General features: G+C 25.2%; 19 protein-coding genes and 3 long non-coding RNA genes across 37 annotated transcripts; 11 read left to right on the top strand and 11 right to left on the bottom strand.

Annotated features, from left to right (window-relative positions):
* Positions 1-2441: 2441 nt before the first annotated feature.
* LOC122718809 (partitioning defective protein 6) lies at positions 2442-5371 on the bottom strand. 2 transcript variants are annotated; one of them, XM_043944154.1, is made up of 6 exons: positions 5207-5371; positions 4125-4321; positions 3736-3967; positions 3329-3456; positions 2947-3225; positions 2442-2832 (listed from the first exon to the last, which is right to left on the bottom strand). In XM_043944154.1, the coding sequence occupies exons 2-6, from the start codon at positions 4179-4181 to the stop codon at positions 2527-2529; spliced, it is 1002 nt and encodes a 333-aa protein (XP_043800089.1). In that variant the 5' UTR covers positions 4182-4321; positions 5207-5371; the 3' UTR covers positions 2442-2526. The 2 variants fall into 2 exon arrangements, with proteins under 2 accessions (XP_043800089.1, XP_043800090.1); XM_043944155.1 differs by having other exon boundaries at positions 4125-4318.
* Positions 5372-6160: 789 nt separating this feature from the next.
* LOC122718768 (caspase-8) lies at positions 6161-8493 on the top strand. The gene is made up of 7 exons (XM_043944083.1): positions 6161-6218; positions 6371-6948; positions 7077-7336; positions 7436-7628; positions 7745-7870; positions 7944-8078; positions 8179-8493. Exons 2-7 carry the CDS (start codon positions 6396-6398, stop codon positions 8400-8402), a joined length of 1491 nt encoding a protein of 496 aa, XP_043800018.1. The 5' UTR covers positions 6161-6218; positions 6371-6395; the 3' UTR covers positions 8403-8493.
* On the bottom strand, positions 8489-12070 carry LOC122718769 (sodium channel protein Nach-like). 2 transcript variants are annotated; one of them, XM_043944085.1, is made up of 10 exons: positions 11892-11926; positions 11483-11788; positions 10882-11047; positions 10430-10581; positions 10211-10322; positions 9737-10031; positions 9506-9556; positions 9051-9243; positions 8744-8850; positions 8489-8619 (listed from the first exon to the last, which is right to left on the bottom strand). In XM_043944085.1, the coding sequence occupies exons 2-10, from the start codon at positions 11671-11673 to the stop codon at positions 8489-8491; spliced, it is 1398 nt and encodes a 465-aa protein (XP_043800020.1). In that variant the 5' UTR covers positions 11674-11788; positions 11892-11926. The 2 variants fall into 2 exon arrangements, with proteins under 2 accessions (XP_043800020.1, XP_043800019.1); XM_043944084.1 differs by lacking the exon at positions 8489-8619 and having other exon boundaries at positions 8625-8850; positions 11483-11689; positions 11892-12070.
* Positions 12071-31266: 19196 nt separating this feature from the next.
* Positions 31267-52700, bottom strand: LOC122718772. The gene is made up of 5 exons (XR_006347461.1): positions 52425-52700; positions 33823-35121; positions 33112-33619; positions 32346-32972; positions 31267-31530 (listed from the first exon to the last, which is right to left on the bottom strand). It is a non-coding gene; the product is annotated as an uncharacterized LOC122718772 (long non-coding RNA).
* On the top strand, positions 51437-53230 carry LOC122718773. Its single transcript, XR_006347462.1, has 4 exons — positions 51437-51607; positions 51766-51958; positions 52289-52472; positions 52758-53230. It is a non-coding gene; the product is annotated as an uncharacterized LOC122718773 (long non-coding RNA).
* A 4443-nt stretch (positions 53231-57673) lies between these two features.
* Positions 57674-64034, bottom strand: LOC122718790 (transcription factor MafB). Of its 2 annotated transcripts, none has more exons than XM_043944121.1 (5): positions 63928-64034; positions 61519-62041; positions 60618-60946; positions 59174-59633; positions 57674-58419 (listed from the first exon to the last, which is right to left on the bottom strand). In XM_043944121.1, exons 1-4 carry the CDS (start codon positions 64009-64011, stop codon positions 59247-59249), a joined length of 1323 nt encoding a protein of 440 aa, XP_043800056.1. In that variant the 5' UTR covers positions 64012-64034; the 3' UTR covers positions 57674-58419; positions 59174-59246. The 2 variants fall into 2 exon arrangements, with proteins under 2 accessions (XP_043800056.1, XP_043800057.1); XM_043944122.1 differs by having other exon boundaries at positions 60627-60946.
* An 8377-nt stretch (positions 64035-72411) lies between these two features.
* LOC122718858 lies at positions 72412-73367 on the top strand. The gene is made up of 3 exons (XR_006347468.1): positions 72412-72813; positions 72909-73038; positions 73127-73367. It is a non-coding gene; the product is annotated as an uncharacterized LOC122718858 (long non-coding RNA).
* Positions 73368-77415: 4048 nt separating this feature from the next.
* Positions 77416-82484, bottom strand: LOC122718944 (coiled-coil and C2 domain-containing protein 1-like). Of its 3 annotated transcripts, none has more exons than XM_043944365.1 (12): positions 82236-82484; positions 82032-82173; positions 81843-81958; positions 81387-81759; positions 80943-81314; positions 80377-80751; positions 79934-80304; positions 78707-78882; positions 78363-78626; positions 78109-78147; positions 77640-77730; positions 77416-77564 (listed from the first exon to the last, which is right to left on the bottom strand). In XM_043944365.1, exons 1-12 carry the CDS (start codon positions 82293-82295, stop codon positions 77445-77447), a joined length of 2499 nt encoding a protein of 832 aa, XP_043800300.1. In that variant the 5' UTR covers positions 82296-82484; the 3' UTR covers positions 77416-77444. The 3 variants fall into 3 exon arrangements, with proteins under 3 accessions (XP_043800300.1, XP_043800302.1, XP_043800301.1); XM_043944367.1 differs by having other exon boundaries at positions 80943-81263; XM_043944366.1 differs by lacking the exon at positions 78109-78147 and having other exon boundaries at positions 82236-82482.
* A 665-nt stretch (positions 82485-83149) lies between these two features.
* Positions 83150-85013, top strand: LOC122718946 (V-type proton ATPase subunit d). The gene is made up of 6 exons (XM_043944368.1): positions 83150-83368; positions 83507-83857; positions 83985-84142; positions 84225-84401; positions 84567-84644; positions 84743-85013. Exons 1-6 carry the CDS (start codon positions 83248-83250, stop codon positions 84902-84904), a joined length of 1047 nt encoding a protein of 348 aa, XP_043800303.1. The 5' UTR covers positions 83150-83247; the 3' UTR covers positions 84905-85013.
* A 1685-nt stretch (positions 85014-86698) lies between these two features.
* On the bottom strand, positions 86699-88288 carry LOC122718963 (probable tRNA(His) guanylyltransferase). Its single transcript, XM_043944416.1, has 3 exons — positions 87903-88288; positions 87466-87710; positions 86699-87249 (listed from the first exon to the last, which is right to left on the bottom strand). Exons 1-3 carry the CDS (start codon positions 88270-88272, stop codon positions 86791-86793), a joined length of 1074 nt encoding a protein of 357 aa, XP_043800351.1. The 5' UTR covers positions 88273-88288; the 3' UTR covers positions 86699-86790.
* Positions 88289-88310: 22 nt separating this feature from the next.
* LOC122718962 lies at positions 88311-94068 on the top strand. Its single transcript, XM_043944415.1, has 11 exons — positions 88311-88447; positions 88580-91421; positions 91491-91720; positions 91798-92002; positions 92060-92212; positions 92295-92459; positions 92555-92740; positions 92904-93078; positions 93198-93532; positions 93605-93741; positions 93804-94068. The coding sequence occupies exons 2-11, from the start codon at positions 88671-88673 to the stop codon at positions 93952-93954; spliced, it is 4488 nt and encodes a 1495-aa protein (XP_043800350.1). The 5' UTR covers positions 88311-88447; positions 88580-88670; the 3' UTR covers positions 93955-94068.
* A 7-nt stretch (positions 94069-94075) lies between these two features.
* On the bottom strand, positions 94076-94883 carry LOC122718964 (ATP synthase subunit g, mitochondrial-like). The gene is made up of 2 exons (XM_043944417.1): positions 94723-94883; positions 94076-94448 (listed from the first exon to the last, which is right to left on the bottom strand). The coding sequence occupies exons 1-2, from the start codon at positions 94760-94762 to the stop codon at positions 94189-94191; spliced, it is 300 nt and encodes a 99-aa protein (XP_043800352.1). The 5' UTR covers positions 94763-94883; the 3' UTR covers positions 94076-94188.
* Positions 94884-95447: 564 nt separating this feature from the next.
* Positions 95448-97854, top strand: LOC122718811 (ankyrin repeat and MYND domain-containing protein 2). Its single transcript, XM_043944160.1, has 3 exons — positions 95448-95648; positions 96317-96694; positions 96815-97854. The coding sequence occupies exons 1-3, from the start codon at positions 95448-95450 to the stop codon at positions 97397-97399; spliced, it is 1164 nt and encodes a 387-aa protein (XP_043800095.1). The 3' UTR covers positions 97400-97854.
* A 2332-nt stretch (positions 97855-100186) lies between these two features.
* Positions 100187-106422, top strand: LOC122718987 (BRCA2-interacting transcriptional repressor EMSY). Of its 4 annotated transcripts, none has more exons than XM_043944474.1 (13): positions 100187-100360; positions 101176-101350; positions 101802-101980; positions 102146-102255; positions 102342-102467; positions 102539-102704; positions 102779-103027; positions 103105-103248; positions 103324-103463; positions 103550-103681; positions 103759-103932; positions 104196-104428; positions 106353-106422. In XM_043944474.1, the coding sequence occupies exons 1-13, from the start codon at positions 100297-100299 to the stop codon at positions 106369-106371; spliced, it is 1911 nt and encodes a 636-aa protein (XP_043800409.1). In that variant the 5' UTR covers positions 100187-100296; the 3' UTR covers positions 106372-106422. The 4 variants fall into 4 exon arrangements, with proteins under 4 accessions (XP_043800409.1, XP_043800407.1, XP_043800408.1 ...); XM_043944472.1 differs by lacking the exon at positions 106353-106422 and adding an exon at positions 106100-106284; XM_043944473.1 differs by lacking the exon at positions 106353-106422 and adding an exon at positions 104837-105104.
* Positions 106423-107073: 651 nt separating this feature from the next.
* Positions 107074-108420, bottom strand: LOC122718989 (small nuclear ribonucleoprotein-associated protein B). The gene is made up of 3 exons (XM_043944478.1): positions 108189-108420; positions 107333-107867; positions 107074-107250 (listed from the first exon to the last, which is right to left on the bottom strand). The coding sequence occupies exons 1-3, from the start codon at positions 108189-108191 to the stop codon at positions 107135-107137; spliced, it is 654 nt and encodes a 217-aa protein (XP_043800413.1). The 5' UTR covers positions 108192-108420; the 3' UTR covers positions 107074-107134.
* Positions 108421-108922: 502 nt separating this feature from the next.
* LOC122718988 lies at positions 108923-110386 on the bottom strand. Its single transcript, XM_043944477.1, has 2 exons — positions 109501-110386; positions 108923-109408 (listed from the first exon to the last, which is right to left on the bottom strand). The coding sequence occupies exons 1-2, from the start codon at positions 110201-110203 to the stop codon at positions 108999-109001; spliced, it is 1113 nt and encodes a 370-aa protein (XP_043800412.1). The 5' UTR covers positions 110204-110386; the 3' UTR covers positions 108923-108998.
* Positions 110387-110658: 272 nt separating this feature from the next.
* On the top strand, positions 110659-111782 carry LOC122718991 (nuclear cap-binding protein subunit 2). The gene is made up of 3 exons (XM_043944482.1): positions 110659-110936; positions 111095-111415; positions 111505-111782. The coding sequence occupies exons 1-3, from the start codon at positions 110862-110864 to the stop codon at positions 111607-111609; spliced, it is 501 nt and encodes a 166-aa protein (XP_043800417.1). The 5' UTR covers positions 110659-110861; the 3' UTR covers positions 111610-111782.
* A 361-nt stretch (positions 111783-112143) lies between these two features.
* Positions 112144-118818, bottom strand: LOC122718990 (ras-like GTP-binding protein RhoL). 3 transcript variants are annotated; one of them, XM_043944480.1, is made up of 7 exons: positions 118623-118818; positions 114687-114852; positions 114368-114523; positions 113371-113500; positions 113078-113192; positions 112869-112986; positions 112144-112397 (listed from the first exon to the last, which is right to left on the bottom strand). In XM_043944480.1, exons 4-7 carry the CDS (start codon positions 113421-113423, stop codon positions 112198-112200), a joined length of 486 nt encoding a protein of 161 aa, XP_043800415.1. In that variant the 5' UTR covers positions 113424-113500; positions 114368-114523; positions 114687-114852; positions 118623-118818; the 3' UTR covers positions 112144-112197. The 3 variants fall into 3 exon arrangements, with proteins under 3 accessions (XP_043800415.1, XP_043800414.1, XP_043800416.1); XM_043944479.1 differs by lacking the exon at positions 114368-114523 and having other exon boundaries at positions 118623-118817; XM_043944481.1 differs by lacking the exons at positions 114368-114523; positions 114687-114852.
* A 479-nt stretch (positions 118819-119297) lies between these two features.
* LOC122718868 lies at positions 119298-121125 on the top strand. Its single transcript, XM_043944244.1, has 6 exons — positions 119298-119531; positions 119850-120053; positions 120170-120405; positions 120563-120626; positions 120722-120888; positions 121119-121125. The coding sequence occupies exons 2-6, from the start codon at positions 119970-119972 to the stop codon at positions 121123-121125; spliced, it is 558 nt and encodes a 185-aa protein (XP_043800179.1). The 5' UTR covers positions 119298-119531; positions 119850-119969.
* A 526-nt stretch (positions 121126-121651) lies between these two features.
* LOC122718983 (exportin-2) lies at positions 121652-126909 on the top strand. The gene is made up of 16 exons (XM_043944465.1): positions 121652-121860; positions 122467-122612; positions 122719-123057; positions 123132-123239; positions 123321-123413; positions 123501-123668; positions 123735-123864; positions 123978-124141; positions 124205-124394; positions 124468-124666; positions 125045-125305; positions 125380-125471; positions 125552-125855; positions 125949-126116; positions 126196-126506; positions 126677-126909. Exons 1-16 carry the CDS (start codon positions 121776-121778, stop codon positions 126820-126822), a joined length of 2904 nt encoding a protein of 967 aa, XP_043800400.1. The 5' UTR covers positions 121652-121775; the 3' UTR covers positions 126823-126909.
* A 1473-nt stretch (positions 126910-128382) lies between these two features.
* On the top strand, positions 128383-134977 carry LOC122718636 (transmembrane 9 superfamily member 2). Of its 2 annotated transcripts, none has more exons than XM_043943840.1 (15): positions 128383-128777; positions 129501-129568; positions 129667-129760; positions 130168-130303; positions 130388-130509; positions 130664-130787; positions 130878-131017; positions 131102-131278; positions 131530-131674; positions 131765-131942; positions 133775-133934; positions 134088-134239; positions 134390-134501; positions 134590-134761; positions 134856-134977. In XM_043943840.1, the coding sequence occupies exons 1-15, from the start codon at positions 128649-128651 to the stop codon at positions 134921-134923; spliced, it is 1977 nt and encodes a 658-aa protein (XP_043799775.1). In that variant the 5' UTR covers positions 128383-128648; the 3' UTR covers positions 134924-134977. The 2 variants fall into 2 exon arrangements, with proteins under 2 accessions (XP_043799775.1, XP_043799774.1); XM_043943839.1 differs by having other exon boundaries at positions 131518-131674.
* A 1858-nt stretch (positions 134978-136835) lies between these two features.
* On the bottom strand, positions 136836-143834 carry LOC122719001 (apoptotic chromatin condensation inducer in the nucleus). 5 transcript variants are annotated; one of them, XR_006347491.1, is made up of 10 exons: positions 143036-143359; positions 142874-142961; positions 142624-142740; positions 142214-142415; positions 141742-141950; positions 141312-141536; positions 140863-141123; positions 139830-139979; positions 139358-139462; positions 136836-137561 (listed from the first exon to the last, which is right to left on the bottom strand). XR_006347491.1 is itself a non-coding variant. In XM_043944500.1 (9 exons), exons 2-9 carry the CDS (start codon positions 143164-143166, stop codon positions 139857-139859), a joined length of 1356 nt encoding a protein of 451 aa, XP_043800435.1. In that variant the 5' UTR covers positions 143167-143213; positions 143761-143834; the 3' UTR covers positions 136836-139856. The 5 variants fall into 5 exon arrangements, 4 of the variants coding, with proteins under 4 accessions (XP_043800435.1, XP_043800436.1, XP_043800437.1 ...); XM_043944500.1 differs by adding an exon at positions 143761-143834 and having other exon boundaries at positions 136836-139979; positions 143036-143213; XM_043944501.1 differs by having other exon boundaries at positions 136836-139462.
* Positions 143835-144179: the final 345 nt, after the last annotated feature.

Here is a 144179-nt window from a genome sequence, read left to right as displayed (position 1 = left end):
TTATAAAATAAATTGCATTATATATTTGATTGTTTTTATTTACATACTATAGTAACTATTAAAAAACAAAACCTAAAATAATATAAATGGTGATCAATATAAAATTCATGCATAAAATTCATAATAAATATTTTATTTTATAAATAATCATTAGAAAGAATTGTATTACATTTATCATAATTTTTCATTTCTACTAAAATAATATAATCTATAAAATCTATAATATATAATATGAATATAATATGAATGTGGTATGAATTTTGTAGTAAATTACTTAAAATATAGAGAATAATGAAATGAAGATAACAAGTAATTTATACTGATATGTATATTTAAGTATAAAATATTATATATAGATTGTCAGAACATATATATATATATATATATATATATATATATATACACAATACAATAAACACATACATGTATATCATTACATTATTTACTGCATAATTGACAAAATATTACTTGTATATATTTGTTTTCTCTTACAAAAAAGTTCTTGTTTTCATAAATGAAATTTCTACAAAATACATTTCACATATTTTTTTGTTATTTATGTTTGTAGTAATATAAAATCAAACCATTTAATAAAAAATTAAATCAAGTAAAATTTTACATGAAAAAAATATTGCAAAAATAAACTTCTTTAATTTAATAACTAAAATATTTATATATATTATATATTTTCATATATAATTTTTTATATATATAAATCAATTTATATAATTGTGTTATATTATATATAGTGAAATATTTCTCTATTATGATGTATGTATCTTTGTCAATTTAATTGAAAAAACGTAATTAATTAATATATGCACATTAATGATATATATAATATTTAAAACTAAAAATGTTTTCTTTTTAATTAAATATTATAAAGTATGTTATATGAAGCATTATATATTTTTCTTGCACTACAAAAATACTATATAAATGGAATGCCATATTTATCACAATCCATTTTTTATATTTATGTATGAAACAATGATAAATATATAAAGAAAGTACATTTTACATGTCTATAAATATATTTTGTAATATTAAAGAATTTTACAATTTGTAAAATATATATTTTAATATCTAATATTCAATTAGATAACAAATAACATTTATAAAACTGGAATTAAAATTCAAAAACTTCAACATTCTTTAAACAGAATACATATAAAAGTAGATGTGTTTCTGAATACATTGCAATAGGAGTATTCTCAGTTTTGTATATTTATATTGTAAAAAATATTTGGAATGTATAAAATGTAAATATAAGGCCACTCAATTATTTTTTTTTTTTTACTTCTTATATTCAATTATGAAATGAAATATTCATATTAGCATTTCATTTTCTAATGATTTATATACACTTCAATCATCATTTTTAAAAGTTCCTCTAATTATAATGATAAATTAAATTATGTAACTTTATTACCTGTATTATATATACATAAAAAAATAATTAAAAATATAACGTATCATAAAATAATAATTTTAATATTAATTATTAAGTAATAACAGATTGCAAATTATCAAATTGATGAGAATGATAAAACATAATTTTATAAAAATAATTTTATATATTAAATTTTAAATCTTCATATTTGCATTTCATTTCATTAAGTAAAATTTAAGTACATTTTATGTATTATATATTAAGTACTACAAATATTATTTCAATATTTTTAAAATGTTTTCTCAACACAATATATATATATATATACACACACACAAACTGTTTCTTTGATTAATCTATTTTGAAAACTGATATGAATATTTTGATACTGAATGTATATAAAATATAATAATAAAAGAATATAATAAAAGAATTATTGAAAAATATATAATTTGTTTAAATATTTCATATAAAAAGATTAAAAAGTTTTCATTTTCAAGATGTTTTGTTTTTGATTAAAAGTATAACATGAATAATTTATTTTCTAATTTTAATATTCTACTTTCTATTTATCATATCATGTTTTATTTTTCTTCAAATAAATTTATTGTTTTAATATTTTTTATATATAATATTTATATTAATTTACAAAAAATATTAAAATAAGATATACGAATTATTATATAAATTTTATTTAAAAAAATTTAACTCTAATCTATAAAATAATTTTTCATTTTATTTCTCTTTCATATCAATCTATTTTGTATATGAAACATATTTCAATTTAAAAAATATATATTAAAAATAATAATGATTTAGCAAAATTAATTTGTAATATTAAAGAATAAGTTTAATGAAAAATGTATTAAATTAAAAAAAAATAATGAATCTTTTTAAAATATTCATTTCATGTAAATTTTATATTAATTTCTTTATTTAAATGAATTAAATTATTATTTAATTATGTAAAATGTAGCTATCAAACTTTATAATGCTTCATTTATTTCATTACTTTATCTCTTATTGTCATGTTATATTTTCATGTTTCTATACTTTTTGTTTGTAAATGAATATTTGAATTAATATTTAATGAGTATGATGTAATGTAAAAAGTAGAATTTTACATTTTTTACTTATAAATGTAAAACACCTTGATCAAAATGATTTTGATGATGATGATGATGAAAATGATGATGTTGAGCAGTAGAAGTAGATGTTGCTGCATCATCTTGTAATGTTACACCTGTTAAGTCTACAATTTCATCTGCATCTTCATCACTACCAGTGGCAGCACTTTGCGTAGACTGATGACTTCCAGAGGACAATTGACTATTACGTGAAAATGATCCTCGTCTTGGAGCAGCTAATGCTGCTCGTTGATTTGCTGGTTTCACTGTGATTATGAGATTCGAAGAATTGGCAATCATCATATCTGTCACCTATTTAATATACATATATATATGTATGTATGTATATATGTATATATATATTTATATATATATATATATGTAAATAAAAAATGCAAATAAAATAATAAATATTATATTACATACTTGATCTAGAGTTTTTCCAGCAACTTCTATACCATTTACTTCAAGAACTTCATCATTTACTGCCAGAAGTCCTGTACTTTCAGCTAAACCACCTGGTACTAATCTACTTATAAATACACCTGGAACTTTTTCAATACCACCTCCAGCAGATGATGGCAATATTCGAAAACTTTCTCCATCTTTAATATAAAATCCTAATGGCTTATCAGAACCATGTTTTAATAAACGCACCCGACGACAAGTTTCTGGCAATATATCTACATCAATTATTGCTGATACCTATTATATTGTTAATAAAATTTGTATTTTATATTTTAAATAATATATATAATTATATTTATCTTAATAATATAATTTGTATTTATATAATAAATAAACTTACCTGCCTAAAATCATGAGGATTAGATATAGCTAATGATTTTGGTTTGCCAGGTGTACCACCAAGAATACTTGATATTAAATTTTTTGGTTTTATTGTTCCATATCCATTTATATCTTCTAATCCATCTCCTATTATATACAAAATAAATTATTTTTATATAAGTTATAAATACACTATCAATACTATCAATACTAAGATATAAAATATTAAATTTAATAACAATATTAATAATATTACTTAATAATAATAAAAAGATAAACAATAGATACATTCTCTATTATCATAAAATGGATTTTTTCTTTTATTAAAAATTTTTTTTTTCTATATTTTAAAATAAATATTGATAGATTTATATTTCTCACATATAAATTTATATTTTATAATTATTTAATATAAAACCATCTTACCCTTTATTCTTTGAATAAAAATTCTAAGTAATGGTTTTGCAGCAAGTAATGCTCTTGCTAAATTATTATCATTGTTAATTGGTAATAAATCACCATCAGTTGGATCAGTATACCATATTAAAAAACTTAAATCAGGACCAATATCATGTCGTTCAGCTAATAACTTTTTAAAATCCTCATAATTAATTGTATCATTACGATTGACTGAAAATCTTATTATATCTGCATCAAACTATAAAAAAGAAATTGAAATTATCTATATATAAAAAAATTTAATAAATAATATAAAGAAAGAAAGAAAGAAAAAATATTTAAATCTTACTACATAATATTATTTCTATTTAATAATAGCAAAAAAATAAGAACTTCGACATTAAAAAGAAACTTACTTTACTCTTTACTGCTACAATATTGCTATCAACTTGATGATGCTTACTTTTAGACATGATCTTAATTTGAAATTAATTTAATTTCGAAGTAAATCTACAACTCACAAATACGATGACGTGACGTCAAAGCACCTGTTTAGTAGAACGTACTTGACCGCAACCGACTCTAAGTATAAGCTGTGTTGAACATAAATCTGCTAACAATAAGAAAGTCCAGTTTCAATATAAACATAACCTAGTTAGTATTATATATTCCCGCGATTTTATAAAATATTTGTTTATCGTAATATAAATATAATAATAAAATATAATAATTTATAAATAATAGATTATGTGTGTATTTAAAAAAACATGGAAAAAATAAGAAAAAAAATTTTTTTAACATTCAAATAGATAATAATAAAATAAAATAAAAATCGTACCAACTAACATTTTATCAATTAAACTATGACTGCTATATAATAAAAATATTTTATAAGATATGTAGGTATATAATAGAAGTATTTAATCAAAAGACAAATAGAAATAATAATTTTAATCTAATAATAAAAAATTCAAAAAGTATATTAATTTTAATAATTATATAAGATAAATTTATATTTAACCAGAAATATAATTAAAAACTTTAAACTATTTATTTTTAAAAATGGCTTTTTCTTAATATTTTATAACATTAAATTTTCAGAAAATTAAAAAAAAATATATTTATTCTCTCATTTTCAAGACATTTCAAAAATATAACTAAATTTTTTTTAAAAACTATTTGTAACCTTTTGGATAAGGATGATTATTAATAAAAAAGATTTCGTATTAAACATTTCTATTTTTATTAGAATCAATGTTAAAATTTTATACTTATGATATTAATTTCATATTTTTATCTATTTTTAAAAATTACAATTTTATTTAGAATCAGTCATTTTTTATTATTATTATTATTAGAATCAGTCATTTTATTTTATTATTTGGTTAAAATTAATATAAATTAAATAGTTTAAATATAAATTAAACTGTAAACTTTTTTAAGGACAAGAATACACAATCCACACAAATTAAAAGATTTACATGTAATTTTTACTTACTAAAAATTATGTCTATATTTATAACAATTTTTTTAGAAAAACGTTAATTATATTTCATCAGAAATTTTGTCAGATATTTGTAGGAGCAGCGTTGCCGATTTGTAAATCCTAGTAATTAAACATATAGTAATTTAGCTAATTCACTATAAATTTTTTAGTGAATTTAATTTCAATGGAAATGATACAGAAATAATTCAAGACACTATAATTTTTTATATTTTTTTTATTTTTACATGTAGAATTCGAAAACAACGAATTTAAGAATCAAAATTCAGTAATTCCAAAATTATTTATAAATTATTTATAAAATTTTATATTTTTAAAGATTTTTAAAAATTATATAGCGTCGAATTTTTATTCGAATTTATTTATTTATTTTACATTTAGAAAATAAAAATACCAGCACATGTTAAATTCAAATTAAGTAGTTTTAAAAAATCTCATGATACATTTAATATTATAATATATAATTATTTATTTACTGAAAAATATATTGTTAAAAACAAAAAAATGTAGCCATATAGAAAATATAAAAATGTAATAAAAAGTGATATGAGAAGAATAGATTGAGATTGTTGGTAGGGATTTGAAGATTCCCATATCTACGCAGAATATATGCGATGCGATATTTTTATGTAATTATATGTATAACTTATTTTAAATAATAATATTGAATTTAATATTAAATCGAATAAAAAAATATGCTCAAATAGTTTTACTTATTAGTGAATGATGAAAAAAACCTACTTGATCAACTATTTTATTACAATAGATTTTATTACAATAGATTTGAAGATAAGAATTTTTATAAATACTAATAAATAAAAAAATAAGATGTCATAACATAATATTCATATATTGATATATGAATAAGAATATAGAAAAATATCTTATATTATTATATATATTTTTTATATATTGTATAAAAACAATAATCGTATTTTATGTAAAATAAAAAAATAAAAATCATATAAATATTTCAATAAAATTGTACATAGGAATATTATACAAAGTAAGTATTATTTTTATAAATAATAATATATTATATTTATTTGTTGTTAAATTATGATTTATTTATATTAATATTATTTATTATATATATAATATTATTTATATTATATATAATAATAATATTATTATTAATATTTTATTTTTTTTTTTTAGAATTTGTAGAAATTTATAAGGAGCAATGTTATCAATTGATGCTTTGCCAAATCTTGCTTTAAATAATGATATAAGCAAAGAAATATTAAACAAAGATATCTTATGGAAAATAGAAAATGATTTTGATATTGATGAAAAAATATCTATTTTGTTTTTGATGATAACTGATTATGAGCATAGTTTTAAAATAATTTATGATTTATTAAAAATGCATCAAGAAAATAAAACTTATATACTTACAGAATTCATAAATAAATATCCTCAGAATTGGAAAAATAAATTATTAGAAGCTATATGTATTATACAAAATTTGCAAATTATACGAAAATTAGGATTATCTTTTAAATATTTAAATTTATTTTATTTACCAAAAAATAGATCATTTTCTAGATATGTGAATTTAACTGCAAAATGCTTATATTTGTTATGTGAAACTCTTTCTGAAGATAAAATAGAATTATTATTACAATATGTCAAAACTGATATCATTGAATATAAAGTAAATTTAAAAGATTCAGATTTTCTTGAATTACATATGTTATATTGGATGCAAGAAAATTATATTTCAATACATTTAGGTTTGTTTTTTATAATTTATAGCAATATTATAATATTTCTTTTTTGTTTTTGTAATTTTATATAAATTTTTGTTTTATTATATAATTTTTAATTATTAATTTTGTTATATAATTTTTAATTATATTAGATGGTACAATAAAGCTTGAAAATTTGTTGAAACATTTGAAGAAAATTGAAGATTTAGAGTTCATTTATGATGATTTGAAAAACCATAAAAATCGAGATGTATTAGGTATTCAACATATTAGTTCTATTAATACATCTCAATTACAAACATTTTTTATAAAAGAACATAAAATTATTTCATCAAATAATGAGGAAAATATAAGAAAAATAAAAAAAGGTTTATGTATTATTATAAATCAAATGTTTTTTATGGGAGAAAAGGTATTTACATTAATATCAATATATAAATTTTATTTTAATATAAATTATATATGAATTATGTATATGATATATTTTATATATATAATATTTTTGTTTCAGTATGAAACTAGATTTGGAACAGAAACTGATTGCATGAAATTATTAGAAACATTTAAAGGTTTTGATTTTATTACTAAAGAATTTAATAATTTAAAAAAAGATGAAATACTTAAAACGTTAGAAGATATTCCAAAAATTTTTGGCGTTGATTATGATTGTATTTTTGTATGTATCTTAAGTCATGGATATGAAGGTAAAATTATACTAAATTATTTTAATAATTATGTAATATATATAAATTATAAATATTATAAGTATTTCATGTGTATAAATATTTACATAAATCATATAATTTTTTGAATATCTTAGGTGGTATTATTAGTGCAGATGAAAAAGAAGTTAAAACTGAAGAAATTGAGTATAAATTTTGCAATATAGAATTAAAAGATGTTATTAAAATAGTTATTATACAAGCTTGTCAAGGAAAAGTAATAGGTAATAAAAATTTTTATTTTATTATATTAAAATTAATATATATTTATTCATTCATAAGAAATTTTAATTGTAGGACAAGTAGAAGACAGTTTAGTTACAGATGGTTTTATAAATTGTAATATTTCAAAAAATATTTTATCATACAAAAATTTTTGTATATTCATGTCAACTATACAAGGTTTTGTATCTGTACGCCATAAAGAAAAAGGTAATAAATAATTAAAAATAATTAATTAAAAAAAAATATATATATATATATATATATATTATATGTAAGTTTTAAATATATTAAATTTATAATTTCATAGGATCATGGTTTATACAAGAATTTTGTAATATTTTACAAAATGGAAAAAATAAAATTACATTTTTAAAAGCTGTTTCAAAAACAATTGATTCAGTAGAGAAAAAAAGAGGAGTATTAAATGGAATAAATTTCGTTGCTCAGTTACCTGAAATAAAGTCATGTCGATTATCTTCGGATTTTCAATTTCCAGAATATCAAGCACAAGTACAAAAAAATAAAAAATAATATTTTCAATATAAAATATAATATGATAATGTACATATATATATTTAACAAAATTTTTTTGTACAGTTAATAAAAATTTCTGTCATCTAATTTACGCTTTCCGTATTTCTTCTTGCATATGCATCTGTTAGAATTCGAATAACAAAAAAATAAATAATTTCAAAAATGAACATGAAACTAAAACCAGCGAATATCCCTAAGAGACCGCCATATGTTGCTAAAAAAAACATTAATATTGTTAAGTATTGTTATTATTAATATTATTATTATTATTATTACTAATATTAATATTCTATTTTAATTCAAATTCATTCATTATTTTAAAAAGTAATTAATATTACCAAATATGTGACGCCAACCATAACGCGTATCTCGACGATACCGAATAGAAATTAAATCCCCAAAAAATATATGAATTATACTCTGATTTTTCCAAGTTTTACCTTTGCTATGAAAAAAAAATAATCTATTTATAATATCTAATGATTTATTAATAAATAATAAAAAGTTACTTATTTATAAAAGTTTATAAAAACTCTTATTTTTCATTAAAATTAGAAAAATAAATTTTTTTTATAAAAGTTTTTTAATATTTTAATAAATTTTCAATTTATATTAATATAATTCTTTAAAAAAAATTATAATTACTTGAAATAAGTTGTATAAGTAAAGTCATTATAATAAACGCGTTTGTCAAGACTTGCTGCTGAATATTCCATAATATAACGATAAAAATTACAATCAGGTTTACAATTACAAGGTCTATTTTTAATATCCAATTCTACAAACGGTAAAGTTTTAGGTGACATGTTTGTTCCTGGCCAAGAGGTGTCATACCAAACTGAAAATTTAATTTCAGTATTTTTCCAATCATTAATTATGAAAAAATTTGATACAGAATGTTATTGTGTTTTACATTTTAATAAATAAATCGTCTATAAATATAATTATAAAAATAATATAAAATATATATAAGATATATATAAGATATATATAATATATTATAATTATAAAGATATATAAAAAATTATAAATAATTTTAATAAATATTTATAAATTAATTTATAAATAAATCTTAAGCTTATTTAATATTTTAAACTTACATTTAAATGTTTCTAGACATTCGACATCTCTCAAATTACATATTCTGGTATCTGTAACATATTATTTATTTTAAAATTAATAAATAAAACAATTTACAAATATGACTTCTTTTTTTATTCTATTTAATCTTTAATAATTATTTAATAGAAATAATATTATCAACTATTTTATATAATTTTACCAACTATTTACAAGATATTCATGTTATAATACTTTTAGAATAAACTAACTATTTTGTGGATAATAATATGGGATGCATCCACATTCTTTTTTAATTACAGTTGCTCGACAATCCGTCAAACAATTTATGAACGAATATCTTGAAGAAATGAAGTTCTTTTTCAAATTATCAGGTATTGTATTTTCTTCATTATGTAATGTGCACTGTTTATTAGATACCCATTTGATATCCTTAGTTGAATAAATCTCCATAGGTTTAACAGTTAAAAAAGAATATTTATTTACACCTATTAATTTGCTTGATGCATCATAATCAGGATAATCGTAAGGATCATGTAACATAATCTGTAAAAATATAAATATATATTTATATATTTTATAAGTATATTTAAGTATTATAAATATTAATTCAATTATGTTTTTTGAATTATTTTTAATTTAATCATTTTTTTTATTTATAAAAATATGTTTTATTATAATTATTTTAATAATTAATTTTTTTTTCAAAGATTATACAAAATTACCTTTATTCCTATAGATTCTACAATACTGGCATGATAATCTTCAATATCGAAATTAAGCAGAATATTGAGTCCACTCTGATATCCACAAGAAGTTATTTTACGTGGTTTTATGCTTCGAAATAAATTTTGAAAAAATATGATAAAAACAAAAATTGATATTAATAATCAACAATATATAAAATAATATACAATTGAAAAAGTATATATATAACTTTATACCTTGGCTGTTTCATAATTAAATCATGAGTGATATAATTAAAACTACAACATATACCGTTACGACTGATACTCGTTTGAAATATATTATTGCAATCTTCTTTTTTTGTTTTCCATTTACATAATTCTAATAAACTTTCACAACTTCGCGTAACCTGAAATTTAAATTCAATCCACATTTGTGTTATAACTAATATAATTGTATTATAACAATGATGAAACATAAATAATAATAAATAAATGATATTTGACAACAATTATTTTTATACTTATAATTTAAGAAACATAAAAATAATTGTATGAAAATTTTAATATTTTGAATTTGAAATTTTTCTTAAAAATCTATAAAATGATTAGTATATAATATCTTTAATCGATTTCTTTTTTTTAAATATATTCAAAGTTTGTTATCTTCATTTGAACTTCATTTGATTCTTAAAAAAATTGTTACATACAGAATTCATGATGATCGGTATTGTGAGATTATTCATCTCAAAAATATTTTGTAATCGTGAGAGATTATTTCGAATATATAATCCGTGTATACCAGGATATAACAATTCGTCCAATAATCTCATTTCTTCAACAACAAATTCCTTTGACACAGCTGATGGAAGTTTCCTATAACAAAAATAAAAATATCTTATTAAAATATCTATAAAAGTATATCTATAAAATACTATAAAAGATATCTTATTGTAAATATATAAAATAAATCGGTATTCAATAAAATAATATAAAATAACGATAAATAATAATTGAATTCTCAAATTTTAAATATTTCCTTTTTATCATTCAAAATCCAAGTAAATAATAATTTATACAAATAATTCATTAATTTTTATTTAATTAATAATAATTTTTAATCAAATATATGTTTAATCTCTATTGAATTTTTTGAAAAGTATAAAATAACAATTCCAACTCCAGATTTGAATGATTTTTAAATGAAAAAATGAAAAATTATAATTAATCTATTTTAAATAAAAAAAGTAATCGGATATTAAAATAAAAAATTAATCGAAAATGAAATGAAACGTGTATTAAAAAACTTACAAATTGTCGACTAATTTTTTCGTCAATTTGAGAGATACGCGATTGAAATCGCATATCGTGACCGCTGGAAATGGATAATTCCATATTCCATGATGCGTCGTTTCAATCACTGTGAGAATATGATTTTTCATAAAATATTCGTAAGTAATTTTCATCATCCAAATCGCAATGCACAAGGATGAAAACACCATTATTGCCCATATGGCTCTATCAGAAATATTTAATGAATATTTCTCGATTATATCGCAAATTTAATTATAATAAGATGAAAATAAATTTTCTTTAATAATAATATCTATTTATAATCTATATAATAACGATAATTCGTTTAATCAGTATCAAATGAATTTTAATTCGATTGATGCTTAATGAAAAAAAATAAACAATTTATAAAATTTATATTTGTTACCTTTCTATTATTGAACGTTGAGGTTCGCAAATGTATTTGCATCCATGAAGTCCTGTTTTCTGACAAAACTCTGAGATTTGTTTCATAATGATTTTCAAACAATTTCGTACTACCTTTTGCAAAATATTGCAACAACTTTGTTTTCGTATGCGTTTCATATTTTTCATGAATTTCAATTTTATTTAACAATTTACAATTTAAAAAATTCTTCAAACTCTTCTTTCAAATCTCTGTTTTTTATTTTTAACTTTAAATTATTAAATTATTTAAATTATTATTGAAAAGCGAATATATAAAATGTCAAATCAAATTTCTTACAATTTTATCAATTAAACAAAATATTACACAATATATATTTTGTATAAAAGATCTTTTAATTAAATAAATTATAGTTGATAATCATTACACGTATTCACATAAAATTTATCTTACCTCTACTAAATAATAATAAGAATGATTTTAAGCATGTAGTATTAATACGACTACCTATCGAATGAAATGCAATGCGTTATTTAATAATATATGATAGGAAGCATGCTATGTCTAATAAAAAATTCATCATACATTCTACTGATTATTTTGTGATAAGTTTACATGTAAAATATGCATTTTTTATTATGTACTTGTAAATAATTTTTTATTATTTATAGTGATTAATTATTAATATTTCATATTTTTTTAATATTAATATTAATACATGACAGTTCATAGAAATAAACGTGAATATGAAAAAAAAAAATTATCATTAGGTTTTTCAATTTTGGATAAATAATATTATAAATTTTATTTATTGATAAAAATCGAAATTATTAAAAAAAGAATTTAATCAAAATCAAACAATAATTATTATTTATTATATATTTATTATATAACTGTAATATTGTATTGTATTTTCATAATGATTGTTTTATTTTTATTTCAATTATTTTGCAAATTTAGAACAATCCTCGATTCACATCAAAATTAAACATTGTTCAAAATCTATTCTAGATCATATAATCGTTTTTATCATCCGGTTTATATCATGCCAATTTTTTGTTCAAATACATCGCGCGTAATAATTGATAAATGTAATGAAAGATGGATCTCTGCTTCCCTCTCGCGGCAAGATTCTCAATTTTTGTCCGTTGGTTGATGTCGCGATAGAATTCTTCTTTTTATATTTGAACCACTCGTCCACGGTGCTTGTGCGAAATGAAAGCGTGCTCGTTTGCCGTGAATAGGTGACACTCGAATAGGCTTCTTTCTCTCTCTCTTTTTCTCTATTCGGCCAGGGTGAAGGATATTGGAAACAAAATGTCTCGGCCCATCGGTCTCGAATCATGAGTGCACTACTCTACTCGAGGCCAACCGCGGCCCAAGTAGTCGGCCGAGTGACTCGATTCTTCGGATATTAAACTCTGAAGATGCCGCACTTCGCCGCGGCATCTGACTCAGCGAGTGTCATTAATAACAAGGAGGAGATAGATAAAGTGCTAAACACTGTGGAGCCGTGTGCTCGAGCACACGTCATTACCCTGACTACCGAATCGTTCGATTAAAGAGTTCCTAAATGCATCGACCTTGTCGAGGTCGCTACTTGTCACCCTCTTTTCAAGGGGGATTTTATTATTTTTTTTTTTTCGCTAAGTGAAATTGATATCGAAAAAGTTTTCAAATAAGATGTGTATTAAGTTAAGTGATAAATTCATTCTGATGATTATTTTCATATTATATATTATTTTTTATTTCAATTATAATAAAACGAAACAATCCTTTAATCCTTTGTATTATGATTTTTTGTGCAATAATTTTATTTTTTTCTATTATTGACGAAATATAGTAGAATATCGATTATCGGAATTAATATACTGATCAAGATTGATATCGAAGAAATTTTTGAATGAGATTTATATTACGTTAAATGATAAATCCTTTATATTGTAATTTTTAGCATGATAACTTTATTTTCTTTATTATTGATGAAAAAATAAAATAGTTATAATAGAATATTGATTATAGGAATTAGTTGCAAAAAAAATCCATTCGAATAATCAATTAGGAATCAATTAGGACTTTTTCACTATATAATGAAATAATTAAAATTTAAATAAATTTTAAAAATGAATGTTTATTATATAAGAGAATATATTTTTTGTAAAATAAATTTATAAAATCCTTTTTAGTTCATATTGTAATATGTTTTAAAATATTAATGAATATAAACATTAATGAATATGTGAAATTAAATACATATAATTAAACACATATATTCATCATTCATCTTGTATTCGAATAATTGAAATTGTATTGTATAATGCAAAAAAAAACGATGAAATTTTTACGATTTAATAATGAAATAATAAATTTGACAAATTTTCAAAATTTATTTTCCTCAAATAATACTTCTAAAACACATTTAATTTAAACTATTTAATTTAATCTAATTTAATTTAACCCAACCTAATCTTCAAGTATAATATTTAATATTCGCTAAATAAATATTATATTGAGTGAATATCCAATTTAAACATTTGAACGTGAATTAAAATAAATTGAAATTAAAATTTGTGATTTGATCACGAGAAATTCTGTAACATCTTCATTTCCCTGAAGAAATTGGAAATTTAGTAACCTATGCGTTCCGATCCTATTGTATGATATATGCGTCCCGTATATCGATATAATCCAATATTAGGGTGATTTCGTGGCACCCCATCTCGAACGACACGAAGAACTTTCGTTTCGCGGAGGGCAAATGTTTTAAATCGACGGGCAAAAGTTGAAGGGAAGAAAGCTGATATTTGCCACTACCCTCATTTTCTTCTCACTTAAACACTTTCGCGCATGAAATGGGAAAATTTAACAAACAGCAATTTTAAAAGCAACATCAAATATATATCAAATTATATATCAAATTTCGGAAATTGCTCGATACTTGAGACAATATTTCAATATAAATCTCGTTATAAAAGATACTATAACTTGAAGACAGTGCTATTTTTAGGCTAAGTTAGATTAATTATTAATTTATTATTATTCAAATAAAAATTTTATATACAATTTGTTTTAAACAATTATCATGCAAAAAAAAAATATTCCTTAATTTTTTTTTTCATAAAATGAAATGTGACTCATATACGTTTTTTATATTATGATTAATTATGACTAATTATCATATATGTTTAAACTATATTATAAATACTTATTAATCAAAATTTTATTTGTAATAAACAATCTGTAGTGTATTGCATTCATCAAGAATTGTCTAAAAAAATATATAAAAATTAAAGTATTGTATTTGTTTTATTGTTATCATTCCATAAATAATATCATTTTAAAAGAAGAATTTTTAATCCCTTTTTCAATAAATTTTTTAACTTAATCTAATATTTTATCATTAAACAAATAAATTGAAAAAAAAATAAATTAAAATTAATCTTTCGAAATAAAAAAATGAATGTTCATGACAGGTGTAGCAATCGATAATAATTAATGATAATTAAGCGACAAATAACAGCCGCGACGAAAATAATGTAAATTCAACGCGTATTAGGGTGTTGAAGTCTCTCGATGCGTACGTATATACGGTAATTTTAATTATGAGATAGTTCACTCCGATGTCGAGTTTCGCGCGGAGAAAATTACTGCATGTGGAAGGGGAAGTTGAATCCGGTGGATGGGGTAACAATGTATTATGCGTTCCCTTGTCAACCCCTCGCGTTAACCGCAAACCCCTTCTATTCACCCCCAACAATTCGTTAACTGCTATCGAATTGACTTTAACCGGCCATAAGTCGAGAGTGTGGAACCTCGTTGCCTTTGACGAAAGTTTACAATCGGGATCGTTGATAATTGTATCTCTCTTTCCTGTAAATAATACAAAAATTCATAATATAAATGTATATTAATTCTATTTTACCTTTAAACAAAAAAAAAAAAAAAAAAAAAAAAAAAAAAAAAGGAAATTGAATTACATACTACCAATTTTAAAAATTTTGGAATCACTTTTTTCCTTTTCTTTTTATTGGATTTTTTTTTAATTATAAATTTGAAATATTATAACATAAATTGAAAGAAGATCTAATAAAAAGAAAATTATAAAATTATATTATATATGACATACATATAATATATATATATATATATCAAAAAAACTTTTTAAGGTTAGAATGACATTCTGATATTATACTTCTCCACGTGACATTCGTATAGATATGAGACCCTTCGATTACGTATACCTCGACGATAAAACCTCCTTTGCGTGGATTAGTCCGCTCAATCAGGAAATATACTTGGAGCCCCCATAAACTTCTCCCAGCGTGCAAACCCCTATGTGCGTTCTATGTACCATCCCTCTATGTGCTTCCCTTCTTTTACGCATTGTCGTTGTGCTGATCGCACATACCGACAGATAAGAATTCCTATCTTAATTGATACACCGAATCAAAAACATTCCTCTTTAAATTTTGTTCGAAAGAATCATTCTTTAACGACAGACATTTGACGAAAAACTTGATCGTTCTAGGGAAATTCATCGTATAACCACAAATATGTAAGAAATTTTTAATATAATCAAAAATAATGTATTGCATCTAACCTACGTAATTACAATTTAATCTAATCTTGTTGCAATATAAGATTAGTGATAATTTGTCGTTATCTATAATCTGAAGAAGTATCTCTAATGAAAATAAATAAGATAAGCATTTATCTTAAACAAAATATACATTATATTATGTGTGACGTATGATAAAGAAAGGATTAAAATCAAAATAATTAATTATTTTAAATATTTTTTTCATTTGAACGATATTTAATCTATAAATTATTTTCAACTTTTTCAATTTAATTTCAATTTAAATCTTTCACGATATGATTTATTTTATAAAATTTTTTTCTTTACATTAAATCATTTAAATTGTTTTTTTTTTAATCATTTTAATCATTTTAAAAGATTAATCGAAGATCGACAGATTGAGGGAAAAATTCAAATTTTTAAATTATAAACAGTTACACAGAGAGAGATTCGATTTCGGATATATTTTAAAATCCATGGGGCTCAATGTTCCGCGAAATACATCGCTCCCTTCCAATCGGTCCTATAATACAGATGCCGTAGAGATGGCTACAAATCCCCCAGAACTCTTCATATCTATAACCTCTTTTCATTCTCGACAACAAGGGCTCACACGCGACAGGGTAGTTTTAAACAATTCACCCTTCAAACCCTCCCACATGGTTAACTTTATTGCTACTTCCTCGTGTATATCATGAGAAGCACTTCGATTTCGTTTAAGTCTGTAAAAATTTCATAATAATATTACTGTACACTATTATTATGTATTAATATGTATACTATTATTATTATTAATATGTATATTATTATTAATATATTCATGGAATATTTTTAAAAAATCTAAAAGTCAAAATAAACACAAAAATTAATATACAAAAATATTAGTTATGAGTAATTTATGTTTATGTTAGATGAAACGAGACAGAACTATTCACCCTCTTTTTATTTTGTTTCAATTTAGTTTAAGGTAAATTTCAATTTCTTATAACTTATCAAAGATGTTTAATACGGAAATGATGTGTAATAAGTAAAGAATTTTACTTAAAGACTAAAGAATTAGGATTTTCAAAGAGCAGATCATAGTTTTACTTTGCAATAATCTTGAACCTGGATCTTATAACCTGGATTATAATCTATATAAGTCTTAATTATATGATGATTCGTAAGAAATCTTTTAATTTTACGATAGTCCTTAAAATTTTCTGAATATAGAGTGATTTATTTCTTTCTTTTTCTTTTCTTTATAACTTTTGTCATTAAAATTAGTTGTCATTAAAATATTACAATGTTGATATTCTGGTATTATTTAATTTTCAATTTTGATAATTTTGCAAATTATTTATAGATAATTGATTCAATTAAAAGATCTTCTGATAAGAAAAATATAAATTTTATCTTAAATAAAAAAATACCTAAATAAACCAATATAAGAGCTAATCAGTTTCGTTTAAACTCGAATAAAATCAGAGATAATGATTATATTTAATTGAATTTGAAAATCTTTCTATACAAAAAATATCAAATTTTAAATTTTATTTTTAAATAGAACTATTTATATTTGTAAAAGTTTCTCCTAACCTTGCGTACAGTCAAATCATACACTCTCGTTCGTTCTCATACTTACTTCAATTCGTATTTACGTCTTCACGTGGTATCGTTGTTTGTTTCGAGTTATCAGCATACGGATCTCTCATCCATCGAATCGAGTTGCGAGATTCGTCTGCAATGATGTTTACGATAAGCATAAATCCGCGAAAGTCTTCCGAGTTGGGATTCGGAGAATTGAGCTTCCGACGTTTAGTTCTCGAGAAGAGTTGGCCTTCTGACCCCTCTGTCACCCCTGTCGTATTCTTCGAAACCGAGAATTCGAAACACGGCCTGGGCGGATCTGCGCCGCGCTCTTTTAATCGTAACTTGCGGCCCGATAGTAAGCGGGCCAAACTTAACCTATACGGGAGGTCTACTTTTATTGTTCCCGCCGATAGTACAATCGTGTGTTTCCGTATTTATGGCAGACTGAATAAAAAAGACTTGGAAAGAATCCTGCATAAACGGTATCCCAGACTTCTCCCTTCGTTATTGTCCATTTCGATGATAACCGTTTCAAGACTTCGATTGAAGAGAAAGTTCGAATCGTTCCGTGCTTAAACGTTGCATTGACAAATAGCGAGTTTACGAAAGCAATCGTTTCTTATGTGTGCGTGCTCATGCGATGATTGGTCAAACGTAATTTTTTCGAACCAATAATATATTTGCTTTTAACCTTTCGAGAAATGGATTTATTTCTATTAGAATTAGACTGTTATCCATAATTCGTTATCAAAATATTAATATTCATTATATTTTTTCGATAAGAAAATGTTTCGATATTCGTCATTAAGAGTTTCTTATGATTTAATGATTTCTTATGATGTAATTATATGATACATTCTATAATTATTTTTTAATAAAATATTATATATAAAAATAAAAATTATATTTTTGTTTAAAATTTTATTTATTTATTATCGAAAAAATTAATTCTATTTTTGTTCTTTTCAAAAATGGATTAATAACGAAGAAAACTTCTTTCATATACATATAACCTCGATAACGTTTTGAACATTAATCTCTTTACATCCCGATCTAAGTATGAAACAAGCAAATTGTATGTGCGAACCACGTCCTTTCGAATAAAAGCGACAAAAGGGTGTCGGCTAAGCGGTCAGCCTAGCTACACACACTGGTTAATGTGTAGACATTTAGTGTTCACGGCTGTATCAGAGCAAAGAATGAATATTCAACGGTAAACAGCGGGCAGCAGCGGTTTGCAAAGGGTTGTACGCGGAGATAGAGAAGGGATAGGAGGCAAGGTGGTTCCTGGTTTGGCCAACAGGGGAGATCTGCCGTGACTTGTGCAGATATAAACGTGGCCACGGTTCAGAGGGGCGTTGTTTACGATATTACATCTGTAATACCCGGTCAAGTGGGCAGCGTCCACCGGTGTTCCGTAATCTCTTCCGTGCCAGGACTTCGTTCCTAGCCAGATACAGCACGTCGAGCTACGGTAATGGTGGTGGTCTCGTAAGTGCATCGAGGATAGTACACCGTGGTTTAATACTTTCTCAAGTATCTGCAGTGTACGCTGCCTATGCAACGTAACGTTGGGGCATTATATTTTCAGCGTTATCAGAAAGAAGAGAATAAAAGATAAGACGAGAATTTAGATTTGTTTGATCAAAGTATCGGTATTCACGAGAATGGACGATTCGATTTTTTGGAAATTAGACGATGCGTAAGATAATTTTGATGAGGATCGTAGTTATTTTTTTTTTTATTATCAATTAGAAATTTATTGGATATATGATTTTAGTAATAATTTTCATATATATATAAAAAATGAAATATTTACTGAAAACTTGAAATAAATTCTAGTGTAATCTTAAAATTCAAATATATTTTTCGAAAATATATATTTTTTTTGAGCTATATATAGAGTGTTTGTTCAATAATTAATTAATTAATAGTTATTTATGAAAAAGAAAAGATTTAATTATTATTTTCGTTTTTTAGATTTCATTCGACGTATGTTACAAAGAATAATATTAATCGTAATCAGAATTGCTAGATTCGATTTCTCTTGTAACTAACAATTTACTGTTAATTAATACAGCAATTTCACCGATACCAACTGTCCGCCTCAGAAGTTGGTGGTCAAAGGACAAACATCGGTGTAGCTAGGGAGGACGATGTTTTGATTCTGGCTGTTATAGGGAAGACATATATCACTGGTCCACCCTATTGCTAGTAGTTAGGGTGGCGATGCTGGGCACGAATGGACATGCAGCGATTTATTGCTACGTCCGATATATATGATTATTTAAATCTTTTTCAACTATCATGGCTTCCTGCACATGGATTTATCTATTCTTATACGTTTCAAATAATGCTATTTATTATTTAACGAATAATCTAGGTTAATTGTCATTTGTCGATCAATTAAAAAAATTTGAGGAATATTTGAGAAAAATTTTAAATTTATTTTTTAAAGATTATTTGAAAAATAATGTATTTTTGAAACACAAATATATATTATGAAAATCAATTGTGAAGCAAAAGTTTAAAAATTGATTTTATAATTAACCTATTACTTTAGTTTTCAATTTCTATTTTTATTAATGAAAAATTAATTTAATTTTATTTCATATCTTGTTCTCACTATAATTTCCGTTTCATAGGACAAAATTTATTTTGACGTGTAAATTCCTCGCATGAAAAGCAGAAAGGCGTGTAAACGTGGACACGAAGCGATCTTGAATGTTGGCTGGGAAGTCCAGTAACACGTTTCTGTTATGGAGATTGGTTCTGCTGACGGAATACAAAACGCGCGTGTTGCACGGGATATAGTAATGGCGAAACTAAGGACACGATCTCGAACCGCATATATCTTGAACAGATCCGTCTCGAATTTATTGAGATTGACATTTGCCTTTAACCTTCACATGTTATTTAAAGAGATCTTCACAAGATCTTTAAATTGAAGTTTCACCTTTTGTTACTTGGTTTCGATTCGTTTGATTATTGAGCGAATTTGTATTCTTTGAGGTTATGTATAAATTTAAAAATTTCAACTTTATTTATTCATGAATTTTTTACTCAATTAATAATTGTTTTAATTATTGTCTTTGGTTTTAGATTCTTTTTTATAAATTTATAAATTAATAATGAAAATATATTAAAATCCATAATAAAGAAAAAATTACACGAGATACAGTCCTCCCTTCACGATGTCTCGAATTCAACTAACGAATGCTTTTCGTAAGTTGTACGAGCAATTGCAGACAATCTCTTTCACTCTTAACGGAATGTCTATTAATAAGAAATAATTTTCAAAAATAACTTTCATTCGTCAATACAGTTTTTTGATCATTTTATCGAATATATTCAATTCTTTAACGTATGATTATTTTTCCATCTCATTTTATTTTATATGCATATTTTTTTAAAAAATTGTAACATCTTTCACCAATTCAAAAAATCTGAATATTGTAAATAGGATATAAGTTGCATTTATCTATCTGTCCAAGATTAAAGAGATGTGTGAGAAAGAGTTACGATGCAGAAGAAATCCGCAACGAATTCATGGCGAATACAAAGGGGGATCGATGGATCGTCTAAGGCCGTGTCTGACAGTAAAGTCGAAATCTGTCGGTGGCAGAAATATTCGAAGCGCATGGCGTATTTCACGCCTAATTTCTCGCGAATTCCGCGCTGAATATTCTTCGTTCTCGATCTCATGCGGGCCACGTGCCATTCATCTCATAGCCGGCTGAATCTTTGAATCGCGGTCTCAATCACTTTAATCTTTTTTTTTCTTTTCTCATCTTTTATCTTGTTTTTATTGTTTTTTTTTTTCGTTAAATTTTTTTTTTATTAGATTGTAGATTTAATTTCTTCAATTTTTTCATTATTTATTAGATTGTACTTGATACAAGAAGAAAGGAACTGTGTGACAATTATTATTTTTTATATATTTTCTATATATTTAAAAAAATATCTAGAAAATATATTTAGAAAAATAAAAATTCGTTGGAATTTTTCAGTTTTAAAAATGACAACAATAAAATTTACAAAAAAAAAAACGTAGAATCGATTTTATTTAACCCAATGATTTTTTACGTACAATTATCTTTGTCATTTGGCAAAAAAGAAAATTATATCAAATTTTGATATTATTTTAAATAATGTCTAATGTATCTCAAAATGTATATAGTTACATTTAATACACAATGAAAAAAAAAATGATATGAAAACAATTTTGACAAATTTATTTGAAAATTATTATTTTGAATAATGTAACATTAAACATGTCTAAGATGTATTTATACCAATTACTTAATATGCACACAATGAAAGACAAAAAATTACAATATCTATTACAAGCTTTAAAAATTATTTTAAAGATTTTCAATAATTTTCATTTCAAAAATCTATTTATATTAACTTCACTTAATATGTACACAATAAAAAAGAAAAAATTGTATCATATATGCCACAAACTTTGAAAAATTATTTGAAAATATTATTTTCAATATTATTTTCATATCAAATATATTCAAAATTTATTTATACTTAGATGCACTTAATATACAATGAAAAAAATATAATCACATATGTCACAACTTTAAGAAAATGATATAATATTTAAAATAAAAATATGATACATGTTCAAAATTTATTTATTTATTTCTTTCTTTATATTATATATGCCACAAACTCTGACAAAATTATTTTAAAATATTATTTTGAAAAACACCAAGTAATATCAAATACTTATACTTATATCACTTAATATTATAAAAAAATTAATAACAAAAACTCTAATAAAATTATTTCAAAAATATCAAAGATCCAATTTACTTATGTCAATTTCGCTTGTGATATCTATGCGATGAAGAGAAAAAAGAAAAATTTGATGAAATTATTTCAAAATATTATCTCAAACTCCTAAGATCCTGATTATATTAGCATGAAAGAATATTTGGCGACAAGTATCGTTCGATTAACATTTGGCTTGTGGATATTTCGGTCAGGACGCGCGTTGTACTTGGTGTCGTCGGTTCACCCCATATTTCTTTCAAACCCCTACCATCCTTACACACGTACGCACACCAGCCCAGAAATTCATTAGGGGTATCAGATATTTCTGGTGGGTGGTTCGCGCCGGAATAAATCATACGCGCGGCGGGCCACGGAACCGTTTTGCTTCTTTCGGCGCATGCGCGATCTATCCGTTTTATCTGCTCTATCCGAAAGAAGGGTGAAAGATGAGTAAATGGACAAAGTGGAGGGACGAGAGTAAGAGAGAGACAGAGAGAGAAAGGAGATGGAAAGAGGTATGTAACCGGACTGTAAGAAATGAAAAAAGAAAAAAAAGAAAAAAGAGAAAACGAAGAGAAAAGCGCTTAATAGAGTAGAAGAAGGCAAAGTGGTATAATATTGAAAAAGAAATAGTGAAAGATAGAAGAAATTATCTTGAAACAGGTTAAATAATTCGAATAAAGAAAAGAAGCAAAAATAGTGTAAAAATAGCGAAGAAAATAATGAATGAAAAGAAGAGAAAGGGAATCGATTAAAAGTGAGGTTAAATAACAGGGAGAAAGAAAATAAATTGAAAATAACAAGTGATATTGAAAAAAACAAATAGTGAATGAATCATCTTGAAAACAGACTAAATATTTGGACAAAGTGGTGAAATAAAGAAAAAGAGGCAATGAATGCAAAGTAATGTAATATGAAAGAATATAATGAAAAATAAAAGAAATCGATCAGAAGTGAAGAAATCTTAAAAAAAAAAAAAAAAAAAAAAACAAGGAGAAAAGGAATAAAATAAAGATACAAACAGATGTAACATCGAAAAAGATTAAGAATACTAAAAAAAAAAAAAAAAAAACAGAAGAAATCGATCAAAATGAACAAAACCTTGAATATCATCCATCGAAGATGAAGAAACGAAGGAATCGATCAAGATTTTAAATTTTGAAGATTAAATAAAAAAAAGATTATACTATGGATGTGCATCTAAATACAAATAGCGAAGTTGAAAAATAAAATACCAAAAGAGTCGTAAGAAGTCGATCGAAATGAAGGGAAGAAGAACTAACCAATGCCGAGAAAGATATCGGAAGAGAAACAGAAAGAAGAGGCGAACGAATCTTTGGAAAGCGTTTACGTGCGAGTCTATAAGAAGAAAGAAGGCTAAACGTTTGAACGTGATCCGAGCTTAAACCATTCCTCCGGACACGGAGGAAATCTCGTTACCAACTCGACCGACCGCCACCCACTATCCCTACTAGCCTATCCAACAAGAATATATATATGCTTTATACACAGAGGAAGCATGGTCGAGATCTAAGAACCTCCTCTCTCTCTCTCTCTCTCTCTCTCTTTCTCCCTCTCCTTTTCTTCATCGGCTCAATCTTACCGGCATTCGTGATCGTTCGAGCGTGGCCAGCGTCTTACCGTGCCTCCATCCGAATAGATTGAAATTAATTTCGGTATTGCGATTGAAAACTCGATGACCGATACCGACGGATGGACGGATATCCCTCCCCTTTAAAGGCGAGAGAATTATCGTATTTCGAACGATTGGATCTCTCTGGGATGGGATAGAGAATTTTCTTCTCGAGAATTGTCAAAGTGACAGGAGAACGAGTTCGTGGAGATATTCGTTTTCGAAATATTTGTTGCGCGAGGATGGTTAAACGATGGAATCTCTTTGATTGAAAGTTTCGGAAAGCTTGGAAATATTTTTAAAAAAAGGAGACGTGTGTAACGTAACATTTTTTTTAATAAAAAAGTCTTTGAAGAAATTTGAAGAATTCTGGAACTGGAAAATTCTTGAAAAAAAAAGAAAAAAAAAAGTTATGATCGTAAATGTGACATTTTAAGGTGAATGACACGATAAAAAATAGGGATGTAAGAAATCTTGAAATTTTCGACTCTTTCTTTAAAAAAGATTCGAATCTTCTTTGCTATATAAAAAAGACGTAAATTTAATATTTTGAATGTGGATAAAGCTAACTCTGAGAAGCTTCGAATCTTTTCTAAATTTTCTAAATATATTTCAAAAAATTTATATCCTTCGAATTTCAAATTTCTTCTTGATAAACGAAACACACCGGTGTATAAATCTATGTATATACATGGATAAACCTTGGAAATTCTTCGAGAAAAAATTCTCGAAGCTTCTCTAAAAGAATTGCAAATGTATATTCGTTTATAATAAACGAAACAAATGATCGGAAAAGAATGAAATATATATATAAGAAGATTGGTTGATTAAAGCGATAAAAGTTGGACGTTAAACAGGAAAGGGGAGAAAGTTTGAGGGAACGTATATAGGAGCCGCGAATTATTCGTACATTACCGAATTCAAATTAATTTCACGCGGCGTGCCGTAAATCAAAGCTCGCAGCTCTATAACGGGTGGGCTCTAAATCACAGCGCGGTAATTGCACCACAGCGCGGTATACGTAGCGGAACTAGCTAACGGACCACGGTATTGAACGGAACGGTTTCTTCCGTTGAAAAGAGATTAAAGACCCGATCTTTTTCCCTTCCTCGCGTGCCAATATATATAAAAGTGACGGACCGAATAAATATCAGAAGCGATGAGATTATAAAAGTGTTTATTGTTATATTAATGTGTATATATATATAAAAATGACGGACCGAATAAATATCAGGAGCGATGAGATTATAGGAGTGTTTATTATATATATATATATATATAAAAGTAGTAGACTGAATAAATATCAGGAGCGATGAGATTATAAGAGTGTTTATTGTTATACCAATGTGTATATGTACATATATATATAAAAGTGACGGACCGAATAAATATCAGGAGTGAATGAGATTATAAGAGCGTTTATTATTGTACGTGACAAGTGAAGTAAACATCGAAGAATTTAAATGGTATATATGTTTGGATGGAAATAGTGTAAATTCAAAGAGTATAATTCTAAATAGAATTTTAGAATTTGACGAATGAAACGAATGAAGTAGATATTAAAAAATTTAATATATCGAAATAAAAATAATTTTTATTTTAATGAAGAATAAATAACATTGAAATTCTTGGATAAAAATCAACATTGTAGCATAGAAAGAAAAAAAATGAGAGTATGAGTGAATCAAATTCAAGAAAATTTAATTCCATATTAATGTGATGGCGCAAAAAATTTTTGGAATAGAAAAAGCGTATCAAAATTCTTAATCGGATATTTTTATTCAAAATCCTCGGATTAAAATTAAAACTTCCTCATTGAAACGCTTCCTTATGAACCTTTCCTACGTATCGTGAGATCTAAAATGAAATATTTCGATATATATATATATATATAATATTTATATTATATATAATATTATAATATTATATATAATATAAATATTTTGAGTTATAAATATATCGAACAAAGGAAATAGGCGCTTTTCAATTCTCTTCACAATGAAACGCGGTGTATTCCACGTTTTTACGGAACAAACGCGACGCGAGAAGGTCGGTTAACGAGGAGGAAGGTGAGATTTCGCGCGAAAGCACGTCAACTCGATATATATTGGAGCGGAGCCGGGTCAGTTTTAAAGGAAAAAGGTAGAGAAAGGGCGGGAAAAGGCGAAGGAGCAAAGGGCCGTCTTTCAACAAGGCTAATTTTTTCGCGCGACCCCTCTCTGTATCAAGATCACGTATGCCATTCGCCTCTGGGCACGATTCTGGTGAAAATTCATGCGTCGCATTTCTACATTCGCTTCTTATCCTTTCTTTCATTGACGAAAGGAAGACCGAGCGATCTCTTTTGCTCGAGAAATTATTTGATTATATTTATGTTTCTTTGCATTTCTTGTGTTGTCAATCTTCGTTACTTCTAAGTCAAATTTAATGGAATTAATAAATTTTTAATTTTTCTTTCTAATAGAATTCTAAATCTAATTTAGAATTGTGACTATCGTATATGTTATTGATATTATCGATATATCGTTAAAGACGAAGAGTTAAGTTAGGTTAAAATGAATGTAAACTAGACTTTTGACCATTGATTATCGATATAATATGTAATTAACATAACGATAAAATCGTTAAAACTATCGATACATCGTTAACAAATAAAAATGAATATATAAAGTTAAGTTAGATTAAAATATACTCAAAATGGTGATTATCAATTATTAATAGTTTTTAATATAAGGATATATAGAGGTATATTAAAATAGACGTAACCTAGAATTATAATCGATTATCGATATGATTATCGATATGATTGTGTATAGTTTTTGATATATCCATAATAAATTACAGATATATAGTTTAAATTATAGAAAATGATGTCATTTATAATACATAAAGTAATTATTATTAAAAAACATAGAAACCTTATCCTTTATAAATTACACAAGAAATACATAAGCTTACGATATCGATATCATCGATATCTTCGAATGACATTTTTGAACGAAAACGAAACATAATTGATCCACCAGTGCTTCTTAACAACATCTCGAATAACAAAACTATATCAACCACACGTGTTTATCAACTTAGCACAATTACAATCTCTATTTTAATCTAACTTAACCTAACCTAACCTCTCAACATCGAATTTATCGAATTCGCAATTTCTCGTCTAATTACCAATTTCGCGTAATCTCGTCCCCTCTGTCAAGGATAACGTGGACTCCTAAACATCCCCTTTTTAGGAAACGGAATCCAACAGTCGATGCAGTCGTCACTCGGTCACGCAGGATTGCCCGAGACTCAATGACGACTGACGAGGTTTGCCAGGAGGACGGCGACGAAGACGGACGTAGGCTGGAAGGAGAATTCTTATTAAAGGGAACGAAGAGCAGTATAAAGAGAAAGAAAAAGAGAGCAGAAAAGGAAGATAAAGAAAAAGGGAGATGGGAAGGGAGAAGAGTGTGGCTAGTGATTGGATTACAGTCAGGGAGTCCCCGTGGACTCGGCAAATGACCGGGACAAATTGCCCCTCGCCTTCGGGAATACTTATATATCTGGAGCGATCGAGTGTTCGCGTGTCCTCTCAGGTCCTGTTGCCTTCCTCCTGTGCACATCCAGTCTGTACATTCGTACAATGGTTACGAATGGCAGAGTTATTTCGCAGAAGAAATATTCCTGCGAAGGATAAGAGTTTGAATTTAAGAATGTGCGTTCGTATTTTTAGGTTATGTTTCGTGATGCAACATTAAGTTCGTGAGTGTAACGCAGTTTTATTCGTAATATTGAACATTCGTATTCTTTCGATACGGTTGTGGGAAATATTTTCAAAATTTTATTTTGAAATTTTAATTTTCAAGAACTATGAAAGATTATTCGAAGTGTAATGTATCCATTTGTCAGGAATATCGTTAAGAAGAATTTTCTGAAATTTTATTTCGAGATGTATTCATATTCTTCGTACTTGTGTTTCTAAAAAAGTTAAAACAACTTAAAAGTTAAAACAATCCCAATGCACTTGATCAAAAATAATCTCAAGAGTAATTCTCGAGAATATTTTTTTAATTTTAATTCTCAAAAAGTTAAAAAAAGATCAGTCAAAAGCAATTTTTGAAAATTTTAATCCACTTATTCAAAAATACTTGAAAATTTTATTTCGATAATCTTTCGATATCCTTATGTATTTCTGCTTCTGAAAAAATTAATGCCTTATAAATCACTCTCAAAGCAGTATTCATTTATTCAAGAATAAAACAATTTTCGAAAATTTTATTCCAAATTTCTCATATTCTCTAAATTCTATAAAAATTTAATCAATTAGTCTCAACGTAATATTTCACTCATTCAAAAACACTCTCGAGAATAATTCTTGAAAATTTTCTCTCTTAAAATTTTACAAATACTCGCAGTTAAAAAAAGCAGTATCATCGTCGATCTCGTGCACTGTACGGTGAAACAAGCCAGGAAATATGTCCAGCCCGGCAAGGTGGACACACCTCTCGGATGCGGCAATTCCATCCCTGGTCCGAGCGTTTCTCATCCCCTACTACTCTTCTTGACGTAATAACCTGGCGTTTACCCATTGTTTATAGTCGTGGAGGATCGTAAATCGTGCGCTGGTAGTTATTGCCGGCGTGTGCGTCTTCGTGAGAATTCCAATTCTGTAGCTACAGATCAGTAGAGATCAGTGTATCTAAATAGAGGATAACTGCATTGTTCTATTCTTTTCTCGGTGTATATGCAAAACATTCCAGATATTCAAGCTTAATGATGCAATTGCTGAGGTGATTTCGATCAGTTTTTTCCTTTGCGAAAATTTTCGGTTTAGTTAACGAGTTATTAACGAGAAACGAATTGGAGCGCGATAGACGAATGGTAGTGTTGGATATGAGCCGCTCGCGAATCGCCAAACTTGAACAAAAAGAAAAAGAATACGAATAAATTTGAGAATAAAACTTTTGCAAGTTTTGTCGCGTTTTGATTAGTGAAATCTAAATTTAAAATGACAGTGATTTTTGATTAGTTTCAATACAGTGTTCACTTGAGATAAATAAATATTTTCAAGAGCAATAGTTTTATTTTCAAATGAGTTTTATATATAGAATATTCATAAAAATATTTGAACAAGAACAAAGAAATTTACTTAATTGTTTCAATGAATTATGAAATCATCTAATTTTAATGAAAGTATGTATTTATACATGTAAGTATGTATATGGGGAACATAATAAAATTATTTGTTGACGAAAAATCTATTTAAAGTGAAATCAAGTTCAAAGTTTCAACATTTTTTATTTTTTAAATATAATTTTTGTCTGTAATAATTTCCTTCATAATAATATTAAATTCTAAATATTTAAAATTATGCTTTATCTTTCATCATTAACTCTAAACTAGTTCAGAAATCGTCAATTAACTTTTGTCAGTTAATTTTCAGGACACCACATAAAGCAAATATACGCAAAAGGGGAACGACGACGACGATGACAGTAACGAGTCTCTCAGGAGCTTTGCGAGAGTGTCGAAACGCTACCGCTGCCGAATCGCTGATGGTCTTTTTACATACTATCCCTATGGTGCTTCTTGGAAAAAAAAACAACGATGGTTAAAAAAAACAACGTAAAAAATCGAGAGCAGTGTGATTCACCGAAATCATATTTTTTTAAAGTTAAAATAAGATGTCGATAGAAGTTTGTAAAGAAGTATTTATTCTTTAATATGTTCTAGTATCTTTAGTATTAGAAGGTTGAATGTTAGTTCTAAAAATATATCATAAAGATTTCTTATTCTATGGCGGATGATGTGTCATGAATTTTTCCAAAAAATGTAAAAGATAAGAAAGAATTTTATTTATACCATTTTTTTTTTGTATACATGTATGTTCATTTCATAAGTGCACAGTTATTTTGAATTTTATCGCATTTTTTATAACTGCTTTTACTTTTAAAATCGAAAATCAATATTCGTCATCTTTGATTTCTAATTCTAGTTTACTATATACATGATATTAAATCCATTGAAATAAATATAAAAATAGTTATTATGTTTTTATATTTTTTGATAAAATATTATATTTAACAAAGTGCAATAATCATTTATTTTTGTCGAAGATTCTAAAGAAATGTCAAATTAGCACGATATTTTATGGAAGGAACGTGATATAAGAGAACATGCGGAGAAAAAAGTGGAAGGGTCGATCGACTACAAGCAGAACCAAAGAGGATCAATGAGCTATACGCGATTCTTTACGGGTCTAATTGAGCGCAGAGATAACGCGACCGATTCCTGCTGGGTAATAACGTTTCCTCCGTTTTCTTTAATGGCCGACCTAATCGCTGCTGGTACCTCGACTATGCCTATAGATATCTCGTTTGCAAATCTATTGTGCGGATAACCACGTTTTTTATCGTATAAAAAATTTATAGATGTAAGTGGAATATATTTAATCTCAAGTTTAATATATATTCAAATAACTTAAAAATCATATTATTTCACTTTTTAATTGAAATATAAATATTATATATATATAAATATGTATATGAATGAATATGCATGACGAGTGATGAGAATAGGATATGTGACAAAGAAATAGTGTGTATGCACGTGTGTGTGCATGCGCACATATTTTGATTTGTGTTGGAAAGAATCAAACAAAGAGTATCAATGGGTAACCTAACCTAATCTAATTTAATCTTTAAAGGCACACGCACGCTTAAAAACTAAAAATAATTCCACGAATTCTTATAGAATAATGGCAACAATTAATCAAATTATAATTTTAATACAAATTCTTACAATTTTAATTTTTAAATCCTTCCTTTGTCCAAGTTTCATTATAATTGGGTAAAATCGTATCGACAAAGATATTGACAAAGAATTCTCAAGATATAAGAAAGTGGTGTAAATGGGACAATAAGACCGAGACCCTCGATTCACCCTCGCCCGAGTCTGGCGCGTAGGGTTACGGGAAATCGGGATGCAGGATATCCTCGATCTGATTGTTCACGGATACAGCTGCTGACATTCCCCGTACACGTCCGTCGAATAGATATTATCCAGGTCTCGAGAGGATTGCCTCGAGCACGTGACCACTGCGCATCATAATAAAGCAAGTATTAACCTAGTTGTTAACCAATTGCGTTATTTACGCGGCTAAACATCACCAATTATGTACATTTGATTTTTTAATGAACTTTTCTTTCTTTTTAATCTTCATTACGTAATTAATATTTCATATTAATAGACTTAAGACATTTATTTCTTGTCTTTACTCGTTTTTTTCTTTTAAGTAAAATTTTAAATATAAAAAAAATGCGACATATTTGAAATATTAGATAAAAATATTAACATTTTTTTCAATTTGTAACATTATAAATAACATAATTTGTTAATTAATGATATTTATATAAAAATTGTAATATTTTTTGTTTAATCTACAAAAAAATAAAACATAAAATTTTTGAAACAATAATTGTTGAAATCACAGTTAAAACTTAAAAGTAAATCATTTATTTTTAAATCTATTCATTTGTATTTTAATATATACAATGTAATATAATGAATGGTAATATATATTCTTTTAGACATAAACACAAAAATATTGTTGTTTCCAAAGTAAATTTATTTATAATTTACCAAATAAGCCTCGACATTTTTATTAACTTTATATTTGTTTTGATCTTCAGATTCTGTTAAAAGTAAATGTATATATTAAGAATTTAATATATACATTAATTATTAAGAAACTCAATATAATAACCAGAATATATATTTCAAAAATCTTTATTTAAAACATTTTTTTATCAACAATAATAATGAGATATGATATATGAATAATAATATTTGAATCTGTATATTTTTAACACAAGCTATTAAATTCAAGACATAATTTTCCAATTAAATTCACCTTTAAGAACTAATCATCAATGCCATCTGTGAATATCGCAAATCATCGTTGCCCAATCATCCATCCATTGGGGGAAATCGGGAATCAGGTCGAAGCAATTAAGTCGCAAATGCCCATTCCGCCTCGTGAGGGAGGATTTACTGCTGTTTAACCCTCTTGGCTAACTTCTTCGATAAATAAGCTATACAAGGAGGAGAGACACGCTCTCTGGCAGAGTTTGTTGTCCCAAACAGTGGCAATCTGATTGCCCGTTAGTGGAGACGAGTTAGCGCCAGTTCTGACTTTCTGACGAGTCCACTCGAGTCAAGGGAGCTGGGAAGGGAAAAGAAATATACGGAGAAACGAAAATAAAGGAAAGGAAAGAGGCGTCGAATTGAATAAGAAGAAGGAGGAACTAGTCTCGTTTCGTTGAAAGAGGGGGAAGTGCAAGCTCCTGATTAGTAGCCTTGGAAGCGAACAATCGTCATCTAATTTACCAACCGATTCGATCTCCTTCGGCTACTTTCTCCATAGCGACACTCATTCGTTTCTTCTTTTTTTTTTATTTCTTCTTTATTTCTCTTAGTATTTTTTGTTTCCTTCTTGGCACGTAATTGTCTTTTGCAATTCCATTGATTATATTAATGGCTGTGAAGAAAAGCGAGAATTTGATAAGTGGCACTGAAAACATGCATTGAATAATCGGTTTTTATTTTATTATGTATCGAATAATAAATAACAAATAACGAACGTAAGTTTTTTTTGAAATAAAAAAAAGAGATCTAACCTCTTCAGGAATGCACAAGACGTTAAAATAATGTAAAATATTATCAGTGCTTCGAATTTTTTGTTTTTATTACATTCTGTAATGAAGAGAGTATTCTTCAATAGATTTTTAGAATTCTTCTTTCTTAGAATAATTTTAATGTAATATATACATATGTGTCAATGTATCTGAAAGATAAGAAATAAATTGAAATGATTGGTTTGAAAATAATGGTTTACAAGAAATGGAGAGATAATTAATCATAATGGTAGATAATTAATCAATAGATGTTGGACGATTTTTTATCGATCCCCGTTTATCTTCCAATGTTTTCGTTTTGCTTCGATTCTGCAGGGATTTGGTTCCCCAAGGTGCATTACTTAATTGCTTCCATAATGATCTTGTAGAGGAGTGAGAATTCGAGGGATTGTTATTCTTCTCTAACAAGAGAATATATCTTTCTCTATTAATACGCTTCAATAATATTTCTTTCTTGATGTTCTTCCTTTCACAATTTTCAATTTTTATTCTGTAAAACGATTTAGAAAAAATTTTATAAACCAGGATTAGATTTAGAATTAGAAAATTTTATAAATTTTATAGAGCGAATTTATTTTAACAAGTATTTTTTAATCTAAAATTTAAAAAAAATTATTAAATTAAAAATTTAAACAAATTTTCATCTATCTGAAAAATTTCTATATCTCGATATATTTAAATTATGAAATTCACCATCGATGAAATCTTCTTTTGTTGAACATTTCTTCTAGAAAGTGAAAGTCTTCAGTCACCAATTCCATGTACAGATTAGGCTTGTAACGTTTCATGCGTTTCCTTGTTATATGGAACTATATAAAGAGTGGTCGATAACGCGGAAAAATAGGACGAAAAAAGCACGAAACGCGCCGATTTTCGTTCCAACTGCTTGGATTGGAAGCTGAAATATGTCTGGAGCAGTAAATCCTATCGCATCCTGTACCCCCTTTACCCCCATGCTTCGGTGAAATCGTATAACCGTACGAAGGAGGGTTGACGCGAGAAAGAGGTAGGGTGGCTTTCCAGGGTGTGGAAGGCCTTAAAAGTTGTACGTCGATCTTGAGACGGGTTTAATACTCTAGCAGTCGCATCGGGTCCAAAGTCGAGTAATTCATAAAGGAGCCAGGATATATTCGATAGAGTAGCTGACGGTTCCGGAAAACTGGATAAAGAGGTTATGTTTTCCTTCTTGTCGCAGTTTCTGTCACAGTTTTTTTTTTTCTCTTCCTTTTATACATCGACCGTCTTTAAATATATGTGGAAAGTTTTAATGGAAATATCGAGAGAATAGGTTTTGCCACTTTTTGAAATATTTGTTTGGTAAGTTTTGGAATACCTTTGACAAGTTTCTAAATTGGATAAAATGACTTGCAAGTAAAATAAATTATTTATTCTTCTCAAAAAATTTAATTTTATAAAATTTTTCAATTTTTCTATCAATCATCGAATATTTATTTACTAATCCATAATCCACTGCGTGTAATGTGCTATGTTAAAATTTCTAAGGAAATAAGTACTACGGTCTGGAATACCTTATCTCTTCCTAATATTCACGCCATGTTCTCCTCACGACAGGTTTGAACAACACTTACGCAATCTTCATTGGTAATCCATGGCCGGGTCAATCCTCACACTTTCCATGAACTTGTTCAAGTACGTATGGCAGGTATAGTAGTTCGGACAAAAGAGCAATACGCCTCGAACGACCCTGATAGCGTATTGTCACTTGTCGGGCGCAGCGTGTATTGTCCTCGCCATGGAGGTCCACTTGATCACGATCCACCGGCACTCGAAGCTCGCTCGTGTACTAGATAAGATGTCGATTGAAATTCATGCAGTCCTCTCCCCACCCCGATTTCACCTATCGCCAGCACAAATCGCTCGTCGTATTGTTTCCGACCGAATCTCGGATCGGACCTCCGAGTGTCGACACAACTCGAACCGTGTTGCGATCAAAACGATTTGCAATTCTTCGATCGCAGCATATTATCTCACCTGGAAAGATCCAATGCAAAACTCTAAATCGATGTTTCCTAATCATTTTTTCATCGTGCTTTATTTTAGTTCATCAATAATTCGATGTTTCATTTCTAGCTTAAGTATTTTTAATTTATTTTTTATATTTTTTTATGCAATACGAGAATAAAATCGATTCTACTGATAAGTTTTTTGGACAATTTTATATCTGATTTATTGATTCTATAAATTATATAATATCTATAATCACTGTATACGAACTTTTTCATGCAACGTGTTCTATCCACCGCCATAGTTTTACTAACCTCAATTGCGTTCCTGTGAACATTAGTTTCAATCTAGCGTTTTAAATTTGCGACTAAAGAAATTCTTTCGAATGATCGTTCAGCCTCATCGAAATTTTGCTAAACGATCCGATTTCGAGGATTGAGTTATCCAACAGACGTGGAAGTGGCCCGATAACGATTTACGTCGAGTCGCGCGTTTTCACGAACGATCGATCAAAAACAGAGAGAAAAAGCTGTGGTGAAAACTGAGAGAGGGACGAGGAAAGGAGAACACTCGCGTCGCGTCTTTCGAAAGAGAAAAGGAAGGAGTAACGAGAGAAATGTCGAGAAAAAAGACGATCGAAAAAAGAAAGAGAAAGAGAGGTTAGAGAGGGTGGACTTTTCTTTCTTCCACATCCCCAAGGAGTAACTAACTGAACGAGAGTCAGGATAGAGGGTGTTAAGGTAATGCCCCATTAGTATGTGGCCCCCGTAGTAGAGCCGTAACACTACCGCACAGTGGTCAAACCGTGGTTTGTCTCATCGTCGTGTGTCCCCTTGCTCGAGAAGGATGGTGTCTCTATACGCACACACAAACACAACCTTTCACTTGTACACATGTAAACGCGTAAACGTATATATGTATACGTGGACGTGCCGCGCGTATGTAACGGGCGTTCGAGAACGAGACCTGTCAATAGCCGGCTTGTTACCGCGACAATGATCGGCTTAACCAACGGGAAAGATCCACCCAGACGTACTGGATTTTCGGTACGGAAGACCACCGGATAGCGTGTCAACATCGTTTCCCTTCGTCGCACCGCGAGGCTCTATAGATGGGAGATTCTTCTCCTGATTCGAATCGTCATCTCGATGAATTTAGGAGGACTCGAGGACTCGATTTATTGCCTGGATTACGTTGGACTGAGTAATCGTAAATATTGAAAGCAGAGTTTTGGAGAAGAATATATGGAATAGCGGAAATATCGAATGGAGATTGTTTAATCATTACTTTCAATGAGATAAGCTAGTTTTATTAGTTATCAAGTATTTTTTAAAATTATATAAAAATATTTTTTTTTTAATCACAAATTTTGATAAAAAAATTCACATTAAAATATAAAAATATTTCTTCGAATACCTAATAAGTAATTGTTATATATTATTTTTAAGTGTCAAATGAAATTATCTATAACATTCTCAAATTTACTAACAATGTTATATACCAAGAAAAAAAAAGAAATTAAGTTCTCAAATAACTTTACAAATAAAAATATTTTCTAGTAACATGATCGAGTTTGAAAAGATTAAAATACACTATATAACTTCAACGACAACGGTATTGAATTATTATCGTTGATCACAATAGATCCTGTTACAAAATTAATTTTACACCAGCAATTTATTTACCTCATACAAAAACTGATAGGAACAATGTAATAGTAGATGCATACGTACTGTAAAATCACAGACGCATCATGCGATCATTATTTTCTTAGAGTTGACAGGGATTATGTTAAGTTCGCGGGTCACATGAGACGTGTGCGTGACAAATACGCAAGTTGGTTATCGTTCGGATACATCGACTACCGTGAAACTGCTGCTGCCCTCTTTCTCGCTCTCTTTCTAAGAAAGTCTCAAGAGCGCGACTTATAAAATGATACTTACATTAAAATTAAAACTTTTGGTTATTTGAAAATTCGTTGAATTATCTTATTTTTCATTTTTTTAAAAAATAGCATTATATAAATTTTTATTTTAATATTATATATTTACTATATAATTATATAATATATATACATACTATTATATATGCTATACTATATATAATAGTATATATAATAATATATATTTATTTTAATATTATAAATTATTAGATCAAAGTTTATAATGCGAAAGAAGATTTTCCAATATATTTCTTTGAAATTTCTAACAAAAATATAATACCAATCATGATGAATTTTTCAAGAGTATAACCACTTATCTCAGTTCGGCAACAAGGATGCAAGTCACTTACCCTGTACCATAGGAAGACGTTGATGTGAATTAATGGCAGCTTAAGTCATAGTTAGTGCCCGAGTGTTGCGTTTACAGGGGTGCCGGTAGCGCAGTATTAATTAACGCGACCCCAAAATCTCTTCTTAACCCCTGAACTCCCATCTAAACGGCACTGTATCATGTTGATGTCCCGGTAAAAGGGGAACGAGGGGTTTGTTCGTTGGATTTTCAAACGAATTCTCCATAAATATTATCTGTTTCTATTCTGATATAAATGAGCGTCTGGTATGCAATGATAGTCGATTATAAAATTTTATTAAATTCTAATAGCTTTGTTCCTAAAGATATTGTAACATTTCTTTCAATTTTTCTTTGATTATTTCTTAATTTCTCTCTTCTAAAAAAGAAGATCACATCGTTCGCCATATTATACATTTTATTAACCTAACCTATTGTTATATCTAACATTATTGTTAATTTATACAATATAATCTATACATATAATCTAATCTCGTTATATTTTTTCGAGTAATTGTATTATTTTAGATTTGCAAATATAACTGAATATCAATTTCAGAATTGCTGCGGAAATAAGTTTATTTTACCGACTCGCGCGATATATAATACTCGAGAAATATTATATTACGGAATCCCCTTTTACGCGTGGAAACTTTATTCCAGCGGAAAGTTTCTTTCTTAAACGCCAGAGAAAATAAGTAAATCGTAGATCTTGGAATTTCCTTCGAAAAGACGAATGGGATCGTCGAGGTGGCACCGGAGATTCCCCCAGATTGGAAAGAAAATTTCAGGTAGGGAAATGGAATCGAATGGGACGCAATGTGTCGGTGGTAAAAAGTGAAATTTATAATCCGTAAAAACAATTATATATAGAGGCCACGCTAGTACGCTCGCTCCGTTTCAATAAAAACGACCAATATCTATCGTTTGATTTATATGATCATGGTATTCGTGACCTGCCAACTGTACAAGGACCGTCGATATTAAATAGAATATTAAAGATTTAGCGAAAGACAACAACGAGAAACTTCGATCCCTTCTGTTTTATCGAAACGTTGTTTTATGTCACCGAATGCGAAAAGTCATATTCCTTGCTTTCGTATACACTACATACATGCACACGTGAATAAATGCCGATACTTATATGCCGTGAAAGATCAAGAAACGTTTGGGCGATCGCAAGGGACAAAACCAGGCCGGCCATTTCAATAAACTGACCGTCATAAATCGTACGCGATACGTACTGGCGCGAACACACACGCATTTGCATGTGTCGCCAGCTAGCGTTTTTATATTCAAGCTTTACAAGTTGCATTTTTATTAGAATTTTTCTATAAAACTTTTTTAGATTATTTTAGAATAATTTAATAAGTTTGTTTATAAATTATAAACACACGATTTGAAATGCAAATTAATTTAGTAGAAGTGTTGAGTAAATAAGAAAAAAGAAATAATAAATAATATTGTATATTTATTTTAAAGACGATAAAAATAATGTCTAAATGCGTCGAATAATAATAGTTTTCTTATATTTCGCATTATTTCAAAATTTTTATTTTTATAAAATTTTGATATATCTATAATATTGGTGAAAAATCATTATTAAAGAATTTATTATTAATTTATGTAAAACTTTCAGATTATTCAAAAAATTGTCTATTTTCAATAGTGAAATCAAATTGATTCATCGATGAAATGCAAGTTAACCTTTTTAATATCGATTACTTCTCGAATAATAGGCATAAATTGATCATCGTTGTTAAATGTAATTTGCAATCAATTAATATATTAAATTTATCATTATATTAACATAATATCTGTTTGAACATTATTTTTAATTCAGTTTTATTATATTTTATAATCGTTAATTCATATTTGATCTAATTCATTCAATATTATTGCATGTTATAACTATATAGTTATATAGTGGAAGTTTTTCGCATTTATATGGTTAGTTTTTTTTACACCTCAAATCCCCACTCTTTTTCTTCGAACGAAGCCCCTTTGCGGTCAAGTAATAAAATTGGACTGCGGGCAGTTTCGTCCAGCCGGGGCCAACACCTTATTGCATGTAAAACATTTATGTTCTGTGGATATTGGCGAATTCCTACGTGCCACTTTCGACTCCGCGTACATCTTTCTTTCGATTCTAAGATTACGATCGCGTGTGTATCAGTTGTATGTCACATACTTGCAAGCAGTTTCAATAATATCTGTTTCGATCTATGAGGCACTTTAATTTTCAAATATAATATATAACAGAGATTTCATCAGATGTTCGAAACATTAAATTTTATGCGTTCATTTAACTTATTTTACCGACAGTTATTCCGATAAAATTATATGTAATTTAACGTTATATTTCTTTCACATTTCATTTATTTCACTTTCTCTCGCGTAACTAGCACATTGTGCACAGAGAGAACAATAAATTTACACAGACACGAGTCTTGGGACGTGTTACACGGAATTATAACGAACGATTTGACAGCATGGATTCCGTGCCGCGAAACGCAACGCGGACCGTCAACGTGACGTTCAACAGTTGTATCGCGCTTCGGGAAGCGCGACATTAATCACATGTCGTACGGGACGTGACGCCAAGTATATAACAGATACTGGTCGCTCCGTGACGAGTATATTAGCCTCGTTAAGGGTGACCACGGTGTTTCTCTGATTCTTCCTTTTCTACGCTACGCAACCCTCTCGTTCATCGCTTTCGACCCTCTGGTTTACGCACCGTGACGTATTCGCATTCGTTTATATGCATGCGTGCAACGTCATGCGTGCAATTGAATTTTTTTTGATGCAACGCGCATGACAATTTTAGTGTATTCAACTTGAGACGGTTTATGGTTTCGATAAAAGTCGATATTATCGATTTAATATTTATAAAACTAAATCTAAAGAGATTTATTTTTAAATTTTTGATAGAATTTCGAATAGTTATATGTAAAATATATATTTAAAAAAATACGATAAAATGTTATATTTTAACACGTGAATAAATTAATATACGAGTGTATATAATTAAAATGTAAATATACGAGTAAATATACGAGTGTAAATATACGAGTATAAATATACGAGTAACAATAAATATAAGATTGTGATCATGCTACATTTTTAATTGTCGAATATTCGAGCGAGTTTACATGGTTCGATTCACTTTAGAGCCAGATCCCTCCATCTGTGACAGTGCGTCGCGATACACGCTTGGGGACCATTTAAATCCCCTTTACGGTCTATTTTAAACAATTTGCTACCCTTGCAAACAGTCTTTCCTTCGGTCAGTAATAAATCAAAAAAAAAAAATCGACAATACGATGGAAAATATTTTTAACCTAATTCCGTTAAATTAGACTTTCTATTTCTTCGTTTCCTTCGTTCGTAACAATTAATTCGATTGAATTGATCAATAGTTTAATCTGCTCTCCGATAGGTAGAAGAGGAAAAAAATAAACATCTTATTATGATATAAAAAAATAATACGCATATGACAAAACAATCGCATATGAAAAACATAATAATAATAATAATAATAATAATTCGACTAAATGTCCAAGTGTCAAACACGATCCAATTGAAAGATGATCCGAGCTTAACGAATATTACGACTGACGCAAGCATCGCAGTCTATAAGCCAATTTCACACGCGTCGGTTACACACATCGGATCATACAGGTGCGGGTCAAGAGGTAATGTTTTTCGTTGAAACCGATTTCGCGCTAAAACATTATGTCGAAGAATGTAACGATCAGCTGGCCTACCATATCGAGTGTCAAGTATGATCCAATTGAAGATGACCCTAGCCTACCTAGCGTCACTATTGGCATAATAGAAGTAGCCCGCAGCTAGTATCCGATACTATCCGTAGTACGCGACCACACGATGGGGCTTCGATTCTGTGGTACGAAGCGAAGGTGGTACGGTCCATCTCCCCTCCACCCCGCATTCTCCATTGTGTGGCTTCCACGCTCGACTCAATCTGCATCTACTTAACCTTATTTACCCAGCTGTAAATTCCTGAATCCATCTCGAATTAAAGGCAACGAGTAAAATAGACTTTGGTAGACTAATAGTTGACTCGTTTTTAATCCGTTCGACTAAAAAAATGAACAATGATGCTAATCAAAGGATGAAAATTAGATAAATTTAGATTTATCGGTATAGGTTACTTTTGACTCACCATCATGCTTCGTGGTCCTATGAGGATTACCGGATTTCGAATGTGGAGGGGGAAAGAAAAAAAGAAAAGGGCTCGAAATGTATCGTTCTCGAACGTAGACTGGTCGCTCTGGACCACTAAATTTCTTTTTATGGCTCGAATCTGTGACATCATCGACACCCATAAAACGCCTTAGGCGTCTTTCTTGTCTTGAACAACTTCCTTCTTGATACGTCTCTTTCCATCCAAGCATATTTTTCTTTATCTCTTTCTTTTTCCCTCTGGCATTGTTTTTTTTTCTGTTCCCTTTGCCAAAACTATCTTCCTCCACTTTGTTATAAGAACTATGATTTTTCGAGATTTGATAGGAAATAAGATTACTTTGAGTAGCGTACTGCTCGTAATGTTCTATCAAACATGGATAAGATAAGAGGTTAAGTTAGGTTGAAATTTTACATTGTTGCAATTCAACTGAGGAATATTTATCGACACGTAGATACGGTGATGCGTAAATCAAAATAGAGATTCAAATATTGGGTTAATACATTACATGTAATGGGATACGTAGATGATAGAAATTCGAATTCTTAAGAACTCGAACCCATTCGATGGAAAAGCATGAGCATTATTCGAAATTCTAATCGAACTTCGTAGACGCTTAACCTCTACCAGTATTCGGATGAAATATCATAAGTTTCGAAGAAGAATCTTGTTTTGAGAACTAAGAACTGAGAATTTCTTCTAACTTTTCTCCACGTTCAATTTCGTTTGATATGTATTTCGTATTCTGATTCTTCTGTAATAATATTAATTTTTTTCTTGGACAAATAATAAACTTTTTAACTTATCAAATATTAATATTTCTTTATACTGTAAAATCACCATTAGCGTGACAAGACAACTTCATTATTTATGAATGACATTAATAATCTGATACTCGAACATACAAAAATTTCATTTCTCTTATTAATTAAATTGAATCCTTTGTACAGTAAGGTCACTGTTAGCGTGACAATGTTAACTTCATTATTTATGAATGATTAACTTGATACTGAAACGAACAGATTTTTATTTTTTTTATTTTCTCGTATAATTAATTTAGATAAAAAATGAAATTTGATTTTCAATCTGTCAATATATAAAATATATAAAAAACTAATTTTAAACGATACAAAAAATTAATTTCATTTGTAATTTATATATAGATACTTACATATAAATCTTCAATATTAAAGATGAATTATAAAAAAAAAAAAGAATCAAGTGAAAAACAGTTGGCCGTTTGCCAAAGAAGAGGACCGTTTCAACTTCCCTTTCACGAGACTATGCTATCTGATACACGCTATCTTTATAGCCGTTACATATATGTAAGTTATGTACGCGAAGATCCCCCGATGCGTGCACGCATGCTTACACACGGGCATCGGATCATTTCGATATTGAATCCCATTGATATATCCCAGCCTGTTATTATTCCACCTCGTCTAACCACGGTTCCTCGTATATCTACTTTCTTTCGATTTCTTTCCATCCTCTCAAGATGCTTATAATGTTCTTCGTTTTGTCTCTCAACATAAAATCCTTCAGTTCTCTAATGATCCAATAGGATTGAATTGATCGATGAAAAATGATAATTCCTCTTGCAAAAAATACAATTGTACCATTTGATAAATTATAAATGTTTATAATTTAAACATGAAATGATTATTGAAATATAATATCTATTTAACCTCTTGGAATATTTACTTTTTCAAATAATTTATGCGTTTCAATTTCCATTTTATAGTTATTCAGACATTACTATATGTAGCAATAAAAAATATTAGTAGTTAACTCATAATCTTAAAAAATTAAACTAAATAATATTCTTTTATATTTTTTAAAATGATCGAGCAACTTTTTAATTATATCGTTATGTTGAATTATCTTTAAAAAACGACAACAAATTTTAAGTCAATACATCATACCGATTAATAAACTCTTATTTTTCTAAAAATATAGAAATTGACAGTCACCAGAATCTTTCTTCTAATTATTTATATAGATGTAACAAAATCATTAAAAAAAAAATCAATTCTATAAAAAATAAGCTTATAATAAAATCATTGATTACAATTATATCCAATCTGCACAATTTTTTCCACTATTTATAAATTATAACAAGAATTTAAAAAATCCATACAAAAATAGTACTTGAACTAATTAACCTAAGCATCTAACCTAAATCCAAAAATGTTATATACGCGCCGATACTGACCCCTGTTGATCAGTAACAGAATTTACGACTAGAGGAGTCCACATTGCTCCTTCCACCGATTCCATGCAAACTGCCCAGTGTCCCGTGGACTTGCACTCGATTAGCATGACAACGCCAAGTTCGAGAACTAGTTCGCCTTTGCTCCCTCGGTTGGATTTCTAAGGGTCGAACCACGAGCGAGAAAAAGGAAGGGAGAGAGGGTTGGTCGGCTGTCAGGCAGTATTTTTTATCTAGTCACGGTCAACTGGCTGATCGGCTCACCCGCCCATTATTAGCGCAGCACACAAACCTTGCTTCGGGGTCGCTGTTGCCCATTGTGAACGCTTGCCTCCTACAAGCGTGTGTGTACGTGCATGTGACTTGTCGATATAAAGAGGATGGAAAATGAGATGGAGTATGAATGGAAAGAAAGAAAGAGAAAGAGAGGAAAACTGGACTCCCATGTCTATCTACGTAAGGTTGGTAGCTTATGGACCACCTAGCCTCGAAGCAATAGCCGACCGTGTTCCTCGAAGGGTGGACACCCCCTTCCAGAGGGAAGTTTTATCTTTTTAGTATTATTGCGCGATCGCCGCACCCCCCTTCGAAAGACACAGGGAAAAGGAAAGTGATGGAGGGGAAGAAGCGATCGGTGCCGGCTGCGATCTACGAACTGCCGATTCGGACAATGGTTTGAGAACGTTCTCGTTAGCATAGGAATGACGAGTCGCATTGCTCCACATCATTCGAAACTGTGTGAAACCGCCGGAATTAGGGTGATTTCATGTATGTGTTCCTGATTGGAGACTATTGGCCGATCTTGCATTTAAAGATGTGCTCGTATCTTGATCGATTAAAAATTAGATGAATAGATAAAATATAATCTAATTTGTGCATAGAATATTAAACTTATAGAAAAAATTTACTAATAATGAATATATAAATAATATATAATAGTGTTAGATAAAAAAGTAAATTTTATAGATTGTAATATATCTAACCTAACTTATTCGTAGAATATCGAACTTATCGAAAAAGATAAAATAATCATAAAGATAAAATAATTTATAAGTAATAATAATAATAGTATTAATTAAAAAGATAAGTTTTGTAAATCGTAATAACTTAATCCAAATTAAATATATATATAATATTTATTAATTTTATTAATTTTGACGAAAAAAATTAATAATTAATATATAACTAATTATTAATAATTATTAATAATATATTATTAATTAAAAATTTATATTTCTTCTATCATGCATAGGAACTTGATCAATCGACCATCTGTATTGACAATCGTAAGAAACCACGAACAAATGGGCTCAGACTGTGCCAAAGTTGTGTAGGACTTGACTTATGAATTCTTCTGGAGAATGGACGATGGGCAGCCGCTATATAATAAAATAAACTGTCAGCAGCAGCTCGCATAAAAATGCTAAAAAGCTCCATGCTCTGTATAACCCCTGCGTGCATCGTCCAGATGTTCCCGCACCCTATACCATTTGATTTCACTGTTTTACAAATTTTTGTCTTTTTTTATTTTACTATTATTGTAGATAATTTTTGTTCATCGTTAATTATCACGCTTTCTCTTTTATTTATTTTTTTTTTCTCATTGCGTTTTTTCATTACTAGGTACTAATCCAGAATTCCGTTGGTCAATTCTGTTATGCAAGTGTGGATACAAGACGACCACTTGGCGTCCATCGGGTTGATGAATGCACCGGAGATAGATTCCTATCTTTCTCTTCTCATTCCTGTAAATCATTGCCGGGACATTTAACCCTCGGACCGTCGGTGAAGCTTGCTAATCGAATACGTGCAAGGGATGCCCATAAACCAATTACTATTCCCAATATAATTTTCAACTTTGATTTAATATTTAAGGAACAAAGCGTGAAAAATGAAAAAAAAAAAAGATACTAATCAAAAATTTTCCATAGAAGAAATATTTATATTTCTTTTTTTATCTCTAATATTATTTAAATTTACAAATTAAAAAAAGAAAAAAATAAATATCAGTCAATTCTCTTCCTTCCTTAAATATTCACATCCAAAAAATATTAAAAATTATTTCTATGAATCATCTATTCGATGAAATTTTCAGAATTTCAATATAAAATTCCTTTTATTTTCCATTTAAAAAAATCTATATCCTACGTCCTCCTTGCTACATTTACAATATTCTAACCTTACAATATACAACATTCTAACCTTCTCAAGCATGCATATCTACAAATTTATAAATATCTACAAAATACGCGCGAAACGTTTGCACACCGGCGAAATATTCCCCTCTCAATGATCTACAGTCTATTCCCGACCTCGAACCATTCCCTCTTGTTTACGCAACATACGATCTCGGATTCCTCGAAAAGAGTGACTTCGACGTGGCTTTATACGCGGATTAGATCGAAACGAGAGGTGTTCCATTGGCGAGAGGGTGGAGGAGGACGAAGGTGGAGAACGGCCGCGATGATAATAACCGGGCATTGGGGGTGTGCGAGAGTCGAAGGTTGTATCGTGAGTGGGCGGGGCCACCGATGGCAAGCGCCTCGATTCCAACGAGGAGCACCGAGGCCGACCCTACAACCGGATAGGTATTTTCCCGTGCCATAGAAACCTCATGGAGAGCGACGGCGCGAGAACCGCTACCTCCTGGTCACCACCCACACCTACAATCATCCTCTGCGGGCCAGCGTGCTCGAGCGCCTCTCCACGAGAATATGCTCTTTCCTAACTCGACCAAATTCGGTCATTTGTTTAATGATCGAATTTCGTGACGCATTACGCGCGAGAAAAGTAATGACGCCATGATGGTTCGCTGATACGACACTAGCGCCGCGTTATTAATTATTGGAACTTAAACATTTAAAGCGACAGAGCTATTTTAGAGCGTAATATGTGAATTTTCATGGGTTTGAATAATTATTCGATTAATAAAAATAATGACACTAAAAAATAATAAATCGAAGATATTAATTAATAGAACTTAATAAAGCGCTGTGTGTAAATCTATGTAACTTAAAATGTACCTAAAAAATAATATGTGAATTTTCGTAGATTGAATAATCGAACTATTTAGTGACGCGATATTTATATTATGTAGCTATTAATTATTGAAATTTATATCATTTTAAGGCGTGAATTTTCATGTATTTTAATTGAACGGTTTTTATGGTATATTTCTATTTTCGATCAGTATTTCGATATTTTAATGTTCTTTTTTTATATTTCTAGATATTTTTAGCTCTCATTTCTTTCTATGCAATTTTAAATATACTTTTTACTTTTACGTTACAATTAGATGAAAAGTACATTGAAAGTAATTTGTCATATTTTTGATATTTACCATTACTTTTCTTTCGTCTACCACTACAATTCGATACTTCGATTGATTCTAAAATTGCGATTACTTTACGATTACCAACATCATCATTTCAAAATTTACCTGAATTTTATACTGAATTTCTGATTCACGTTTTACAATGGAAAACACATTTCATCGCGCTTACGTGGGAAGAGGATATGTACAAAGCTGCGATGGGAGGATTAAAGAACGCATCGCAGGGGTGATGTTTAACAAGATCATCTGGCGCATCGCACGCATCTCCAAGGGGGTCTTAAAACCTTTAACGATATCACTCGTCAATCACGGTGATGAGTGATCGATGCCCCGCAAAGGAGAAGGAAGGAAGGAAGGAAGGAGTTGGACGGCGTAATGCCGGAAAACACGATCAAATCTGGGTTTGGCGAAACGTAGCGCGCAACAGTGGCGCTCTCTCTCTCTCTCTCTCTCTCTCTCTCTCTCTCTCTCCGATTCGCATCAACGACCATGAATCGAATCGTCGTCTACCACCACGATAAAAGTAATTCCATTTGACCGGACGGGGAAGAACCGTTCGTATCCCAGCCGATCTGACTTCAAGTTCAACGAGTTCAAGGGTTGAAAATCGATGCCTTCGACGTTTTTTCGTATTATAATGGCAATTTTTTTTTTGTTTTTTTTTTTGTTGTGTTTATGAAGCATAAAACAGATATCAAAAAATTGTGCTCTCGCTTAATAATTGATTCTGTTAACTATGAATAATGATAATAATCAACATGGAGCACAATAAATAAATCTCGTGAATTTTAAACAAAAATAAAAGAAAAATTTTTAACTATAACATGAAATATCACATCTGTCAAAATATTAATTTCAACAAAGAACAATTTTTCCCTTCTTTGATCTGAAACTTGACAAGAACAATGTATAATATCTTCGAATATTTTGGCGATATTAACGCCAAAATATTTCGTTAAGTATAATTGAAAAATAATAACAATTTACACGAAATAATAAAACTTAAATTTTAACAAAAAAAAAAAAAAGAATCTTTTCTAATCTAAAATTTACTAAAAGAATGAGTAATTCTTACGTTAATTATTAAATATAATTTATTAAAAATAATAATAATCAACATGGAAGATCAGGACAAATTTCGACAAAGAAAAATTTTTTTTCACCGATCTGAAATTTACCACAAAAATAACGTATAATTTTTCAATTTATTTTGGTGGCATTAACGTCATCATCTTATTAAGTATAAACTATAAAAAATAATAACAATTAATATGATCATGACATATATGAAGTACGAAATTTCAACAAAAAAAATTTTTTTCCTCCTCCAATTCGAAACTCGCCAAAAGCGACGCGAAAGGAATGCATAATTCCCGGAGAATCGTACGTGGATGACTTTTGGCGTGGGCGTCATCAACGTCACCCCGAGCAATCGAAGTCTCACCCTTCTTTCCAGCTCGCCGCAACCAGTACCGCTTCGGCGTGTTCCTCTTTTAACGGGGAAAAACGAGTGGCGGCACCCCGTAGCTGTTTGACTTAATTTTATGAGGGGTCGCTCAGGACATGGAGGGCGGTATACCCACCTCTCTGTGACGCCGCAGTTGGCCGAAAGGAGGAGGGGGGAGGGGTGGAATCCACGACGGAGGCTTAGCGGATAAAAATTATCCGTTTAAAGTCGAGAAGCGCTATAAAAGTGTAGTTAAGGTAGCGCCTGAGAAACGGGCCACCTATTACCACCACCATCCCCGCCTCCTCATTTGCCTCAAACGCCCTACAATAATTATAATTGATAAAGTAACCGAGGGGACCGCGAGGAACTTTCGAGAAATTAAACTTCTTCTTCTCTAGATCGGCTTCACTTTAATCCACGAACTCTCTCTTCGTCTCGATTGTTAATATTTTCTGTTTTTATTTTTTTCATTTTTTATTTGTTTCTTTTGCTTGGATAATTGAATTTTTTTTTGCATTCTTAAATCTTTATTATTAAATTATGGCAATACTGATAGGAATAATTAAATGATTTAATTGATAATTAATATATTGCGAAATTTCTTAAATCTTTGAAAATCTAGAGAAACTAATTAACTAATTAAAAAGAGAATTAAAAAATTGCCACGATCGTAAGAAATGATCTCTCTCAAATGATTTTTTCTCAAATTGGAAAATATTGTTATAGTACCACACAATCGAATTCCGTTCTAGTGATATTTTTTACTATCAAGATGGAAAAAGTCACCAAAAAGGTTATCGATAGTGCAAAGGATAAATTTCCACTGTCTAGTGGAATTGAAAGAAATTTGACGTCGAAGAAGGATAGTAAGGCCAATGATCGCAAAGCTTTCGGTCACTTTTACTCTTTAAGGAAAAAAAAAGTAGAAATAGACGAACACGCGCGTCTCCGTATGCATAGAAAAAAAAACCCTAATATTTATGAGCAAACTGATCGATCTCAGGTCTCCACTCGCAGATCGGATCTCACTAAATCACCGTTGGTATACGCCTAGGAAGGAACTAGTCGTTCCCTCGTCCCTTTTACGGGCGGAAGACAGACCGTAAGGTCCAGCGTATGTTTCGTACAACGACCAAGGACGAGGAATAAAGGAAAGGGGATATCGATCGAACGGGAACAGAGGCGAACGATATCTGTGCTTTCTTTTAGTTTCTTTGGAAATTATATGAGTTTATAAACATGATTAATAAATTAATTTTTATGCAATTAAAACAAGTTATCTACAGAGATAATTGAATGTGATATAATATAGTGTGAGAAATTCAATGAAGTATGAATTTAGTAATTTTATGCTATTATATAAAATAAAAATCATTGTTACTAGAATATTACTAGATATGTTAAATTATCAATGATAATGATCGATTCGATAGATTTGTTTCTTAAAGAAGAATGAACGCTTTCTAAGGTGGAAAAAGCATGAAGTATTCGCAAACGAAGTTCAGAATCATGTACGTGGTCATCGAGGAGGTAGAAGAAGGGTAGTTTGATCTGATTAGTGAGTATCGATTCTATTTGACGACCCAACTGTCCGACTGGGTCAGGGTAGTATTCTTCAGGGTCATTACACTATCTGTATTAACATAATGTCGTGATTTCATGGAAATATCATAAAAATTGTGACAGAAAGTTTTTACTTCTTCATTTATTCTTCAAAAATTCTCAAAACGAGATTTTTTACGTTTTCTAAATTTTTAAAATGTAATTATTTTCTACATTTTTCTAAATTTTCGCTTTTAAATTGTTTAACTACCGTTACAAAGTATATTTTTTAACTTCGTGTCAATTAATAAATAATTATAATAAAGTTGTGATTATCGATTATCGATATCTTATTGATAATTTTCAATATATCGATAATATATTGAAATATCGTTAACGAATAGAAAGAGTTCCAATTTTTAATCGAAATTATTATTATTAAAAAAATTATTATTATTATTATTAAAAATTCAAAATGTTGTTTGTAATAAACTTCAACAAAAATAAATTAATATTATTAAAAAATTATATTGTAATCTTCTATTCAATGTATTATCGATATCTTAACGATATATAAAATTGAAAATTCGATGAAATATGGTTAATCCATAATAATAATTGTTAAGAACATTTTTGATAATAAATTTGAATAAGAAGAAACAGAAATTTTAATTATTTTCATTTATTATGAATATTTAACAATATTATCGATATATCGAATCATCGATAATCATTCTGAATTATAATTCAATACTAAATAATAGTAGTAAATATTACTAATAAAATCGACATTAAAAACGAATTAAAGATCCAAGACCAAAAACAAAGAACATCGAAATGTCAAAGAGACAAACAAATTACTCGGTCGGTCGGAAACATCGTGAATTTCCATGGCAGCATTGGACGCGACCATTGAACACGGATCGTCGATCGAGTCGTCTACGAAGAGAGTGGGTCAAGGTGGCCGTCTTCGTGATCTCCTTAGTTCCGCGTTCTACTGGCGGGTTTCGTTCATTCGTTTATTCGGTGAATATGGATAGTGTGTGCATCGACATGTATACGCGTGTTCCTTCACTTATATGTATGTGCGACACGATTGTATGTAGGTACGGATATAACCTATGTGCCGCGTCATCAACCACTGTGAACCTACACCGTCATCAGAAGCGAAAGATGCTGGCGTCGCCAAATCTTCCCTTTCTCCACCTTCTATACGCGGCGAGAGTAAACGTGACGTCACTAGCTTAAAGCTGCTAGACGAAATGAGAAGAACCGATTGATTCGTCCTTTTCGTTTCGTTTACCTTCTTACTCTCCTTACTTGAAAGTTATCTGTATAAGTGATAAAGAATCTTGGACTCAATGAAGGAATGAATTATTATTGGTTATTATTGGTCAATTATACTGATGGCTGCATTCATTTGAATTGTTTTTGTGATCTTAGATCTTGATTCGAAGTGCCTAACCTAAGTATCGTAAGTGACCTGAATCTAACTTAACCTAAATACAGATTCCAATGAAGTTGCACAAAAACTATTTTGATTTAATTTTGATTTTTAAATGTATCATAAAAGATAACTTTTTCTCTTAGTTTTTGAGATATTACAGAAAAAAATTATTATTATTATTATAGATATACATCTATGACCGCGTATTATATCTTTATGCATTGTTATATATAATCAATGAAATGACATCATACCATCAACATAGCAATGCAAACATAAGAACAATTTTGATACTATCATACGTGTGTGGTCTGTGATAATTTATAATCGTGATATCAATCCCTCGAAAGAAATATGATTAATAGCTGTAAACAAGATGTAAGAAAACAATTCATTGTACACTGGAAACATTTTAACATCTCCTACTGCATTCAAGTTTTCAATGTTCTTAAATTATGATATAGAACATTTATTTTGAATTTACATTAAAGATCAAGGATTTTATCCATTTTTTATTCATTTTCCATCTATTTTAACCACTCTTATGATCATTCCACATTATTTTTTTATATGATTGATAATAATGTATAATCTAATCTATAAGTAACTTTTGACGAGATGAAGCGTGTTATTCCAAATGCAAATCGGTAATTCTCAATTTTTCAAAATTAAAAAAACGCAAATTAATTTGATTACTATATTTTCTAGGAAAGATTCGAAACCTTTTTATATAAGATCCGAGACTCGTATACACACTTGCCATTGTTTATCTAAAATTTACCGACACACAAAAGGTAGGTGAACGAGATGGTGCACGTACAGAACAGAATCGTTACGTACTTACATTATATACAAGCACAGATGGAAGAGGCAGCAACGTCCACGTCACTCGGTAAGGGGGTGTCATAGAGGAAAGCCGGCACAAGGGGTGACGACGGTAGATAGAGATAGGCCACGATGCCCGCGTGACTTGACAATAAAGCTCATCTCACCTCCAACTCGTTCTGCAGCCTCCTTTTTCACTTCCCTTCTTCATTCTCGCTCGTCCTTCGTGCCACGATTCACTTCCCCGCTACACACTTGATCCATCTGCTTCATTCGATACTCGTACGATGTAGAATCTACCTATGAGCTTCATTCGCCTATACACTTACATTCCTTTTTTTTTTTTTTTAAGGTATCGCTTGCCAATTGGCTGGGTGCTCGAAACGTTTCATAATGCGTTCGAACGGAGTTATAAAACGAGCGAAACTCGAGCCTGTAACCGCTCTACGGCTCTCTTATCTTTTCTTTTCGAAACGATGCCAGATGCATATGTATATACGTGAATGTTGACACGTGAATGTTCGGTCAACTCATCTTTCCTTTCTTTCTTAATAGAAGAAATCAACAAAAATCAAAAAGGATTTGAAGGACGAATATAGATGATAATTTAAAAATGGTCAAGAAGAAAAAGAAGAAGATAGAGATTATAAAGAAGTTAAAAGATAGAGATTATTAAAAAATTAGATAATTGCTCACATAATTGAATCGACGATTTTGGATATATTTGAAGTTGTAAAGCTATATACTATCTCTGCGAAATAGATATGATATTATAATATTAATAGATAGTACTCATATCACTATAAGTTTTTAATAATATGAATATATTTGCAGAATTCTTGAAAATTATTCTTGAGATATTTTTTTTATATAATAAAGTTCGTTGAATAAAAATTATGTCAAATTATTTTCAATGCAGAGAAATATTTGCAAAGAATTCTCAAAAGGAAAGTTTTAATCTTAAATATATCATCTTAAATATATTCTCTAAGGATTGTTCTTGAAAGTTATAATTTGTTAATAATGCAATGGATTTACGTAATAATACAATGCATTTACGAAAAATAAATTTGGAGAGTTTTACTATCAATTATATTCATACAAACATTATGATATAAGTTCACATCTATTCTCGATAATCGATTGAACGAATAATAGCATTATTACGAGTTGTTTCAATGCTAACAACGAGAATGAAACACCAGTAGAAGGTAGCGATCAGTCAATCTGTCAGTGTGACGAGCGACGTCTGTTCAGAGTTGGCGAGGGTCGAAGACAAGCCCATTGTCAACCGACCCCTGCGGACAAGTTAGTTAAATCCTCGTTAGAACTTTATCCACCTTCCTGCTTGACACCTATTGCAAACGTTACTGTAATTTGATTTTTCGTATTTTCAGATATATTTCTATAATAGTTATAAGTATTTATATTATAAAAATTATTTGAGAAATTTAAGATATTTAAAATTAGAATTAAAATGATATAATAAAGATAAATTATTTTATTATATATATAGTTTGTTCATCTGATATTATTTTGAAAAAAGATAAGTATTTCACGTTTTTCTTGTTTTTTATATATCAAGTTTTATAAATTAAAATGTTAAGCAGTTAAAATATTAAAAAATATATAATTTTTAAAAAAACATTTTTTATGTGTTCGAAAAATCTACAATTCATATTTTAATATATTTCTTTTCTTTAGTTCTAATGTTAAAATAATTTTTTCCAAAAATATCTATATCTTTTCATTAAAATAAAAAATTTAAAATCGTTTTGGTATATTTTATAATTATAGAATTAAAATAGTTCAATTAAAGCAAAAGGACTTCTAAAAATTAAATTAAAAAAAAAAAATATTAAAAAGACGTTAAAAACATTATACAATTATATAATGTGAATATAATACAATTGTATAAAAACGCTAATGATATTTACGATCTGCCAATTAATTATGCGTTATTAATTCTCGTGTAGACTTTTCTATATTTCTGAATATTCGAGATTATATATATCCGCCGAATTATTCGTGCTCGTAATTTCACGGATATGTATGTATGTGTGTATACATGGGGCACGATCTTATGAACCGTTCTATTCCACGCTACGGGTTTCACCGAAAGAGGTGAACGTTTTGTTTACCAACGTTCCATCTCGATGGATTCATCGTGGAACGGCGGTGTCAGCAGAAACGGCGTTGCAAATAAAGTGAGGGAAGCCGAGAACGACGAGACTCTACGTCCATTCGCGGCTTTTGTGAAAACGCGTGCCAATGTTTCTCATTTTCGAAAATAGAACATGTCAAAATGATAAATCTCGTGTTTGTAATTGTTCAATGTTACAATTTTGATCATTGATCTTAATTAAAATTTAGATATTTTAAAAGGATTAGATTAATAAAAGGAAAAGCTAAAAAGAAATTTTAATTTTAGGTTAGATTAATTCAATTTATCTCATTTTAAAATTAGTCGAATTATTTCAATTTTATTATGTTATATTATATATTATAATTATGTTATACAAAGATTAATAAAGAAAATTAGCAAAAGAAAGAAAAGAATAAAGATTTTAATTTTAATTTTGTTATTCAATTTTGAATCGCTCCAATTATTTTCTTTCCTAAGTAATTTTAATGCAAATATCGAAATTAGAAATGAAAAGAAAAAAAATTTAATTTTTTTAAATTAAACGAAAAGAAATTAAAAAATATATTATCTGAAAGGTATGAAAAATCACGAAGTTTTAATTCGCTCGATCGTCACGTTGATTATATAGTAATTCGAAACTGATACTTGCACATGTTGCAAATATTTGTTGGTCAAAGTTACGGGAAGGTTAATGAGAATGGCAAAGTAAGAGATAGACAAAAGAAGGTTTGTTGGTGCATAAAAGAATGAAGGGGATTCCATACCCAATGCTCGTGTCTGCCTCTCAAATAAAATGCTGAGCCTGCACATTGCACGTTACACCTAGAATCATGCGAAATGCGGACCGCCGTTAACCAGAACTTTTCCTTCCACAATTTCTTTCTTCATCATCTTTTCTTTTCTTTCTTCGTACGCTTTAATTAAGAGCAATATTATTCTTCTATTTCTCAAAAAAAATATTATTAATTTTTATCAAAATTAGGAATCTTGTAACAATATTTATTTTTGACAATTTTTAGGTTAGGTTTTAATAAATCTTTTTGAATAAAAACTTGAATTCTTTATATTTAATATATATTTTTAATGTATAATGAAAATTTTTCTATTTTTTAATAAATTATCTCAATGACTATTCGATTATATTTTTACAATGAAGATTATTTTTCATCATCTAAAATATAAGATGTCTAAAGGATAGGATACAATTAGAGAATATACGGGTGAAAAAGATAGGCAGATATATCTGAAACTGCCGATATCGACATTTATTTATAATAAGAAGTATAATAATTATTTTATATACACATGAAAAGATGTAACGGGAATTAAAACATTCTTAAGTCGAATTGGAAACATTCTCGGTCGATAGAAACGACCTAAAATAATCCAATCACGATAAAACAATAATATAGTACTTCATATGTCATCTGATATGACAGTGGCGTAATTTTTGTATCAAATAAATATCTTATCATTTTTACACTCATACAATTACAAATTAAACAAAAAAATGAATGTTTTGTTTATCTATAAAATTTTCTTTTTGAAAAATTTTCACTTTCGAAGATTTTTTTTAATAATTTACTATCGCGTAGTTATTACATATCACTAGATAATCATTTAAAAATTTCGCACCAAAATTTACGCCGCTGTTCAACGCAAAAAAATATAATGTAGCCCCCTTTTCTTTTCTAAAGAACCCCTTAAAAAAAAATCTAAAATTTGGCCAATAATTTATAGAGCTACCGTATACAGATCAATTTGTGCCATAAGTACTAAAATCGATATCACTGTTCACGTAATGAAAATGTATCAGCACGCGTTCTTATTTTTTTATCATCTTGAGATCCATCTGGCTTCCGATGTTCGTCATTTCGAATCTGATCGAAAACGGATAATTATCAATCCATTCGCGCTATACGTGATCATAAACATTAATATAATAGAAGCCAGAAACAAATTTTATCTTTTTATTTGGACAATATCATCTTTAGTACGCGATTCGAATCGGATTTCGCATCGTAAAACGACAAAACGAAAAACCAACATCTAATTTGTAAGAGTTAGTTATCGCGATAAAAATAAAGAAGAAACAAAATATAAACGATATTCATTGGCACAGAAATGTACAATGAGTTCGTACTATCGTCTATTTCACCGATTAATCATTGAAGTACGAGCCGCAATATTTGGTAGGTAAGTGAAAACACGCTTACACCGATAAATTTGTTGTTTAATTAGCGTTTTCATTGACTACTAGATGGCAATAAGCTGAGTCTAAAATGATCAGGCCACAAAAATTAAGCAATCATGACCAACGAAAGATTTGACGATTTTTTAGATAGATATGGTTATTTGAAAGTATTCTGTATAAATTTGTAAAATAATTGTCCTAGTAATAAGATGTATAATTTTGATTTCATCACAATAAACAATAGTTTCAAAAAATTATGTTACATACTCCACACACATAACTATTCAAAATGAATAAACAAAGAGAAAGAAGGAACAATAAAAAAAAAATAATGAGTGAGATGAAATATTAAGCTAATGCTGTCCAAACTTTATTTTCGCGTATATTTTTGTCGCTCCATGTTTCATCTTCCGTTTAATAAAAAAATAGAAAAAAAAAGTAAGTCATATTAAATCTCTTTTTGAATCGTCTTTTTCTTATAATAACAACGCGTCAAGATTAGAATATATAAGGCGTGTTCCACTTTATAAGCACTGTTTTAAAATATTTGTCATTTACATAAAAAACTAAGCAGTTTCTAGAAATTAAAACATCAACGAAAATATCGTTGAATGTATTGTATTTGACACAATGAATAACTCTTGATTGGTATCACAGGTAATTAACACGATTTAGATTAGGTTATTTAATTTTAGAGCATTTAACTTTGTATTGAATATTTTTTTAATATTTAATATTTATTTTGTATTAAATATTTCACTATAATATCCTCAAAATTCATTTCTATATAGATCTAGAGAAGTTTTTTTTCTTAGCAAAAAAATTATGCATGCCCATTTTTATTTAAGTATCTTATATATTTATTAAAATTTTATTTATAAAAAATGAAAATATATCTTTAATCGATAACATAATCTAATTTTAATGATACTCTATTTTTCTAAACCCAAATAATTGAATCTAAAACAATAAAAAATCTTGATGTATTATTGCAAAATTATACATATATATTGAAAAGGTTAAATAACATAACCTAAATTGTCGCATTCCTATGATCCAGCACCACTAGTTCAAAATTAATATTATTAATACCAAAAATAATAAAAAATAACAAATAGCAACGAAGATTATTCAAATCAATTATTCGCGACGAAACATATCAAAGAAATTATATTATGATTATAAATTAAATAACAATCAATAAAATGCTAAACCTCTTGAACGATAGATTTTCGAGCTTTATTCTTCGTGTTTTTACTGCTCTACAACAAAGTAAATACGATTCGCTTCTATTTTTCTTCTGTTTATTCCCTTTTTGGTACAGTATTTGGTAAAGACGTCCACCACGAGCAATATATTCATATATCTATGAGAATAGAACTAATTATTTTTAATCTAATGATACCTTAGTTGCGTTGGTAACTCCATACGCGATTTACAAAGTCGATTTAACAGTCAAGGCTCTTTTTTTTTTGCCGTAGCTCTTAACAAATCTATACATAAGAAAAAAATATGGAAGAACTAAACGCTATATACACATAGACGAGATTAAAGATGTGCTTAAGACTTCAGTCACAGATCGAAAGAAAATAAGAAACGCACATTTCTCGAAGTGTATACCCGGTTGCTTGTCTGGTCTTTCTTTTTTTTCAACCCACGCGCACAGGTATGTCACTGTGAACAAAATTTTGGAAAATGATCATCTTTACGGTTTTTCTTCCCCGAAAAATATATTTATAATAATTATTTTAATTCGTTTATTTGGAGAAAAATTATAAAACATTTTGCGAAAATTATATCTAATAAAGAATAAATGAAAGTTAAAAAATTTTTAAATTCGAATTTTTTTTCGAAATAATATTTTATTATCAAAATTTTGATCAAAATAATTATGAAAAGATTATAAATATAGCTATTATGAGATGTAAAGCTGAAAGGATTTTCATCATGATACGAGGATTTACGCAGGATTACGAGAATGATCCGATAGAAAATCTAAACGACAGCTTTAATCCCATTCGAACAATCACATTATATTCTTCTTAACAAAAATATTTAACAATAAGATAGAAAGCATAAAAATTGTATCGTGTAACTTAAAATATAAATAAAATATTTGAAATAATATAAAATAAAAGTTACTACTATGAAATGTTACTACTATAAAATTAAGCATTAAATATTTCATTAAAAATAAGCAATAAAAAACTTTACAAATACTCCATTTTTTAAATATTACTACTATAGAAATTCAAGAAACTTCAAGCATTATAATTGTAAATCGATGATCCTTATTAAAAACATATAAAAGAATGAATTCCATAACGAAAAAAAATTTCTACTTGAAATAAAAAAAAATATATTTATTATATCTATATTATAAGAAAATATAAAATTAAATATAAGAAAAATATTATTTTTTACTTACCGATCAAGAATCTCGCGATTACACGATGGATATCTCTTCAGGTCCAACAAGCGCCTCCTCGGCGCTGTCGATGTCACAGATAGACTTCTGGACTGGCAGGCGCCGGTTGATGTTGAGGCGGCTGCTGTTGTTGTGGTTGTTGTTGCGGTTGATTCTGCGTCTGATGCTGCTGCGGCTGTGATTGCGGTTGCTGTTGCTGCTGGGATGCCTGTTGCTGATGATGATTGTGATTGTGATTATGATTGTGGCTCTGCCGTGTTCTCAGAATCTCGCATCGTTGCTTATAAAGATCGCGTTCTTGCTGGACCCGTGCCAATTCGATTTTTACTCGTTGAAGTTCGTTCTGCAGGTTACGGTTTGTTGTCTCAAGGTCGTGCCGTTGTTGAAGTCGCTTGCTACGACAGTTTTGAGCATAGCCACGGTTCTTCAACGTACGTCGCTTCTGCTTCAGGCGTACGACCTTCGCAAAACAGGAGGATTCCTTTTACGAACGAATTCGTTATGGATCTCGGATTAATAAGAGATGAATTGGTTCTGTCTGCTCGATTGCTATTCCTATATGCAGTTTTGTTAATTGTTTTTGTGAACTGGAACTTGGGAATAGCTGCAAAAATTCGAACAGGATCAAGCAAAATCTTAATACGTACTGTCGTATTATTCTCGAAACTCGATTCGAGATATAAATACAAATGGTAATTCGACTTCGGATCAACTCGGCAATAATCGGAACTGGTCAAACTTCGGATCGAACTGATCGCGTTCGAAGATACTATTGTGTTTAAAATGTTTAAATGATAAATTAATAGATTCATTATATCTACATTTACATCGTTAATATATCAAGGTAAATAATTAAATAATTTACAAATGAAAATAAGATTCGTGATACATTTTATTTATAATATATTGAAATGTTTCGTTTTTAAATGAACTAACCTTTTCGTGTCAACATTAACTCGAATTATTTCGTAGGCCAAGTCTTTTAGGAGTTTCAAATGTTCATAGATCATGTATGAGATAAAATAATTTGTATAATAGATAAGAAGTTTATAGAAGTTTCATAAACTGGAAATTAATATATTGAAAAAGAAAGAAATTTACACTCATCTAAGTAATCGAACATAGTAACGATTCGTGTCGGACGAAAAAACGACTTGTTCTACTGCAGTCACAGATACCAATTCACTCTCGTTTCACTTAAAATTATCTATCTACGAATCCTATCGATTTCATAATTATTTCATCTTTTCCTCTATCTTTATCGAAAAGATTTCCACGGATAACGTATCGTAAATATTATTGCGATGATAAAAAAAAAAATTGAATTGAAAAGAAAAGCTTAGAAAATCAGAGCGAGAACGAGAGGCGAAATAAAGAAAAATTTGTGAATGAAACCAAGGCGAGGCATTACCTATGCGAAAGTGTCGTTAAAAATGTAAGAGACCTGACTCACCTCTTCCCGCGGGCAACCATGGAGGCGTTTGTTCAATTCACGCACGGAAAGTGACATGAGCAGCTCGTCGTTCATGAGTTCTTCCTGAGGATTATTATTCCCGCAATTTGGATAAAGACCATTCCCTGTCCTGTGGGCTGGGCTCGGTCCACTAGCGCCACAAGAACTCACTGAACAAACGCTCATCGGTCTTTGCATCTGTATCCCTTGCATACTGTCTTCCATTCCTGAAATTCCACTTCCGCCCGCGGGAAGCATCCCGCCGCCTGATCCAGCACCTCCACAGTATTCTATGTGGCCTGACATCGTGATGTATCCACCTATGACAATAACATTTTCTAACCTCAAATACTTTTTTTTTACAGGGCAATGATGGAAATTCATTTATTCGGAGTCGAGAAAAATAGATTTTTTAAATAATTACAAATATAAATATAAATCTATTATTTGCATTGCTTTTTTATGTTATATTATATTTATACGATGTTCAAAATTATTATTCTTCGTAACAATACTTAATAACAATAACTTTTTGTAATGTTTTCGTAAACGTATGTCGATAAATAATGATATTTTTATAAAAAACAAAAACATAAACATACAACGTCAAATTCGTAGAAATTTCGTAAGATCAATGTGCAACATGTTTTCAAATTGAATCTTCAATTACTGATCATCATTAATTATACAATGTTTCTAGTACAAACTTATAATTCTCACAATAATATATATATTTCTTTATTATTAGCATTTCAAAGAGAAATTTATTCACAAACTTCTATATTAATACTAAATTATTTATTTCTTTTTATTTATTTATTTCAAAAATCTATTTTTCTCAATTCTAATATTTCCTTGTTCTATTAGTATTTCCCAAATTTCCTTCACTCACCAGTATGTCTGGGATAACGTTGCAAACGTTGCAGATCTTGGAAATGATGATGACTCGGCCAAGCTTCGTGATGCGGTTCCGGCGGTTCCTGAGGACAATGAGGTCTGAGATCGAGCGGTTCCTGCCTAAGAGACTGCGTCAACCATCCCATGCCACCTGTGCCGGGTTGCATCTCATCTTGTACGATCGAGCCAGGTTGTTGCAGTTGCAAGAACAATCCTCTCTCGCGCGAATCCTGCTCGCTCCTATGCAATTGCAATGGCGGCGGGGACGCCGAAACCGGAGGCGTATCCGGTGGTGTTCCAGGATGCGAAAGGGTTGTCAGATGAGACGCTGCACCCGGAGGTGCCTTCACCAGGACACCGTGCTGCACTTGGATATGCGGTTGTCCGTATAAAGGATGGGGTTGCTCGAGCTCGTGCGCCGGCGGCGTCAAAGGCGCCAGAGCTAGGCCTTGAGTTTGTACCTGGCCAGGTAATTGTACCACGCTACCGTTCACCATCATTGGGGAGCTGATTCGTACCTGAAACGAAACAGTCGATTAATCTCTTTCTTCCATTTTTCTTTTTCTTTCTGTTTTTCACTCTCTTAAGTTTTTTTTTTTTTTTTTAGGAAAAGTATTACGAGCTATTTAAACGTTGCAAAAAGAGGTTAGAAAATCCTGAATGAAGATTAAAACTTTAACGATTTTTTAGCTTTAATTGGATTTACTTTTAGATATTGTTGATATTTTGGAAATAATCGTGTAAGTAAATATGAAAATTATTGAAAAATAATCTTTTGTGAATGACGGTGAGTTCTTCGAGTATCATTTATATTAATAACAAATGAATGCTATCATGGTACAATTATATGAATAAAAAAGTAGAGATAGAAGTTACATAATTTTTGAACAGAAATAAAGAGCTTTAAGTAATAAGTATGATAATGTAGATTAAAGTTGTTATTGAATTATTATAATTAAAAAACGAAAATTCGATTAAAATACAAATTTCTTTTTGCAGATTTTTAAAATATTGGATGATGTTGAAAAAATTTCAAAAATTATTCGATTTAATATCATATGTAGCAATTACATTTACATCTAATTCACAAGAATAAAATATCTCAATCAATGTACAATGTATACAATAATAACACTGAATATAAATTTAATATCTCTAATGAATACGAAAAGTGTTCAATATTTATATGAACCAGTACTCATATAGAAATGTGTTTCATGTTTTTTTCTACATACATATACAATGTAATAATTTCAAGCTTATATAATGCAAAACGGCGCACGTGACTCTATATATATACATATATACAATCTCAACTTCAGTGGAAATTTTCAGCGTGTAATGCACATGAATTAATTTGTTGTCTCTGTGTGAAAAAAAAACATGATAAACTAACTTGTGAATGACCTCATTCAATGGACTCTCTTCGATGAAAGTTTCGAATCAATCAACAGATATTCGATTAGTATAACGTTAATGTGATTTGAATGTGGAATATCTTATCACAAATTTTTATTGCTTAGAAATTGTGATATATTTATTATAACTAAGAGAATGAAATTATGCAAATATATTTTATTTTTGTGAAAAAAAATTATCTTTTAAATAAATTGAATATTTACTAAACATTTTTTAATTATATCACAAAAATTTATAAAATCGTAAAAAGAAAAAATTTATTAATTCAATAAATAAAAAGAAAAATAATGACAATATATCGTGAAATGAAATAAAATTTTAAAAACCTGTATAAATAAAAGTTTTAAAACCTGTATAAATAAAAGTTTTAAAACCTGTATAAATTATCTACTAAAATGCGGCTACAAATTTTAATTTTACGAACATTTACTAATGAAATGAAGTACAAATGTAAATAAATTAAAAAACTTGAATAGATATTAATTTTAGATATCTTTTTGTTGTTTGTCCATTTTATATATTTTTATGCATTTAAATTTCTCATAAATATATAAAAACATCCGCAGTTTAATTATCATTTAAAACAAATGATACAGGATTATCTCTGATAAGCCGATATAAATAAAAATAAAAATAATCACAGAATCGAAAAATAAAATAAAATTCAATTATCCATTAAGCCAGAATATTTGTGCAAATTCATTATTGAATGTATGAAAGTTAAACAGAGATTCAATCTTCTCTTTAATTATTATAACGACTATATTTTATATTTTAGAGAAATGTTAAATTATTTTTCTTTTTTTTTTTTTAAGAAAAAAGAAAAAATAAAAATTGATTTGAAAAATTATTTTCGTTCGAATCTTTCAATTTTTCATGTATAAGATAAAACGATTCACAATTATAATTATGAAAGAAATAAAGAAAGAAATGGAATGTACTATGTACGATCTGATAATAATAGTGATAATAATCAATCACTAACCTCCCGTTTGACGTCGGCGGGATCGAGATGATCGAGAACAAACTCCTGTACGTATTCCCTCGCGAGATGCTCCTCGGCTTCCATCTTAACCTCGTCGACCTCTACCTCCACCTCCTGCGCCTCCACCTCCTCTACCGTGCCCGTTGTGGCTGCATACGGGAACGTCTTCTCGTTGCTTCCACCACCTCCACCACCACCACCGCCGCCACCGCCCTCGCCACCTCCTGGACAACTCGTCACCGTTTGTTGCGTTGTGACCACCTTTCCAGACGACTCCGCCTAACGACTACCGAAATCGCTATTCTCGATCTTCTCGCAAACGTGATACCGATTACGAATACACGCCACGTGAGCTAAACTCTCAATTTTTCACTTTAAATATTCACTGGTTTATATTATTTTCTCTTTAATAAATGAAAATAAGTAATTATTTTCGTTGATCCTTGATATGATACGCGTTTTTCAAGAACACGTCGTTTTCTAACGTTTGTCCCTAAACAGATGCTAGAGAATGATGGAATTGATAAACTTTAATAGATATCGAAGTGTAAAATAATGAAATAGAGTTTTAATGAATTAACTTTATATCGGCGAGAATTCTTTTTAAAAATGTAAAAAAAGTGTTTATAAGAGGTTAATCAATCACTTTCTACGAACTATGTATATTTTATCACACAATTATTCCACAAAACGATCGTTTCGATTAAAAAATCAAAAAATTCACTGATCGAATCGCTCAATTAGACGTCTATCGCGTCTTTGACAACACTGACAACACTGTCACTCACGGCTCACTTTTTCGCAATGTTCCCGCCAAAAAATGAATCTGTTCCCAATTCACAATCCTTTCGATCAATGAACTTAAAATTATTTCGCCCGATCGAAAGTATAACAAGAATTAACAAAATTCGTTGCGAAAAAATCGACGAAAAACTATCTTCTGTTTTATCGCGATTTTTCTCGCGTGCGTGTACGTCACAAGCCGGGGATCCGGTGGAAAAGAAAAAGAAGACGTGTGTGGTAAGCTGAATACGTCGTCCGAGTGGTGACTGGTCCGACGAGTGTGGGTGAGAGTACCTCTACGCGCAGGACACGTTGACGTCGCGAATGGGTGTGGCCAACGTTACTCGGCCCTCGGACGCGTGCAACGATTGGTCCGATGAGAGAGGAGTCGCCATTTGCACATTCTACTCTTGCTCCCACTACGGAGGTCCACCTTGTCACTCCCGGCACGGATCTCCCGTGGTTTCGCGGAGGTACCATTAATTTCTAAAGTGATTATTATAATTTTTCAACGGACGCGCTGCTACTCTCCCCCACTCTTTCATAATATGCGCGCACATCGTCTCCTGATCCTTGCCCGCGTATACTTACTCTGCTCCCTTTTCTAATTTTTCAATTTAGCGCCGCGATTTGTACATAAGGGATGTCCCATTATCAAGCATCCATGATCTGAAAATTCGGAAAATACGGAATTTTCTATACGATTTAAGGTGTCACTAGGCTCATCACGCACTTGAAACAAGGAACGACGATATATGCCGATGAAATATGCTGACGCTCGCGCGACCAGAATTAGGGAACGCAAAAATTAATGACCGGTTTTCAGCGGGTGGATTTGAATCGGAAAAATTTCGCAAAGGGAAATTGAAGCGCGAAATTAAATTGCGTGACCTCATTCTGGCGACACGAATTCGCAAGAATCGTCGAAGATAAATAATCGTTATCGTTGGATAATCAGAATCATTTTTTTAATTTCTCGATTGTTGAAATATTGAGCATTATTGAATATTTTAATTTTGTAACTAGATATTATTTATCTTTTTGTCCTTTTTTTATTATCTGTTTTTTAATCCTTTGAGCGTTTACATATAAGCGATTACATATAAGCGTTTACATATAAGCGATATAAAAATAACTATGAAAAATAAAAAAAAAAATAAATACAGATTAATAAAATAATAAATAGATCGACATATATATAAATTTCCATGAACTATTTATAATTTCTTATCGCTTTTATTTTTGAAACGTTTTATTTTCATACACGTTTCACAATATATTCATTGCTATTTATATTCCTACGCAACGAAACTAACAAGGGAACTAATCTAAAAATTATTTATAAAAGTAAATATCTTTTTTTTTTTTTTTTCTATTAAACAAAAATTCGACATCTCAGAATTCACAGAGAAAATGCGAACGAGAGGGCGCGAATCACGAACTCGCATTTAAATAGGTTTCCACAAATGTCTACCCCTGCTTAGCAGTCTATATTCTATACCCATTTCTCGGATGGCACGACTTTAAAATGCTTCATGAATATCAAATTTTCGTTCTCTCGCACCCTCTCTTTCCCCCCTCTGTATCTCCTCCCACCGAATTCCTTTTTTCTTCTTCTTCCATTTCTTTATTTCTCATTTCCACTCGTTAGTACTCCGCTTGGAAACAAATTCGTAGCGCCTGCAACCATGCATTTTCTAAACTTTTAATGACTTCGCTTCTCCCTCTATTACGTTATTTGCTGTTTTGTATATATAATTACAAAAATTACATAATTAACGAATACATATTTTTCTAAAAAAAAGTCTTCTTTTCGTATGATCTTTTTCCAAACTAATATCCTTTCTCTGAAATATATTATTGTCTAAATTTATATTATTCTTTATTTCTGAAATCATCCAAAACGCGTTAATAAAATTCGTTTGCCATTAAATTTAATTTATTGAAATGAGAAAAACTCGTCCATACCACTGTGAAAATTATACGTAACAGAGAAATCGATCTCCCTTAATTAATTTAAATCTTCCCTTGAATCTGAAATCGGTGCAGGTGTACAAAAATTTCTGAGAATCGTTGGCCAGGTCGATCGCTGGAAAAAATTTTTTTCGGACTCGTCGCATCGCGAAACTGCGCTCCGCTTTTGGTATCGAGTACGGAGGGCGGACGACGAGGAGGGAATGAAAAAGAAAACGGCAGGCAGAGGACATCGAAGTGCAGCGTCGACAAATTCCTCGGCCAACAAAATGGCCAATCCTATCGTCCTCCTCCACGTTCTATTCCGGGGTCTTTGCGACACTCGCCCGTCTAGACCAACAAAATTCTGTCTGTCTTGTCACCTTGGCACAGGCTAGGTTAAAGGCACGGATAGACCTTAAAGTTTCCTACGTTTCTTCGTCATTCCTTTTACCTTCTTTCGTCTCCAATCGAAACGTTTGTTATTCACAATTTTAAGTATGATTCATATATTTTAAGTATAATTCGTATATTTGATTAAACATGTAATGTAAAGATTGGAATTTTATTAATTCACGATTCTTTTTACGTTGGTCTTTCATTCTTTCGTTGTTTACGTTGTTTCATATTTGATGCTATTGACAATCATCCATGATAATAAATTCGTCGTCGTTGAAATTAATAATTAATAAGAGTACAAGTTAAATACAACAATAAAATCTTGAAAATGGAAATTAAATTGAAAAGGAAAATTAAAATAAGTAGATTGAAATATTTGTAATATTTATTGGATCGTGGTTCGATGCCCTTCTATTATCGGATGGGCAACGACCTTTAATCGGCTGTTTGCATTCGACAACGCGTGTCCTAAAGAAATGTCGAGCGAAGAGAAATAAGCATTACTGTAATTGGCTAAAAAATTGCGAAACAGGCCGATGCAAAGTGAAGACATCGGTATGTTCCAAGTAACGTTTTTTTTGAATTTCTTTTGTAAAATAACATTTTCTTGCATTTTGAATGATCGCAATTAATTACGACGATTCCTAAATAAAAATTTTAAAGATTAAAGAGGTTACAATCCTAATTTATAATTTACACTTATATCATTAAATTTAAAATTTATACTTATCGAGTATATTGGTAATAGAATAGAAAAGAATCATTATTCGTTTATAAAATGAATTTCGAAATCGTGAAATTTCAATTTGGCATTTTAATATTCTTACAACGTTCTTACAGAGATTCGAACTTTATTTAAAGTCGTTTTCCTCTAAAATAATTTAATTAATAAAATTAAGTAGTAATTTTGTCACTTTTCCGGCACAGATGTACAATAAAAGAAATTGATTTTAAACGCAATTTATTTTCGTTTGGTTGCATGGAGGTTCGAAACATTTAACACTATTAAAGTTATTACATAGTTGCAATATTGTATGCATAGTTTATAAATGGAATGGGGTGAAGGTCAAACGATATGTGTGTATAACTTGTTGCATTTTTAGAATAGTATAGAAGTTTTAAGCGATAATGCTGCCGCAAGCTTGCTCTTTGAGAGATGATTACATCATGTTATAAAATGATATAATTAATAGGACAATGTTGCTTACGACAGAAAATTATAATTAAAGTTGCCAATAAAGATTTTCGCTACGAACATTGGAAATATCAATTACAATGTTATTTACGTCCAACGTACTTATTTCATCATTGATCAACAATAAACTAATTAAGGTGGTTTATTACAAATCATTTTTATATATTATTTATATATACAGAATATCTCGCAGACCTTTATTTTTTTTTTTTTTATATCTTCATCACTTATTTATAGATATTATTTAATATTTTTATAAACAAACGTAGATAATAACGAACTTGTTGCAAAATCTAAAACACATATTAAATAGATTAACATTTAATTTTTATTTAATTTTCACCTTGTTGTTGTGTTAATTTTTAAAAAGATGAAAGATTATATTTATTTTACTTATTATTTGAAAACATCTTTCTATTACAATTGTGGATAATTTTGCTATCATTTAAAAGGTTAGGAAACAGTATTATAAGTGAAAATACGAGGCAGTGGTTCCTTTTCCTCATTACATCATCACAGTTGCATGACAGGTCAAAGGACACCGATCTATCGCATCTGGTAGAGGAGGTACGGTTAGCTCGCAACAAACTTTGCCGCGAGATTTACGACAAGCAATTGCATTCGAAAGCCAAACAGTTCCAGTTCCTCTTTGTTCGACCATATTCCATCTTTTTCTTTCACTCCACGTTCGAAAGAATTGCTTGGGCTATGACTCTTTTGATCTTAACTCCAATGCCAATCTCAGCCATTTATCCATCTTCTATAGATTCTTAGTCGTTCGATACGAAATTACGATATATCGAAAACTTTTCTCTGTTTATCCTTTCTTTTTGAACGCAACCAATCTCCTATATATAAATAACTACTACTCTTCTTCGTGTATTAAACGAAACTTTGAAATTATTGAATCATTAATTAACAAGGGAACATCGATGATACACGCCGATTTTAATGAAATTTTCCATAATTTTTCATCGACTTGATTTTATTAATTCGTAACTTTTTTTCATTAGATAATTAAGAAAATTTTGTCATTTTCTTTCTGTAAAAGAACATAGAAAATAAATTTTATATTCGCTAAAGTAATTATTCTTATTTCGTTTAATAGAAAAAAAATATAATAATATCGATTTTACATTTAAAAGTTACGATTTCGAGATATTTTCTCTTCTTCAATATTCTCTTTTTTAATTTTGGAGATGATTGTTTATCGTCTAGGTTTAACAAGGATATAACCTATAATATAACCTATAATAAATAAAAAGAAAAATTTCAGAACTTCAAAAAAATGAAAGTAAAAATTTTTGCGATGATTTTTTTAAATATATTTCATAAATTTATAATGTAATTGAAGTATAGTAAATAGAAATAAATATTATATTCCTAAATCGTAACGTAATGGAAAATATCGAATAGGCTTAAATAAAAATTATCGATATTTAATAATAATTAGTAGTTAATTAACAATCTAATAAATAAAAAAGCGACACGCGTACTACTAATCGTTGAATTAAAAAAAAACAAAAAATAATTGTGTGCGCTTCTTTCTCGATAAAAGGCTATTTGATGTTAAATCGATAACCCAATGAAACGATGAAGCAAGAGTAGTCTTCCTCATCGTTATCTATATTTTTGCATTCTTTTTTTTTTTTTGTTCATATAAATGATAACATGACATTCATGTTATCATTTATACATCCTTTTAAAGTCGCATACTCTGATCCCCTTTATTATCGTTTAACGATACAATTGTCGAAAATGTATCGATAAGAGATCGTTTTAGAAATATGACAGGAATATTCGATCGTTAATTCAATTTTAACGAATTCCTTTGTTCGATAGAAAGATTAATATGAAAAAATTATAACGATATTATATTACTGTATACTCTTATATTTATACTCATATTTATGCCCTTATGTAATATTTTCTTTTCGCTATAACTTTGTTATAATGATACAAACTTTGATACGAGATATAATATTACTCAATGAAGTTCGTCAATTATTATTTCTACAAATTTCCATTTTTTTATTTCTCCAAATTTTTATTTCTCCACTTGAGAATCAATCTGATTCCTTCTTAGCGAAAAATACATTACAATACAATTCTCTATTCTCCTAAATTTTCAATTCCCATTATTTTTCAACTCAATAATAATATCAAAAACATCAAATATCTTCATATCTGCATGTATATATACTATAATTATAGAATATAAAAGTAACTTGGACAGTCAGAAAATAGTAATCTTTACAGATGCAAATTAAAAGTCATCAACCGCGACTCTAAGGAGGTTAAGTTTATGGAACGCGTTTCAGGCTAAGATTACGAGAGAGAAGTAAAGGTGGCTGCTCACGGGAAGAAAAAGGAGAAACGAGGGAGAGTGCTGAGCCAGCATAGCCGGCTTGCCAGCCTGCACATCGATACCAACCAGTCAGCCAGCGAGCCAACCTACCAATGAACCCACCTACAGTCGATAGGAAGGTTTTTCTTACGAGAAAAATTATGTATGTGTAATAATTTGAGAAATTGAAATTTTTCAATTGAAATCGTTATCGATAACTCGACTATTAATTGATCATTCTGTTTTCATGCGTCTAATGTTACCGAAAGTTTATCTTAAGGCTAATTATAATAAATCAATAACAATAAAAATAATACTATTTCGTTTCGTTATTGATCCTAAATTATAAAAATTGATTCCTGATGAAACAGAATTTTTTGATTCTGAATATTATTTTATTTTTGTTTGTTAAATATAACTTAATAATTTAATAAATAATTCTGAAATTTAGTAAATAATCTAATAAGTAATCTAGTAATTTTGTAATTTAGTAAATAATCTAGTAACAGTTTAATAATTTTGTGAAAGATTCATTCGTATCAAAAAATTGACTTTTAATATCACGTAAGAAACATATTTATATTAAAAATTTAATATCGGTACTGATTATTTTATTACATGTTTTTTTGAAATTATATATAACTATTAATTATACAGAAATTATTATTATATACATACATATGAAACTGATGCGTAAAACTAAAATGTAATGAACGAAATATTGCAAATATTTTGTTATTAATTTATTTTAAAAGAATATTGATGTGTTTTTTAAAATTTTAAAACACATTTGAAATTTTAAAAAACATTTGAATTACTATCAAAGTGATAGATAAAAAAATACTATAGTGCTGATAGTGATTTTCAGTATGACTGATATTACAGTGAAAATAGCACGTCTTAATCAGACATCGAGGACCATTCTAAAATTCTAAATATATTTATGCGATCTAAGTCATTTAACATGTATTTATTTAAGATATATCTAAAAATAATCAGTATCATTATTTTGCAAATATAAAAATTTTAGATTTAAATTCTTCATGCTAGATTATTATAATATCAAAAAAACGAGAACTGATAAAAATCTACATAACCTAAAATGTTACATTAATATCGATAATAGATATTATCGATAATATTATAATACAGAAATATTCCAAAATTAAAATCTAAAATTTATTTTTTTATAATAATTTCGTTATAACTTTTTTATTATTTTATCCCCAACAAAATAGATTTCCAAAAGCGGAAAAACGTATAAAATTTCAATCATGTTTATATTAATTATAAAACAATCAGTGCATTAATCGAACTTTTAATTATCCGTCGGTTTCAATCATCGCAATCAATCATTCAGTGAAATTCCAATGATCGAATAGAAACGAAGCGATTCGTAACCACGCATTGAAACTATAACCTTTTTATAGAGAAAACCTAATTCATTCACGCTAATATCAATTTCTAGAATATCCAGGAATTCATTCGTGAAATATTTCAAATATCACAAGGAAACAAATTAATTATGATGGTCGATTGTCGTATTAGAATAAATCCTGATTCATTCATAAGAAGAAAAAATGGGATGGAAAAGGAAAAGCATAAATGTGAAAAAAAATTGATGGAGAAAAGAAATGAAAAAAGGATATGAAAGAAAAAAACAAGAAAAAAAAACACAAAGAAAAAAAGGAAATAATAAAAACATAGAAAGAAAAGAAGAATTTGGAAAGAGCGAAAGAAGAAGAAAGGCAACGACAATAGAAAAGAGAGAAGAAATTGGCAAGAATGAGAAAGGGAGAAAGGAAATTTGACGGTGGCGAGAGGGGAAAAGGGAAAAAGACGAAGAGCGTTCGCCGGATAATCCTTGGAGTCATTTGTCTGCCGACTGTTGAGACGCTCATTTGTTCGCGGCGCGATGACAGATGACAATGAAGTAGAGATCGTGCCACGGTCATGGAGCGTGGGTTGATAAAGGTGGAGGAAAGGGGGAAAAAAGCAGCAGCATACCCCGCCTCTAGCAGTTAGGATGCAGATCTGTTTGCCGTTCGTGCCTCAATTATTCTCGGATCATCGTTGTGTATCGGTCTGCAGAACAATCGAATCGTATTTGTGTCGCCGTGATTAAAAACATAATGTTCTGTTTCGCAAGCGATAAGTCGTTCTCTGAAAAGAGAGAAAGAAAAGGAAGCATCACATTGAACGTATTCATGTAAAATTTTTACATACAATTCTTATTATAATATTTTATTATTTAATCAAACGTTACATTAAAAAATTTGCAATGCAATTATTTTAATGTTTTAGGCTTTTATTTTTTTTATTAAATATATACCTAGTTTGTCGAAAGAAGAAAATAAAGTAAAATATCGAAAAAAGCATCTGGCCAATCGAAAACGAAGAAACGGAGAGTCGTGAAAAATGAAACTAAGCGCTGGTATATTTAGCAACTTCCGGACTAAATCGGAAGTTCCGTCATATTTGTCACCACGCCGGTTATTAATGGCAGGTTTTTATTGTTTTAGCAAAGCTGAAGGGGAAATAGACGAAGAAAAGAGAAGAAGAAACTATCGTTCTCTTCCTGGCTATTAAATTTAATAGCCAATATCTCCCCTATTGCTAGCACTTTTTATGCCTTTTATCTCCTTGCGATTCTTTCAAGATAAGTAAACATTGATTTTCTTTAATAAATCAATCTTTCTTAGATTGTTGATCCATATTTTTTACAACTTCTTTTTTAATAACACTTATTATTTTTTATTTATCTATTTTCTAATATTTAATTAACTATGAGAAAAAAAAAATTAATCGTATGATAATATCTATCAAACATATATAACATATATAACAAGTTTTACTATATATAATATAAAAATAGTGTAGGATTAAAATTCTTTTTTAATATTATAGTTTAAATTTTGCGTAACAAATAATAAACAAATAATTTATTTTTATTCGATATTTCTAATATTAAAAAAAAATTAAATATGTAAATACATGTGTCAATATTCCTTGTTGAATACAAAAAAAATAAATAAATAAAAAATATATATAAAGAAATTAATGAAATATAACATTATTATATTATTAATGAAATAAATTCAACCATTTTTTACAATCCATTATATTTTACAATCCACGATTGCATCATGGATTCAATTAAATAATGTCTCTATAAATGTCTCGTACATACGTGAGATATCGCAATATGTTGAATAAAGATAGATTGTAACGACATCTTACACGAGACATCAATCTTTATAAGATAGAAATCATAAAGAAGCAACATTCGCATAATTCAATTCACGTTTCTCGAAACTACTTAATTCTTGGTAAAGTCTTATTAATAAACGGATTCACAATATAATTCTGTCTTTGTAGTCAGTGATCGCATTGCATTGCACGATCTGCGAAATCTTCATCGCCTTGACTTCAAAATAGTGACCTTCGTACTTCATTTATTTAATTTCTTTCTCTCGTGAAATAATATCGTGATAATACTTATTTTCTGAAATAATTGAAGAACCTAACAATAAAAATAATATTAAAGTAATTAAGTAATAAATAATAAGTAATTAAATAATAATTAAGTACTTTTTAAGTTGTGCAGATATATTTATTGAATGATGAACATAGATTATAGTACAAGAAAGACATATATGCGATTGCTGCGCATAAGTCAACTGCGCAATTAGTTAAATTAAAATTATCCCAATAGAGAATTAATAAATTTTTCAAATTCCTTATTTTATCTTTCTAACAAATAAAAAAAAATTTAATGATAATTCAGAAAAGATAGTTTATTGAATTCAATGACCTTGAAATATGTTGTCGAAAACAAGATTCTGAATATCTTTTTTTCATTCCTCTATTCAGCTTTAGTTTCCGAAATATCAGCAAAAATATCTTTATAATATAATGTACTTTCAGTTTTAGATATAATATTTGAAATAAATTTTTGAAGCCTAACGAAAATAAATATAATATATTTATTTTATAATAATTTTTTATTATGGTAAATAAAAATTTTAATTTTATAATAAATATTTTATATTATTTTATACGTTATATTCATATATTTAAAATTATGCGTCGTAGATTTTGACACGAAACACGATCAAACGAAAGCATCACGTAACGCGAAGCCGCGGCATAATCCGCGAGGTGGTTTCGCGAGGAGAAGGAAGGCAAAAGAAACCGGGTATCGGGTCGCATCTGGCATCTGCAATCAACACTCGCATGGTTCCAGTGACGTCACGTCCGGTCATCTGCCGAATAAGCAGAAACCGCGTAACCAGACTCTATCTACGGGAAATGATTTCGAAAAAGGAGCGGTCAACGGAGAGCACGTGTCGTGCAAAACGAATACGGAGATTTGGTTAAATTTTGTAATCTAATTAAAATTAGTAATCTACTTTATATCTATTTTAATGGATATATATTCATATATATTCTACATACAGAAATTAATATTAATTAATATTAATAATTATCATAATTTTATATAAAAATATTTTGTTTTTTTTATCTATTAGTTTTATCTATAATATAGTAATTGATTGTGAATCTAATTCATTTTAATATTTTTTTAAACTCCTAAATACATAGACAAAAAAGATCAGAATAATAAATAGAATGTCCTATAACCTATCTTTTTAACCTATCTTTACAACATTTTATAAATGTTCAAGACTCAAAATTAAATCACATGCACAAAGAAAGTAGTGCAGCTAACGATCAGAGAGCGGCGCAATAAAATTGGTGAATCAAGGCAGGCCAAAGGGTTGAGAACAAACATCGTTAATTTGTACGCAGAATACCGCTGGCTGAAGCCAGAAGGTCAACATTAATCGCATATATATATATGCTCGTCAAACACTTTGCACTGGACCGTATAATTTGGATTCGTAGTACACTAAAGTTTCGGTTACTCGTGCTACTCTGCACCCTTTCAGCCGACCTAATTGTCTAATTGGCAAATAAATCCCATTGTTTTCCAATAGTCAAATCGGTATGTATACCGCGGGAAAAATTTTTATCTATAACTAATAGAAATTAACCGTTTATGTAATTAAACAATTTTTTGCAAATTATTAAACATCGATGTTTGATATGGGAAATGTTAACTGTTTTTATGCATTAATCTTTGTATTGTATTATGATTTTCCTTTTATGTAATTCTTGTAATTCTTGCACAAATATATGTAGATTGTAAAAAGTCGATGAATTATAAAAATTTAAAAACTTTCAAAAAATTAAAATTTGATCTATTAAATTTGATAAAGATTATAAAATATATATAAAATATATATATAAAAATATTAGAATTAAACATTACAATTTAAAGTTAGATTTAAAATAACAATTACGTTGCTACAGACTGCTCGTACAATATAAATTATATATATGTATATATATAATTATATTATATATAATTATAAAGATATTTTTTATAATAAAAAAAATAAAATATTAAATAAAATATTTAATTTGAATTATAATTATATTATATAATTATATTATATTAATTTGAAAGAAAGAAAACTAAATTATATTTACAATATACCAATCATGATCTTTACAAATTAAGTTTATTTATTAATAATTTATATAAATTAAATTAATATTTCTTATCAAAAGTTAAAACATGCATTTTATTAATATAATTGTATAAGAATCGATATATCGTTAATTTAAAATAAAATTATAATAAAAATATTTAATAATATATGCATGTAACATTTAAAAATCAGAATACTTTATAAATATATAAATAATGATTTTAATATTAATTGTATTATATCTAATATAATAATAATAATAATAATAATAATAATAATAATAATAATAATAATAATAATAATTGTATTATACTTGTTACATTGAATCAATTATTTGTTTTTGTGTTCAAATTTCGTAAATATTATGTAGTTTAATAAAGATTTTGTGGTTAGAATCACGTGCAAGAGAATGAAACAGTAGGATGACGAATTGAAAGGAGACAGAAATCAATCATTATCAGACAATAGTTTGTTAGTGGGATTCACTTGATGTATTGTTCTCTGGAAATGTGGATTCAGCTTCAGTCCGCAATCGTTCTTTCTTCACGTTTAAACCTTTCGATATATATAATTCCCTTACATGCATACTAATTAAATTGACTCACTTAAATTCAGTTTCTACTTAAGACTTAACTATTAAATTACATTTCCCTTTAACTAATTGACAATAAAGATATTTTGGTAATCTAAATTAACTTAATAATTCAACAATGTAATTAATATAATTTTATATATTCATTTCATTAATCTCTTTTATATTTTAAAAGATAATTTATGTATTTATATAAATATTTATATTTTTATATATTTTCATCTTTTTTATTTGAAAATAAATGATTAAAAATTTATATTTCTAGAATTATATATAAATTAATTAAAATTATTTATCATGATTTGTAATTAATTATAAATAAAATAAAAAAAATATCATTTAATATATTAAGATTAAAAAAATAGTTATTAATCTAGCTATACACAATGTTTACAAATTTTCTTTACACACATAATGTGTTCTGATATTTACATATTAAATTGTGCTCTTTATATATTATATATAGATATTTTTATACATATATTTTTATCATCGAATATATTATATTATTACAATATATTAAACTATTGAGATGATAAATATATTCAATTAATTTCATATCAATTTAAAGTTATTAATAAAACAAAATACAATTTATCACATTGTAATTAACAAGTTATATTTCCAAGGCCTCAACAATGTGATTATTAGTAAAGAAAACTTCAAATCATAATTCCATAATATTGTATATTAATAATCAATAATTAGCCATTTGTCTGTAATCTTTTCTATTTGTTTTGTAAGAATCGGATTTCTCAATCGTATTTTTAACTCAAGTTTTCCACCTGTTGGTTTTCTTCCGTCCATTAACTACAATAATAAAAAATCTTTTTTAATATAAACGTATATAAAAATAATATTTAATAAATAATCTTTATTATTTACCGGAAACGAATCGTGAAGTACACATTGAGTTTCCAAGGGTTGTAATTTCACTGTCACTATACCTAAAAGACTATCACTTCTAAAAAATCCTCTGCAAGACAAGGAATTTATATTACACATAATAAAAAAAAAGCAGACATTAATTATTTGTAATTAAACATTACAATTTAAAGTTAGAATTAAAATAACAATTACGTTGCTACAGACTGCTCGTGCAATATAAATTTTATATATATATATATATATTTTTTATAAATCATATATATCAATTTAATCAATATTAATTGTTTCTTTCTATAATCAATTTTTATTCATTTCTTCAAATAGTCAGTTGCAATAAATTTATAATAAATGCTATTTTCGAAAACAATATATCCGCAAAAATACAAAAACAAAAAAAAAAATAATAACATATTACAAATAGTTTTTAATTCAAGAATTGAGTAACAAAAATATAAAATTTTCATACCTTGGATTAATACAACACAGGATGGGATTCAGCGAGCATCTGCAAGCAACGTACTAATCTATTTATTATTTTTAATATAATAATTATATATCTGATACTATATACAACAAATGATAAATAGTAATGTATACAATTTATTTAATTCTAAAAAACTAAATTAAGTGAAGAATAAATTTATAAATCAATATACTTAAAAATATATACAAAAAGATTATTTAAATATCAATAATTTGATTGTATCATTATTTCATTACCCTTTAGCCCAAACTTGACATTTCAATGCATGTCTTTTGAATGCTCGTTGACATTGTCTTGATGTACGATCTATTCCAGTTAATGAAAATATTGCCTCATATTCTGGATTACATGTTCCTTTAATAGTAGTTGTTCTATCTGATTGAGGATTATCTGAAGGATAAGGAAATTCCAATATAACATAAGTATCTGCATCTTTCGAATAATTTACTCCTCTAATTATTGAAATTTCTATGTCACTATCACTTAAATCAGTACAACTTCTGTAAACCAGTATATTTACAATTATAAAATAATAATTTTTATTATTAAATTATAAATTAAGAAACATTGATATACTAACTGAACTATTGTATGAGTTTTTATCTCATAATGATGTTGTGGTGGTGGCAGTGCATCACGTTTTCGAACTATCAACATGTCAAAATCTCGTTTGTAATTCAATGCAAGTCGTTCCCATTTATTATATCCAGATACATCTCCTAATGCTTTACAATGATCTCTCGTGCATAAACACCACTATAATATTGCATAATTTATAATAAAATAAAATAATAATATAAAATATAAACAATAAAGTATAATTTAACTATTGAGAATGTCCATTTTAAATGTATACATGTGATTAATTCTGTAAATATCAGAAATATGAAAAAATATTTCAGTAAAAGTTATATGGCATGTATTGTAATGATAAATGTTTGGAATAATCTTATCTTATGAAGATTATATTTTTAAATGAAATCTTATACTTTTTATTACATATCTTTGTAGTTTACAATAAGGTATTTTTAAAATGCTATTTATACCTGCACTTTTTTTAAAACGTTGTTGAATTTTACTAACTTTCAAAATTTACATGTTTCTAATATTAATATTGCTGAATTAGACGAAGCATTTCAATATTGAAATTACCAGATTTTTGACTATATGATTTTTTTCTGTAAGAGTATATAAAATAAATAGTTTTTTGCATTCCAATTAAAAATACAATTGATATTATGTCAAAAAATAATATCATAATATATATAAAAAAATAATATTTGAAATATTAAAGAAGCTAGAAAAATAATTCCAGATTATAGAGATGTATTTTTAATAATGGAAGACATATTGAAGAATAATCTCTTTCTTTTCTTTTATATATATATATAATAGTTCTTTTTAGAATTATGATGATGTACAAAATCTGACTGAATAAGCCTCTAACATTAGTTAGATATCTAATATCAGTGACATAGATATTTAATTAAAAAAGTTAATAATTCAATAATAGCATAGAAAAATATATGTGTAAGTAATATTTTTTTTGAAAATTATTTAATAAGAAATAGGATAATAAAAGATATATAATAAGAAATATTTCATTTAAAAATTTAAATGATTTTTGTGACTTTCAGAAGACAATTCAAGATTATCCCAAAGTCTTATTATAAATTAAATATTATAATATTTATTATAATAATATATGCTTATATTATAATTTTTGAAATATTTTTGATACTTATAGAAATAATCACATGTATATATTTAAAATGGATATAATATGTATAATATGTATACATTTTACCTTAATTTGTTTTGTTAATTGTGATTCAAGATTTTCATAAATTTGTTCATCTGTTCCATTTGTTTCTTCTAAACAATCTTCCGTATTAATTATTGTGAAACTATCATTCAATAAACCTATTATACTATCTGCATTAAGTTCTTTTTTTGCTTGTGGAGATAATGGTATGGAATTCATATCGACAGGTAAGCCACCTTTACTAGCTTCAATCAATGGATCTATTCCTTTTGCTTGTCTTAAATAAGTACGAGCTAATTCTATATCTCCATCTTTTTTTGCATTAAGAGCAGCTTGTTTTAATTCATGTTGACGTTGCTGCAATAATGCTAGCTGTTTCTCTGCATGTGATGTCTTTTGAACTTGTTTTTTTCCTATTATTAAAAATATATTATCAATTAAGTATTATAACAACAATAAATTAATATATAGAATATTAAATATACCTATTTGTGCTCTTGAAAGAGAAATAGCAGTTTTTGGATCTGAAGAAATTTTATTTTCAAATGATTTAGATTCTGAACTAGTTGATAGTTTTGGTTCTGATGGTTTATCATTTTTTTCTATTTCTGGATCAGGAACAGATTGTGTAACAATTGTAAGGGGTTCAAAACCAGGTAGAGTAGGCAACTCATCAAGAGGAATGGGTTTTCCACGAACACATAATTTAATAGCATCTTCAAACTGTTTACAAATACGGCCATATCTGCGAGCTTTATGCAAATTTCCTTCGCTTTCTGCAGTTGCTTTCATTTTTTTACATGCTTCAAGACGTTCTATTAAGGCATTTTCTAAATTTTCTGGACTTGATGATTTCATTTCTATTTTTCAAATCATTATTTAATTTTATTTTATAATATTTATTTTATAATTTATATAAATTAATTTTATAATAATTTTATAATAATTTATGTATTTAATTTTATAATAATTTTTAACTTTATATACTTAATATCATATTTGCATAATATTATATGTATAAAATAAGTTATAAATTATTATAAAAATTTACCTGGAATTATATCTATGGAAGATTTTTCTTGTCTTTCATTTTCTATTTTTTCTGATTTTTCATCTGATGATATGATAATAGTTGAATCAGGAATGTTTGGAGAGAGTGGCATATCTGATAAATCTACTGTTTCTCCTTTATTTACTGCTGAAATAACTATATCAAAATGTTTTGCTATATTTAACAATTGAAGTGCCTCTTTCATGTTACCAGCTCTTTTCCATGCTATTGCGGCTATTTTATATTCTTGTTGTCTATCTTTTAATAATTTTAATGCTTCTTCATCTATATTTTTTGTAGAAGTAGGCTCTTCAACAATATCTATTTTTTCAGGTAAAATAATATCAGTCATATTTGTAGCAATATTTTCTTCTAAAAAATAATGAATGGCTATAAAAAATTATTCATAAAAAAACATAACTATCAATAAAAATGAAAAAAAACCTGTAGATTCTGTTTTATTAGTTTCTAATATATTTGCACTAGTTTCATCTATAGCATGTGATGGTAATTGTGGTGGTATATCACTTTCATTAATAGGTTTCCCAACTTGAACATTATTCAATAATTCTTTAAGTATTTTAATGCCTCTATTAAATCTTCTTGCTCGACTTAATTCATTTTCTTGCTTTGCTTTTTTTTCAGCAATTTGATAAAGTTGTAATCTTTCTTGTAATAATTTAATTATGTTTTCCATAGATATATTATCATTTTGCGTTTCCGATTGTTCTATATTTTCAATTATTGAATTCTCTTTTTTTTCTGGAAACATACTTTCAGAAGATTCCTCCTCACTTGTAATCATTTTAAGTTCACTCTAATATAATATAAAATGTTAAAAATCATTTGAATAAAACTATTATTTAAATAAATAAAATTTTAAAATTTTAAAATTTATACCAATAATTCTGGATCATTTTCTCCATCAGATAATTCTTCCTCAAAATTTATATCTTTTATATTTTCAGCTACTATTATATTTAAATTTTTTTCTTTAGGAAGTAGTTTACGAGATGCTATATATAAATTAGAAAAGATGTTGTATTAGATATTTAAAATAATAAATATATATATGTAATATTTATTTACCATGTTTAGATTTCCCAATATTATCATCACTAGCTGTTAAAGCTGCTAATTCAGCTTCCAAATCATCATTATCATCATCGTCATTATCCATAAAATTATTTTCTATATCATCCAAATTTTCTGGCATATTGAAGATTCCATACTATTAAAAAATATGTTTAAAATAATCAATTAAAAAGTGAGGTTAAAAATATCAAATAATACCTGCGCTAAATTATCAGCAGGTCGCGTTTGTCGTTTTAAATTCTCTCTTTTTCCAAACATATTGTTCTATGAAATATACTTATTATCATAAATCAATTAATAAAATACTAAGATTATTTAAATAATCAAAATACATTAGATACAAGATATTGTAACAAAACAATATTCTATATTATGATGCATTATCCATCATATAATATACAAGGCTAATATGATATTTTAATATAGTATTCACTATGTATGTCTTCATGTATGATATAAGTATTTAATTATTTAAGCTTTTATTATTTCTCAATAAGAATAAATAATTTTCATAATTATATATACATACTATATAATTATGTATATAATTATATATACATATATTTCATACATATATTTCATAAATATATATATGTATATAAAATAATTTTATTTAAAGAATTATTATATATTACTCTGTAAATTCAATATATTTATATTTAATTTCATTTTTTGGATATATTAAAAATATTGCTTTTTAAATTTTAAAAGCTATAATATATCTAATCTTTTTTTATAATATATTTTTCTATACGCTATTATTTTTTATAATTCTTGCTAATGATTATAAGTTTTTAATAATATTTTATATCTTATTTTACATTACCTATATTTTAAATTAAGATTACCTATATTTTAATTTATAAAAAATAAAAAAAAATATAAAAATAGTTTCTTCTTCTTATTCAATTAAATTAATAATTATTTCAATTTTTGATTTTCAATAAATTTCCATATATTATCTTGTATAATTAAAAAATAGCTACTTTAAAAAAATCAAATTTGAATAGTTTAATCAGATATTCAATAGTTATTTAGAAATTTATTTAGAAAGTCAATATTATTTATAAATTTGGCCATTTTTTTTTATGGCTTGTAGCAAACTTCTCACAAGATAGTCATATGATCGACACGAAAAAGGGCGAGTCCAACTTCAATTTTGACGGATCCATATTTAAAGTGGAATAATTGTGGTAAAAAATCCTCCAAAATGAAGGGTTGTATGTTTAATATCGATGCAGGATATTTGGAGGGTCTTTGCCGTGGATTTAAATGTGGAATTCTTCAACAAAGTGATTATCTTAATCTTGTACAATGCGAAACTCTTGAAGGTAAATTTTATTTAACATTTATATTTCAGTTTCAAGAATAGTAAACGTTATTTGAAATTTAAAATACTCTAATTTTCAAATTGTTATTAATTTGATATTAATTATTTTAATTATATTAATTATTTTTTACTTCTGCAGATTTAAAACTACATTTGGCTGGTACAGATTATGGTAGTTTCTTAGCTAATGAACCATCACCACTTTCTGTCAGTGTGATTGATGATAAATTGAGGGAAAAGCTTGTTATAGAATTTCAACATATGCGCAATCATTCTGTAGAACCTTTATCACAATTTTTAGATTTTATTACTTATAGTTATATGATTGATAATATTATCTTACTAATTACCGGTACTTTGCATCAAAGACCAATTTCAGAATTGATTCCTAAATGTCATCCGCTTGGTAGTTTTGAACAAATGGAAGCTATTCATGTAGCAGCTACACCTGCTGAACTTTATAATGCAGTTTTAGTGGATACTCCTTTAGGTATAAGTTATTATGAAATATAATATTAAAATTTTTTTATAAAAAATTAAAATTATAAGATATTATTGTTTTATCATATTTTAAATTATATCTTTTTATTCTATTTAAATATTCAATAAATTTATAGCACCTTTTTTTGTGGATTGCATTTCTGAACAAGATTTAGATGAAATGAATATTGAGATAATCAGAAATACATTATACAAAGCCTATTTAGAAGCATTTTATAAATTTTGTAAAGATATTGGAGGAACAACTGCAGATACTATGTGTGAAATACTTGCGGTAATAAATTTTATAAAATTAATAAGATAATTAATAAATTAATTAATAAATAAAATCTATTAAATAATAAAATAATTTACAGTTTGAAGCCGATAGGCGAGCTATTATAATAACTATCAATTCATTTGGAACTGAATTAGGTAAAGATGACAGAGCAAAATTGTATCCTCGCTGTGGAAAATTGAATCCTGATGGATTAGCTGCATTGGCAAGGGCAGATGATTACGAACAAGTCAAAGCAGTTGCAGAATATTTTGCTGTAAATAATTTTTTTTAAATAAGATTTTATAGTTTTTAAGAAATTTATATCTTTGAATTTATATGTTATTTGTATCTTATTTATATATTATATTTATTATTATATATTATATTTATATATTTGTATAAATATAATAATAATTTTACATTTGAATTATTTTTGCAGGAATATAGTGCTTTGTTTGAAGGTGCAGGTAATAATCCTGGTGATAAAACTTTAGAAGATAAATTCTTTGAGCATGAGGTAAATTTATATTTACTTCATTAAACTAATATTATTGACAAAAATTAATGCAGTAAATATATTCAAATCTTATTAATTTTAATGTTATTACTGCACAGGTACGTCTAAATGTTCATGCTTTTCTTCAACAATTTCACTTTGGAGTATTCTACAGTTATCTTAAATTAAAAGAACAAGAATGTCGTAATATCGTATGGATAGCAGAATGTGTTGCGCAAAAACATCGTGCTAAAATAGACAATTACATTCCAATTTTTTAATAAGTTTTCATTTTGTTGATTATTTATGTTTAACTGTATAACAATATCACGAAAAAATTAAATTTTTTTCTTTTTTCTTTTATTATCACATTTTTTAACTATAAATAATTAAATAAAAATTACAGTATTTCGTGTTATGAAGAAAAGAAAAATATTTCAAAGAAAAAAATATAATTATCTAATTAATAATTGAAATAAAAAATGATTGTATGTAGTCAATTGGACAGATGATATTAAAAATTATTATTTAATATTATTGTCATATGTAATAAGAGTTTATATCATATAAATGTATATAGTGTATTTTATTGTAGATCAGTATATTATGTTTGATATTAATTGATGTTGTAATTATCAATTCTATTGTAATATAAAGTAATATATAATGCATTCCAATTTCAAATTAAAGATACTCACTTTAAATAATAATATCTTATGTTAAATTGATTTTCAATTTTTCTTTATTCTAACCCAAAGATAATAATAATTTTTTTAATAATTATATATTAATGATTTTGCAATATATATACATGATTTTTTAATATTTCAAAATTTCATTTCAAAAATAAAATTTAATCAATCAAATTTAAATAAATCAATGTATTCAATAAAAAAAAAAAAGATAAATATTTCTAAAGAATACTTACAATATTTTTATTTATAAAATATGTATATTTTTTATATCTTTTCCAATATATAAAATTTATTTTAATAAATCAAGTAATAATATTCTAATTAATTCATTATATAATAGTATTTGAAATAATTGGATTATTATAAGTTATTAATGTTATAAACATACACATGCAAAAATAAAATTTTATACTTGAAATTAATTCAAAATACTTAAATGACAGAAGTAAATATGAATTTTTGTAATGCTTAAAACAAGTCTATATCCTATACCATTTATGTTTATGAACAAAATTTTTTATAAAAATCTTAATACATTTATTCTAGAGCAGCCTTTCATTTCATAAATAATTTAATAGTATTTTTGCTATTAAAAAATGATACTGAAATCAAATAAGTCTAAAATATAAAATCCTAACGAAAAATATTTCACAAATATATATATATATATCCCTAATATACATATATATATATTTATATATTAAGGATAGAAATCTTGTTTAGCATAATTTGCTAAATTTTATAAGATTTCAAAACTCTCGAAATCTAGAATGCTTATTTTTTCCTTTTTTTAAAATATCTATTTTGTTGTAACTTAAAAACTTAATAAATTTTCACTTTTGAAATTCGTTAAACTTAGATTCATAATTATTTTATAATAATAATCATATTTTTGGCTTATAATAAATTAAATTTTTATATTTTATTTTTTCTTATGTAAATTGGATTAGTAAAATTGTACCAATTAAAAAAATCTAAAGTCTAAATACAAATTCAATTGGATTATATTTAAATGTCATAACATTCTTATAAATTTCTTTATATAAATTATTCTATATTTAGATTTTGAGAATTTTGTATACAACAAAAATAGCAAAAAGTTTTGAAGTTCAAAAATTCAAAACTTTGAGTTTTAACGGTTCAAATATTCTATTTGTGATATGTATGTATACATACATACATATAAAAATACACATACATATATGAGTATGTAATTTATCATATAAAAATACACTTTCTAAAAAAATAGTAAGATAAAATTTAATTTTTGAATGAAAGATTTACAAAAAAATCATAAATATAATCAGAATTATTAATTCTGAATTTTGTAATTCTTTCACAATTAATATTTTATAATACCACTTCTGATAAAATGAGATGAAAATATTCTTAATTACTGGAAATAAACTTTCATTATTTTCCGTTAGGATATTTTTCAAATTTATTATAAAAAAAAGAGACATAAACACTGCTTATCTTCTACAAATTCGTTCACTTTCACATTGCATTCTTTCTCCATCTGATTCTCTACTTCTTACTGGATGTACTTCTTCATTTATAGAATTCACATTAGCAACTGAAGATGGTGGAGTATTATTAATATGTTTCATGTTAGCAGTTGGTGATGGTGGTTTTGTTGTTCTGATTGGATTTGTAGAAACATTATTAACTAAATTTGGAGGTTGATAAGTTGCTAAACTTTTTAATCCAAGTACTTCTGGATTTTCTTTCCAAAAACGATCTCCAATAATATCATCTACCAATGGAACGACTGCAGGTTTCAGTCTACCTGTTCCATCAGGTACTAATTTTCTTATAAGTGTAGTTCCTTTTCGGAAAAGTGGCGGTTCATTATTGTAATTTATACCAAATTCTTGAAAAAGTAATTCGTTTTTATGTGAAGCCAATGTACCTCTAAGCTTAACCTCTGCCTAAAAATAAAAAATAATAATTATAAAATAAATAACTATAAACAAAATAATAATTTTAAAAAATATAATATAAATATATATCTATATAAAATAATATAATAAATAAAAATAAATAAAATGAATAATATAATATATATTTATATATAATTATTATTTTCATAATAACATATATAAAAATATATAAAAATTAAGAAAAGCTAAATTATAATAATTTACCTGGCTTGGAGTTAATTTTCCTTTTAATACAAGATTCCAAAAGCAAGTATTATATAAATTATTTACATGAGCATCAGCTTGTCTCCATGCTAAATAATCCCTTAAATTTTTATCCGTAGGATATAATACAACGCGAGCATCAAAAGACGGTGGATAATATAATTCTTTGCCTTGGAAGAAACGAGGCCAATGGTAAACATATGATGATGCAAAAAGAGAATTCACATTTGTCATCAATTTTGAAGCTAAAATATTATAAAAATATTTTAAATAATATATTTATATTATAGATATATATAAAATATAAATATAATATAATATAAATAATAATTTTAATAATAAACGCATTTATCACATATATATATTTTTTGTTTCCTATTATTTATTTACTTCTTTAAATTTATTATGTTTTAAACTATTTTTTAAAATATATATACCTCTTCGTTTGTAAAGTTCAGTGTCTTTTCGAAAGACGAAAGAATATTCATCACTTTGACCAAATCCTAAAATGATTTCTTTGAAATCTTCCATAACCGTAATAGCCGCGCGATTCATTAATTGCAAAGCAGCTACATCGTTTGGTTTGGTAAATTGATGCGCTTCACAAAATTTCGAAAAATTTCTTCCATCTATTCTAACCACAATCCAACAATTTGGCAAACAACAATCATCACGTTCAAATTCTTTTACATATTCAAATTTACTTTTAGCCATTCTCATCAAACTTATGTGCCGGCTATTGACCACTTGTTTGACCAAGCTAATGATTTTCAGGAAGTTGCTTCCTGTTGTCAGAAAATACAACATTTCCTGAAACTGCTGAGTGTTGAAGTCTCCACTGTCGAGTTCGTTTCAGTTTAAGATGTGCACAATATGTCTCAGAACGCACTTATTAAAAAACTGCCATTAACTTTTTATGATGAAATAAATTAACACTTGATACGTATATTTCTAAATAGCCACGTGTGCGTTTATTGGTTAGGTATAATCATTTGTGTTATTATGTACAAAAATATTCAAGTTAAATAAAATACTAATTTGTAATAAATTCTTATAAATTAAGAATATTTAAATAAACGAAAAATATATTTATATTTTTAATATTTTTATATAGGTATATTTATATATATAGATTTATATATATATATATTAAAAAAAAAAAAAAAAAAAAAAAAAAAAAAAAAAAAAAAAAAAATTGTAACAATATGGATTTACACGAACGCTATATGCGTATTTCAACAATAGATTTCTCGATTTTAGAATTATTAGAAATTGCATTTAAAGATGATCCATTTTTATTATTACATCGTTTAAGTAAATATTATAACACTGAAATAATAAGAAATAATTTACACGCAAAAAAATTATATACATTTCGAATGATTTTATGTTATGAATATCAACTTATATTTCATACAACAAATAAGCATGTTAGAATAATTCCAAATGATTTATGTTTTAAAACAATAGAAAATACTTTATTTGTAAAAGATAAATTACAAAATTTTTTTGAATATCCAATTTTATATGATATTGTAATTTTACAGTTAACGCTTTACTGTAATTCACAATGTATTGAGCAACATATGATAAATTTTCGCAAATCGAATGTTAATAGTTTGAATAATAATGAAAGCAAAATTTTATATTTGAAAATATTAGAATGTTTTTTAGAATCATTACAATTAAAAAAATATTTATATAATGATTTGGAATCAAATCTATTGAAACGTTTTAATTCTCTATATCTAAAAGATATGATGTTATGGTTACAAATAAAAGAAAACAAAGAATGGCAATTATTTGCTTCAATTTTACCAAAATTAATAAATACTTTTGGTTATGAAGATATTTTGCCACCTATGTGGAATTATATTTTAAATAAAATGGATTTAAATGATTTAAAAGATTTATTAAGTGCACTCAGTATTTTAATAGATATATGTTTTTCTGTAAATTTAAAAAATATTAGTTTCATGCATTATGATATATTTTATATAGAACAACTATGGTTATTATTATTACAAGGTTTAAAATCTCCAATACAACAATATCGTAAACAAGCATTATTTATAATGAAACGAATAACTGATTTCATAAATACTATAAATGAAAATGACTTGAAATCAAAAAAACATAAAATTATTCCTTTCGTATGCCATCAATCAATTAAAACAAAAATATCAATAAATGACATTAAACAAAATTACTTTTTGATATTAGAAGCTTTAGAAGAAAAACATCATCATTTAATATTACCTGCATTAACGTATTTACCAATATTGATAAAAGGAAACAAAGAACATACTGTATGTAACAATTGCTTTGACAATATTTGGTTACAATTAATTTTTGAAAGAATATTATTGCATGAAAATAATACCATAGTAAAACAAGGTATATTATATATTTGTAATTCACCTATTTTTTTGTATGACAATCAATTTTTAAAATTATTTATACATGTTTTAAATAATACATATTTATATGAATGTCAAAGTTATCAACAAGAACCAGAAATATTAAATGATATTATAAAATTATTTATACATGTAAAAACTGAACAAATTGAATTTCTTAATAAAGTTTTTAAGATAATCAATGAAGAAACATGGGCTCCAATACCAATATTTTATATGTTGAAAGTTTTAAGAATAGTATCAAGTAAAGTATCAAATTATTGGGAAGATAATCAATTAAATTTAATTAAATCTTTGATTCAAAAAAATTTAAGTATGCACTCATATATATTAAAGATTGCATCTCAAATTGAACTTTTAAACATAATATTCCTTTCTGTAAAAAAAATTAATGATTTAAAAATTGTAATGAATATGTTATTAGAATTTTCTTTAGAAGAAACATTTATAAGAAATTCATTTCTATGGGATGATATAATAAGATGGCTGAAAAAAATATTGATAAAAGCAGATGTAATAAATTTCATTAAATTTATTTGTGAAGAATATACATATAAAAATTTGCATCCCAAATTCAATCCTGCTAAATTTGCTATTATTATTATTATGTTTTATGATGCAAATCTAATAGTAGAACAGAAAACATGTCCTATAAAGGAAATACTCAATAATTGGCTATTATCACTTAAGAGAATAGATGTAAGACCTTATGCAAATATTATACATATTTTCTATATCGTAGAATTTATGTCACATTTACTTAATTTAAATATTACAAAAAATCATAAAAATATCAAACAATTATTATCTATATATATTAATGATGCATTAAAATTTTTACTTAAAAATAGTAGAAGCATACCATATAAGTTCAATTATGAAGAAATGAACAGATACCTTACTACAATTATTTTAATTCTTAACAATGGATATTTACTTTTAACAGAAAAAGAAATTTTATATTATGTCGAGAAATTCAAAAAGGAAAGTATATTTATCATTCAAAATATAAAACAATATACAAATATGCATTATTTATATGCATTATATATTTTACATTATACACAAAATATTTTGTGTGCAAATTATGCATCATTTTACATTCAACCATTGTTAGATATTTGTAACATTCGCATATTTAATAATGATGAAAGTCAAATAAAATTTAAAGGAAAGATAGCATCAGATTGTTATATATTACTTGCAAAACTTATAAATCAATTTTTATCAAAAGTGGAAATAGAAATGTGGCCTCAGAAAATTGATTGGAATAAAAATATTTCCTATTTATTTGAAATGGGAGGAAATGAAATTGTTCCAGAAATAGCATTAATATTGAAAACAATGGTTAATAAAGGAGCAATGCAAAATTTAGAAAATACATTAAATTTAGAATCTATTTTTACTGACTGTTGGAAGACTACATTATTAAGTACAAAGAACAAAACTTATTTTCTGGCAATAGAAAATCTTGTAGGAGTTATTATAAATAATAATTTTTTAATATTACCCAATATTAAAAATTTTGTAAACAATGTAAGAAAATAACATATTAATTAATAAATTAACATTTTTTAAAATATTAAAATTATTTTAAACTTTTAGTTTATCGATCAATTACTTGAAGAAAGTAATAATGTGTCAAAATTAAAAAAAATTTTATTAAATGAAATGAGATTATTAAATACATATTGTTTAAAAAAATTGCAAGAACCACTATTAGCATGTCTGCTTCATGGACCTGTACTTCGAAAAGACAAACAAATAGAAAATCAAGTTTATTTATATATTATAAAAAATTATCAAAACTGTTATCCACAACACATACAAATAATGTAAGTATTTTTATAATTTTTAATTATATTATATATATTTTATATATTTGTAATTAATATTTTAATTTCATTAATAGAGATTATAATATCAGAGCAACTTCTGTTATTCTGCTACATAAAATAATTAATGAAGATAAAGAATTTGCATCAATATTTCTTCCAATTATTTTACAAAAATTAGAAAAATATAAAAATAAACGATATTTTAATTATTCATATATACATAAAGTAAAACACAGAATTATGCAAATTTTGTTAATAATGCAGCCAATTTTAACTAAGGTAATAAAAAATATATTTTATAAAATAATAAATAAAAAAAATTAAATTTATTTACAGGATGACATTATAACATTACAAGAATTTCTTTTAAATTTATTACTTTTGGAAAGTAATCAACATAGTGTTAGAATAATGCAAGAGTGGATATTAATAAAAATTTTTGTAGAAAATGTGGAATTTCATCATAAAATTTGGGAATTTTTTGAAAAGGTATTTAAACAAACTGTTTTTTTTTCTATAGAATTTGTTTGTTTTTTTATATATAAAAGTTCAACTAATTTAATATGTGTAGGGTATTACAATACGTCCAGGATGTGTTAGTTCCATAATATGTATTGTCTATCATATTTCTAAACTTCTTTCTAAAGATTCTCAAAGCAATTTTATTTTAACAGCATTGAATTATATTGCCCGTTGTTGTTTAGGACAACAATATAATATGCGTCTTTATGCTCAGGTAAATTGTATTATATCAAATTATAAAATAAATTATATTATTTAATTATATTTATTTATATTAATAAATTATATATTATTATTTGTTTATGACAGATTATTTTTGTAAAATTGTATAAAATGTTAGAACAATTAAATTCTGATCATGTTATATTACAATATGAAGGATTATATAATGCTGCAATTACAAGTTTAAAAGATGGATTAATAAGAAATTCAAGCAAAATTGAGAATGATTTTTATCTTTCTACATTTCATCCTATATTGGACTATACCTTACAAGTAAATTAATTAAAAATAAAATTAATATTTAAATCTATTAAATGGAAATATTCATAAAAACATATATTATATAACATTATTTAAACATATATTATACATATATTATTAAACATATATTATTAAATATATATTATTTAAATAATAAGATTTTTCTTATTTGTAGACAATTTATCTTGAATTACCTCGATTGACTGATATGGATGCAAGTGAATGGATAATTCCAAATTTCTTTACAATTTTGAATTTCAAAAAATTTAATGGTCATGCACTTCAACTATATAATTTAAATAAATCATTATCTGATATTAAAACATCGTCATATTTAATAAAACATTCAGGTATTTTATTAAAATATATTATCATCATGATTATAACAATTTCTAAGTACATTTTGTATATATATATATATATATATATATAATAAATAATAAGTATAAAATAAAGAAAAAAAATATAGGTGATACAGAGCCATTCATAAAAAAATGTAATATGGATTTTGAAGAATTAAGTGATATTCAAAAAAAAATTAATCCTATAATGTCTATCAATTTATCACATAATGATATTTTTCCAACAATCAGAGAGTCTATTTGTCATAAAAGAATATCGAATGAAGAAAGTCTTATAGTTGTAGCATGTCTTCTTAGTCGTATTCCAAATTTAGGCGGACTTGCTCGTACTTGTGAAATTTTTAATGTCAAAGAATTAGTTATTGCTAATTTGAATCAAGTCAAAGATAAAGAATTTCAAAATCTTAGTGTATCAGCTGAAAATTGGATAACTATTACAGAGGTATTTCACTATTATATTAATAATGATTCAGAAATGGTTCTTGTTATAATAAACTTAACTCAATCATTATAGATAAAACCATATGAATTATGTAAATATCTGTTAGATAAAAAGGACATGGGATGGTCTTTAGTAGGAGTGGAACAAACAGCTAATAGTATAAATTTATTAAATATGAAATTTGAAAAAAAAACAATTCTTGTTTTAGGGTAAGTAATTATAAAATTAAATAGATTTATATAAAGAATATAAGAATAATTATTATTTTTAGAAATGAAAAGAACGGAATTCCTGCAAATTTGATACCTTTGTTTGATACTTGTATAGAAATACCACAAGCTGGTGTAATTCGATCATTAAATGTTCATGTTAGTGGAGCAATATGTATATGGCAATATGCAAAACAACATATATTAACATAGTCTTATTTTTTATCATAATAAATAATTATTCAATATATATAATATTATCTAATATTAATTTCTTATAAATAAGTAAATATTTTTGTTTAATCAAATTTTTGTTAAATAATAGAATAAAAAATACTTTATTAAATAATATTAATGTTTATTTATATAATTAAAATTGAATTTATATTTATATATTTATTTGACTATTATACAGATTATTATATTCATGTAAATAGAAACACATTTTTATACTTTATATCCTGCAAGATGTTGTTTTCCAATACATTCTCCAACAAAAAACCAACAGAGGACTTCAATTCCAACTAATGTATTTAGCCAAGCTTCGCGTACAGTAAGTTGAAGAAATCGTTTTTCTTTGGCAGAAATAATCAGATTTTGAAAACCATTTCTTATAGCAGGAATATCAGATATTTTTGGTGGAACTAATTCAACCTTTGCATAATACATAAATTTTCTTAAAGCAGGTCCAGATTTTGTTACTCCAACTGTAATAATCATAATTATAAATCATAATTAACATATTTTACTTAAATTAATGAGAAAAAAATTATTAATGTAAAATATTAATTAATAATATTATTAATGAATTATAATCATTATGAAATGCCAATGAAATATAACTTAAATTTAAGGAAATGAAAAAATTAATTCTAGTATCATATAGTAAAGATATTAGTGTTATATAATAATATTTTATAACTAAATTATAACCAATTTTTTTAAAAAAATGATTATAATAATTAAATATCAAATACATACGTTTGATTAATGTTGATACTTCTCCTACAATTTTGGACATTTTTAATCACTATAATTGTTTTTAAAAGTACAGAAGTATAATTGCTTTTTACAATTCTTTTGCAAGTGATAACTCTGACATCTAACGGTAAGTAGAATCAAGTCGATAGAGTATATGTTCGATATTTTTATTTCGATATTAAATATTTACTATTATTGTCGATATTTTTTATTGCAATATTTAAGTATTTAAGGAAAAAAATAACTATTTAGTTACATTGAATATTATAATCATCTTTATTAAAAAAATAGGAAAGCTATAAAATAATATTTTGAAAATTTAATCAATATCAATTTGTAGACAGATTCAAACTAATTTTTAAAATGATTTCCATAATTATTAATCCATTTAATAATTACAAATTCAAATTCATGAAAATTATTTTAGATGAAATTAATTTAGATGAAAAATTAAATTTTTTTACTCGATTAAGTATTCTCGCAAATTTATATATGTAATGAAAATTTAATATATAAAATTAATGAACGAACTGTCATTCGTGTAAATTTATAGACTTATAAAGATAAAGGAAATATTATATTCTTCTTGTCTTTATTTCGATTGTTTAACATTTTACAATAAATTATTTAAAAAAGATTTCCTATATAATTAATTCCCATAAGATAATAGATTATATATCTCATTTATACTTATATTTTCGTTATGCTAATCGATAGTAAGAAAAATGGCGTCTTCACCAGAGAGTTTAATTGCTATACAAAAGCAAATTTTTACAAAAATCAGCAATAATGAAGTATCTGAACTCAAAGTATTGTTAACAGCAAATAAAATCAAAATTGATTTTGTGGATGAAAATGGTATGAGTCCACTACAACATGCTTGTTACAAAGGAAACAAGGAAATAGTACAGATGCTGTTGGACCAAGTAGGTTAACTTTTTAAGATTGTATTAAACAATAAAATATAATTTAAAAATATTTTATAATTTAAATATCCAAAATCACTTTTGTAAAAAAAAAAAATAAATAAACAATGCATATTACTTATATAAAAAAAACGAGTGAAAATATATTTCACATATAAATTTTTGATTTTCTTTTTTTATCTATATAATAAATAAAAGATTCTTCAATTACAATTTATCAAATATTTTTTTTTAAAAATATAGTAAAAATTTTAAAAATATAGTATTTTAAAATATAGTATCTTTTTTCATTTTACATTCTAAACAAATGAATACTTGTTTTTAAATATAATTAACTTATATATGTATATTAATGAATTTTGAAAATAAAATAATTTTTATCAAAAAAATATTTTTTGAAAGTTTAAAAAAAAATAAATAATGCATATTATAAAATTATTAAAGATTGAAATTTATAATTGATTATTCAAAAAATTATTATATAGTATATTTGAAAAAAATTAAATTCTAAGAATATTGAGAGTTATTATCTAAAATATATGAAATTTATTATTTAAAAAATTTAAAAAAAAAATTTAATAAGTAAATATTAAATATTACCAATAATATAAAATATACAATCATAATATGAATTATATAATATGAATAATTAAAATATTTTATTATAGGGAGCAGGTGTAAATGCATGTCAACATGAACATACATATACAGCTTTGCATTTTGCAGCTCTTAGTGGAAATGCTGAACTTTGTCATCTTTTAATGTCTTATGGAGCACGTTTAACAGCAACAAACAGTGTAGGACGAACTCCAGCACAAATGGCAGCATTTGTGGGAAATCATAATTGTGTAGCAACTATCAATAATTTTATTCCAAAAGCTGATATTGATTATTATGTTAAACCACAAGGTTTACAAACTGAATCAATGCTTCCACCACATTTAGCAGATTCTTTTCATAAATTTATAATACAAATAAATGTACATCCTGTACGTGTAGCTATGAATTTACAAAGATATCCTGGTCTCTTAGAAAATGCTACTAAGGTAAAGTTAATACATATTTTTTAGATAAATAGATAATTATAATTCAATTATAGTTTTTTTTTCTATAATGTAAATAAACAGTTATAATTTTATTATTCTTTTTTTTTTTACAATTTTTAGGTACAAAAAGTTTTAGAATCTATGCATCACAAAGAAATGACAAAAGGTGCAGAAACAAATGAAGTGATGGCATTTAAATATCATTATCTAAATTGTGTTGTGGCTGAAGTGATTAAATTTCAGAAGAGACAAGAAGCAATGAAAGCAGAAAAAATTGACAAAACAAATGAAGAAGGAGAAGAAAAAAAATCAGATACTATTGAAGGTTTAATAAGAAAATTTTTAAAATGTAGTAAAAGTGATGGTATACCAGAATATCAGGAAGCTTTTCTGAGAGAAAGTGTAAGAGAATTTCCATACAGAGAAAGTACAATTTTTCGTCAAATGGTTGCAACTCTTGCAGCTAGTGATCCACCATCTGCAGTATCAGTAGTATCAGCTGCAATTGATGGTCAAAGAGCTTTTTTAGATAATACTACACTTTGCATTACTTGTGGAGAAGATAAAGCTAACAAAAAATGTAGCAAATGTAAAGCAGTGCAATATTGTGACAGGGAATGTCAAAGACTTCATTGGTTTATGCATAAAAAAGCATGTACCATGCAGATTAGGTCAAAATATAATGCCAAATGCAAAAATAAGTGATCCGGATAAGGAACAAATAAGCAATGCTGTAAGCTCTAGACTATAAAATCTAAGTGTTAACTAATATAATAATAAAAAATTCAATTCTAAACAAATAACTTTAATGTGCTGTATGTATCTATTTAATTTTGTATTACATTCTTCAGTTGAAAAATTGAAAAAAAAAAAAAAGATAATTCTATTTCATATATTTGACGAAGAGATTTGATTTGTACTTTTTAGATTTACAAAATCTAATGAATTTTTTATGCATTGTAATACATTTTTATCCTCTTTAATTTGAAAAATTCAACATATGTTATAAATAATTATTATCATCATGTATTATAAATAGTGTCAATATGCAATTCAGTTAAAATGTTATTTCCTCAGGATTGTATTCTTGTGGTTGTCATCGCCATAAAAATAAAATATACTTATAATCAAATTTGTATTATTTTAAAATATTATTGCTTTCAAAATATCATAATTTGTCATATACATTGAAGTGAAGCTATATACATTGAAGTGAAGTTAGAAGAAGTAAAAATAATTTTTTAAAAATATTTTTATTAGAAAATATAATTTTTCTAAATATGAATATGGTTTGATCAATTATATATACATAGATAAATAACAATTAAAATCTTTAAACATTTTTAATTATTTTTAGATGACTAATTTGTCTAAAATTTTAAAATTATTTTTATATTACTTATTATATGTGAATTATCTAGTCCTTATTATATATTATTTTTATACTTAATTATTTTTGTATATGACAGAACAAATATATTTTTAGAAAAAAATCATTAAAACTACAAATAATATATCTTGCAAAAAAAAAAACAAATAACAAAGACTAGATTTGTTTATCTATTTTAAAAATGAATTGTTTTTTGTTTCTATAAACAATATAAATTATTATGTCTAATAATAATCTACAAATCCTATATCAAAAAACATATCTTCTGGAAATGACTATTCTAATATCATTTTTTAATTTTTTTTATAATATTTATTAACTATTGATAAGAAAAAAAGATATGCTTTCTAATCTTTTAGATTTATTTTTCTTTTTAAGAAAAATTTTAAATATATATTTTCAATTGATATATTTATTTTTGTTGATATGTTTAGAAATATAAGATTTGTACTATAATGTTAAATATTATTATAAATATTAAATTCTATTTTTTCTGTTTTTATAAATATATTGAACAAATTGTAAATAAAAAATATTTTAAATATCATAAAATAATTGTTATAATTCAAATAAAAATAATATATTTTATTTCTTTATTTATTTATCCACACATAATTTCAATACTGATATAAATTAAAATATAAAATTAAAATATATTGTTTTTATATTTAAATAATTTAAATTATATCTTATTTATATTTTCAGGAATTTTTTTAAAGCTTAATAAAATTAATTTTATTATAAAATTAAATATATTAATCAAATAATTTTAATTATTTTAGGAATAGATACATTAAAAAAAAATATTTTCTATATATATATATATATATTTTAATAATATTTAATAATATTGCATTAATTACAATTAGTTTAATAAAAATCATTTTTAAATCTGTAAATTTCTATTCAAATAATTAAATATATAATAATAATGTGTTTTTATTGAATCTATGATTAAATATCTACGACTTCAGATCTTCGTCTTATTCATAAAATCTATTTATATATATACATATATATTTTATAATAATAATACGAATTTAAAATTTTACTTTATCAATTAATTTGGAAATCCTTCTATACAAATTCCAAAAACATTTTGATTTTATTAATATTAAAGTTAGTTTATAAGTTCTAATGATAGATTTTTTTAAAAAATTAATAAAATTGTTTTTTTGAATAATGATTATTTTGGTTTATAAATAATATATAAGAAAAAAATAATTCGACAATTTTATGTAAAACTATTAAATTGAAAAAGATGTTATTGATGCTCGAAAAATTGATGCTTGAAAAATGTAATTTTTTAAAAATATATCTATTATAATATGCCATTTAATAAAATTTTTCAAATTTATTAGTATAATAAAGCTACAGATATCAATTAACCAATGTATTTGTATTATCTGAATAAATTTTCAATTTGTCCATAATTTTAGACATATATGCTACTTATGGAATATAAATATATTTTAAATTTTTTAAAATTTGGATTAAAATAGAATTTTTGAAATTGACAAAATAAAAAATTTATCTTTTGTATTCTCTCTCTTGTTTTTTATTTTTTTATTATACTTAATGGAATCTTTATTATAAATTCCTGCAATCTTTAAATATTATATATTGAATTCCTATGATTTTAAAAAACTGATTCATAAATTTCGGCACTAAAATTATATTTTACGAATTCTTATAATTAAAAAATTTTTTAAAAATTTGCATAAAAGTTAAAAAAAATAATAAAAAAAAATTATACTACTTTGATATTTAAATATATGATAAGCATATAATATCAAATCACTTTTCCTTTTTTTTGAAATATATTTAACTTATAGATATTTTTATTTAAAAAAAAAATTTATTTTTTTTTATCAATTCCCTATTATAATAATAATTTATAATAAAATAATTTGAATATAATTTTAAAAAATTCAATTTATTAGTATTTATAATATTTTTCTTTTTTTTTTTTTTTTTTGATTCTGCCATTTTAAGTTAATATACTTGTAGTTCAAGTTAGCCAACGCATTGCCAATACTACTACTATCGTATTACCAACACCACAACAAAAACCAGTTACAATAAGAATAATTATACGGCAACTTCATCTACAACTTACCATACTGTCAACGAAACATCGAAAATGTGGGAAAAGTGTACAAATAGTTATCACATTTTATGGCGTGTATTATAACGATTAAATCATGCAATCATGTGGCCGATGAGATACGAAAACATGACTCGTGATGAATGTAGAAAATGTTTACGATGTTTAGGTAAGGTTATGTCTGGAATAATTGTTTTCTTGCTTCATTAATATTTAACATTTTATAATAACAATATTATTATATATTTAAAAATATATTTTAATTTTTAAATAAATATTAAATATTATAATAATTATATTTTATATAATTTAAACATATAAATAGAAACTGAAAGTACTGTATTTGATTATCATTATTTGTGAATGTATTAAAATTTATTAGTGTTGTATGAAAAATGTATGTATTTTTTATTGAATATAAGTAGGATTTTCCATTGTGTTTTTATTTTTAACAATATATTTATAATTATTTTATGCAAGTTGTTATTCAAAACAATTCATTGTAATACAAAAACTAATTTTGCATTAAATTATGTTATGTTAAGAAAATAAATAAATTTACATATATTTAAACGTATGTAATTTAAAATAAAAACCATACAGCTTAATAAATCTTTTTAGATAGATTAGATAGATTCTCTCATAATTATTAATGATGTTATTAAATGTATTAGTAATTATTAAATGTATGTATGTCTGAAATGATACATAATGTGTAAATTTTTATTATGATCAGTATTATATAGGTAAAAATTAAAAAAAAAAATATATATTTGTTAAATTTAAATTGATTTATTTTAATTAAAAGTTATTAAATTAATTGAAAATATACTATTATATTAAAATTTTTTTATAGATTATTAATAATATATATATAACAACATGTTTTTTATTAAATTTTAAACTATTATATAATTTTAAATAATTATATATTAATATTATATATTTTATTTGTTAATTAAAATCAATATTTTTATGATATAGAATTAGAAGCTTATGGAAATATGGTGTCTGTCTTACGTGCTCAAGGTCCATTTACTAGTGAAAAACAAAAGTTGCTACAAGAACTTGCTAAAGTTTTACATATTTCTAATGAGCGACATCGTGCTGAAGTACGAAGAGCTGTTAATGATGAAAAATTAGCAACAATAGCTGAACAGTAAGCATTTGTTTATCATTCTATTTTTTTTATATTAATTAATATAAAGATTTTTAAAATATTTTTAAATTACTGCAAATTTTCAGAATCAAATTTTTTACTTTTGTTTATTTTGTTTATTTTGAAGCAATATATATCTTAGAAAATTTGAATGAATCAATAATTTTATTTAACTATTTAATCATAATTATTACATAATCGATATAATATTTTATTATTTTAGGTGACATATATATAATAGCAAAATAATTATATGAATTTTATTATATAAAATATTACTTTTTAAATATATTATTAATTATTATATTAAATATATAATTGTCTATTTTTTTTTTTAAGATAGTCATCAAATTTATAAATCAAATTTGATTTATTTCATGGACAATGTGTTTTTAAATTTTATATTTTATATTTGAAAACTATTTTTATTTTATGAACTATTGTTATATAGATTAAATGGTCCAAATACTGGTACTGATTGGACTATTGAAGGTCGTCGTGCTATTCCACTTTTGCCAAGATTAAAGGCTCGATCGGCATTCACAACATTAGCAAATAGTTTATCCCTTGCAACAGTAGCAGCAAACAAAAGGAATCTTCCTGTTCACGAGAAAACAGAGGATGCAAAAGGTTTTAAGGAAAAATATTATCTATTTTGGTAAATGTGTGGTTTTAGTCTATATAAAATAGTGTATGGGTATAGAACTGTAAGTTAAGCAGATTTAATCAACTAATATTTTTATGCATAATAATTATATTAGAAAGAATTCATTACTTTTATGTTTGTTTCTATAGATATTAGAAATGAATCTCCCTTGAAGATTAAAGTACAAGAAAACTCTTTTAATAATCATGAGATTGCATCTAATAAAGATAAGTTAAGTGATGAAAATGTTCTAACTGAGGTTATTATTAATTTAAATTATTCTTTTATTTATATGACAAAAATATTTTTAATTTTATTTTAATTATTTTATGTATTATATCATAGGTTACTGAATCAGATAGGAATAAGGAAATTAATAATCAAAGCAATACCTCTGATGGCAGTGAAAAATATATTGTTTCTGAAAAACGTAAACCTTCTTCTCCTCTTTCACCAACACTTCCAAATAAAGTAATTAAAAAATAAAAGCTAAAAAATAAAAATAAATAATTTTACATTTAATAATTTTATATTTGATGTAGGTTTTGGTAGTATCTTCAAGTTCAATAGGAGCTATTAATCATGGTACTACTGATAAAGGATCATTTGAAAATACTATTCATTTATCACGAATGCCTACAAATTCATTACAGCATCAAAATGTCACTATAATACCATTAAATATTAATTGTGGAGAAAGTGATTCAGGTAATTATTTTTAATTATAAGTGATATATTTTTTCTAAACTAAAAATTTTTTAATTCAATAATATTAAATTCAGAATCTAAGGAATTAGCAGTGCAAGACAGTGAAAGTAATCATTCGGTAATTTCATCTAGTAATTTTATGAATACAGTAATCCCAATAGGTACAACAAATATTACAAAAGCTAAAGGAAGAATTATTACAACACAAAATAAACTTAATACAAAAATTGGACCAGCAATTTTAGTGTCTGGCAATGTATCATGTGCATCAGGAAATAATTTTCAATCTGATATACAAGATATATCTATACAAGATAATTTAAGTAAGAATGCATTTTTTTTAGAATATACATATTATTTACTTGAATTTTAATTCTATTAATTTTTCATAATGTTTTAGGTCCTAAAATATCATCTATATCTCATAATTTACAAAAAGCATCATGTTCAGAAAATTCAAATTCAATTACAAGCAATACAAAACGTATTGTGCCAGTAATACATTCTAATGTAAAATCTCCAATAACTAAAACTATTACTTCAAGTGAGTGTTGTTCAATCAATCATTTAATTTGGAAATCATAATTATATAATTTATTTTTTTTGGAATTATTCTTAGGTAATTCACATCGATTGATGACTGTTTGTCCTGTTACAACAGTTTCTAATGGACCAGGACCACCTCAAGCTAAGCAGATAACAACGTTAACTTGTAAAAAATTACCTACAACGCTCAATAATCAAACCACTGCCAAGATGGTACAATTAAAAAAAATAATTATATATAAATATTGTTATAAAAATACTGAATTTGAATATAAAAATATGATATCTATATGTTTTAGGGTGTTACATTAAATTCTAATAAAACTGTAAATATATCTCATCATCCTGATACAAAGTTAGGATCTAAGACAAATGTGATTGTTATACAAAAGGGTCAAACCAAAGGTGTAACTCTTTCTCAAGCAGGCAAGGTATGATAATCTATAAAATAATAATTATTGTGATTTATATTTTAAATATAACAATAATGTAATTTTATATATTGTAGGAAGTATTAGGAAAAGTAATAATGGGTGGAAAAAGTTTGTGTGTCACGAGTCAACATAACACCTCCATTAATGTAGTACCGCGTCACGTTACGTTGAATAATGGAGATCAAGGTTTAACTGTATTATCCACAACAAACTCGTCTCATACAGAATCTATAACATCCAATATAAAGGTAATAACTATATTTTTACAAATTTATAATAATTTATTAATATCTGTATATTTTTTGAAATAAACAATATTTTATGGCATTATATAGATTTTTCTAATTATAAGTTTATATTTAATTATAAAATATAAAATTTGATAATTTGACATTTAAATATTGAGTAATATCTATAATAAAAAATATATATATAAATAAAAAGAAACAAAAATTGATATTTATCAATTATCAATACAATACAAATATCAATACAAATTTTATATTTTCAGTCTGGTAATACGATTATGTTCAATCTTCGGCAGGATGTTCTGGAAAAAAATAAGGCACTCTCTCATCTCCTTGAATCATCTAATGTTCTTACCTCTGAATCTAAGACTGTGATACAAAATACTAATGCTCTTCTTTCAAAGGAACCAAGTAACAGTGATTTACATGTACAGGATAAAGAGCTAATTGTAAAAACCGATGCTGTAATTACTACTGTTAAAGATGAGACACACAGGTCAGTTTGAAATTATCGAAATGTAATACGAAATTGTTGTGTTAAAAAGCGCATGTAATACCATCAACTAACTTTATAATTACTTTAAAGATTTTTTGTAAATTGTTCATTGTAAATTAATAATATGTTTTATGTGCAAACTATTTTGCGAATTGAAATATACCCCAAAAAAATATATGCTTCTTGAATAGAATTAAACACTATTTGCAAAGTTCTTACAAATGAATAAAAATTGACGCATGCATAACAAATTAAAATTTTTTTTTATTAGTAATTTAAAAAAAGAAAAAAGAAGAAGGCAGAGAATTATCACTTTATAAATTTAATTTTTTAAAAATTATTTTCTAAAACGTACTTCATATTTTGTTATTGTTTATGCTGCGATTAATTCATATTTTTCTCTTTAAGGAAAGTAAAAATATGTATGCAAATATACATTTTTATTTAACGAATTATATATGGAGATCCTATGAAATATTCAAAAAATAAACAAATATTTTCAAATTCAAACTGCAATGTAAATATATAAGGTAAATCGATGAAATCCTATTTGATGGTTTTCACGTTTTAGTATTACTTTTATTTTTTTATAACATCACAAAATGTCGTTTATATTTTTTTATCTAAATAATTTATTATATTGTTTAAATTATTTTCGACAAGTTTTGCATTTGATCTGAATAATTTTTTTTAATTTTCCATCCTTATTAAATATATTGTGTATTTTAAAATAAATACTGGAACATAGAATTAGAATTACAATTATTAATTTTGAAAATATTGAATAATTCAATTTACAAAATTATATTAAAATTTATAATCATAATAATTTATTAAAAAATTCTTGCTATATGCATTACTTAAAACAAATTTTAATAAAGAAAGACTAAATATGTTGTATATATTCCTGTGTATTTAATCTTTAACAGATTTTAATTCTTTTAAAAAAATAAATTTCTTGTAATTTAATTAATTTATAAAATTAATATTCATTTAATAAGAAATATGGAAAAATGATTTGTTTAAATATTTATAATATATTTGATATGTGCCAAATTTATAAGTTATTGGCAATCATTCATTTAATAAAAGAAATCTATTAATTATTATATTAACAATAAATTTTAACAACAAATCTATGAAGTATATCAAGATATTATAAAAAATTTTCAACTATATAGTTTAATTCGATGAGATATAATTTTATATTTTGTATGATGTAATTCCTTACTGACAATAATTTTAATATTCATATTATTTAAGTTTCTCTCAAATTTTGTATAAATATATTCATTAAGTCATATTATATTACTTTGTGTTTAAATTTACAAAGATAAATGAAAAAAAAAGAATGATATAATTATGTAAATCATATTAATATATTAAATAACATTGAATACGTTATTAAATTACATTATAATTCATATATTTTTCTAAAAAATGCTATTAATAGAAAATTTCATTTATAGTTAGTATTATATTATCTATTTTGCATTTTAAGGTACTAATTACTATGTACCTAATCAAAAACTAATTTTACATTTAATAATCTCTTTTTTTGAAGTTGCTAGGTAATCAGATTTTAAAAAATATTAGTAATGTTTAATAAACGTAGAATTTCTTTTTTGCGTAATTACTAAAACTGATATTACATATTTTTTATTGTTGCAGCCAAATCGAGCACGCAACGAAATTTTGCACATATGATATACATATATACGTTAAATAGAAAAGTTTATGATTCTGACATTTGCTCACGCTTTATATCATTAACATAATGCATGTAAGATATAAACAAAATCTTTAAAGATCTAAGTAGGATGTTAAGTAAACCTTATATGTATAGTACTATAAAATCATATTACTAATATTATAGTACTAAAAATCATAAATTTTAAAATGATTGTATTGATTCTGATTTTAGGTTTTTAGAAATGACTTAATGAATCTTATTAATAAAATATTTAGAAATGTAAATTTAAAATAATGATAAATGTGGACGTTTCTTTAAAATAAGAAAAATTTTAATTTCGTTAAAAAAAATATATAAATTAAAAAATATGATAAATTTCTAAATTATAAATTATTTATATAAGTCATTAGAAGAACATAATGTTCATTTAATAAAATGTTCCTGTATATAACTTTAATATTCAGCTATTCCACAATTAAATATAATTTATTCAAAATAAAAAATTTGTATTAATTTAAAAAATAAAAAAATTAATTTAAAAAAAATAAATTTTCGTAAACTTTAAAAATTAAGAATTATAATATCTAATGAAGAAATTTAAATGTAAGCTTAATTTATGAGTTGAATTTTTAATGGAATGGCTGAAATATATAATAAATATTTGTGTAAAAAATTAACATTCATATATTTATTGTTCATAAATAATTATTACACAAAAATTAAATCTATTAATTAAAAAAATGTGCAATATTACATATATTTCAATTTATTGCAGTTTATTACATATATGATTGTATAATTTTGATATTTCTACAAAAATAAGAATTATTTCCCAATTATATATTTTTCATTGCTCTATTTCCTTTTTCTTTTAATAAGGATTTAAGAATATGTATAACAGCTGTATCTTGTAATTATCTTATGTACTTATATCAAAATATGAAAACAATAATAATATTATAAAAGTGATTTTTATTATCATTAGTTACAACATTGTAGTATATTAAAAGGTATTAATATGGACGAGGAGGTGGTCCACCACGCATCATACCTGGAGGTGGACCTCTCATTCCAGGTGGTCCCATTGGTGGACCTCCACGTCCCATAGGTGGCATTCCTGGTGGCATTCCTATAAACAATAAATTTTTTAAATATAAAAAAAAATTAATTTTTTGTAAATATCCTTTAAACAAAATTCTATAAAATGTTACCCATCATGCCTGGTGGTGGACCCATCATTCCAGGTGGAGGACCTCCAACTGGCATACGTGGAGGAGCACCTGGATGCATTTGTGGTGGTGCAGAAACTTGACCTCTACCTCCAGGAGTCATTATTTGTTGTGAAGGACCTCCAACACCTCTGACAGGACCTTGTAAACCAGCAGGTACTCCAGCAACATTGGCAGGCATACCACGTCCTGCAGCACGACCCATACCAGGTCCAGGTGCTGCACCAGGAATAGGTACTCTAGGTAATCCTTCTTCTGGAGGTGGAGGGCCTTCTACAGTGAGAGAAACTATGTTTTCTCCTCTTAAGAGTACAAAGCCTAATACACGTTTATCTTCTCTCTCTGGTTGTTTTGTATTTTTTGGTTTAATTTTACGGAATTCTTCACAATCACCAAGTATAAGATTCATATGTTTATCAAAGGCTTTAAATGTGCCTATGAATGTCCTTGAATCTTGCAAAATAATTCTGACTCTATAATTGATATGTTGTAGCATTTTATTGTTTTTACCAATCGTCTGAAAAAAAAATGTATGTAATTAATATAATTTTAACAAAAATTAATAAGTTTAACAATATATGATAAATATTAATTTAATTTAAAAATAATGAAAAATTTAATTTTTAAGAATAAAAAAAATTTTAAGAATTATATTTTCTCTATTGAAATTTTTATTATAATTATTAAAATATTCAAAAAAATTTTAAAAACAATATCAAAAATTTTTTATATAATTTGTTCAACGCTTATTAAATTTAAATTTTACATTCATGAGGTTATGATATCAATATTCACATTTGTATTTAAAAATATTTATATAGTATTTTACTTCATTTACCATTTTAATTGATTTTATTAATACCAAAAGAAATTAAAAACAAATTATTATATTCTGCTTATTTCATAAATAACTATTAGATAATACAGATCTAGAATTATTACACTAAATGAAGTTGTTCGTCTAATAACATAGATTTCCTATGTGAATTAATGGATCAAGTCAATCAAGGTAAACAAAACTGTTCACGTGACATGCCGGAATTCCAACTATTGGTTAACAATTGCTAGTGAATTATTAGTAGAGTAGAAAATTTTTTTATTATTTTTATTGTTAAATCAAATTGATTTAATTAATTTGAATAATTAAATAATTTAATATTTGAATTTAAATATATTTTGTTAGTCATAAGTATTATAATTTATAAATAATTTAGATACAAGTAACTAACTATATATATAATTAAAAGTAACTAACAAAGGCTAAACTCTGGTTTGAATATTAAAATTTAAAAATTTTGGATTCTTTTTATATTTTTATATAGATTTTGATATGTAAAATTCAAAAATGTCAGTCTTAAAATTCATTTGTTCAAAACTTACTTAAAAGTAAAACTTAAAGTTTTATATTTTTGAAATATTTTACAGATTTTTAAAATCTTATAAAATAAAAGCACTAGTATATATCAATTTAGATTAGAGAAAACAAAGAATTAGAATAGAAAACAGAAAATATATTTTTATTTTCTTTTTTATTATTTCTTATTTAATATTTTGAAGCAAAAAAATAAAAAATTTAATGATAAAATAAACATACAAAATTAAAAATTTTTTATTTGTTTATTATGAAACTAATTATGACTTGTATTTGTTAACTTATATTAAAATATTTACTCAATTTTTGAGAAGTTTTAGAAGAGTATGTTTTTGATTTATAATGCTTTAAAATGATATTCCATCTTAATATTATTTTTGATGTATCAGTTTTTTTAATATTTTCCAATAATGTGTTAGACTGATTTATTAATGATTGATGATTCCACTGCAAATGATTATTAATTGACTTGTAATCTTCTGTATTCATTTGATTTGTGTTAATGATTGATTTTACAAAATTTGTAGAATTACAAGATATTTTATGAACAGATTGAATAATAGGTTTTTCAATAGAAGCACAATTATCTTGAAAATCATCCAATGTTATGTATTTCATTTGATTTAAACAATAAATTTCTTTATCACCTTTTGACTTAATTTCAGAGCAATTTACATTTCTAGATTCTGAAACAATATCAAACTTATTATCAGTTTTTTGTAAAAGTTATATGTAAAAATTATATATATAATTATATATATACATAAAAAATATAAACCTCTTTTCTTTAAAAATGGTTCTTGAACAAAAGTTTGTGATTTGAATGCCTGTTTCATTTGATGTTCATTATTTTTATTTAAAAATTCTTTGAGAGACATTTTTGTAGATAAAATATTTTTATTTTGTGATATATTTAAAGGATATGGATCTTTTGGTGGTCTTTCTTCTTCCTTCAAATTTGGATGGAGACTACTTAAGGTATTCATCAATTCAGTTATTCTAGTATGATAATTATCAGAGAATGTATGTTTTCTATTTCTTTCATTCAATAAAGCTCTATTTGTATCAGGATGTGAACATTTATTAGAAATGTCCAATGACATATTTTGATCAAATCTATCGGAATAATATAATAATGATTGAGTTTCAGATGCAGTTGAATACATAGTAGTTAATTTTGTTTGTGATTGTGGAGTTTCTTTATTGAAATTATCTTTAGTCTCAGAATTATTTTCCAAGACATTTTTTGGCATTGAGAAAAGAACAAAAGGCACACGTTTTACGACGAGTTTTTCAACAATATAATCATATTCTTTAATATTATCATCCACGATGTCTTCTAAAGATTCTTTTTTACGATTAATTTTAAAACAACTTAAAAATAATTGGCAACATTTAGTTTTGGTATTAGAACTGACTCTTGACGAATTAGAAATTGCAGTTTCGCATGAACTAACAGAAATTTTTAATTTACCACTCATTTTAAAAGCATAGAAATATTTTTAAAAATGTTCAAATATTTCAAATATATCTTTTTATATGCATTATATAATATAATCAATTTCCGTAATTTAATTGAGCCCAGAAAAATTTATAATTTAAAATTTTTCATTTCCGCAATTATTGGAAAATCGTAATAATGACATTTGCAACACAGATATTTTATTTGAAAGAAAGGTAACACTATATCATAATTTTTTAAAAAAATATTTAAATTTGTAAATTGACACGCATATTTTAATGTTTACATGATTATAAATTTTCAATTGAGATTTGATGCTAAGTTTTAATTTATAATATTTTACTGAATATATTTATTTTCTTGAAATCTAAACTTAATTTTGATTATCAAAATTGTTAATTTGTGTTTTAGATAAAAATGTTATTAATTACATTGAGAATTATTGATGATGAATAATCCTAATTGAATTTAATTTAAAATGTCAAATCGTATAATTTCGATATTCGTTTACTTTTTTTATGGATAGATGGCAGTTTTGATGTTTCAAGAATATTTAATATTTTATATGCGTTCAATAATGTTTACTAGTATTATTAAATAAAATCGAATGTTTGGACTTACAAAGAAAAGTTGAAGGAGGTGATAAAATCGATAAAAGATTTGTTAAAATATTTAAAATGGCAACAATAAAATTAAATCCATCAAATTCACCTTCTGTTGAATTAAGTTCGTATCGCGATCAACATTTTAAGGTTAGATTCAATTTTTAAACTATCAATTTTTTCTTATTTTAAAAAAATATTTATATTTATTTTATCATATAATGTAATATTATATTGGACTTTGTAAGTCCAAATTCTTTAATATTCTTTAATCATAATATTATATTCTTTCATAATAATGATTACAGGGTTCAAGAGCTGAACAAGACAGATTATTAAGAAATTCTACAACTTTATATGTTGGAAATTTATCATTTTATACTACAGAAGAACAAATATATGAATTATTTTCAAAGTGCGGTGATATTAGAAGAATTATTATGGGACTAGACAAATATAAAAAAACACCATGTGGTTTTTGTTTTGTTGAATATTATCAAAGAGTTGATGCAGAAAATTGTATGAGATATATTAATGGAACACGTTTAGATGATAGAATAATTAGAACTGATTGGGATGCTGGTTTTATTGAAGGCAGACAATATGGAAGAGGAAAAACTGGAGGACAAGTAAATAATTTTATATAATAATTATATTTTATTTTGTACTACACTATATATTTTATAAATATTATACAAAACAAATTATATTATTATAGGTAAGAGATGAATATAGATCAGATTTTGATAGTGGGAGAGGAGGTTATGGTAAAATAATACAACAAAAAGTAACTCCTCTTTCGGATGGAACTTTTGGACGTTAAAATTTTATGAATGTGACTATTTCTCAACATAAAATTTTTTATGTATAAGAGAATTATAATAGTGTCTAATTGCATTTAATGATAAATAATATGATATTTAAAATAAATAATTGTAACAGCTGTACATAGTAAATAAGGATAAATATCAAATATAAGTAAAAATTATTTATAAATGACTATACATGATAAATGCTGGCAATTTTATTTTTAATTTAATTCATTTCTATTACAAAATAAAAAGAATATTTTAATAAGAAATATTATATAAATATATTATAAAAAATTAATTTTTATTTCATTCAAAAAATTTTGTTAAATAAATAATAATATCTAAAAAATAAATTCTTATTTATTAACAATATTCTATATTCTATTCTACTTAATTGTATAATAAACATTAAAATATTTACACTTTTTGAAATTTGTTAATTATTATCATCAATCATTTCTAATTTTTAATATTAAAAAATATAGGAAAATTGTCTTTAAAAATATATTTGGAATGATATGTTTTTTGAAATTAAAATTATTATATAATAAGTCAATATTTTTTAATAATTAATTATAAATATTTTATAATTTAATTTTTTAAAATGAACAACAAAGTTTACTAGATGGTTTTTTCAATACTGCCCGAATTGCTTCATTGAAAACTTCTTCTAAGTTTTCCCGTTTCAAAGCAGAACATTCTACATATTTATAAGCTTTTATTTTCTTTTTCATTTTTTTGCATTCCTTAAAGGTAATTGTATCAACATTTTCTGCATTTCTAAGATCTCCTTTAGTACCTAAGTATATAAATATAAAATATAAAAATAATTAAAAAATTTATATCTATTAATATTAATTTTCTAATATTACAAATTTAAAATAATAGAGAATTTTATAAAAAAATTATTCAATATATTTAATATATTCAATGTTTAATGCTAAGAAAAAATTCAAATATTGAAATAAAATGAGTTATATTAAAATATTAATAATTAAAAAAAGAATATTTTTATTAAATTCTGATATTTTGATCTTAATTTTTTTATCTTTAATGAAATTTATTTTTATTTATTATATATTAAATAATAATAACTATTACTATTATTAATAATAATAATAATTTAATATTATGTTTAATTAAAATTTTATGAAGAAATATAAAATAAGATTTACTTTATATGATTTATTTTTATATGATTATTTTTACTATTTAATTTATAATTAAATTAATAATTATTTTGGATTTAATAAGTTTGGATTTAACTTACCAACTAGAACTATAGGTGTATTTGGACAATGATGTTTAATTTCTGGATGCCATTTATTTGCAACATTTTCGTAAGAAGTGCGAGAATTCACTGAAAAGCAGATCAAGAAGCAATCAGTCTGAAAATAAAATTAAATGGTAAATTGTTATAATTTACATATTAATTAAAAATATAGATAAAATGAAATAAATAATTAATCAAAGACTCACATTTGGATAAGATAAAGGCCTAATTCGCTCATAATCTTCTTGACCAGCAGTATCCCATAAAGTCATATCAAATTCCTGTCCATCTACATGTATCGTTCCTGCATAGTTATCAAAACTAAGAACAGATATAAATATCATTTTTTGTTTTAAAGTAAATATGAAATCAATAAATAATAAAAAATTTTCACACTAATTTTTTTTATTTATATAATATTTTTTATAAATTATAATTTAATAAAAAATAATAAAAAATAAATTTATCATTTTTATATTTACAAATTAAATTTACTTACACAGTAGGTACATATTCCGAAGGAAATTCATTTGTTGTATATGTAATAAGCATACATGTTTTGCCGACAGTTCCATCACCAATTGTTGTAACTTTTATTGGTCTATGTTTGGAAATCGTATTTTTATTTTCTGAAAAAAATAAAAAAGAAACTCATTTATATTATATGAAATAATAATTAAAATAATCATTGAAATAATATTGATTTAATTTTAATTTTAATAAATTTCTATTTTATTTTATTCAATTATTATTTGTTTTTAAAATATGCATTTAATCAAATATAAAAGAAAAAGAAAAAATTATTTAACTTTTATTTATTTATGATAAAATGAAATGAATTTTTAAAAAATAGAGATATCAGAAAAACATTAAAAAAAAAATAGAAAAAAAAATTATGAATTTCATAGTTTTGTTAAAAAAAATAACTAACATATCCGGCGAGCTTATATCAAGGCTATCCTTGTCATTGTTTGTTGTATAGCATATTAATTCGGATTGAAAGGTACTATGCTTATTATTTTATTATAACAAGTAAATTAATGCTATAGTTATATTAATTTATTATAATTAAAATTTATAAGAATAAAAAATTAAATGGTTCTTTTATACAAAACAAAAATTATATTTTTTATATTTTTTTATTTATCATATTATATTAAAAATTATCAGAATTTATATTGTTTATATAAATTATAAATAATTTTATAAAATATGATAAATTTTTAAATTTATTAATTTTATGTCGCAGAAATCTTTATTATAAAATTAACATACAATTCTAAAGTAAAAATTGTTTGTAAGTAAATGCAATATATATATATATATATATATATATAACTAAAATAATATAATGATATGATATATTAAAATTAATAAAATTTATTTTTTTTTTATATATTTTTGCATTTTCTACGTGCATGACTTTTATACTATTTTATAATATATTGCTTGAATCACATATGTATGCTGTGTTCGTGCGTTTTCAAAATGCATGCCTTTGCCACTATATATCTTGAATCATCAATGTCATTTCTTTTCTTTCTATTCTATGTGCTTTCACTATAATTTCTTTCAGCTTTTATACATTATTTAATCCTGCTTTTGTTCATTACATCTTTCTTTTGATATTAATATATATTTATTTTTCCGGTCTATTTTAAAAAAAAAAAAATTAATCTTTATATATAATATTTTATTACAATTCTTCGTAACTTTTTAGTCTTTTCTTTTTAAATTAAAATTTATTGAATTAAATTAAATAATTCTAAAATAAAATTTTTATTCATTTAAATTAATTTTTCATTTATTATTTACCTTTATTGTTACTGCACATTGCGCGCATGAATAAAATTCAATGATTACGAGTCCACTATATTTATTCTTAGTCTTCCGTTTAATTTGGCGGCGTTTTTATCAGCAGTCGGTGTTAGTATTTATCTTTTGTCATCCGGCCAATTTCATTATCCGTTACATTATTTAACTGTAGAAAAACGAGAAAGAAATTGATAGTTTTGTGATAATTTATATCAATACGACTCAATGATATGCATACGTTGATCTGAAACGTAAAACTTTTAAAAAAAAATTAATGATTAATGCTAATATATAAATGCTAATAAAATAGAAGATTGTTATATTTCATATATTAATTTTGAAAAATGAAAAATAAAAATACAATTTTCAAGACAGATTTCAAAATTCTTATAATTGAGAAGATGATTTCATAAAAAGATAGATAGATTACATAAAATAAAATTTATATAAAATTTAGAATAAAATTAGTTATATTAATAATTTTTAGAATAAAATTTTTTATTATTTAATAATGTATAAATGAAAAAGTTTTTAATTTTGAATTAATATTAAACAAATTATTGCAAGACATTTGAATAACTATAGAACTAGAATTAAAAAAATGAAAAATTTTTTAAGATTATAATATATTCTGTGCTTCAGTAATATAACATTTCGAAGCAATTTTTAATCAATATTCATATCAATGCGGTTAAGATGGAACCATAAAATATTTTCCGTCTGATTCACTGGAATCACATTACAGTTAATATTTGTTTAATTGAAACAATGGAATTATATTTTCTAATTTATGAAATTACTCAATCAAAATAGTATAAAACTGAGGTCATCATACTATTTTCCTGTCAATGACACTATTATTTTTTTAGAAAAAATAAAATCATGAAGTTTCATATAAAAATTTATTTATAATATATTACATAAATAATTAAAATGTGATCTATAATAATTAGAAATATTACGGTTTATCAAATTATAATTATTATAAAAAAATATTATAAATTTTAAAATAAAAATTAATAAATATTTCTAATATTGGCTAAATTTTTATGGAAAATTAAATTTAATAATAAAATAATATTATTAAATAAGTTATATAATCTCATATAATCTCATATAATATCTATTCGGGGGGAACGAATTATTTTAAATCATTATTTAATTTATAAATAATAAAAATGATAATCTACATTAGTAATACTAATGGTGTAACTTTGCAGTAACTATGTAAGGGAAGAATAGGTTGATGATATCGCGAAATATGAGAAAATTACAGTCAGACAAAAAGGTGGGTAGCACGCGTAGGTAGATTGAGGGTGTGCCTTCAACACACGACACAATCAAATAATTCTAACCACGCCCTTCCTTCCGCATTCCATTTTTTTATTAATTTTGGAAACCGAGTTCCTAAATAAATAAAAATTTAAAAATAAAACATATATTACGATCATATATTTTAACATTAATTCTATTCAAAGAAAAAAAATAAAATAATTTATTTTTAATTATTCAAGCATAGATATTTTGACATATAATTTGATGTAATACATAATACATAATATATTAATATTTATATTTAATATAAATCCATATTTAATATAATCCATAATATTTATGCATCTAAAAAAAGTAAAATATAATTTATGAGGAAACTAATTTAAATATTGTTTTAATTCTATATTCTATTATAAATATATAAATTGTATACTATATTTTGAATGATTATTTTGAATGATATATTTGAATGAAAAAAAGAAAATATTTTTTAATTTGTTTTATATAATTTCAATAAAATGAAAATAGAAATTAAAATAAATAAAATAATTTAATGTAATAAATTTTTAAATCTTATATTTTTTAATTTTTTAAATTTTATAAAATATATAGAATTTTTTTAAAAAACGAATAAAATTCAGAAATATGAATAAAATATTATTAAAAAAAAAATAGATAAAGTAATAAAATATATTTTTTATTTTTTTATTATTATTATTTTATTTTTTATGTATTATTTTTTATTAATTATTTTTTTACATATATAATCTTTTTAAACGTATAAATTATTTTCCTTAATATTATTCTTAAATTTAAAATTTATAAGAATGTTTATTAATTGATTTATTAATATTTCTAAAATCGATTAAAATATCGATCAATCATATAATTAGTAAAATTGCAATTTATAGATAAATAATTAAATTAATGATAAAAAATAATAATTAAAATGTTTATTTCTGTTACAAAATGTTATCCCACTCTGGCTCAAAGATTCAATTATTTACCTTTCTCCTTCGCAATGAGAGAAGTAAGACTTTTATGTAAATAGGTTAGAGACTCGCAAATAAAGTAGCGATGACATAATCTAACTGTTCGTGAACCTGTGTGCTTGTGTTAGGCCTTCAAAGGCGCGTAATTAAAAACTACAGTACATCGTTTTCTATGACACGATTGTCTTATATAAAAAAATGTATTTTAACAATGACGTACATTGAAAATTTATCTTTACAGTATATATCTATATATATATCTCTATCAAATAAATTTTTTCATGAAATATTTTTAATCATTATAGCATTTTTTTTCATAAATGAACTTAAAATTTTATGAATTTAAAAATGAAATATTATATATAATTTCTAATTATAATATATAATATATAATAAATATGAAATTTAATAAGAAAATATATAATTTTTAAAAATTAGTAGTATAGCATTAATTTTAATGTTTATTTTTTATTATTTTTCGAAACTTTAGTTTAAATATTATTTAAATTTAGTTTAAATATTAACATTATTTGATAGGTTATCAACAAGTATTATAATAAATTATTATTATTCTAATAAAGTTTGACAAGAATTTAATTCTTATTTTTTTCTTGCAATAAAATGAAATAGTGTCAGTTCCTGCTAAATTATCAATCCTCATCCTGTTTCATATTATAAGCACGAATTCATATAGTTCGTACTATAAATTAATTGCATTCATAGTACTTCCTATTACTCATAATTGTTTAATAAAATTTTCAAATGTGAAATACATACAAAAATCATTTTACTTTTATTAAAAAATATTCTATTTAGATTATTTTATATTTAATGCAATTCTTATAATTATAAGCTCAAAACAACAATGATAAAGTTTTTGATTTCCCGTATTGATAAAGATTATGATAACGTTATCAAACCATGATCCTTATCACTAGATATTTCGATGAAATTTCATTAATTACGTTAAAATTTAGTGTAAGTAAAATACAATGATCATAATATATAAATAATATATAAATTATTAAAAAATAAAAATATTCAATTATTTATGCTACAATTTATTTACAATTTAATGCAATTTGAAATGCATTAAATTTGATAACATATAGTGAGCCATAACTTTAATGTTTATGATTTATGATTTTTTTATTATAAAAAAATAATTTCTCTCGTCAATATAAATAGAAACAATTTTTTTAAATGTAATTTTCTTTTTCTGTGATTTAATATAATATTAAAAAAATTAATTGATTTTTTATTTAAATTTATTTAAATTTACTATAATTTCGTCATATAATATATAATTGCTATTATGTTCGCATTTTCTGTTTTTTCTAATTTCAAGACAAATTGTAATTTTTATGTAATTCAACAAGTAAAAACAAAAAGAAACGAAAGAAATTATAAAAATGAATTATAACAAAATTCTTTATGTAGCATAAGTTCCAAATGATTGCACACATATTTAAAATTAATATATATATTAAAATCAAACTTTTTTCGAAAATTTTACAAAACAACAATTTTTCAAATTTTTCTAACGAATTTTCTTTCTTAATTCAAAATATAATTTTTTTGAAAAATATAATATATATATATAAATATATATATATATATTTATATGTTATAAAAAAAAATAATCTTAAAAGCAATATCAATGACTCACCTAAAATGAGAAAGATTTTGATGAAAAATAATATGATTGGCCAACATTAAAATTCCGTCTAAGAATAACAATTTCCTTTTTATTGTATAATTTTAAATAGTCAAGTCAATTGAAGAAATTCCCTTACAGATTACAAGCAACTAAAAGCTGCGTGAACGCAGTTCGCGCGACGACTACTTACCGACTATGAAACATCACCGACGCGTTTTACGAGTAAACTGAAACGTTGTCAATTACTCTATACTCTATACTTGTCTCGAAAAATAGGAACATACGTTACTGAACAATAAATTCCTATGATTTTTTAATGATATTGAATTATATTAATATTGTTTTATATTATTGTTATTTTAAATAAATTTATTAGCATATAAATTTATTATCATATTTATTCTTTTGTAAAAATAATGATTAAAATTATTAATAAATTAATTATAATGATCAATTAATGTAATTAAATTATTTATATAATTTATATTATAGCGTTAATTTTTTATATTCTCATGTGAAAATCAAAAAAATATCCTATATAAGTATTGTAATTTTGATTTTTAATGTGAGTTAAAAAAGAAACATTTATTTATTGAAAAAAAAAATATTTTTAATTTAATATTTTAACTTATTATTATACTTATTAATTAATTATACTTACTGATTGGAACGAAATTTAAAATATCCTGCTGAGAATGATCGTTTTATGGTGTACATAAATTAAAATTCTAAATTACACGTTTCCCATATTTAGAATGATGCATAGTTTCATATTCATAAATAGTGTTCGTCTGATGACGCAGACGTTTTAATTAATGATCGCACGACGAAACGTTATTTCGATTGTTTGACAAGTTTGGTACAATGCTGTGATTTGCATCATTCCAATAGTTATATCTTTCGAACATAAACAAAGATGTAATTTCATTAGTGACTAATTTTAATTTTTGTTATAAAATAAATGAATTACTTGAATAAATATAATACACTACATTAAGAAACTAACATTAATTAGGAAATTAATTATTTAAATAAATATAATATATTAATAACATTAAAAAAAAATTAAATTCAAATAACTAAAATTCAAGGATCAATTTATATATATGTATATAAAATATATTTTAAAAAATATTTGTAATAATTCTCATATCATAATGAAGATAAACATTTTAATTTAAGTACTTTACATTTATCTATAAATATAACACGTGTAATTTCATGTTTTCTCAATAGAGGTCTCGACAAACGCAATTCTCTCTACCACAATCATAGAGAATATAAAATACAATATATATAAGAATAAAAAGAAAAAAAAAAAGAAAAAAACGAATATTATTAATAAAACAATAAAATATGTCTCAGTCTTCCAAGAAAATTGAAAAAGTTTATGAAGAGTTCAATAATCAAGCAGATCGAATTAATTATTTAATTAAAAAAGTAATAATTTTATTAAAATTATTCTATCTATTACTCTGTTTATTTTTAATTAAATAAAATTGAATTTCAATATTTTATATAATACAAAAATACATGTCTCATTCTATTTTTGAAAGTTTACAGAATTGAAAGAAACAATTTGTAAATACAAAAAAATTCGAAATTATTGGGAATCACATTATTCTACTTTATCTATGAATATTTGGGCAGGACAAATCAAATATCTAGAATTACGGAAAAAAGAAGCCAATCTTAGAAATGAAATTTCGGAGATTATAAAAATAATCAAATTTCAACAACAAGAATTAAAAAATTTAACAAAAGAAAGAACGATATATTTTACGAAACAATGGTATTTCTTTTTCTAAATTTTAAACAATCATTTAATTTAAGTTTAATTATAGTTTTCATGTTCATGCATAAATTTATTATCAATATGACAAATATAAATAAAATACATATATAATTTTTTATTTTTTATCATTAATAATCATTAATAATTTATTTAGCGATAAATTTCGAATTATGGATATGAAATATACAAATAACTTTCTGCGCGCACAAAAAGAATACGTATGTTTAATTACATATATTCTAAGTTATGAATTATTATAATATTATATAATATACAAATAATCTGTCAAAAAAATAATCATTATCTTTCATAGTCAAACGAAAATTTAATCAAAGATATTCAAGAATTCCAAAAAAAATACGAAAAAATATATAATGAATTACCAATACTTAAAGAAAAAGTAATAAAACTAGAAACATTATGTGATTTGAATGATTTAAACTCTAAGAAAGAAACTGAAGAAATATTGAAAATTAATCTTGTTTTAATAAATATAATGTAAGCGAACTAATTATGAATAAAATTATTATATACTTAGAAATTCATAAATATATTTTTAATTATTATTTATTATTTATTAAATATTATATAGGAGAAATAATAATAATAAATTACTACAAATTACACATGTACAAGATATTCTAAGAAGATTGGAAAATGAAATAAAACAAAAAAAAATATTTAATAACTTCTCAGAATAAATAATTTAGGTACTAATATTATGTTGCAATATTGAGATACATTATAATAATAAAATTATAATAAATTATATTATATAAATAATTATAAATAAAATTATAATATTAAAATTAAAACTTGTTTAATATATATATATGTGAATTATCAATACTTATAATGTTATTTTATTATAAAATATTAATTTATTATAAAATGTGAATTAGAATCTTTATATATATAAATATTAAAGAATAAATATATATATATATATTTTTAAATCTTTTAAACATACGAAATATTTATTTAATAAAAAATTAATAATAATAATTGTATTATAATCGAAATGTATAATATGAAATGATATGATATATAATATCATGCAAAATAAACTTTAAAATATAAGGTAAAATGAATCGATTTTCAATTAAATTCAACAATTTTTTTACTTATAATTTTTTTTATTGATATAATTCATAAAAATAAAATAGAATATATTAGTCGATTCATTTCAATAAAAAATATTCCCGCGTAAATCATTGTAGAAAGCGCCAACCAACAACGGCGACAACGATCATTGGTTAGAAAATTGAATTTATCAAAAGCCGGTACTGCGTTGTTTCAACATTTTTTTGTGAAGATTTAATATTTTTTTGAATTGTGGATTTACGACATTTTTAAAATAAGTCAGTATGGAACTCACGGATGACAATTTGCTTACTCTTAGTGAATATCTAAAGCATACACTTAGTCCAGATATAAATGTTAGACGGCCAGGTGAATATAACCTCTCTGTTAATAAAAGTTCTTGTTGAAACATCATAAAATATTTTATATAATCACGAACACTATATATTGTTATTCATAATATAATTAATATTTAACCGTTTTGTTTAATAAATTTAATTATGATTTGAAATTTAATTTTGTAATAAATTTGACATGTGGATATCAACAAGTACTTTATTCAATTTTTTTCAACTATTTAAAAAACAGTTAACTTACTACTAATAAATTTTAAAAATAGATATGTATCGATTGAGTTTATAGAAAAAACGAAAATCGTCTGGAGAAAAATCCTTTCCATTTCATTATTTTTTTTTAAAGAAACTTTTTATATTTTATAAAATTTATATATATATATATATATATATAATTAAAAATAATTATATTTAATTATTAAAATTTATATTTATTATTAAAGATAATTTATCTATATTATATTTTATTTTTCATTATTTAAATATTATATAAATATATTTGTAATTTTTTAAATTGTATTTTTGTTTTGATTCTTTTATAAATCTTTTATGAAAAAAACATATTTTTATTATAGATAATATAAATCATAAAATAAATTCATAAATTATTATTTTGTTTTAGCTGAAAAGTTTTTAGAATCAGTTGAAGTAAATCAAAATTATCCATTACTTCTTTTACATCTTGTGGATAAATCTGAAATCAATATAACCATTAGAATTGCTGGTGCAGTTGCATTTAAAAATTATATAAAACGTAATTGGAAAGTGGTAATTAATTATATTATTTATTAATATAATTCTTATTTTAATAAATAATTTTATATTTATAATATTAATAAATAATTGTAATATTTATAATTTTTTTCATATGCAGGGAGAAGATTCTGTAGATCGTATACATGCACAAGATAGGGAAGCTATTAAAAAATTAATTGTTAATTTAATGCTTCATTCTCCTGATTCTGTTCAAAAACAATTATCTGATGCTGTTTCAATAGTTGGAAAGTATGATTTTCCAAATAAATGGCCAGAACTTATAGACCAAATGGTTGAAAAATTTAATACAGGAGATTTTCATGTTATTAATGGTGTATTACATACTGCACATTCATTATTTAAAAAATATAGATATGAATTTAAAAGTCAGACTTTGTGGACTGAGATAAAATTTGTCTTAGACAGATTTGCTAAACCTTTGACAGATCTGTTTGTTGTAAGAATTTTATTATATAATTTTTTCTTTACAATATATTAACTGTTTTATTAAATTTTTAAATTTTGTTTTAGGCTACAATGAATTTAATGCAAGTACATGCAAATAATGTAGATGCATTAAAAATTATATATAGTTCTTTGGTAATTTTATCCAAAGTATTTTATTCTCTTAATTTCCAAGTGAGTAAAATATGATGAAATCATTTATTAATATAAAATATTAAATTTTTTTTATTAAAATTATGTATATTTTATTTTTAGGATTTACCCGAATTTTTTGAAGACAATATGGCTACATGGATGAGGAATTTTCATATTTTATTGAACACAGATGTACCATCTCTACAATCTACTGTACTATTATATATAAATTTGTTATTATATTTTTTTCTCCTAATATTATATATATATATATATATGTATTACAATGTTTATATATAGGATGAAGAAGAAGCAGGAGTAATTGAACAATTAAAGTCACAAGTTTGTGACAATATTGGCCTTTATGCTCAGAAATATGATGAAGAATTTCAACCATACTTACCTGAGTTTGTAACTGCTGTGTGGAATTTACTAACATCTACTGGCCAGCAACCAAAATATGATACTGTATGTAAATTTAATATGAGTTAGATATATTAAAATTTTTCTAATGATTTTTTATATTTTTTACAGTTAGTATCGAATGCTTTGCAATTTTTAGCAACAGTAGCAGATCGTGCTCAATATAGACATTTATTTGAAGATCCTAGTACTTTGAGTAGTATATGCGAAAAAGTTATAATACCTAATATGGAATTTAGAGGTAATTATTATAAGTTGCTTAATTAGAACTTACTTATGCTTAATATTATATATATATATATATACACATACATATATTGTATTTTTATAAAAAAGAAATTTAATATTTAATAGAATCGGATAATGAATTATTTGAGGATAATCCCGAAGAATATATCAGACGAGATATTGAAGGTAGTGATGTTGATACACGAAGACGTGCTGCTTGTGATTTAGTTAAAGTACTTTCCAAATATTTTGAAGCAAAAATAATGGAAATTTTTGGTGCTTATATACAGGTAAATAAAAATATACAAATAATTTATATACATTATTGCATTTTTGTTTTTTTTAATTTTTAGGTGATGTTACAAAATTATGCTAATAAACCTGCTGAAAATTGGCGAAGTAAAGATGCTGCAATTTATCTAGTCACCAGTAGTGCAAGCAAAGCTCAAACACAAAAACATGGTGTTACTCAAAGCAGTGAACTTGTTCCATTACCTCAATTTGCAATGCAACATATTGAACCAGAATTAATTAAACCAAATGGTACATAATATTAGTAAAATGAAATTTGTTCGTTAAAAATTATATTATATAAAAAAATTTTAAATATTTACAGTGAACGAATTTCCTGTACTTAAAGCTGATGCAATTAAATTCATAATGACCTTCAGATCGATATTACCTAAAGAAATGATAATTGGTAGTTTACCACAATTAATTAGACATTTAAGTGCTTCAAATATTGTTGTTCACACATATGCTGCATGTGCAATTGAAAAAATACTTGCAATGAAAGGACCTGATAATTTATTTTTGTAAGAAAATTAATATTTCGCTTAATAATATAGTAGGCTCCTGTATAATGCGCTGTATAATGACATACTGTTTTCCTATACACAATTAATATCTCGTTTTTTTTAAATTAAGAACATTTATATTATTAATTTTTAAAAATTGTCTTATTTGATAAAACATAAAATATAAAGAAGTTGATATAATAATAATCATTCATATTACTTTATTATATTGTATAGATATTACTTTATTGTTCATATACGAAGAAAATTCTCATATAGCATGATTTCCTATAATGTGAATTTATATAATGCATATTAATAGTATTTTACAGGAATCTATTGTAATATAATGATCTTAATATGTATGTTTTCTAATTAATCAAATTTTATTTATAGAGTTAAAGCTAATGATTTATCACCATTGACATCGGATTTATTGAAAGGTTTATTTGCATGTTTAAATATATCTGGCTCAGAAGAAAATGAATATGTAATGAAAGCTATTATGAGAAGCTTTGGTATTTTACAAGAGATAATTGTACCATTCTTAGCAGATCTTCTACCTAAACTTACAGAAAAACTCGCTATGGTATCTAAAAATCCAAGTCGCCCTAATTTCAATCATTATCTCTTTGAAACTTTTGCTTTATCAATTAAGTAAGTATAAATTACAAAAAATGCAAATAAATTAATAAATAAAAAATTTAAAAATATATTTTATATAATTTTAGAATCGTTTGTAAAACACATAAAGTTGCAGTTTCATCATTTGAGGAAGCGCTGTTCCCAATTTTTCAAGAAATTTTACAGCAAGATGTTTTAGGTAAAATATTTTATTTAATATAAAATTATTTATGTTATTTAATTATATTATTTATTTTTAATATATATTTTTATATTTAGAATTTCTACCATATCTTTTTCAAATTCTTGCTTTACTTCTGGAATTACGAACAACTCAAGATATTCCAGAAGCATATTTGGCTTTATTTCCTTGTTTATTATCATCAGTATTATTTGAACGTCAAGCTAATATTCATCCTTTAAATCGATTATTAAGAGCGTTCATTAGTCATGGCGCACATCATATAGTAGCACAAGACAAAACAAATGGTTTGTTAGGTGTATTTCAAAAATTGATTGCTTCAAAGGCCAATGATCACGAAGGATTTTTATTATTACAAAGTATTATTGAATATTTTGCACCGTAAGTTTTCTTATCAAATTATTTCTTTCTCATAATTTTAAAAAAATATTATGGAAATAATTATATGTATTAATAATATTATAACATTTTTAGAAATGTATTAGAACCCTATATGAAACAAATATTCGTATTATTATTTCAAAGACTTTCATCATCAAAAACGACAAAATTTGTTAAAGGTTTAATTGTATTTTTTGCATATTATATCATTAGATATGGTTCCAATAATTTGGTTACAATTATAGATCAAATACAATCTCGGTAAGTTGTTTTTATATTAAAAATCGATAAAATAATCATAATTAAAACTAATTAATATATTATAATTATTTTATTTCAGAATGTTTGGCATGGTTGTAGAACGTGTATTAATAGCAGATATGCAAAAGGTAACAGGTGATATTGAACGAAAAGTTACTGCAGTTGGAATGTCAAATTTACTAATTGATTGTCCAGCAATGCTAGAAAGGCCATATAATACATACTATCCTCGTTTATTAGCAACATTAGTAGAATTTTTTGAATTACCACAAGATCAGACTTCTTTACCTGAAGATACTATATTGCCAGAAACTGAAGATACACCTGGGTATCAAGTAGGATATAGTCAGTTACTTTGTGCAAGAAATCCTCCAAAAGATCCTCTGGAAGGTATTATAAAAATATTTTATTATTTATGAAATTTTATATATCTTATTATATTAAATTTATTTAATATTTTATTTCTTTATTAAATTTATTTTATTTTATTATATTTTAACAAATAATATTTTAACTAAAAATTTAATCAATTTTCTAATAAATTGTATTTTAATAAACAGCTATTGGTGATGTACGTTTACATTTAGCACAAGGACTTGCAAGATTGTCGCCAAGACAATTACTTAGTATTCTTGACCAAATTCCAGAACCTAATGCTAATCACCTGAGAAGCTATCTTCAAACAGTTGGCATTACCGTTGCATAATACGAACTAGATGTCCGAGATAGACTAAAAATTCATCTGATTGCTCGGAAAATAAATAACATTGAACTGAATAAATTGTAATAAAAAGGCGAAAAAAATTGTTTTTCCGGTATTTGTGTTATGAAAGCTACGAGACTGAATATTATATCACTATGTCATGTAATTGAATACTTCAACAATTATTTATCATTTTCATGTGATATATGTTTGGAGTCTGTGACTTCAGAATCATAAAAAAAAAAAAAATATTAACATTGTAGCACAAAAACTATTGAAATAATCAATCGCTGCGTGTTATTCATGTATAAAACATTCCTGAGGAATTATTTAAATCAATTCATATTTTGTAAAATAACAAGAACGACAAGTATACGTTTTTCTAGTTTAGTTAGTCTCTTGTTTAATAAATATGTGCATGTCTAATCAAGTGACACCATGTTAACTAATGGCCTGTGAATAAATTAATTGTTGAATACTTTTTAAACATAGATATAAAATTTTTATGCTTCTATCTTTGTAAAAATTGTTGAACAAAAGTTTTAATCGCATTTTATATTTTAAATAAATTTTTGTTATTTTGTTCCCTCTCATGATGATCATAGAATAAAGTATTCACATATAAGTCTTCCATAAGTAATGTATGATGTAATATATCTACAATTGTAATTATAAAAAAAAAATGAAATGCAATAGCGTGATAATAATGAATAATTTCAAACAAATTATTTTTTAAATTTTTCAATAAAATAATGGCAAGCATAGATTTTTCTATATTATTAAAAATAGATTTTTTATTTATATATAAAAATAATAATAAATTAGTAAATAATAATAATAAAATTAATAAATATTAAATATTAATGTTAAAGTAATGATTTTAAAAAAAATTTTTACATAAAAAGATTATATTGAAATCTACTTATATAATAAATTATAATAATATATATTATAATTGAATTATTAAATTAATCACAAAAATTTTTATATAAAAAATTAAACTTTATTTAAATAATGTTTTATACAATTATATCATTTAATTTGTAATTACTTTCAGATATATTTAAAAAATTTATTATTTAAGATTATTTAATAAAATCACAGACAAGATATAAAGTAGATCTAAAACTTTATGAGATTTTAAGTCATTCTATATTATCGATCGTACGAAAAATCAATACTTTTCTTGATAATTTAAGCCGAATTTAGTAATTATATTCAATTCAAACATATAAAAATAGTAAATTTGATAAAATTAAAAAAATAAAAAAATCTTTTTTTTTATTTTGTTATATCATTATAACATATTCTTAATTTTTATAATAAATTTTTTATATAATAATTTTAATTATAATTAATAATAATAGTAATTATATGTTTAATTCTTTTTTTTGTCATAGCAATGTTATTTTTTTTTATTTTGAATCGATAACATTACATAAAGTTTCTACATGACAAAATTAAATTGGATGAGATGTCTATTTTATATTTAGTTTGTGATAAAGTGATTTAAAAATAAAAGGAATTTAAAAATAATAAATTCATTATATTTATATATTTAAGACATTACAAATAAATTATCAATATAAAAATTAAAAAAAGAGAAAACAAAAAGAATTCTAATTATTTTTTATTTTTATCTGATTTGTAATTAAAAATTTGATAATATAAATAACGAAACTGCCACGCGGTAAAATTACCAATCTGTGTCTAATACGTCTGTTATCAATGACGGTATCATGGCAGTGTAGTGTCCGATGTTTTTCATATAGTAATTGACATATACTTGCACTAGGCAAGTAGTTAGTAAGAACGAACAACAATACACAATGGCGAAAATAATTTTGCTGTACTTATTGTTTGTTATATGTTCAATTCATCATTCATTAGCTTTTTATTTACCGGGTTTAGCGCCCGTGAATTATTGCAAAGTTGGAGAAACTTCTGAAACATGTAAAGTGCGTATGAAAAACTTTTAAATATTTCAAAAATTAATCATGACTACATTAGTTTATCATATTTTTTCTTTCTTTTTATAAATATAAATACTTCACATTCGTTATTATAATACTTGTCAAGTATTAGTCTTATTTTAATCTAATTTTTATTTTTGGTATTACATTAATTAAGGATTAATTTTTGGTAATTACAAATATCTTTTGACGTGGCCTTTCGTGACATGCGATTCATAGTATTGAAATTGAGCCATGAAAGGTTTTACTAGAAAATATAATTATTTGTATAATTTTTATGAGATATTCTTAATTCGACTTTACGAATAAATATTTTATATTTAATTTGCATTTTGATTTGTATAATGAAATGTCAGCAATATATGAATTGTAAAAAATAATTGTTATTAATATGTTTATATTTTTGTTTTATATAAATATTATATTCAATTTTTAAGTTTATGATTAATAAATTAAATACATCAATATATTTTAAAAATTATAAAAATTTAAATATATTTTTTTTAAATTTATTATTTATAATTTACAAAAACTTTATAAAAGTTAAAACTTAAAAAATATAATATCTAAGAAATAATTTATAATTTATTTATTTATATATAATTATATATATAATTTAAAAAAAAATATAAAATATTTATATATAATTACAATCTGTTTAAATATTAGATAAGTATTTTGTTTTGTTAAAATATTTTTTTTTTTCAGTCTGAAATTAAACTGTATGTAAATCGTTTAAATACTGAGAAATATGTAATACCATATGAATATCATCAGTAAGTCTTCAAAAATATATATATACATGTATATATATGTATATAAATATAATATAAATATCATATATGATATAAATGTTTGAATTATATCATTTTAGTTTTGATTTTTGCCCTTCTGATGAAAGTCAAAGTCCTGTTGAAAATTTAGGACAAGTTGTATTTGGAGAACGAATAAGACCTTCACCATATAAGGTATGATATTAAATCTTCAATATATATTTTTATAAAATATATATAATTATATAAAAATTTTGTATTATATTCAATTTTATTTGTTTTTGTATAATTATATTTAAAAAATATAAGAATTACAATTATAAAAAATATAAAAATTTATAATTTATAAATGTTAAATATCAAATTATTATATTATTATATTATATTAAATTACTAAAAAAATATCAAATAAAAAGAATAAGAATTGGAAAAATAAGTATAATTTTATCAATTGTATGGAAAATTTCAAATAAAATAGTTCTGTTTATACATCTGAAAATTATCTAAGTTTGCTCTAAAAAAATAATTTCATGTATAAAATTAAAAATATAAAATTTATATATATATTATAAAAAAATAATATATATTATATAAATTTTCAGTTAGAATTCATGAAAAATGTTAAATGTGCAACAGTGTGTCAAAAAAAATATCAAGGAGGAGATAGAGATTCAGAAAGAAAATTGGAATTTTTGAAAAAAGGAATGGCATTTAATTATCAGCATCATTGGATAGTTGGTAATATATTCATAATTTAATGAATTTAAAGATAAAATATTCATATTCTTGTTAACATTATAACTATATTATTTTTTTTTATAGATAATATGCCAGTTACATGGTGTTATCAATTAGAAGATGAACGACAATATTGTAGCACTGGATTTCCAATGGGATGTTTTTCTCGAGAATCAAGATCTCAAGTGGATAGTTGCAGTATTAATGTAAATTTAAATCAATATTATTTATGAATTAAAATAAGAGAAAAAATAATTATTATAATAAATGTTTTATAGAAGATTTAAAAAATATTTATTATATTTTAAATTTTAAACAAAATATATATTAAGTAAAATTAATTAATTTCTTCTTTATTAGGCTGCATATATCAAAGCAAAAACTTATTACCTATTTAATCATGTAGACCTTACAATTACGTATCATAGTGGTGTTAAAGAAGAATGGGGATCTGCATTTAAGGAAAATGGTGGACGCATAATATGTAAGAATTAAACTTTATATCTGTCCTTTATTTATACTTTAATTTGCATTTGCTGAATTTTACTGAAATTATGTTTATTTACTTTAATAGCTGCTAAAGTGGTTCCTCGTAGTATTAAACATGGTAATATTCCTGACTGTGAAAACAAAGCACCATTAGACATACCACATGATCCACTTTCTGTTGGTCAACAATTACTTGTTACTTATACATACTCTGTAACATATATAGTAAGCATTAATATTAACAAATTGAAAATATTTTTTTTTGATAATTTTATTAAGCAAAAATTATGATTATATTTTTAATTTTAGGAAAATAGTACAATCAAATGGTCATCTAGGTGGGATTATATTTTAGAATCTATGCCGCATACAAATATTCAGTGGTTCAGTATTCTTAATTCATTAATAATCGTTTTATTTCTTTCTGGAATGGTGGCCATGATATTGCTCCGAACATTGCACAAAGATATTGCAAGATACAATCAGGTACAATAAAGAAATGTACTAATCATTTAGTCATATTTTTAAAATTTTTTATTTTAATCAATAAATTTAATCAATAAATTTTATTTTAATCAATAAATTTATATTTCATTGCAACTTTTAAAATTATTAACATAATTATTAATTAACATAATAATATTATTGTTTAATTAATGAGGACATATAATCCAACATTTTGTTTTGTATCATAAAACTATAATGTCTGTGTTGCAATAACGCAGGCTTCTTTCCAGATAGAATCAGGAGAAGATGCACATGAAGAATTTGGTTGGAAATTAGTTCATGGTGATGTATTTAGACCTCCTCGTAAAGGAATGTTACTCTCAGTTTTACTTGGATCTGGAGTTCAGGTGTTTTATATGACACTTGTAACACTTGGTAAGTTTATATATGTGTATATATATATATATATTTAATATTTTATATTTAAAATATAAAAATTAAAAAATTTTTTTATATTATCAATAGCATTTGCTTGTTTGGGATTTTTATCTCCTGCAAATAGAGGAGCTTTAATGACCTGTGCCATGGTTTTATATGTTTGTCTTGGAGCTACTGCTGGTTATGTATCTGCTAGAATATATAAAAGTTTCGGCGGTGAAAAATGGAAATCAAATGTAGTATTGACATCTATGCTGAGTCCTGGGTAACACTTTACTTTTACTTTTTTTTTTTTTTTAATAAAAATTGGTACATAATAAATGCTAATTCATGAAATTATAAAATTATAAAATTATTATTAAAATTAATCACAGCTTGTATTGTTAGTATTGTTGAATATAAGAAAAATCTCAAGATGATCAGTCTTTTTTGAAGATGTTTAATAAGATTTTACATTCTTTATATATATATATATATATATAAATCTTTTGTACTTTGAAAATTGAATCAATGTTGGCGAAATTTTTTTAAAAATATAGAAACTGACAATTATTACTAAAAATCTTCTTGCATTTAACACTATAATTGTAAATATAAAAAATTTAGTAAAAAAATTTTATTCTTGAAAATATAAAAGTTTCGTATGTCACCTTTTCTTGGATTATATTTTCCTAATATAAAATAGAAATTTTTGAATCAAAAAAATAAATAAAAATTCTTATTCAAATTTGCAATTTTGTATTAAAATATGATTAAATTAATTAGTAACATGTGAAAATTTTTTTTTGATTTTGAAATATCGTAATATAAAAAATCCAAAAATAAAATATGTATGAAATATATACATAATAAAAAAATATATATACAAAATACACATATATATCACATATAAAAATACAAAAATATATATAGAATTTGATACAATATAATATATAAATATAAATTAGATAACGCTATTTCGCAAATAGTACGAACTTCGACTTATTATTAAAAATATTTAAGGAGATATTTATGATAAAAAAATATTTATGATAAAAATTATATGATGATAAAAAAAGATATATGGTACTAATTTCGATTGCAGTTCATAATTATTATGTCGTAAATATTGAAAATTAATTAATTACTACTTTTCTACTAAGAAATTAGAAAATTCTATAATTTTCTTATTTAGTAATTTTTTTACTTATGTCATATTATGAGATTTATTTTTAAATATGAATATATTTTAAACTATTTTTTTTTACATTTATATATAATTTTTATTTATAATTTTGTTAAATAAATTAATTATTTATTACAGATCGGGAATACTCTGTATAGTAATTATTAATAAATAATTAATAATAATTTTTTGAAATTTATACGAAAAAATTGTTTATGATTTTAGCTTTAAAAGAATTTAAAAGAATTTACAAAAATTTTTTAATAGAAAACTAATAATTAATTAATTTTCAATGTTGTACATTTTCGAGATAATGAAAATATCAGGAATCAAAGTTAATAGCACATCTTCTTTTCAGTCAATATTAACTTGATTGTGAATGTAATAATTCCTTGCGTTTTGTGTTTTGAATATATAGAAAATAAAATGTTGGAACATGACTGTAAATTGGAAATAATTTCAAGTAACATTTTTCTTTACAAAAACTTATAGCTTTGTTATTACAAGTTATTAACAAAAAACACTAGCATGTAATCACAGAGCATGTAATCTAGTCTAATTGCGACAATAGCATTGGTTTCATGTCGCCTATTGACCACAGATTCAAACAATATATCTCGAAAAAAGTATGTTGAATATTATATTTATTTATTTATTCATTATTATAATTACATAGCATGTAGCTAATTCGTCGGTTCGATTAGGTTAGTTCGTGATTATTTTTTATTAATAACTCACTAACAAAATTATAATGAAAGTTTTTGCAAAGAAAAATGTTGCTTAAAATTATCCAGAATTTCCAGTTTATGAATGTTCCAACATTTTTAAGATACTGTATATATATATATACACAGAGAATATAAATTACATACAACTTCATATAATATTTTTTATCATGTAAAAAATATTTAATTTTATTGAATTATTTACAGAATTGTATTCAGTTTATTCTTCATAATGAATTTAATATTTTGGGCAAATGAAAGTTCAGCTGCAGTACCATTTAGTACTCTTATTGCCCTTCTAGCACTTTGGTTTGGAGTATCTCTTCCATTAACATTTATTGGTGCTTATTTTGGATTTAGAAAAAGGGTAAATTTTTTTTTGCAAAAACTTTCTTTATTAAAAAAAGAAATATAAAAATTTTTTTCTTTTTTCAAAATATTTTCTATCTTGTTTATATAATTATTTTATTTATAAAAAAATCATATTTCATAGAAAAATTAATAATGAATTTTATTTCAGTCTTTAGAGCATCCTGTAAGAACTAATCAAATTCCTAGACAAATACCAGAGCAAAGTTTTTATACTCAACCAATTCCTGGAGTAATAATGGGTGGAGTTTTACCTTTTGGATGTATATTTATACAATTATTCTTTATTCTTAATTCTTTATGGTAGGTATTATTAAAATATATTGCAATAGTTTTTGCAATCACAAATATTATTAATTTAAATTATTTTCAATTATTGCTAATTTAATTATAAATAAGAGAGAATTTTTTATTTTTAACATTTTTATTCTAAATTTTAGCTTATTTTTTCAGGGCAAGTCAGGTGTATTACATGTTTGGATTTCTTTTTTTGGTATTTGTTATACTTGTAATTACGTGTTCAGAAACAACAATTTTACTTTGTTATTTTCATCTTTGCGCAGAGGTAAATAAATAATATTTTTAATAAAATAGATATATATATAATAGATAATATAATAATTATTAAAAATATTTAAATATATTTTTTATAGGATTATCATTGGTGGTGGCGTAGTTTCCTAACATCTGGATTTACTGCATTTTATTTATTAGTTTACTGCATACATTTTTTTATGACTAAATTGGAAATAGAAGATGCTACATCTACATTTCTCTACTTCGGTTATACTTGTATTATGGTTTACTTATTTTTCGTTTTGACGGGTAAGATGTATTTCTTTCTTATTAATAAAATTATGATGTTTTATAATAAAAAATAAACTATTATTTTATATTATATATTTTATATATTTAATAGGATCAATTGGTTTCTTTGCCTGTTTCTGGTTTGTACGAAAAATCTACAGTGTCGTGAAAGTCGACTAATGTATTAAATGATGCCCATCGAAATAAAATAAATGTGGTATGAGTAAATAATAAGCAGAATGAATAATTGATATCAATTTTGAAAAGAATTTTAATATATTTGTATCAAACCCTTCTTATATGCAAATGTTTTATTTTCAATTTATTTTTTTAATCAATGATATTTTGATTAAATATTCCAAATACGATTTATTATTTATATATATTGCTAGTAAATAGTGAAGTAAACTCAGTATAATGATAATATTTAACAAATATTGTACATAAAAAGGGTTTTAATTAGATTATTTATTTTACTATTTGAAAATCGAAACATAAAATATCAAAAATTTTTCAATATAGGAATTAAATTAATGCGTTCATCATTAACTTAGTATGCATCCTTTTGATAACGAGATAGGCGTATCGAAACTATAGAAATATGTGTATACGTTTTACAAATAAATTATAAAATCCAAATATAATATTATCATTAGATTCATTTGTTTACAGTAATAGATTAAAAATGTTAATCAACATTGTAAATAAAAAAATACTTTTTTTTTAATAATTTCCAAATAATATTGTTTCAATTTTTTGGATTATAAATTTGAATTGTAACGTATACACACATTTTTTATCATATTTATAAGATCGAATCCTTTATAATCCTATATTCGAACTTTATTTTTTAAATTGAATGTACCGCAAAATTAATATAATCGCATATATACATTCAAATTATATATTTTAAATTAATTAATTGTGATGCAAATGCAACCGCAAAAAATAAATTTCATTTCATTAAAATTTTATTGTTAAATATGAATTTTTAGACAAAATATTATAAATTAAAAAAGAAATTTTTTTTAGGGATTGAAAATTATTGTCAATTTCAAATTTCTTAAAATAATTTCAAAATACCATTATAAAGAATAAAAATTAATGAAAATATTGATTCTTATAATCCTATTGATGATTCATATATTGATTCTAATTATTATTAATGATTCATGTATTGATTCTAACTATATTAATTAACTTTTTCAAATCATTTTATTATAGTGATTTATTATAATTTTATTCTGATTTAAATAGTCTAATTACTTTATAAATATAAATCTGAAAAGTTTCTTTTTCCAATTTTTTAAATTGATTTAAGAAAAAAATTTAAAATATTTATTATTTAAATTTAAAAATTAAAATATTTCTAATATTAAAAACAGTTATATATTGAATTATCTTAGTTTGCTTTTTTAGTTTTATACAAAAAATACTTATACATATATGTACAATAATAAGTCATATTAAGGTATATATTAATTATATGATCAATACGATTTAAAAATAGATTTGGAATTATAATCAAAACAAATATTACAGTTTTTTATAATCGTTTCAATTCTTGATCTTTCTTACGTAATAATATAAAACAAATGAAAATAATAAAAGATGTATATTATTGTATAATTGTTTTTTTTTTAAATGCGAAAGAAGTGTTTTTTGAACATAACATTGTTAAGATTAGTTTAATTACAGAAAGGACATAATAGTGTACAAACTGGTAGTTAAGTTAAACATTAAACTTGAAATTTTCAGTTCAATTTTATTTTTCCTATTTATAATATTTATGATTGTGAGATGTTTTAATTAATAGCTGACATGCACACATCTTGTAATTCACGATTTTTGTAAATTGAAGCAATTACAATGTTAGCGTTAACGATGTTAATATAAATAAAGATCGAATAAGTTTACGTAAACAATCGTTTCCTGGTTGAAACATTAATTGTCACATGCTTGAGTTATTTTGTTATATAATTCTTTTCCTTGTGAAGTGGTTTTCTTTCCGATTATATGTTAGTAAAATATATTCATTCGAATCACACGAATTCGAATACAAACAATAAAATAAATATAACGAATAAATTTATTTTCTGTTTTAAAAGTGTATTTTTTTCGTAAATCTTTCGATCTTATTTCAAGGATGAATGACAAATCTTCTAAATATGGTGTGACATTGTATAAAGTAAGCGGCAAATGTATTTTTTGTATATAACCTATAGTGTTTTACATTTATTGATAATTTTACATGTCATATCACGGTATATTGAATTATACTTTATATATACAAATGTGTTTCTGGTTGTGCAAATTTATTGCGCGAAAACGAGAAACACTAAAACTTTACATTTTACTACCAAATTTATGGTAGTATATGTCAGAATTCAAGGAAGTCAGGCTATTCTACCGACAAAGAAAAGAAATAACTCCAGGGAGAGAAAATACTCTCATTGATGCTTTAAGATAACTTCATATCAGTCAATACCACAGTCTCTCGCCATCATCATTTCAGGTTTTTTGTTTGTTGCTGCTTCTAACAATTCGTTCAACTTTCATTTCATTTCATTTTTGTTTGTTTTTATTTTGTTTTGTCTTCTTGTAAGAAAACAAACATTTTCAATGATCATGAATATTAAGTTTCAAGTTTTTTTCCCTATGTGGACAGTTTTTCGTTTGATTATCCTCCAATTCCCAGGGCACGTTTTGCGATATCGCACTACGACGTATCGTAGAACGTGATGCATCACTCCTACACGATGCAAACACTATCGTTTGTTCTACAGTTACGCCGCACTGTTGGATAGTCAATGTCGACCTGTAAGAAGTATGGTTTAAGGGGATATTCTGGTAATCCGGTTTCAAAAAATCAATTTTTTTATACATTTTTCGAAAGTATGTATCTCTAAAAATGTTATCTGAAAATTTGATAGCAAAATTCAAAATAATTTAGACTAATATAATTTTTTGTAACGAACGCGCCGAAGCGCGCCGCATGAACACTAGCGGTCGAGCGGCTCGTTTCGGTCTATTTAATAATACCTAACTCTAGCTCTAATCGATTCTATTAATATTATTTATACCTTTCAAATATTTCTCTATATTTTCGAAATATAATGAAATTTTCAAATATAAATATTATTTCAACATTGAACATAGATTTCCCTCGTATAGTATAAGCGACGCATATTAAAACAATGCATGGCATGAAATGATGCAATGTGCGATGCCAACCACGAAGATACGATGAAAATATTTTAAAAGTTTTGAAAGATCTACCAAAAAGTATGACGAAAAATATATGATTATTTCATTGGAGGATTATTAAATGCGAAATCTTAAGAAGATGATTTCATCATAATAAGAAGAAAGAGTGCGTTTCATATATGAAGAAATGCGCGAATATTAAAAACAACTTACTCAGTTGAAAAAGACACAAAAACAACTGCAAATCAAGGACGAATAAATCAAAGAAAAAGAGGAAAAGTACAATGGCGAAAAAATATAGTTGACAAATAAATTGATAGAGGAATTTTTTATTACTAGCTTGACTATATGTCGACACTCAAATTCAACCGAAGAGATGAGGAAAGCAGTATGAACGACTTACTATCGTAAAATTTCGACTGTCGAAAATCCTCAGCATTCCTATTGCGCAGAAGGACCTGAATCTTGGTGTAAATGGCGCAAGGCTGAAGCAACTAAAACATTGGAAGATTATAAACATCCATTTGTTATTGATGATAAAATTCGTGATACTTCGAAGCCCGTGTATAATGATTTCAGATGATTATAGAAAAATGTTCGGAGACAAACACGTAAAAGAACAACAAAAGTTTTAACTCTTGCATGTGATGCTTTCCAAACATATTTTTTCTGAAAAAAAGTTAATAAAAAATTGCCATGTAATGTGCTTGCACATTAATGGAAGATTTAAACTTCTAAAAATAATGCAAAGGATGAACATGATTATCGAACCAGATGCCATGTCAGTCACGGAGAAGTAGAACGAAACATGAATCTGCAAAATCAGAACGCGAGAATACTAACACTTCAAAACAACCCAAGTCGATAGAAATGTTAGATCAACTGAAGATAAAGAGTATGAAGTAGCTAAAGGCATTTTGTATAAAGCCAGAATTGCCGATTGAATATAAATTTATATTTATTATCAAAAGTCAGTACGGAAAATTTTTTAATTTTTCTCGAAACGATTTTTTTCTTATTGGCGGAATAAAAATAGAAAAGATTATCTAAATTAATTAATTTGAAATTTTTTAAAATTATTCTACAAATCATTAACTATTGTCGATAGCTATTTAATTAAATTGAATATTATATATTTTTTTTGCAGATAGAAATTGTAATTAAAAGATAATCTTTCATATTTTAAGAATTAGTACCTTTAGCATAAGTGATTGCTATCTATTAAGGAATTAAAAATATGCAAAAAATTTTCAGTTGATTTTTCTATTCTGCCAGTAAGATTTTCTTAGAGACGTTATTGCACATTATTTTATGTAAAAAAATTATATATAAATTATATATAAATAAAAAAAAGTTAAGTAAGCATTAATATAGTATAAAAGTTTTACAAAGCTATCATTTATTTACCGAGAAAAAAAATCCTGAATATTGCTTATCTTTTTGGCCGGATTACCAGAATACCCCCTTAATGCTGAAATTTCAGGGACGATGGATCGGAGATCGGGACGTTTCCTGATCATGCAACAAATTTGTACAGTTTCTGACCAATGAACAAAAATCAGCGATTGAACGAATGAAATCAAACAGAGAAACTAATACGCGAAGTCGATACAGAAACAAAAGTTTTCTGAATTAAAAAAAAAAAAAAAAAAAGAAAAAAATTGAAGAATAAAAACGCAAATTCTAACACCATATGTTAAATTGTAAAACAGCCTGCAAATCGTGGAACGATTGAGAAAGTAAAATTTAAAGAGTATGTTCGGCAAGTCTGTCTAATGTAAAAAGAAAAAATTCATTTGTCTTTCCGTGATTCATAACATCGTTTTTAAAAATGTAACTGATCAAAATCGGAATTTTTGCATCAGAAAGGGAAAGGTACGTTTATCGAAAGTGGTAGATCAGAGAACTATTTTCTCGGACTACGACGGCGACGACTGTTTCTGTTGTTTCTCTCTGCGCGTCTCATTTCTTCTAATCTGCGCGCATGTTCTGCCATATGTTGCCTTCTCATTTCTTCTTTCACAACTATCTGTAATTAAAATATTTGTATAAGTACTTTAATGAATTATAATAAATAAAAAAATTATAATAAAAATTATAATAAGTAAAAATAATACAATAATAACATATATTTACGAATAAATGTATGATAAATGACAAAAAAATAATTTAATAAATCTAAGATAAAATATTCTTAAAATAAACAAAAATAAAAAAAATTTTGAAGAATTTAAAAATATGAAGATATATATATATACTGTATATATATTTAAGAATAAAACTTAAGAAAAGATTATAATAAATAATAAGTTATTTTGAATTGTTTTTGTAAGATATAAAATAAGATACTTTATATTTATAAATACAAGTATATTTTAATTATTATATTATCAAAAAATTATGGATTCTCCATATTTGATAAAAAGAATTTAATAAAATAATAATAATATCAAAGAATTAAAAGAATGTCTTAGTGAAGGATATATATATATATAATATATAGTGATTTTCTAATCAAAAATCATATATTCAAATCCATTTTTCTTTAGTTTTAATATTATTTTTTTTTTATAATATATTTTTGTTTTTTATTTTATCATTAAGTTAAAAAATAAGAATGATATTTAATACTTTAAAAGATATAAAAATTAATAAAAATATAATTTACTATATTTTATTATAATTACTATTTATTATAATTAAACTATTATAATTACTATTTATTATAATTAATATTTAATTAAAAAATAAAAATAATTATAATAAAATTCAATAATAATCTGAAATGCAAAAATAAATATATTTTTCAAGTATTAAAAAAGAAATTAATATATATTTGTTCTCCTACATTTATAAATATGAAATTTTTATTTTATATTTTTTTTTTATTTTTGATTATATTTTTAATGTACCTGTTCATTTATGAGTGGTAACCAATATATGCATGGCGTTGCTTTTGTCTTCCTAAAGAGATCATCTAAAAGTTTAGCTGGTGGTGGCTCATCCTCTTTCTTTTTGAATTTACGGGCTGGAGCTGGCAAGTGTGCTTCCACCGCTGGACTCCGACTCCTCTGTCGTCTTTTTTTATCATGTTCTTTTTTTTCACGTTCTTTCTCTTTTATGTGCTGCTGGCCATCTTCCTTACCTAGATCCCATTCTCGGACTACCATTACCTATTATTATCGAAATTCTCATTTAATTATTACATTATTATAATTATTATTTTTTAAAAAAAGAAATCTTTTTTGAACTTTTACATTCTTCCTTTAAATTCTTTACATGTTCATAATATGTTCATATGTTTATAATATGTTTACATATGTTCATATTATTATAATATGATATAATATTATAAAAATACCTTTGTATTTGTCCTTTCTTCACGGTTCCAATCTTGTTGCCATGAATCAGATGGTACAAGAGGTTCTGTTTTTCTTGGAATAGATTGATCTTTTGACAATTCTCGCGCCAATTCCATATCATCTTTGGTTGCGTATTCAACATGAAGCCTTTTTGGATTTGAAACAGGCCAGGATATACCATGTAATGCTTGTCTTGTTTCAAATGCTTGATCCTCATTTGCATACTGTAACAATTCAATTAATATTATCATTTATATATTAATGTTTTAATTTATATATTATATATAAATTAATTTATATATCATATTATAATATAATTTAATTTATATATTATATATAAATTAATTTATATATCATATTATAATATAATATAATATATTAAATGAGTATACTATTTAAACATAATTGATATATATATATATATAATACCTCTACAAAACATTTGGATTTAATTCTATCCATCCAAAATCCATTTTCAACAATTGTGCCAGTACGTGAGAGTAACTCTTTAATTTGATTTAAAGTGAAAGGACGAACCAAGTTTTTAATCAAAAGTATATTTGTAGGTTTTGTAGCAGGTGGACTCGGAGATTTTATATGTGGCACTTCTTTAACAATAGATATTTTTCGTCTTGCCGCTGAAAATCAGAACAATTTAATAAAAATGTAAAAACTTTGAATTAAAAACATTAATAGAATATTTTATTTTATAAAAACAAAAGTTTTTTTGTATGTTTCAAATATTTAAAAATATTAAAAGCAAAATATTTTCATGCCATTTACAAAAGATCAAATTGTTTTGATTAATCTTTAATAAATATAATAAATAAATATAATAAAACGTGACAATGACAAATTAAAATAATTTGCATAAAATAGATTATTGAATAGATTTACATACCTATATGATTATCTATTTTTGCATCTCCTTTCTTTGCTGTACCATTTTTTTGTATATTTTCATCACCAGATTTATTATCATTTACTCCTTCATTAGAATTGTGCCACTTTTCACTAATCTGATAATGATCTCTATCTTCATCATCATCTTTTGAAAGACGAACTTCATTTATCGACAATGGTCTTGCTCCTGGCACTAATGCCTATTTCATAGAACAAAACTTTAAAAATAAAATAATATCTAATATATATTACATTATATATAATTATATGATAATTTTTGAAATCTTTAAAATTATAAAATATTATGAGTAAAAATCAAGAAATATTTTTCTAAAAAATATAAAATGTAATATTATTATTATTATAATTAATAATATAAATATGTATTAATAGAAATAAAATTATTACTTTAAGTGAATCTGTAGAAATTGAAAATGAAGGTGCAGTATCTGTAGACAATGTAGTACCCCATCGACGTTTTCTTGGAATACATTTTAAATCTTGTTCACTAGTATCATGATTTTCCTATGAAATATAATTTTTAAATTAACTTAAATTCTGTGTTTTAATGTTCTAATCATTATAATATTTCTAAAATATTTGATAAATTACATATATTATTAATTAATTTGTTTAAGAAAGAAATATATTATCAAACCTTGTTTGGAACACTTGTTTCATTATTTGTATTTGCATCATTTTCTTCCTTTTTAATATCATTTTTCTCTGTTAACATTTTCGAAGAACTGAAACAACATTCATAGAAGTATAGCAAGAAACTATTGATATAAGTTTTGACAAATCAATGATTAATACTCACAATGATCTTTTCAAATTTACTTTCACAGGCTTATAAGTCATTAACTGAGTTGTTGTTGGTGCAGAATATTCCGATGTATCTCCTGGACTGTCTAATTTTTGTTTATTTCCTTCACAATTCTCTATTTCCATCTCCACGTTATTTAATAAAAACTTAGGTTAAACTTCGTTTTTGAGCACTAAAAATTGTTAAACTTTTTTTATATCGTCCAATAGATTTTGATCAGTAAAATACAAAAATATCGATTTCAATTGTTGGAATTCATTGAATCAAAAGTTTTGCGTATGTAAAACTTAGCGTTTTTAGCGTATTTTACGGGTTACATTGACGCCATATTGGCTTTTTATAACATCCGATTGGACGATAGAAATACTAGCACGCGCCAAATTTAAATTACCTTTTACTTAAAGAATACAATAATATAATAAATATAGAATATGATAATATAATAAATTTAAATTGAATCATAAGAATAAAATTGAACTCATAATTATGATCTCAACTTAAATTGAATTATAATTTAGGTAAAATTCAAATTGAATTATAATTTAAAACCAACGAAAATTGAGTCAATGTTAAATCAAACTGTTGAATTTAAGCCAAAATTAAATTGAGTTATAATCAATTATATTATACATCAATTATCTGCATTTTATGCAATAAATTATTAGAATAATAATTATAAAATATATACTGTACATTTGTATAACAAAATTTGAACTAACCTGTTAAAATATATAATCATCATTTACGTTCATCTGTTGACTTGATTAATTGAAAAATCTATAAATGATACATGGTTTCAAAGTAATCGTAAAATACACTGAAAATGTTAAACTTTATATATATATAATAGTTTATATTTATATAGTTATATATATAGTTTAGTTTTACATATATATATATATATAATCATTGTTTTCAAATCTTATTTATTGAAGTGTATCACAAAACAAAAAATTAAAAAATTTCTAGCGTTCCAAAATGAGATTTAACTAAAAATTATTTATTCTTACTTTTAAAATCTTTCTATTTTTACAAGATAATCTTTCTATTCTATTCGTTAAAATTCTTTCATTTTTTTTTTTCTATTTGCATATTATTAAGAAATAAAAAAAATTTAAGTTTGAACGTGCTAGTAGTG

Source organism: Apis laboriosa, unplaced genomic scaffold (assembly GCF_014066325.1).
Source record: "Apis laboriosa isolate Shangri-la unplaced genomic scaffold, ASM1406632v1 scaffold68_cov148, whole genome shotgun sequence".
Classification (NCBI taxonomy): Eukaryota; Metazoa; Arthropoda; class Insecta; order Hymenoptera; family Apidae; genus Apis; species Apis laboriosa.
The sequence above is the reverse complement of the archived record's forward strand: the minus strand, read 5'-3'. Positions and strand labels throughout refer to the sequence as shown.

Coding starts and splice junctions, on each gene's coding strand:
- LOC122718809 (XM_043944154.1), bottom strand. CDS start 4,181: ATGTCTAAAAGTAAGCATCATCAAGTTGATAGCAATATTGTAGCAGTA. Junction 3,457..3,735: donor TTTTATTCAAAGAATAAAGG/GTAAGATGGTTT, acceptor TGTATATAATAG/GAGATGGATTAGAAGATATA. Junction 3,226..3,328: donor ATCCTCATGATTTTAGGCAG/GTAAGTTTATTT, acceptor ACAATATAATAG/GTATCAGCAATAATTGATGT.
- LOC122718988 (XM_043944477.1), bottom strand. CDS start 110,203: ATGAGTGGTAAATTAAAAATTTCTGTTAGTTCATGCGAAACTGCAATT. Junction 109,409..109,500: donor ACCATTTTTAAAGAAAAGAG/GTTTATATTTTT, acceptor ATATTGTTTCAG/AATCTAGAAATGTAAATTGC.
- LOC122718868 (XM_043944244.1), top strand. CDS start 119,970: ATGTCTCAGTCTTCCAAGAAAATTGAAAAAGTTTATGAAGAGTTCAAT. Junction 120,054..120,169: donor TTAATTATTTAATTAAAAAA/GTAATAATTTTA, acceptor TATTTTTGAAAG/TTTACAGAATTGAAAGAAAC. Junction 120,406..120,562: donor ATATATTTTACGAAACAATG/GTATTTCTTTTT, acceptor TAATTTATTTAG/CGATAAATTTCGAATTATGG.
- LOC122718963 (XM_043944416.1), bottom strand. CDS start 88,272: ATGTTGTATTTTCTGACAACAGGAAGCAACTTCCTGAAAATCATTAGC. Junction 87,711..87,902: donor TGAACTTTACAAACGAAGAG/GTATATATATTT, acceptor ATAATATTTTAG/CTTCAAAATTGATGACAAAT. Junction 87,250..87,465: donor GAAAATTAACTCCAAGCCAG/GTAAATTATTAT, acceptor TTTTATTTTTAG/GCAGAGGTTAAGCTTAGAGG.
- LOC122718962 (XM_043944415.1), top strand. CDS start 88,671: ATGGATTTACACGAACGCTATATGCGTATTTCAACAATAGATTTCTCG. Junction 92,003..92,059: donor TGCAGCCAATTTTAACTAAG/GTAATAAAAAAT, acceptor ATTTATTTACAG/GATGACATTATAACATTACA. Junction 92,460..92,554: donor ATATGCGTCTTTATGCTCAG/GTAAATTGTATT, acceptor TGTTTATGACAG/ATTATTTTTGTAAAATTGTA.
- LOC122719001 (XM_043944500.1), bottom strand. CDS start 143,166: ATGGAAATAGAGAATTGTGAAGGAAATAAACAAAAATTAGACAGTCCA. Junction 142,741..142,873: donor AAACAAGTGTTCCAAACAAG/GTTTGATAATAT, acceptor TATATTTCATAG/GAAAATCATGATACTAGTGA. Junction 141,124..141,311: donor AAGAAAGGACAAATACAAAG/GTATTTTTATAA, acceptor CGATAATAATAG/GTAATGGTAGTCCGAGAATG.
- LOC122718987 (XM_043944472.1), top strand. CDS start 100,297: ATGTGGCCGATGAGATACGAAAACATGACTCGTGATGAATGTAGAAAA. Junction 103,249..103,323: donor AACTAAAACTATTACTTCAA/GTGAGTGTTGTT, acceptor AATTATTCTTAG/GTAATTCACATCGATTGATG. Junction 103,933..104,195: donor CTATAACATCCAATATAAAG/GTAATAACTATA, acceptor TTATATTTTCAG/TCTGGTAATACGATTATGTT.
- LOC122718946 (XM_043944368.1), top strand. CDS start 83,248: ATGAAGGGTTGTATGTTTAATATCGATGCAGGATATTTGGAGGGTCTT. Junction 83,369..83,506: donor ACAATGCGAAACTCTTGAAG/GTAAATTTTATT, acceptor TTACTTCTGCAG/ATTTAAAACTACATTTGGCT. Junction 83,858..83,984: donor TTTAGTGGATACTCCTTTAG/GTATAAGTTATT, acceptor ATAAATTTATAG/CACCTTTTTTTGTGGATTGC.
- LOC122718790 (XM_043944121.1), bottom strand. CDS start 64,011: ATGGAAGCCGAGGAGCATCTCGCGAGGGAATACGTACAGGAGTTTGTT. Junction 62,042..63,927: donor CCGCCGACGTCAAACGGGAG/GTTAGTGATTGA, acceptor GTTTCGTTTCAG/GTACGAATCAGCTCCCCAAT. Junction 60,947..61,518: donor ACGTTATCCCAGACATACTG/GTGAGTGAAGGA, acceptor TTATTGTCATAG/GTGGATACATCACGATGTCA.
- LOC122718983 (XM_043944465.1), top strand. CDS start 121,776: ATGGAACTCACGGATGACAATTTGCTTACTCTTAGTGAATATCTAAAG. Junction 124,142..124,204: donor TTTTTGGTGCTTATATACAG/GTAAATAAAAAT, acceptor TTTAATTTTTAG/GTGATGTTACAAAATTATGC. Junction 125,856..125,948: donor ATTATTGAATATTTTGCACC/GTAAGTTTTCTT, acceptor TAACATTTTTAG/AAATGTATTAGAACCCTATA.
- LOC122718811 (XM_043944160.1), top strand. CDS start 95,448: ATGGCGTCTTCACCAGAGAGTTTAATTGCTATACAAAAGCAAATTTTT. Junction 95,649..96,316: donor TACAGATGCTGTTGGACCAA/GTAGGTTAACTT, acceptor ATTTTATTATAG/GGAGCAGGTGTAAATGCATG. Junction 96,695..96,814: donor TCTTAGAAAATGCTACTAAG/GTAAAGTTAATA, acceptor TACAATTTTTAG/GTACAAAAAGTTTTAGAATC.
- LOC122718944 (XM_043944365.1), bottom strand. CDS start 82,295: ATGTTTGGAAAAAGAGAGAATTTAAAACGACAAACGCGACCTGCTGAT. Junction 80,752..80,942: donor TTCCATAGATATAATTCCAG/GTAAATTTTTAT, acceptor TTTGAAAAATAG/AAATGAAATCATCAAGTCCA. Junction 78,148..78,362: donor TGTCAAGTTTGGGCTAAAGG/GTAATGAAATAA, acceptor CGTTGCTTGCAG/ATGCTCGCTGAATCCCATCC.
- LOC122718991 (XM_043944482.1), top strand. CDS start 110,862: ATGGCAACAATAAAATTAAATCCATCAAATTCACCTTCTGTTGAATTA. Junction 110,937..111,094: donor ATCGCGATCAACATTTTAAG/GTTAGATTCAAT, acceptor TAATGATTACAG/GGTTCAAGAGCTGAACAAGA. Junction 111,416..111,504: donor GAGGAAAAACTGGAGGACAA/GTAAATAATTTT, acceptor ATATTATTATAG/GTAAGAGATGAATATAGATC.
- LOC122718769 (XM_043944084.1), bottom strand. CDS start 12,058: ATGAAAAATATGAAACGCATACGAAAACAAAGTTGTTGCAATATTTTG. Junction 9,557..9,736: donor ATATTATTATCCACAAAATA/GTTAGTTTATTC, acceptor AATATGTTACAG/ATACCAGAATATGTAATTTG. Junction 9,244..9,505: donor ATGTCTAGAAACATTTAAAT/GTAAGTTTAAAA, acceptor TTAAATTTTCAG/TTTGGTATGACACCTCTTGG.
- LOC122718990 (XM_043944479.1), bottom strand. CDS start 114,714: ATGCGCGCAATGTGCAGTAACAATAAAG. Junction 113,501..114,686: donor AATGTGCAGTAACAATAAAG/GTAAATAATAAA, acceptor TATTTTTTTCAG/AAAATAAAAATACGATTTCC. Junction 112,987..113,077: donor GGCCTTTATCTTATCCAAAT/GTGAGTCTTTGA, acceptor TTTTATTTTCAG/ACTGATTGCTTCTTGATCTG.
- LOC122718636 (XM_043943839.1), top strand. CDS start 128,649: ATGGCGAAAATAATTTTGCTGTACTTATTGTTTGTTATATGTTCAATT. Junction 129,569..129,666: donor ATACCATATGAATATCATCA/GTAAGTCTTCAA, acceptor ATATCATTTTAG/TTTTGATTTTTGCCCTTCTG. Junction 131,279..131,517: donor ATATTGCAAGATACAATCAG/GTACAATAAAGA, acceptor GCAATAACGCAG/GCTTCTTTCCAGATAGAATC.
- LOC122718989 (XM_043944478.1), bottom strand. Junction 107,251..107,332: donor TCCACCACCAGGCATGATGG/GTAACATTTTAT, acceptor TATTGTTTATAG/GAATGCCACCAGGAATGCCA.
- LOC122718964 (XM_043944417.1), bottom strand. CDS start 94,762: ATGTCCAAAATTGTAGGAGAAGTATCAACATTAATCAAAC. Junction 94,449..94,722: donor AGTATCAACATTAATCAAAC/GTATGTATTTGA, acceptor TGATTATTACAG/TTGGAGTAACAAAATCTGGA.
- LOC122718768 (XM_043944083.1), top strand. CDS start 6,396: ATGTTATCAATTGATGCTTTGCCAAATCTTGCTTTAAATAATGATATA. Junction 7,629..7,744: donor CTTAAGTCATGGATATGAAG/GTAAAATTATAC, acceptor TGAATATCTTAG/GTGGTATTATTAGTGCAGAT. Junction 8,079..8,178: donor TGTACGCCATAAAGAAAAAG/GTAATAAATAAT, acceptor ATAATTTCATAG/GATCATGGTTTATACAAGAA.